The following is a 144179-nucleotide window of genomic DNA, read 5'->3' as shown; positions in this document are numbered from 1 at the left end:
GGGCAATTAATACGATTTTATTTTTATTTTTTTTTTACTATTTACTTATCTTTTTTTTATTTTACATTTATTTTGTTTACTTATTGGACAATTTCATTAAACTTTTCTGCTTAGTCATATTCTGTCGCATTTGAACATTATGCATTGCCAAGACTACAGCATAAGGCGCAAACCAACGTTCTAAATCTCTCATATTTATTAACAGAATGAAATATCCTTTAATGATACACACATCTTTTTCACCCAATTATTTCATACTTATTTACATGAAATCTGAGACTTCTAAACACTGTTTACTCTGCCTTTTGTTGCGTAACGTATGTCACTATCATTAAAATAGCTGCCCATGCTGTTAATTGGCCTTCATGTTCTAAATATACTTATTACAAGGTTACACAAGTATGGCTAAAGTCCAGCTGACCCATATCATAATTAAAACATAGTATTATATATATATATATATATATATATATATATATATATATATATATATATATATATATATATATATATATATATATATATATATATATATATATATATAATCACCGGATGGTACACGCATTCGTGAAGATGTGCAATGTATTGTATAGACTTATTCCTTGACTTTGATATGGTTAATGAGAACCCGTTCAGCTAACGATAGAGTTTAAACAGAAATTTTGCGTTTCTTACAATAATGAATTATACCAACGGAACAGACGCAGATTTTATTTCTTGGCCTCTGGAGGCGTTTTTTTCCATAACAGCATCCGTTATCATCATCGAAAATTTGTTTGCCATTTTTATATTAATTCGTTCTGTGCAGTTGTCATTTAACATTCGAAGTCTCTCGGTTTGCTTGGCATGTTCCGATTTTGCAGCAGGAGTCATACTGTTAACCCCTCAATCTGTTTTCAAAAGCGCAGTAATTTGTAAAATACGCTCTATTCTGACTACAGCCATTCTCCTAGTGTCGTTTCTGAACGTTAGTGCAATTTCGATGGATATCTCAGCATCTTTAATGTTCCCTTTCAAATATGGAGAATTTGCAAATTCTCTTTTTTACAAAATGGTGTGTTTTTCATTGTGGCTTCTTGGAATTCTTTTTGGAACACTAACTTTTTATTGGCGAGAAATGAAAATGAACGTCCTTTGTATCATTCCATTCAAAAAATCTATTGAAATTCAAATTCAAACGTACACGTTACTTGTGTTTATGCTTTTGAATATTATCGCGTATGCATATATCTCTATGATTATTAGAAAGAATAATAGAAATGTCGTAACTGTACCTGTTGCAAGGACAGGTAGAAGTAACCTACGCCAAACTCTGAAGCTCACAGCCATTGTTATGACATTCATCCTCTGCTACTTACCTCACACGGTCTTGAACATACTCTTGTTGACACAGGACGGTGAAATCTATCATAGAATATTGAGTTTTCGAAAAATTGGATTTGCATGCATACTTCTTAATAGCACTTTGAATCCCATTTTGTTTGTTTTTCGTTTCCGTGAATGTAGATATCATATGTTAAGTGTACTATGTAGCCGCATTAACAAAAGGTGGACGGAAAAATTCAAACCAATTCCATCGGTGGAATTGAATTTACAAGAAACATCAAATCAAAGAGACAGTGTTTAACAAAAGTGAACAAAGAAATGCAAAACAATTCCATTGGTGGAAATGAGAAATCAAATGAAAGAGACATTGTTTAACAAAAGTAGACGGAGAAATGCAAACTAATTCCAACGGCAGAATGGAATTTACATGGAATATCCCATTATAGAGGCACTAGCTATTATACCACACTTTATGACTGGTGTTCAGTGTCTTACAAGACGGTGGTAAGATAATGAACAATTCTTGTTGTTGGTCTCGATGAATATAAGTTACAAACAATTAAATTCTCTTTTTACAAAATGGTATGGTGTTCATTGTGGCTTCTTAGAGTTCTATTTGGCACACTAACTTATAGACTATCTTTATCTAAGTTGTTGGATGTAAAAAAAAAAAAGGAAAGATTTCTTAAAGCTGTAAATTTTTTTAATGTCGTGTATGCTCTTGGTCTGCGCTTAGTAACGTGACGCTCTTCAAACCTCTCTGTTATGACTGGTGTTAATATAAAACTGCATGTGATTTTCCACAATAAAAAGAAATCGAGTCATAGGAAAAACTTCTTAGAAATGTTTGCCTCTCCTTTTATTTACTTTCATACATATGTATAAATATGAAAGATCACAGCTAATGAAAAAAGTCTTAAACGAGATACACATGCCTTTTCCGTTTCAGCTGTTTAACTAAATGTGCTAAGATATTTTTGTTATGTTTTGATATTTTGTGTAATCGTAAGTGTGCAATTGTTAATATGTAACTTGATAAATTTATGTAATTAAGCTCAATGTTTGGAAAAAATAAAATGTAAACAAACTGATTACATTTCTGAGTTTATTTCAACCATGTCATCATTTGCATGTATACCATTATACTTTGAACATAGCCTACCTGCAGACGCTATATGTTATATCATAACGGAAATTCTATACAAATTGGTTAAAGTACATGCGTTACATAGATAGCGTATGTTTATATTTGTTCATGGAGAATGTGTTATTAATTCCAGTGATGAGCCTGTCGACGCCGGGTCAGAAATCTAAATAAAATGCTACTACTGACCACGGTGCGTCATATTATTAGTATGCACTTGATCGCATTTACTTATTAGGAGGAGTGTAGCGCAGTGTCCGTGCGTATAAAATGGGGGGGGGGGGGGGGGGGGAACACAGCTCTCCGCTACTCATCTGGAAGCTGTCTTTCTGCCTCCTCTTTTTATACAAGTAATATAAAATATAACTCTTTAGAGATTTAGAGGGTTCAACTAATATCTTATTTTCAGAGATTTTTGTACTGAATATTAATGTTTAATTTCATTGTAATAAATATTGATATTTATTGATAGAATATCATATTAAAATGTTTTATTTAGATAAAAGAGTAGTCATCTGGAAGCTGTCTTTCTGCCTCCTCTTTTTATATAGAATGTTGGAACTAAGATCTCGAGGATCGATATAAATTAAATATCAATACGCTCCATTATGACAAAAAATGGCTTTATTATTTAGTAATGGAGTAATATGATGTAGTGATTGACTTTATGATAGTTATATGCTTACCAAAAGAATAGAACTGATATATTGATGTATCTAGCACATAGGTTGCATAGATTGCAGAACGTCAGAAATGGTTGTAAACGATCAATTATTCATTAATGTGTTATATATTTTTATTTTAACACCCGTTATCACTAAATGTCACAACCAACTTACTTTTTAGTTGTAAAATGTTGCGCACGATTTTTGACTTCCCAATATGTTCTGTGAAAACTTCAATACCAACATTTTGTCTGAGATTTTACTACTGGTTCACCACCAGTTTACTAGCCTCAAATGTTTTCCTAAGTACCCTAATCGACCTCGGAAAGTAAAGCATGTTAATTTCACGTCGAGAACAAGAGCTGCCATTATTACTTTTTAACAAAATTTTAATCATTTATTAATCAAAACTTACATATTCGCAAAAAGATGAGGAAAAACAAAAAATGATCAGTGAATGATTTAAGTATATCAGATGATTTAATTCTAAGTTGTTTCTATTATTATCTTTGTTAATGTTGGCACCATTTTCGTTTAAGGTATATATGCCGTTTTAAAACGGCATTTTTGCGATGTTGAAAACCAGACCAAAATTTTGTCAGCATGACTAGATATATGAAAAAGAAATTTATAGATATTTTTGGATAAATATCAATGAGGTACTAGCCGTAATTTAAAAATGAATAATTTAATTCTGGTTGTAACGCGCTTTCTGATTGGCTAAAAAAATATTTTATATCGTATAAAGAATGTTGCCTACGTCATAGTAAGACTAACGTCAAAAACGTATCAATACGCCTGACGTTACATTTGAATTTTGTACAATATTACGTCATTTTAAGGGTTAAATGATCGTTTTTATCTACAATGAAGTGTAAAAAAATTAAATTATAAGCAATGAATTCAATATTTATTAGTTTTATACGATATAAAATGGTTTGAAACAGTTTACGCTTTTTTATAAACCGCTTCGCGGTTTATAAAGCGTAAACTGCCCCAAACCATTTTATATCGTATAAAACAAATAAATATTGAATTCATTCCTTAAATAACGGCGATTAACCTATGCATATTCATGAACGATTTATGTTTGAGGTGGTTTTGCACATGTGCGCGGGAATAATAATTCAGAAAAACAGCATGCAGAACGAAGTAATACATATAATTATAAAATAGAACGTCAAAATCATCCCGTCTGAGACCCCTCAAAACATACAATACATAAACTTTAAGTATTTGAGTGATAGCTTTACAAGCTTTATCATATTCTGACAATGAATATCGTACCATACACAGAAGCCTCTTTTCCTTTCTGAGTAATTATCTTATTAAACAATAAAAAAATGTTTTATTTTTTGATTATGACAACGGAAATAAGAAAAAATTATACAAAATTTCATCATACGGAAGGTTTCACGCATCATAAGTCATTACCTAGCAGTTTAGAAGTCGTTAACATCCGGAAATTACAGTTGTTTTGGGCATTGGTTCACTGTCACGTGATTACGATTAATGTCTAAAAAAAGTTACAGTGAGGTTGAAACACCGAGAAAAGAATTTGAATTTGAAGCTATTCGATGTCTGTGGTAAAATATGCATTCATAGATAGTGCATCTTAATAAATATCTAGTTCTTGAAGACATCAGGTTTTAATGAGAGGTGCATGCTCAAGATATACTGGAATCCCATGCTACAGTATTTACATTCCCCTGAATTTGGGTGGATATGAAGTAAAAGACCCAGGAAACTCAATATTTTTGTGATGGCCAAAGTCTTAATTCTTTTTTCTCTTTTTAATTCGTTTAATGATTCAATGCTTATATTTACGGGTTTTTTTTTTATAAAACATTTATTCATTTTCCGTAAATATGATTTCTGTCTTATTCAACGAGTGATGCGCAATTGTAGCAGCTGATTATGCTGAAATAAAACTTTTTAAACTCTTATACAAGTAACACATTCTGTAATTTGATTAATTTACTGATAGTGTATTAAGTAATTGATTAATTGAATTGATTTAACTTTTAAAAATATTTACATCAATGAAATATTAATCAGCGTAAGTATAATATCAGGTCGTGATCCGGATTAAAGTCGCAAGGAGAGTCACACATGTTCTTCCAGTAATACCTAAGGAAGTACGGATCAAATTTGGTGATTAGGTTTTCTGTGTTATGCGCAAATATCACTCAAATCAATCAATGCAATTTAATAGGAGGAAAGAAAGTGAATGTAAATATTTACTTTTGAACAACGTGAGTTTTCAAAAGTTCATCTTATCTTTTTATGTAATATTTCTAAAAAATGCGGAAATCTTGTAGAAATTCGATGTTGGCTAAATCATGAGAGTGTGCGTTACCATGTCCCTTTTGCTGAACATCACATGTTTTAGAAGGAAAGATGAGCGGTAGGAGACCTTCCTCCTGTAATCAATTAAATTATGGACTGGTAAATGACCTATGTCATTTATGAACCCTCTATTCCCAACCCCATTCCCAAAGACGGTAAATGAGATTCACTAGTGTTATCAATTCATCATACTACCATCATACAATCAACAAATTAGAAATTCATCGCAAGAATTTGTAATTTACTGATACTTAAAGTGCGTTAAGTACCTTCATAACACACTTAAAAAAATATTTAAAAGTGCGTTGATTTGGTCCCAAATTTAACGCGCTTGAAAATTAAATGTTTCAAAATGCGTTGATTTGGTTCCAAAAACGCACTTTGAAAAATTTTTCAAAGTACGTAATTTGTTTCAAAGTGCGTTGCCACAAAGCTCTCATCCAATTTGACTCTCGTTGAAAACAATTAAGTCGTGATTTACATGTATATGTTTTCATAACAAAATTATAGAACCACATAGAATTGCGTGTATTAGATATAATATAAAGATATGGATGTTGCATAAAACACACTATATTAACAATTCTGATCTCTTACATTAAAAAAAGTGAACACAAACCTATTATATCCAAAAGAATATATCTGACTGCAAATATTAACAAAATTACGAATGTTTCTATCCATTTACAATTTTCTCTTGTAACTTTATCTTAGAGTGTCATCATCTTTACGTTCACTCAAGTTCCTCTATGATAGCACAGTAAGCATTGATTCAATATGCCTGATGCGTTCAAATATATAACCATGCAGAGAGAGAGAGAGAGAGAGAGAGAGAGAGAGAGAGAGAGAGAGAGAATATATAACTACTCATGTGGTTCTTTTCAAATAAAATAAAGTTCCAATATGATAAACGGGGAGTGAATCAGCCGTTTTTACCAAAATAGTACATGTATTTTATACTGTTACGTTTTCGCAAGACTTGGGTCGATGCATATTCAATTCGCTAGTAGCCATAAAAATGTACCTCAGAGTTTTAAATTTGATTTAGAAAAGATTTAAAAGATAAATATGCATATCGTCTTCTTTTTTTAAAGTTAGACGTTGTGAAAATAGGGTTATACTATACTTGTTTAAAAGAGCACATCATGGCCAAATTGAAATTTAAACATGTTATTGAAATTATCATTTATCACTAACTTGACAGGGACCTAAACACAATTTGAGAAAAAAACTGATATTATTTTTTATGTGTGAAATACATGTATAATAAACTAGACTTAGAATTTTTCTCTTGTTTTGGTTTTATTTTAAATAATATTAATTTCAGTTTTTATTCATCACCCCATGCACTCAAAACCTTTGCTTCGAACAACATGTTGAGAACTAATACAATGAAAAATAATTAACATGAATCATGCTCTCTTTCAATCCGCATATAATTATTGTCGAAACCTTTACAGCATTGACGAATAATCAATGAACGTAAATAAAACTGCTGTTGGAAGTTTTATAAATATGTATTATACACCGAATATTGCCGAATATTCAACACAAATAGATATTAACATCAATTTATGGATATACAAATTGCAAATTCGCCAAAGAGTTAATCATGCCCAAAGAAATATACCATACAAGTGAAGGTAGTTTGCGCCGTAAAAACAGCAATAATCTATAGTATGGATGAAATATGAACTATCACATCCTGACAACTTTAGATCAGTTTTTATTCATCACCCCATGCACTCAAAACCTTTGCTTCGAACAACATGTTGAGAACTAATACAATGAAAAATGATTAACATGAATCATGCTCTCTTTCAATCCGCATATAATTATTGTCGAAACCTTTACAGCATTGACGAATAATCAATGAACGTAAATAAAACTGCTGTTGGAAGTTTTATAAATATGTATTATACACCGAATATTGCCGAATATTCAACACAAATAGATATTAACATCAATTTATGGATATACAAATTGCAAATTCGCCAAAGAGTTAATCATGCCCAAAGAAATATACCATATAAGTGAAAGCAGTTTGCGCCGTAAAAACAGCAATAATCTATAGAATGGATGAAATATGAACTATCACATCCCGACAACTTTGGATCTAAATCGATTTCTGTTAATTCATGTAGTCATTGTTGTTTTTATTTATTGAGCTTCCCACGAGTATATCGAAATATGTTTTTCACGCAATCGCTTACAAAACACAATTTTACAATTTTGGATTTAAGGCGAACCAAGCTGTTTGATTATGGTATTGATAAAACAAAACGCAATGTTTACAATAGTGAGTTGCTCTTTCGAATTCTTCTGTATATTTTTCTTTCTGTAAACACCGCTACTTTCCGACACGTATGAAACCACAAATTTATTTACTTTTCAGATATTCAAGCATATATTTGTTTGAGCATCACTAAAATCAATCATAAAATGTTATAAAAAAAATTTATTTTATAGATATTGTATTAATGACCAAAGGGTTTTTGATGGAAGGGCCATCAGACTAACACAAATACATTTGATCTGACCTTTTGAAAACTTTAAGTTAGAGATAATTAGCTTTAAAGTAAAAAAAAATTAGCAAAAGGTACAATACGATATCATCATTTATTCATTGGATTTCATGAATAAGCACTCCTCAAAAAAAAAAATAAACTAAAATAAAATAAAAACAAAAACCCAAATCGAAAACCAAAAGCAATATCACAAAGTACGACAGCTCTAGCTTTATTCATTAACCTTAGTAAATTTTCAATAAGGTAAAAGGATTATGATTAACAGTGACTCAAGAGAATAAATGTCATATTGTTACAATGAAGCAAAATAAAAAAAGAAGTTATGATAAAAACAACCCAAAAGGACTTGTTAAGGGATGGGGAGGGTGTTGTGCTACCAATACATTTTGAAAATTATTTTTGTATTTTAAGGCAAAAGAATAAGTCTTTTATATATGCGTATTTTATTTAGATGTTTGTCAAGAGATAAACAAATCAACTGTAAAAAGCAATATTAAACAAACATAAAACAACAACACACAAAAATTAAAACAACAACACACAAAAATTAAAACACCAACACTCGGGCATTAAAACATCTATAGGCTAAGCCGCTGTTACCTGTTTATATAATACACTTTAAGTTCATTGTTCTTAATTGAAACTGCGATGTCCGATAATACTGAGGGTCTGCATGTGATTTCAATCTTTCTCTGAGCTATTATCCATGACAAAGAGTTCAGGGGATCGAGAGTATCACCGATGGTTCTGCCGCTGGTAACGTAACTGGACGTCTATTGTTCTCCAGAGAATTTATCATGGGTTCAAACTCTTTAGATTTCCTGTACCTCAAACAAACAAGAAACTTGAGACTGATTCGCAAAAGATTTGTGAGACAATATTGACATACATGACATATTTCATTTTCTCTTACAAGTTTAGCATTACTGAAATTTATTTTTCCCATTTAAATTTACGGAAAAGGAAAAATATTTTAAGAAAGATATTTTTGTGTGTGTGTGGTTTTTTTTTAGCATAATAATTATTCAGACATTATACTTACTTTTTTGGGAATTTGATTGAATTTGATTGAATTGGGAAGCTATCAAGGAATATCGTTGCAATGATTTTAGTGCAATGAAAATTGGCGACGACACCGATAAATAATTTATCAATAGTTAATTTGACGTAAATATCTGACTGATGGAACAACGTTGAAACAGTGCAGTTTTATTTGCGTGATTAAATTTAAATACGCAGTAGTTATAGAACGTTATTTATTAACGGCCTTCGCCATGCATATCTTTAAAGGTAAAACAATGTTATGTTAGAAAGATGTTATTAACTCTATATTTAAAGGTCAACTTCTTTGGGGGAATAAACACTAGTTCAGAAACGTCAGAAGATATGCAAGTAATTGTATAGATACGAATAAATTTGTAATAAACATTTAGATTTGGAAAACGTTAAAAAGATGGCTTAATTCTTTTCAAAAATAGAATAGGTGAGGCAATGCTCAATTGCAGTGATTATATATAACTGCTGGCCCGTTGATATAGTGACTACATTTTGAAAAAAAGAAAAAAAATCAGAAGCAGAACTGTCCGTCCAAAGTTAAAAAAAGATTTCATTGTGAGTATGCAGAAAATTTCAATAACGAAAGAAAGTGACTAGCTAGAATAGCAATTAAATTAGTAGACAAACTTTACAGGTAGATCTTATTTATAAAACTTACGTTTTCACTGGCTAGACTTCCAGAAATCCTATAAGGCGGAGACCTAATATTTATTTCAATAAAAGTCATTTAACACTCCACAGTAAATGATTTGCAAGGAAATTCTATTGGCTTAAATAGGCTCATCCTTTATCTCACCATTTTGATTTTCCAATATCTCAGATGTAATTCATATATATATATAGAGAGAGAGAGATGTATAGAACGTTATCACATGTGCAATTGATAACATTCAGTCAATATACCATAGTCTACACCGAATATCTATACGTAACCATGAACTCCTCGAACAAGTCTAACATAACTTTTACCGATGAGGCTTTTTCATTGCCTACTGTAATAAGGATATTAGCTGCCATCGTTGTGATCGAAAACGCCTTTGCAATTTTTATTTTGATTCGCTCGTTGCAGTTGCCAAACAACATTCGGAGTCTCTCAATCTGCCTAGCGTGCACCGATTTTTCGGCAGGTTTGTTGGTTTTGATTCCTTTATCCGTTTTAAATAGCGCAGTGTTTTGTAAAATACACTTAATACTTGCTACTGCCGTCCTCATGGCCTCGTTTCTAAACATCAGTGCGATTTCGATGGACATGTCAGCATCTCTAATGTTTCCATTCAGATATGGACGCCTTGCAACAGCCCTATTTTACAAAATTGTGTGTTTGTCATTATGGTTTCTTGGGCTTCTGTTTGGGACAATTACTTTCTATGGTCGAAATTTGAATGATACGTGTAGTATTCCGTTCAATAAGTCAATCGGAATTCAAATTCAAACATATACTTTATTTGCGTTTGTCATTTGGAATATCATTTTGTATGCATATATTTCTATTGTCATCCGAAAGAAGAACAGAAATGCACCTAACGGTACAACAGGAAGAAGACACATTCGCCAGACGCTGAAGTTAACGGCCGTTGTTCTGACTTTCATTGTTTGTTTTTTACCTCATGCACTTCTAAACGTACTTCTGCTGACCTTGGAAGGTGAAATCTATCAGCAAATGCTTCGTATTCGTAAAATTGGGTTTGCGGGTGTATTCCTTAATAGCTTGCTCAATCCCATTTTATTTGTGTTTCGGTTTCGAGTATGTAGATACCACGCATTTAGTTTACTATGTAGCTGTTTTAACAATAGTCGTGTGCAAATATGTAAACCCATTCCATCGGTGGACATCAATCTACAAGAGTAATTATAAAGGCTATGAACAAAATGGTTGCAACATATTTTATTTGTGAAGCCGTGAAACAATCTTTACTTTGAATCAAGGAGCCGTATGTCAGAATACCTAAGTATTTCAGAAGACTTGGGTACTTATAAAGTTATCATGTATATATGTAATACAACACTGACATTCATCGAAATTACATTTCAAAGAAACGTCTTCAAAAATGTTTATAAAATTGGAAGCAACTACCTTATGTGTTTCATCTTGTTGGTTGTGTAACATTTTGTACAATATCATTAAACCTTAAATTTCCAAAACTCTTCGGCAAGCGTTGGAACTGCACGGATTTATTATATCGATTAAATATGAAAGTAGAATAATTGTGTTCATACTTTGTACATTTCAATTTTTGTTAACACACGATTTAGTGGCTGTGCATCGTGAGGTTTAGTTATGTTGTTGGTTTAACACTTATAATTTTTTTTATTTAAATGCAACACTTGTTCTTTTTAATTTAAAATGTTGTCTTCGTTATCTGTATCTAATCATGATGGCGTTGTCATTTTACCAAATTTAAGTAGCTTTTATATGCTTCATTATTCATTCGACACATGTATCTCCTCCATCTTTTAACTGTCTTTCAACTATTGTAATACAACAATTTGTACAATTAATTAGCTTTGCTGTCCCTTAGTTGTACTAAACATTCTAGTGTCATTTTTTGATATGACACAAACGATGAGTAAAGCGGCAGGACATTCTCTATACAATTAAAATACATTTTCATTTCATGTTTTGTTGAGGTGGTAAAGGACATCTATCGATATCAATGTGGATAAGAGTACATGATCATAAAATGTTTCTTATTGAAAACTAGTAATTCGTTTGAAATCAAATACTTATGACTTACACAGATATCGTGAAATTTAAGACACGTGGAAGTTTAAAGTATATCGAAAACAAAGTTGTAAAGATAACTCATTAAATACTATTTAAACTCAAATGCTCCCAATGTGGTCTAGGTCAAACTGTCAAATCTCCCAATTTTGTGCAGGAAGGTACATGCATATGTTGCAGACAATGGATGAGCAGTCGAGAGTGGTAGCAAAAACGTGTAAGGCACCGCGCTTCGGAGGACTGGGAGAGTGAATACGGTACCCAACACGACTATTACCTTAGGTTAAACCCAATCAGAAGTATTTGTACATAGTGACTATATGATACAAATTATGTTTAGGCTCAGTATTATTTTACCTTACATTTTGATTTCTTTAATGACATGGAATGCACGCGGTTCTATATCATCCACTATGTGTTTGTCAACCTTTTTAGACAAAGAAAAATGTGATATTGTAATTACTACAGAGCATAAACTTAAAGGGAGCACTAAGAATTACCTTGAAACTATTCATAATGACAATGTCTATTTTGTTAAACCTGATTAACAGTGTAAATGCAGTGTGATCTGCCATTCACCGGCTGAGGAGGTGTGGCATTCATGTATAGAAAATCGCTTCTGTCAAAGAAGTCACTTGCTACAATACCAACCGTATTACAGCAATGCAGATTAATGATATATTTGGTAATATATATATATAATATATTTTGGTGTATATTTGCCCTCTGATGATAAAATTGAAATGTACAAAGAAGAGTTAAGCACCCTTGAAAATCGCTAATCATATTCATCAGGTTACGGTATGGTCATTATTGCAGGTGATCTAAATGGCAGCTTACCGTATATCTGGGGGTTTTCGCGTGTCCAAAATTTGCGAAAATGCAGAAATTTACGTCAGTCATTATTTGCAATTTAAAAAGTTTCTAATAGAAAATGATACCGGATATGATTTCTGCGTTTTCAATTATTTGTGATTTAAAAGAAATCGCGAAAAAAGCAAAAATTAGATCATTGCAAAAATAATCGGATATACGATAGTTTACTAATGTCATACTAACCTTACCAAAGCCAAGCTATTATCAAATTTTGTCTCAAAGTACAATTTATGTATTCCAACCAAGGATTTTGCTAATGATGGTGAACGTTTTACCTTTACCCAGAAAAAGAACTACTTTAGATTATATATTGTTTGACAGGCATGTTCTTACAGAGCTAAAACGTTATAAAGTTTTTAAGGAAGAATCAATCTCCATCACCTCAGATCATTTACCTATCATACCTTATTTTGATCTGAGAATTGAAAGACATTCTCTTAAGAATCCACATTCCTAATTACCTGCATGGCATGAAGCCACACCTGAAACTATTGTGAAATACAGAAACGAAGTTGAACGTTGTCTACTGAATTAAGCTACCACAGACTGACCTCTATACAGAAAAGAACATTGATTATCAGTGATCTTTCTAAAATAGTGACTACGCACGTTAAATGTCCATTCCACGCTCTTCCAACAAACACATACTCGTGTCTGGAATGGACCAAATCACTTAAGCACCTACATACTATAAACGGACTATGCATGTTCAAGGGCAGGCCCTGAGGGATAGAGTCCGAAACTTACTTCGAATTCTATTTCGCACTATCTGACCTTCATACACCATTCCTTAATCCCAGAATTCAGTAACGTTTTCAAATTTTTGAAATTTTTGAATAATCCCAGAATTCTATTTCGCACTATCTGACCTTCATACACCATTCCTTAATCCAAGAATACTGACTCATCTGTCCAAAACAATTGTGTGCTACCATCGGAACTCTGGAGCAATATGTCGTTTAGAAACAAAAAACCAGCTGAATACATTCTAAAATTTTATTTGCAAAATCTCATAACTTGTAACCCAAATTAAGCTTATCAGATATGTGTGAATCCTATTTCGATGTATTCCCCACATAAGCAGTAAAAAGACGTTCGAAAGCTGTAAGTTATTCCTTGGCCGATTGTGTCGCCTCAACTCAAAAATGTTAACAACGAACATTTTCCTAACAGGATTATTTCTTATTTCCACGATCTCTCGACAAACCAGTTGAGATTTATCCCGGGTATTATGAACGTTTTACAATCATATAATCTTACTGATCATTTGTAGACATTTCTAGACAATGGATTTTTTCCTGAAAAACCTTCCTGAAGAAAAATTGTACATGACAAAGTGACTGCATTAAATGTTTGTTTCCCAGTGGCAAATACGTATGTCTCAGGATACTGACTTCACACTTTTCACGGACTTTTATATAAACTCAAATCCGTCCTCTATTTGTAGGAAACCCGAAAACTATCGAGAAATCGAACTCTGCAAATTTATTTGCAAACTCTGTACTTCCATCCGTTTAAATGGATATCTTTATACATGTGATACATTCTTCAACATGTTTTATCATTCTTCATGTTCTCATCCATCCACGGCAATGATTCGCGGAAACTAATGGGGCGTGATCGTAAACTGTTTTGATGTGCGGCTCTTTGCAGAATTGTGTGGGCTATCAGTAAACGACCTATTCCTTGAACTGCTGGGCGCCATACCACTCTATTCTCTTTCGAAAAGTGGAGAGACATAGCCTACATCCTCTACATCCCGGGTTTAAATTTTGGTTATCGCATTGTTTATATAGCTCAGTGCAGATTAAATGAAATTTTCGGTTAAAATTTGAAAACGTTACTGAATATTTAATCAACTTAATCTTACAAGGTACATTAGTAAAGCAAATCGTGAGTCATAAAATTACAAATTGGCCGGGTCTAATTTGTTCTGCCCTAGATTTTTGAATGACTTTTTTTACATGAATTTCTACTGATATAATTAGTATTTCAAAATAAAAAAAGAAGACATTTACCACACCGTTTGTATAGGGGGTCATCTCAAAGTTTGTTAATTTTTAACATAGGACCCTATGGGATTTTGCTTGAAATGTATCAATTTTGCACATTTTTTACAATTTTTTTAAACTTCTGCCCTAGGGATTTCTTTTTCTGTTCTACATATTAAAGTTATTGCTAAAAGGCATCAAATGGTCAAATAAAAAAAACCTTTTACCTCCTGGTTTGTTCCAGGGGTCTTATCAAAGTTGTTTTTTTATGCCCAATTTCCCAGTTTGTCAGATAATGGCTATTTTTTATTTGACAAAGACTGAAATGGTGATCTTTATAGTATTATTAAATATTTAGACATATTTAAGTAATAAATAAATATACAATAACATATATATAATATTTCATATTAAGCGTCATTAATATAAAATACATGGTTACTGTCTTGAAATATCCCCGAGTACCCAAACTCCGTCACCATAAGCAGAAAACCTCCCGCGTTTCTCTGTAAATTATTTTTCGTGGTTTTTATCATTTGCAATCACTAAATATAATCTGAAACAATATAATTTATAAAATTGTTAACAAAAATATTTCTATTTTTATTCAAATAAGCCCTCTGAATACGACGTTTATCACGCGTGCTTATTATATCTTGTGAACCTAACTCCGTCACCCACATTCTCTATGACATGGCAGGGAATGAAGACACATTAACAATTTAGTTAAAACTCCATTTGTATCTAGGCCAAGTTATTATAAGTAAAAATGGTGCATACAATTCAAATTGTATTTAATTTCATCGAAATGAAATGATTGCCAGAATAAAAAATGAGTCCATGTAACAACAATCACAATGGCCTTATCAGAATGTATGGATGCCGTTTGATTAATGTCCTTATATATTTCAAATATTTTATATCATTAATTAATATAATCCTTATTATATTATTTATTTATTACATTTTTAGAAATGTAGCATATTCTAAATAGCGATATACCGGATATATAAATACCCTGTATAAGGCAAAAGTATTGGCATGAGCGATTTGACGTTATCATCAAGAGTAGTGCATAAAGGCTATTGCGGACTGAAAAAATTGTATTAATTACCTTAATCAAAAATGTATTACATGTAAAATGTTTCGTCTTGACCTCTCTAAAAATGGCTAACCACCGTAAATGATCGAATGGGCCCGCATGTCAGAAATATCGATATTTTAGTGCACCCGTGAAAAAGTTTTAGCTGATTTCACACAATTAATGGTGCATAAAATGAACAAGGTTTAATTCTGTTATTTTTTGACACATTCTTTAATTAAACCGTTGCAAATTGTTGATATTTGATTAAAGATTTTTGACATGCAAAAAATGACGTCTTAATCGTACTTGATTTCAAACGGCGAGGAGTTACCCGAAAGTGACGGAGTTAGGGTAGTGACGGAGTTAGGGGGCTATAGGCGGGTTAAGAAAACGTGACAGAGGACTATAGTCTGTCCCAAGATATTTTGGATTCACACTTTGCTTAATTGCTTGATATTTATAAATACCTCAGGGTTCAAACGATGTTCATTTAAAAGTATAAAAGATTTCTCAGTCGAAACGCCCCCGTTGTCGTATCAGGTTTCAATACAATGCTAAAAATGTGATGTCTACGGAGATTTTGTATTGCAGCAAGCCCGGATGGTAACGTTGAAAAATTGCGCGATGTATTCCGAGTGTATTCCGAACGGAGTAAAGATGTAAACTTTCCCATTATAAATCTCCGTAAGGAATCTGTTTTCGTTCCTGTGAATTTTTTTGAGTGACAATTGATAATGTGTCAATGAAATTGTCTTGGGAATTATCCCTTTCAACTATTACAAGTGCACTTCTTTCACAGGTATGTGTATTTTTTTTTCAAATCGTCCAAATGTGCTGCATAAATATCTTGGGACAGACTATAGGCTTGCTGAACCCTCTTCACGTTTTCTACCAGAGCCCAAATATAGCTTATACGACAAAATTCATGTTTATTCCACAATATTATATCAATTTTACGCATCAAACGAGCTATTTTCAACACATTTCGCTGAACATCTGCAACTGAAACTATCTCGCCATGGCGTCAACAAAGCAAAAAGATGACGTCACAATACAAATGAGAGGCTTCGCGAAAACGTGCGTACTCGTTCTGTACTCGGCCTCGTTAAGTGACAAATTTTGCACTACATCTGTTTTTAAATATTAAAACGAATATTGATTAATATAACATACAAGAAAGATTGAAATAAAGGGTTTTTTGATTTTGTGACACATCATTAAATCGTACGTATTTTGCTAATTTTCCTAAATTGTAAAACCATTCTTTATAACTTTTAAATTTTAAGAAAAATACCCTTAATCTAAAGTCTACAATATTTACACAGAACAATATTTTTCCAGCTTTTCCGACTATAAATGTTTACTTTTTAAACCCCCTATAGCGAACGATTTCATAATTTAAACCTGTAATGTAGAAGTTAAGAAAATGATTTGACAGCGGGTTAGTGTTGATTATTTGTGATGTATGCATGTAGAAATGATAGATCTGTTACAAAAATTCAGGTAAACTGGATTCGAAATATTGGGCGACGCGTAGACCGTCTTCAGCTCCGACATTTACACGTTTTTAAGAATCAAAATATGAATCTTCGCGGAGAAGTGGATGTAGGCTCTGTCTGTCAACTTCTCAAAAGAGAATACACACCACTCATGAATCCGCCAATAAAGCATTTCGTATTAATAGTTTTACGAAGTGCGAGAGAAGAGTCTTCTGATGTATTTTACTTATGAGAACATCATGTGCACTTGTGTATTTTTAATTTTTCTTTCTTCCCCCCCCCCCCATTATATTTTTTTAAATGTATAAATTTGATGTGACTCTTTAGAAACTTTACGTTATGAATTATGTTCTATATAGAGGAAATGAAGTCTAAATTAATAAAGAAAAGAAAAGAAGAAAAACTGCCCAAACAATGTTTAAAATGGTTTCATCGTGAGTATGATAACGAAGGAAAGGGATTTGGAAGAATTACAATTAAAAAAGCACATAACCATTACGGATATACAAGTATCTTATTTATAAAAAAAACGTACGTTTTACGTACTCTAGACTTCCAGAAATACAAGTGGACAATCCTTTAAGGCGGAGACCCAGTATTAATCCAGTCAAAGTCATTTAACACTCCACAGTGAATGATTTGTGGGGAAATTCTATTGGCTAAAATAGGGCTCATCCTTTATCCGACTTTTTTTACCTTTCCAATATCACTTATATTTCATCCATCTATATATATATATATATACAGAACGTTTTTCCATATGCAATTGATGACATTCAGTCAATAAACTCAGTACCAGTCTACAACAAATATCTATGTGTAACCATGAACTCTACGAACAAGTCGAACATAACTTTTACCGATGAGGCTTTTTCATTGCCTACTGTAATAAGGATATTAGCTGCCATCGTTGTGATCGAAAACGCCTTTGCAATTTTTATTTTGATTCGCTCGTTGCAGTTGCCAAACAACATTCGGAGTCTCTCAATCTGCCTAGCATGCACCGATTTTTCGGCAGGTTTGTTGGTTTTGATTCCTCTATCCATTTTAAATAGCGCAGTGTTTTGTAAAATACACTTAATACTTGCTACTACCGTCCTCATGGCCTCGTTTCTAAACATCAGTGCGATTTCGATGGACATGTCAGCATCTCTAATGTTTCCATTCAGATATGGACGCCTTGCAACAGCCCTATTTTACAAAATGGTGTGTTTGTCATTATGGTTTCTTGGGCTTCTATTTGGGACAATTACTTTCTATACCTGAACTTTATTTATTTTACAACGATTGATAAGCAAGTTCTACAACTTATATTAATATCTCTCGTTGGCACGGATGTTAGCGCGAGGGGGGTCATTGGTGTGGGAAGAAGCCGGAGTACCCGGAGAGAACCCACGTGTCCAAGCGGGCGACCACCATACCCTATCACATACCACCACTGTCGATCAAGGGGATCGAACTCGGGTCGCAGCGGTGACAAGCGAGTGCATTGTCCACTACGCTACTTTCTATGGTCGAAATTTGAATGATACGTGTAGTATTCCGTTCAATAAGTCAATCGGAATTCAAATTCAAACATATACTTTATTTGCGTTTGTCATTTGGAATATCATTTTGTATGCATATATTTCTATTGTCATCCGAAAGAAGAATAGAAATGTACTCAACGGTACAACAGGAAGAAGACACATTCGCCAGACGCTGAAGTTAACGGCCGTTGTTCTGACTTTCATCGTTTGTTTTTTACCTCATGCGCTTCTAAACGTACTTCTGCTGACACTGGAAGGTGAAATCTATCAGCAAATGCTTCGTATTCGTAAAATTGGGTTTGCGGTTGTTTTCCTTAATAGCTTGCTCAATCCCATTTTATTTGTGTTTCGGTTTCGAGTATGTAGAAATCACGCATTTAGTTTACTACGTAGCTGTTTTAACAAAAATCGTGTGCAAATAGGTCAACCCATTCCATCGGTGGACCTCAATCTACAAGAGGTGTCAAATTAAAGAGATACTAATTAGCGAGAACACGTTGCATGGTTCTACTCATAACTTGATTAACTTGATAATTACTTAATATGGCCTTATGAAAGCAACTGTTAATTTATACATCCATGAAGAAAGCAGCTAGTGACATTTCTAACTAACTAACTGGCCGTATCAATGTTCAATGTCAGATTCGGTTGTTATAAAAGGTTAAAGGAAAGGCTATGAACACAATGGCTACATTGTACGGTATTCGCTTTGTTAAGCCACGAAACAACCCTTACTTTGAATCAAGGAGCCGTATTTCAGAAGACTTGGGTACTTATAAAGCTATCATGTATATATGTAATACAATGCTGACATTCATCGAAATTACATTTTAAAGAAACGTCTTTAAAAATGTTTATAAAATTGGAAGCAACTACCTTATGTGTATCATTTTGTTGGTTGTGTAACATTTTGTACAATATCATTAAAAGCTTAAATTTCCAAAATTCTTCTGCAAGTGTTAGAACTGTTTGGATTTATTATATCTATCAAATTTGAATATAAAAAACATGTGTTCATACTTGGTAGATTTCAATTTTTGTTAACACAGAATGAAGTGGTTGTGTATCGTAAGGTTTAATTATGTTGTTGGTTTAACACTAATAAGAAATATTTAACAAAATGCATCACTTGTTCTTTTTAATTTTAAAATGTTGTCTTTGTTATCTGTATCTCATGTTTATAACACTAGAATTACCAGCTTACGTGTATCATCTTGTTGGTTGTGTAACGGAACTCTTTGGATTTATTATAGCTATTAATTTGAATATAAAATACTTGTGTTCATACTTTGTTGATTTTAATTTTTGCAAAATAAAATATTTCAAAACCAGTTCTTCGTTGGATTAAAACCAATATGTAAGTTCCTTTCGCTTACATGAGCTGAAAGCTCAAATGAGCTTTTCTAATCACGTTTCGTTAGTCGTCCGTCCGCCCGTCTGTCCGTCTACTTTTCACAATTTTAACATCTTCTCCAGAATTATTGAGCCAATTTCAACAAACCTTGTCATTAATCACCCTTGGGCAAAATGGATATTCCAATTGTGAAAATTAAGAACAACGCCCTTTTTCAAGGACAGATAATTAGGAATTAGTGAAAATATATGAGAAATTTCCAAAATTCTTCTTCTCAAGAACCATTTGGCCAGGAAAGCTGAAACTTAAGTGGACGATAAGGTATATTCGAAGTTGTTTAAACCATAATCCGCGGGGGTAGGGTGGGGCCACAATTGGTGTCGAATTTTTACATATGAAATATATAGCGTAAATCTTTAAAAAATCTTCTTTTCAGAAACTAATCAGCCAGGAAAGCTGACACTTGTGTGGAAGCATCCTCTGGAAGTATAGAATCAAATCTGTTCAAGTCATGAACCATAGGGTAGTGATTTTTGGTCTATATGACGATTTTGTTACTCTTACAATAGTGTCAATACTTTCATGTATTACCAAGACAGTCCAGACCCACAATCTGTTCAGGAGGGGTGGGGTTAACCAGGTCGTGCTTTGACAGGCGAATTAATTTTTTTAATTGTTTACACGAGTTGCCCTTCGACGTACATGCCGATTGCAATCCAGCTATTCTTTTATCTTCACTGGACTGTCATCAGACATGATAGGAAAAAAACTTCCTGGAAAACCAGTTTGCTCATAGGTTTAGTTTAGAGTTTGTAAAACAAGCATTGCCCATATTGGTACGGTTATAAAGATAAGTATGGCTTAATATGGACCCCATCTCAAACTGAACGATGTCAGCGCCTGTACTGTGACCCTTTGGTGCCCTTTATCGGTTTCGTATTTCTGGCTAGAAGCATTCCTTGACACAAAAATCAGAGTTATATACCGGTGTTTCATCAGTTTGGAGCATGAACTACTGATACCTAACACAAGAGGCCCACAAGCCATAACGGTCACTAGAGTATCATAATCCATACACAGGAAAATCTAAACAACGCATTTTATGAAGCTTAATTCATTCGAGTAATAGCTTTCCAAAAGTTTCCCTGACAAAACGAAACTATTCAATTGGATGCATGATCAATATATAAAGTATTTTATAATAAAGAAATACATATTAATTTTCGCTGCTGTTCATATATTCATAAACGGAACGGATTGAATAAATACCCAATAAGTTTTTTTCTCTCGATCTAGTGCATATACATGTCTATCACTTCAATTTAAATTATTTCATAAAAACAAATAATTTTAAGAGTGTACTTGGTTCAAATAATTTTATTCTTAAAAGCGGAAAAGAAAATAGTCACATTTTAAATTGCATTTGTTATATTAAGATGCAAAATCAAAGGCCTTTCTGCATTTTTATAGCAAAGTAAACAACATGTAATAGAAAAGGTTTTTGTTTATAAACCGAGCGTATATACAGCGTTTGACGCCAATTCCACATGATGACGAATCATATGACCTTATGTATCTGAAGACAGATTAAAATATATATACCTAATCACAATCTTGCACTGAAATTAGAAATTGGAAACCAAAATAAATATGGCAATGTGATTCTTTACGATTCATGTTCAGCTTCTATAAGACATTGACTGTCATTTCATTTATTTTAAATTAACACAATTATACCCGACTAATATATATATTTATCCATTCTACTTGACTATTGTATTCCGAAGTCTATTAACCGATTACAATGAGAACATGTTTATTACTTCAAAAAGGACGAACTGTCTGAAAATAATTAAGCAGGAACCATGACTAATTTGTTTCTTAGATTAATGGTTCCCAAGCAACATATGACAGTCATAAATCGTCATGTAAAGAAGTGGGTGTTTTGTTCGAGAATATTATCAATAATAAATCAGATGAAATTCTTGACATCTTTTAACATTTTTTATAATTACATTTTACAAAACTTGTAATTATTTAACATTTATTTATAATTACATTTTACAAAACTTGTAAACATTCATATAATATTTAATTAATGGAATTACTTTAAAATAAAGAAATAAAATGATGTATTAAAGTCTTATAAAATACTCACTATTCAGCGAATTTTTACACACCGTTATCGTTATCAATGAAGAACTCTTTTTGGTTGCGTTTCTGTTTACTGAATTTAATCGAAAAATTATTTGGTTTACACTTATAACTTTGGTTCAGTTTAAGTATGAATTTCTTATATCATGTAAAAATATCAAAATAATTGAGAATTTAGATTGAGCAATTATCTGCAATATTTAGTCTTATTTAATGAAACATGGGCAACATCGCTGACCAAAACACATTTAAAGATGTAAGTAGTATAACAACCGACTAAAAAACCTGTCTAGTTTTTATTAATTTTAACAAACGTCAATATCAATGTACAGGTAGCTCAAAGTGAAGATCATATGACGTCATTTTATTGTCGACAGAACTTTCAGTTTTATTTTGATGAAACTTCTTTTTTTTTTTAAATCCTCAATTTTCTTGAACTAGCTTGCTTTCATATTCATTCTATTAATTATCATGGTGATATCCTTGAATATTTCTTCAACTATTTTCTTTAAAATTCAATGTAAAGCTCAGAACGTATAATGGGTTTTGGTTCTCATGGTTTGAATTAACTTTAAGAAGGCTGGTTAGTCACAATTACAAATACAATCCAAGTTTCAAAAGCTTTAATTTAATAAAAAGCTACAAACACACATGCATTACTCTTAAGATCGTTATTTTGAATAAACTCATTTAAGGTACTTTCGTACTTAGTTCTTCCTTTCCGGGAGGTTCAAATTGTATGTCAACAACCGACCCTTTTTAAAACTTCTTCCCCTCATATTTGGAAGAAGAAAATTATTAAATTATTATTTGGAAAAAAATAACAAGAACTTTTAAAAATACCATTCTGTCATCAAACGTAAGGCTTCTACGACAAACCTTGTATTGGCAGTCCACGTACTAAAACGCTGTATGTTCAACAACAATTCGGTAAAATGTTTTAGGTTACGTTTTTGTTTGTTGTTTTCTTTTCTTCAAAATATGCAGACATTAATACATCATGTCTTCTCCTGTTAAACTTTCAGACTCCATTTCATTAGAAGTTAAAATTCGGAAGAGTCGATCACTGTACAGTGGAGTGTATTCGGGGTTTTTCTCCCGAACAATGCGACACAAGTGGCGTATGGACGTGTTCCTAAAGTTTAATTTTATGCCAACACTCTGGCATATGTTAGTAAGCTTTCGACTCTGATTGTTTTTACCTATCGGACTGGTAGAATACCATAATCCTGTTTTTTGAAATTCTTCATATCCCATTGGCTGCTGAAAGAAGACCGTTGAATCTGTATTAAGTTTTGATAAATATAGCTCGAACGAATAGACGGGACAATAAGGACTCCCAGGCTGTTCATACATTCTGGCTGTTAACTGCAGTGCAACTTTGGGATCTTGTATTTTGTAGTATTTTCTCCCATTGTTAAGGTCTGTACAACAATGAAACGTTTTCTTCGACATGTTACGCAACAACTGGCGAGTAAACCCTCCGAAATAAAGATTGATATCGAGCCATACTTTGTTCTGTAGGGTATGTCGATCGTTCAGCCCCAGCACCGGCGACGCATACACTTTCCTCAAATCCGCAAAAGATATCGATATGTTTTGGTTAACCACCTCTCCCCTTTCGGCGTCATCCAGATAAACAGGGGTCTTCCTTAACATGCTATTGGAGGACCTGAACTCGGGGTCATTTTCCACGTCAATGTTGCGGTAATAAGGGGCAGAGCTAAGATGGAGCGTTAGTAGCGATGGAAAGATTTCTAAAGGAGTGCAGGTAATGGACACGGTGTCCTCGTAGTATTGACAGAGGATGAGATTTAACTTGGACGCATCAATCATTTCGAAGTCTGCATTGTAGCCATTATGCAAAAGCCATTCTGAAACGACAGAAACAATACTGCATAGAAGAGATGTGTTAAAAAAAGGGTCTTTTCTTATACAACACATAAGAAATGTGTAGTTTCTTTTCAACTGTATTAAACGAGGTAGTAAAAACACACAACAAATGATAACATTCGTTAAGGTCAGACGACACGTTCCTCAATTTTAGATAACTTTTTCCAGGAATTTGTTAATGGTTTACTACTACTTTGACAAGCTTTCTTGCAAAAAAATTAGGGTACCTTACCAGGCATTTCTGCAAAATACTAGAGTATGCAATTTCCTATATAATCTTCTTGAAAATACACTTGAATTGCTGATATAAAAATAAATTCATCTACAGCACAGCGAAACTCACAATATTATAACTATATCTCCGCCGGGGCGGGGCTTCGAACTCACGACCTCTAGAACCTATACGCTTCTGTCAGTGAGCGGCCACGGTTCTAACCCATCGACCATCTAGACATATACCAAATCCAAGTAAATTTTGATCATTTTAATTATAATATTTTCAAGTAATTATAAAATTAACATTTTTTATTGGAACTCTTTATTACGAGGAGATACAAAAAAGACTCTCGAGGAACGTGTCGTCTGACCTTAAGGAGACTGGGTAGTCAATAAATTACTAATCAGACCTATCTAAAAAAATTTTAGATGTGATTTTTATTGATATAAATTTTTACATACAAAAGAAAAAAATCCATACTATTTGCTATAAATTTTGAATATTTTCCTACACTTGTACACAAGGCGGTTCTTCCTTAAAAGGAAATCAATATCGTCTAAAATTGGTCACAACTATCTAGTCTTCCCTGAAAGTCACAATATACGCCGTACTTAAACAGCATGGTACAAATATTCTTATCAAAACTTCATAAAAATGTTTTTTTTTTGCATAATAATTTATTACAAATATTATACGCAATATCTTATAAGTAAACAATGAAATTTGTTTTTCAAAACTGATAACAGAACATAACACAAAGTTCAAAGAATAATTGTTAGTATAGCTGGGCCAATGCAACCTATCGAATCCGTTACATTTAGTAGTGCTTCTGAATCAACATAGTATGTCATCATCGAGCTTACATTGAATAAGAAGAATTTTACAGAGGAATTTTTTGGCAACATCAATGCTAGCCAAGGGTTTTCCGTCCACTTCATCCGGGGAGCGGGGTGGACCGAAAACCCTTGGCTATCGAAGATGTCTGGGCAAAAACATTTTGAAGACTTTTGAATAGATAGTAAAATCTTTTCTACACCCTTTACAGATAGTGGGATTATTTAGTAAAGCATAAAATTAAGCTTCGACAATATTTCTTTTACGGAAGACTAAAGAATAATCCAACAAGGAATGTATGAGGAGATAAGACACACTTAAAAGAAATGTTGGAAGCTGGTGCAATAGTATGACCACAACGTCATACAGTCAAAGTGTGGCGTCTGACAGGTCGCTGAAAACCTGAACTTTATTTATTTCACAACGATTGATAAACAGGTTCTACAACTTCTATTCTTTGGCACGAATGTTAGCGCGAGGGGGTCATTGGTGAGGAAGGAAGCCGGATGGGTCGTTATTGTGGCGAATCAACACAGTATGTTCGTCATCAGTGAGTTTCAGTTTAAAATCGTGGCTGGTCGAGTAGGTTGCAAATATGCTTTTTCAACTAAGAAAAACCAAGCTAACAAAGAAATATAACAACGGAAAATTTAACCTTTAAATCAAATTCATGTATAGTACCAAAAACTATAAGCGACTATAATTTAACTAAAGGAAGTAAGAGCTTTTCAATCTGTTTTCTATCAACGCAATAATAAGCTTTTACAAACACCGCGTATTCCCACGTTTTAGTGTAAATTCAATCTGTATAAGAACAGTCTTTACAATGATTGGTATTATTACCTGCCCTTTGGCTCCGTTTGACGTCCATCCTCGTGCTTCACGCCATTGTGTATACCATACGATTTTTACGCTCAGTATAATTATTATTTTACACATACGAATAGGGCCAAAATTCAGTGGATCTCTTTTGCACGTATTCACAGAAATCAAAAAAAAATTAAACTGAAATATACATTTAATAAATTTTGTGTAACATATGGTTGGTATTTCTTTTGTAATTTGTATTGCATTCGCAGCAATTACAGTAAATTACTGAAGTTTGCACCATAGTCAGTTATTCTTTCTCTTGATGCATGAATGGTTTGTCTAACTGATAAAAATAAAGACACAATGTATTGTCTTATTTTCTGAGACAAATAAACGCATTTCCAAAAATTTGAGCGATCTTAAAATTCCTTTTAATATTAGACAAGTCTTCACATAAAAGGGGTTGAAGAGAAGCGACGATTGATTTCAGTGTTGGTAGATGCATCCTTGCTCATTTTGATAATACACAAAATATTCCAAATCCACAAATTCAAAAAAAATATAATATTGGAAAATTTAGTTCACCTAAATTATGGTTTTCATTATTTTGGTTCCATTTTCATAACTCACGTACAAGATGTTAAAAAATTACAGATTTTTTCAAAGTTGCATCAAATCATACCCAGATTCAGGTACCTCATTTTTCCTCAGAAAATCACAGGGTAGTTTCCTTTTTTCTATCTTTATGCATAGGTGACACACCCAAATTGTGACAAGACTAAATAAGTAATTTTTAAAAAAGGTTAAACGGATCAAAAATTTACTATGGACTGAAAAATATGGTTAGAATTAGGTCTCTTATGTGGCTATGGTGACCTAACATGCTTTTATTCAGTAATAATGTACACATTATATTGAAATAATGTGATATTTGTTTATTAAGTCAGAAATATACGTCTTTTAAAAGGGTATATGTATTACACATTTACAAGATTGTCATAAAATAGTCCATGAATAAGATGACTGTTCTTTCTGTGTTCGTCAGATGTCAATGATGACGGGGGGACAATGATGACACTTTTGGTGGCTTTATTGCGAGGATTCTGTCCCAACACTTCTTCAACAGAGTGTCCACTTTGTTCGACTAAATCGGCAAGAGTATACCTTACACTGCTGTTAGTATAAATGCGCTTCAACCCTGCTTCCTCACTCATGCGAGACATCATACAAGCCAATGAACTGTGGCCGACCGGTGATTCGAACCAAATAGCCCCAGCGTGTGAACCATAATTGGATTTCGGTCTTTGAAAAAACGCTCGCTTGTGTGGATTTCTTTTTTCTAAGTAAAGATCCAAAGTTTTCACAGGGCAATTTACGTCTGTAGGCAGCTCGTACATTCTACTTTCCCAGCACCAGTATTGCATCTCCATACAAGACCTAGACTTGTCTACATTGATGTTACGATTTAACCGATAGTACCGCCTTCCTTTCTCGTCTACCTCCGCAATGAAAGAATCATCAGATAGACCCCGCATGCCAGCTTGACCTCCAATTCCAAGGTGTATGGCGAGATCAAACCAGACTTTCCTAAACAAACCTACTGGATTTCTGTTGGTCAAAAGACCGGAGTTAATTAGAGTTTTGATGTCTTCGTGTAGCATCGGGACTTTGTTATGTGGCAATTTCACTTTTGTTGTCGAATTTTCGCGAGAGGCGAGAGACTCCAAACAATCGTTTGAGGTTTGAAAAATTGTATTGTCTTGTACGATATGGCTCCATGTTGTGGTGTATCCAGAAAGGTACCAGAATATGCCATCCCGAACCTCCTTCAATCCATGCATGTCTAGATGCTTGTTGCAACTTTCAACGTAAAATCGGTAAAGAAGATCATTCAACTCTGCGCCTTGGAAATGTTCGAAACTTTGCGAGACGTTAGACGATGCTAGCCACCCTGGAAAGAATTGTTGATACGAGTATTTCATTTGTTAACATGAATTTTTACAAATCTTTCAATTGCTACCAATTGCAGTTAAGCTAAAAAAAGATGCACAAATTTTAAACATACTCAAAAGTCTTACCTCTAAATAGTTTTACGGCCATGCTCTCGTCCATCGTGCACGCGACATTCTTCGGGCCCCCTTTGACATCATGATTTCCTCTGCTCAGTCCTGTGAATGGTTCATTCATAAATCACGTGATTTAACTTTAAATTAAACATTCAGCATTCGTTATGATATTTGTTAAAAGTTTAGCTGTTATTGGACCGTTTTATTGTTTTCGGAATATTCTTCGAAACATTTTCTCTATTTTTGATCTAAAACATTTAGTTTTTCAATAAATTGTTTTCTGTGTAACATATTTTTCGCTTTTTTGTGATTTTTTAAAGACAACAAAATTCTTTTAATAAACTATGATCTTTTATTAATACAAAATAAATCTACAAGTCAAACAAATGCAAACTTTTCTATTGTAAATTCTAAAGATTATATCAAATAAATATCTAAATAAAGTCATGCAAAAGCATTAAATCACAGAAAATATATAACAATGCTCAAAGACAACTAGATTCTAATACTGGTATGACCATTATTGTAATTTGGGAAAGCGAACGTATATACAAAACCGTACATGTACTAAATTTATTGCGAAAATGCGCAATTCAAATGGTCATCTATAGATATTCATATTTTTTTTTTTAGCATAATACATCCAAACAATGAAACATGCACTATAAAAATAGACTGTAGAGACTATAAAAGTTAAATCTAATATGCATAATATACTAATTTTTTTGGTCATAAATATTTTTGTTCTCAAATGGTTCAACAATTTTCATAATAGGAAGGTTCACCACAGCAGTAAAAACAGCATAATTATGTTTTAAATGCAAGAAACAATGTATAAACTCACAAATATCAAACATAAGAATAAAAATTAAATATAGCAGATCTTTGATCAATTTGTGTAAATAAGAGACAAAATATCTCTATTTGTTCTTAGCTGAAATTCAATTTTACAACCAAAAAAACATAAAATAAAACAATGCACTCTGTACAGACCATTCCATTATACTGGATGGAAGAACTCTAGTCAGACGAATATACAGCAAATCTACAACCTTTATTATACACACTTGGACAAATAATAACCAATACGGTCAATGGACTTGACTTTTATCAAGTCGACAGATCTGGAGGGCTACTTCAGACTGAAATCTGAAGTTTAAGGTCAGTGGAATGTAAGTGAACATATCAGCTTCCAACGTGGAACATTTAAGTCCGACAATATATAATGTAACATTAACTAAAATCGCTAAAAATATATATATATAGGCCTATAGAATGAATGATAAGAATACGAAATGTGACCGGAAAAAAAAGTGGACGGGTAATGAATAAAGCGACGGGTAAGACCGTGAACTAATATCTAATGCACAGAAGTTTGTTTTGTAGAAAAAATGCCCCTCCAACAACAAATGATGATGAAAATATCAACCGAACGCTAATCATGGAAAGGTACAATGTTGTGATATGTTTTGTACAATTTTCTAACCTTATTGACGTACTAGTGTCTGTAAACTATCAACTTTCTATTCGTATCTCCTACAAGCATCAGTCCCCCAATTATTTCAATGAAGTATTTCCAAGAGTCATCTCAGTCGGTTCGTTTTTGATGGGTAGAATGTTCTGATGGTACGTGTAAAAACAGCCCCGACCCTTACAGAGCGGAACGTCGCACACGTCACACTTATAGTACGTGTATACATACCAACCGCTTTTGGTTTTGACTTTATTGATTTGGCACAGTACACAAGGTTTGTATTTGGAGCCATCAGTGTGAACAATTTTGTGGTCTAGTTTTTGCAGGTCGGCATTACTCATAGTGACAGGGGGGTAAGGGATGGAGTTGGACAATGCGGGTGTTACGTTGAAGGAATTGAACGCAGGCGCAAGACTCGGGCTGTAGGGCCAGCTCTGACGGCGGGAGTATTCAGACAACTCATTGAGAGCCTGTATTTCTGCCGGGGACGGCGGGTGGTCCTTGATAATGTGTCGTGGCTCACTTTTCTTGCTCTTTCGTCGGGAAGAGGTCGGTTCTGAAATAATAAAGGGTAAAACATGCATAACTTTATTATTTCAGAACCGAATCATCATTATTAAATTTTCTTTCACTTTTAAAGTTAAGAGCATGAAAATTTAACAAATTAAAATGAATCTTTCAAAGATTTTGGTGAATATTATAACAATTTTTTTAAAATTCAATGTGGTGAAAATTGAAGTCTTTATAATCTGGATTTACCTTTTAACTTTTAAATTCACCAATACCAGCTACTTAATTCTACATGACCAGTGTTTCAAAGCAACTAGAACTAGGAGAAGTTGGATACTACCTGAAGCAAGCGAGAGCCTAGTGAGTGTTACCTTGTCAATAATCAAATAATGCATTCACCTCAAGTCAGAAGCTGGAAAATTCTGGTATGTGGTTGTTTCATTTATTAGCGTGTAACACAAGTTGTGAGTACTGTTACGAAGTTATAATACTCATTAAATAATCTACAACCAAACGTTCTCCAAATACCTTAACAATCGGCGATTGTAATTTTGCCAACATTATTAGGAAATGTTACAGATAATAATGAGATTGCTAAGGTTCCCTCTTGGTTACTCAAACTCAAGTGAAAAAGTGAAAAGAATGCATTTGCTTTGGTGCAAAGAAAACTTTTATTGAGTATATACTCAAAAACAAATTGCTATTAGGAAAGTTATTTCTTTACAAAAATATGAGAAAAAAACACTACAAAACTCATATGTACGTTGTATTTCAAATCAAATAAACGTCTGTCAAACTGTCAACATTACTGTCACATGTTCCATGGAAAATTCATTTATTTACATCAAATTTATGGCAGCATTTACACAGCCTCTTTAGCCGAGTCTGTGTCAATGTTCAAGAACTGTTTGTGATAAAAATAGAAACAGTTTCTCTCTCCTGTACAGAGCGCTACTTCGCATTGTGAGCACCTATACTGAGTTAACACTTTCCATCCAGATCTTGTTTTCACTTTGTTCATTTGACAATACACGCATCGCTTCTGCTTGTATGCTGTTGTGTGAACAGCTTTATGGTCTGATGGATCAAGACTATGCCCCTTGGAAGCAAGAGAACGCCGCACCAAATCACTGTTTTCTTTCCGAAGACGGCCAATTTGCATTGCCAGATGCTGATGGAATTCGATTGGTTTTCTCGTTGCCATTAATGAACCATGGACACTTTCAACTGCGTCATATTGGTGATAATTATAAAGGTGTGATGTGGACAAGGATTGTCTGTCTGAAAAGAGACAATACCAATGTCATTCCTTTCCTCTACAATACACTCCCAAGCAAAAACAGGAAACAGAAGTGGATGCAGTCAACCCAAACTTTCTACACTTACACACTAACTCTGAGACATGCGTTCTACTTCAGAGGCTAAGTTCACATGAAAATCTTTAAAACATTCCTTATCAATGCAAAGAGGAATCCGGCAGGGTCCACAAACATGATTGGTAGACACAGTGTTTCCATTAAATAAACAGGTGACACATAAATTGGGCTCACTATCTTGTGGACTGTGTCTTTTATGCAACAAAATCTTCAGGTGGTATGCCAAAAAACATTCTTTGTTCTCTATACAAAGGGGAACATTGCAACCAAGACATTTGTGCCGAGTCAACTTTCTCCAACCTGACTTGGTCTTTACTTTATTGATTCGACAATTTGCACATGGTCTACGCTTGGAAGAAGTGTCAGTTGCTGTGATTGGGGTTGGTCGGTGATGTCTGGTTTCAAATGTCACATTACTAAAGTCTGAAAGGAAATAAAACTAAACTGAATGGCACTTTTTCAATGAGATGGGAACAAAATTGCCATTTGGGCTTAAATAAACAATGCCAAAAAACCAACAATGTATCTATATTCGAGCACCAGGTTTTCAAATACACGGTATCAAAAGTATTGACAATCTCCAATAATGAAAATAAACGCACAGAAGGAAAACTTAGATAACTTTTATTTGGCATATGACGTTAAAATATGTTACATATCTTGTAATATAACAGAAATCTTTGCAAAATGTATACACATAAATATCTAGAACACCTCTCCCATATACTAGAATTTCAAATATCAAGAATCACTTGTACTAAAGGTTAAATTCTTTCCAGGGCCTATGGCTACTCGTCCTTCATAGTACAACCTATGAAAAGTATCAAAACACCTATTTTCTCCTGTGCACAAAGGAATTTCACAGACAGCACATTTGAACCGAGTTCTTATTTTCAAACCAGATGGGGTTACTTTCCCCTGAAAATTGCAGAAAGAACACATTTTACGGCGAGTCGACGACTCCTCGGCCTCAATACGCACAGGCTGATGACCGTCAGCACTGTAAAAGGGATCAGGCGATGCCAGTGACGATTTAATGACAAATGAATGGCCTGAAACATAAAGAATTTTCTGTCAATTTCTTATGTGAAAAACTGGACGATATTTCCCCTTAATTACAGTGCTCAACAATAATAAAAAAAAAATCAGGCCATTCATTCACACAAAACAATTCATTGGATGTTTTTCCTTCATAAAAGACATTACAACATGTCCAATGCATGCTTTCTGCAATAATTCTTTCAGACAAATTTTACAAGACATGCATTAACAATACTTGTTGAAAGCAACCCACTTATTTACAATAGAAATAGTACCCCCTCAGTTCTTTTTTTAAGTATGATCTCTTCAAAATTGATACAAGTCATAGGCAATCTTAAAGAATAATTATCAATTAATGTCAGTATCTGAATTGCAGTAGTATATTTGCTGGCTTGGAAATACTGGCTGGTCTACACTTCGGTCTTGGACACTGAGAGTGCTAACAGAGTCACTTTCCGCTTTTGAATTTCTTGATTTTTGGCGGGAAGAAGGGCTCCTCAATGGCGGCTTCTTTAAGTTCATAAAGTCTGGATTTAAATCCAGAAGACGGTGGTATTGTTCAAAACAATCTCGTTCACCTGTACAGAGTGGCACATCACATGTGTCACAATGAAATCTGGAATAAACCTTCCAGCCCTTAACAGTCTTTATGCTATGTAATTTGCAGAGTACACATATTCTAGGCTTATTTTCAAAGTTCCTAACAATGCGATGTACTGCATAATTTGCGGACGCCGATTCTGAGTTTTCTTCTAGTTTGAAGGGCATATGATGGGGATGTCTGCGGGCTCCTGAAAGGAGAAAGGAAGATGATAGAATGAAGAAATACTATAGAAAGAGTTTTATAGATTATATCTTATGAGTTTCTGGACCCACTAGAATACTACAATATTAATAGGGAACCCACACCCAGCATTATACAGAACTGTTACATTGTGAAAGACATTAATCCACAAATAAAAACGCACCATATTTTTACTGATCTTTATCCACCTTATAATCAGAATAAGAGTCACTGCCACTTTCCCAATCTTCATTGCAGGGGTGTGCCATATTTTGGTGAGAATAAAGACTCAATGGAACTTGTAAACGAAAATTCGAGTCAAAGTTTGATTGGTTGAATTGCTCCGATATTGACACATGAGAGGTTGAGTGAACAATAGAAGGATAAGTGTCCATCCAATTAGAAGCAATACGACCCTTGCCACCATTTTGTATTTTCGTTATGGCTTCCATCCAGAGTTCAAGAAACTTCTCCTTTGTAACATTCGGATATGTTTGTGAAATTTTCAACACGGTATCCCGGTGGAAGAAAAACAAGCAGGGTTTTCTATTGCATAAAGGAATTTTACAATCTTTGCACATGTAACGTGTATAGACCCACCAGCCCCCTTTGGATTTATTCCTATTCTGCTTGCAGAATTCACACAGCTTTTTGCTATTCTTCTCGGTTTTAACAAGATAATGTTCAGCAGGATTGGGAACCCCCAAGCATTCCAAAGCTGTTTGAGTTTTCACATTATCGTCCCTGGCACTCATAGGGAATGCTGAAAGAGAAAGACGCCCATGTTATTCAAGACCTTCCCTTTCTGTGGTTCTCAATATATTTTTTATAATGTAATATTTCATTCCAGAAGCCCTATTTCTTCGTGACAAGAATACAAAGTAATGCAACTGGCTACGTTTTATTTGAATCGATGATGATTGACTAGAACAAGATACGAAAGATAAAAATGAAGCCTCTCCTTTCCACATAAAACAAAAAGCAAAGAAAAACACTCATTCACTTTAAAGACTGAAACATTCAACACAACAAAAAAGAGCAATGCATACTGTCTATTGAACATGGCTTTGTCGGAAATGTCTAGCCAATTCCCATTTATTGTAATATCCCTTTCTACAAACATGACACACAAATCCTGGGACAGGATTATGAGTCTTTAAGTGTCTTGTTAAGGATGATCTGAGCTGATAAGACTTCCCGCAAACTTCACACTTGAAATCCTCTGCGAAAGAGAAAAGGAAAAGTGTTGATCCTACCATCAGAAACATCTCCCTTTATAGTCCTCTTACTTTATGAAAACACTGAATACTCAATCAATAACACTTCATTTATTTCGGAATTAATAAACACAGTTTTAACAAAAAAAGTGTATAAAAACTTTTTAAATGTACATATACCAAACAAATACTAGTACAACAGTACATCAACAACACAGTTTAACCATGGGTTGAAACCAGAAATAAAACTGTATGAGACATATACACCTCAAAGTAAGATCATGTTCAAATGTCTTGATGGTAATGAGTTCTATTGAGATGACGAGTCATTTCCCATTTATTATAAAATGTTTTGTAACACACAGGGCACACATGTTGGGGCTCACTATCATGTTTCTTCATATGTCTCTTGAGGGAGGAGAAGAGCTTATAAGAGTTTCCACATACGGTGCACTGAAAGCCTAACTCTTGGTTTGGGTTGCCATCTGGAGAAAGAAGAAAAAGCTTTCAGTCACTCATCAGGAAACATTCTCTGTATGGAAAGTTAATGCATGCTTACTCATCTGAAACACGGAGGAAAACACTTCAACAGCTACAATGTTCAACTCAAACAACAGCTCTCAGATCATGCAGGCCCCTTACTGACAATTCTGCAGAGTTTATTGCTATTTGCCATCAAGCTGCTCAAATCCATACCACTGTATCCATTTCTACATTAGAGACATTCAATCACTTGTGCATTGTGTTTTCTAACACAACATATTCAGTTTCTTCTCCAAAGTTTTCATGGAATTCCTTGTAGCAATTCCTAATGGGTCCTTTACATAAAGGTACATCACATTTTTCACATTTGTAGTATGTTCGGATATTGTCGCCACATGGTGTCTTCTTGCAGAATCGCTTGCAAAGAGCGCAGGGTCTCTGCTTTCCACCAAGTCGAACAAGTTTGTGAATACTGTCAGAAGGATTTTGAACGCTGAAACACTGAGCTGGGGTTGAATTTGGAAGAGAAACTTTCTCACTGTAACTACATTGCGAGATCAAGGAATCAGGGATAGAGGGGAATGTCTCATATTTTGATATAGCCACAGAATGGTAAGAGGTTTGTCTTTTAAAATCAGGGTCATTATGGGGAGAATTAATGTGAATTTGTTGCTGGTCAACATTCTTTGGTCTACTATCCTGTCCTGAAAGATACAGAAAAGTAGACATCAGAAAATTGACCAAATTTTGCCCTTGCTTTCTGATTAACTTTTAATTATTGATAGTGTGTCTTCTAAATTGTTCATCATTTATATGAAACTTGACATGCTTAGAGGGTAGGGAAAGGAGGATAATGCAAAAAAAGGAAATATAATGACCAAAACAGCTTCAAAGATTTCAAACCATCAATTTTGTTAACAAAAACCTGCAGATGTTTACTTATGAGGGGCACCAACAACAAAGAAATGGCCCATCATATTCTCACTAAGCTGTGAAAGAATCCATGTCTTTCCACACCTTCACTATTTCACATAATTCCTCATCTTTCATTCTCGTAATTTTCTCATGTGTTAGAGACCACTGCTTTCAAATTGGTTTTCTGGATAATTTGAGATTTCAACCAAATTCATACACAAGCTGCTTAGGTTGAATAGATTTTAGAGACAATTAACAGAGTCTTCCATCACTGAAGACAGACTTGAATTCATTTTCTATGACCTAAAAAGCATTTTAGCCAAACTAAGCATTACTACCCATCACAAAAGTTAATTTCAAAAGAATAGAACACAACACTGACCACAACTACAATGTTTTTGTAAGATATCCTTATCTATCCATCACATGGAGGTGAAATTATCAGATATTCAAAGACAATTATGTAAATTTTGATGAACATTTTTGGGGGGTATAGGATTATAAATAAAGATATCATTTTATAAGTTAAGTTTGTTTACTGCATAGAAAAATCGTATCATTATCAGAGTTGCAACACCAAGTTTTCTTATGCGACTATTATTGAAAAATTGTTTTTTTGGATCTACAAAGGATATCTCACATTTTTTTTTAATATTGGTGCTTATGAACACAAGTGTTGAAGATTAGTGGAAGCTCAACTACACTACAAATAAATCCAAGGCTGTTCTTCATTTTTAACTTCCCTTACCTTTTTCCACAAAAACGATATTTCTCTTTCCTTCCAAATCAAATTTATTTTCCATTTATATTTTTAATATCAAAATCACCACCAGTAAAATAAAATTAAGAAAAAGCTGTTTGATGTGTAAATAAAAAAAATATATTCTATGATTACTTTAAAGGACAACTTTGCTTTCTTTTTAAGTTAATAGGTGATTTGTCAATGCTCTTTCTTGTTGAAATGTATTCATGCATTATGGTTGTTATGAGATGTGCACATTTAAAATTACAGCAGATTTTTCATTTTTTTTAAATTTTCTCATATTTTTCAACTTTCCTTTAACATTCAAACTAAAAAAAAAAATCACACAAATCATTTACAACAGCCACAACACATAACCTTGGATTTATTTAATGGAACTACAGTTCTAGGTAATGCAAATTGTACTGACCCTTAAACTGTCCTATGTACCATGAGTTGTTCTGATCGCCGCTGACATTGCTGGCCTCGTTGGACATGTCGTCACGCTGTAGATCCTGGGACTGGTCATGCTCGGGGTCACTTTCATCTTCATTTTCCATGCTGTCATCCATTCCAGCTTTCATTCGCATCATAGCTTCTTCTGGCATGTCCACAAACATATCGAGTCCACCAGTGTGTCCTTCTGCAGATTCCACTTTAACTATACTGATATCAGGGGGCTTGTCAGCAGAGGAGCTGGGAGACAACTCTTCTGATAACTCAATTCTGTTTCTACAAATCAATGCATCATACTTAACTTCAAATGTACAGTGATGAGAGATAGCGAACACATGCACTTATTTGCCTGTAACAAGCATCATGATTGACTTCATTTATCTTTCACATAATCAACTTTTAATATCTTTAATTCTACCTTTCGTATGTAACCCACCCTTGATCCTGTGATTCCTCGCCATCATTTTCGGCTGGGTTTTTGGCTCCACTCTCTGCTGTGGAAACCTGGGTGGCACTCCCTGCAGCGAATGGTTTATTTGTTGTCCTGGAGATTGGAGTCATAGTTGGAAACACAGGTTGTTGAGGTGGTTGAGGTGTCAAAGCATGTACAAAGTTTTCTTTCCTTGCTGTTTCTGAAACTGGTACTGAATTTGGTACTTGGACATCATTGGAACAGTCTGGAGCCCTGGCAGGACCCTGTGAAGGAGGAGGTTCACTGAACATGGTAAGAGGGTTTACTGTAATGGAGCCCCGAGAACCATTTGCGGTGACCTGTTTTGGTGGTCCCACTGAACCACCAGGGTCTGATATGTTGACAACATGAACATCAGTGTTAGCATTCATCTGGCTGGATACCCCAATGGAGACAGACTTTTGTTTGGGTCGAGAATCTGGTTTGATCATGCCTCTAGCATCTTTCTCTGGTTCTTCTGTTTGAATGATTTCAAGGCAATCCTCAACTATATCAATGACCCCTGGTTGTGCAGCAGGCCTTGTCCCTGCTCCTAATCTAGGCACTCTATCCCAAGGGTCTGGCTGGCTATTACGATAACTGTGGGCCATGGATAATGTGTCATCTGCTCTGTGACTAGAGGAATGTGAATCAATATGTGGACTAGAAGGTCTACCCATTCTTTGCCTCTTGCTGCCTGGACTTGAAGGGCCGGTGAAGCTGGACATTCTCTTCATGTTTATGCTCTTCTGTAAATCTGATGACCTGACATGACGAAATTCAAGCATGTCATAGGATGTGTACTTGTATTGGGTATCCTTTGATACTGGTGCACCAGTTGCAGCATTTAGACATTTTTGGAAGTCAGCACAACATTTGATTACACTGTCCACTTGCAACAGACGAGCTATTTTCTCCACATCTCTGCAGTTTTCTTCTGTTAGCATCATGAAGCCTTCATACAGGTACTGTAGGAACGTATTTATGGAATCTTGTTTTATTTCAGCTGCTAAGCGAACTTCAAGGTGTGAACCCATGGATGCATTGTCCATAGACTGTAACATAGGGCAAGCAGCAACTAAAACAACTCTGTGAGCCTAAAACAAAATTAAGTTATTCATCAATCTGATGTCTACTATGAAACCTGAAACATGTATGACAGCACTTTTATAATATATGCTATTTTTGATTTAACAGAAAGTAAGGCCTAACAAAAAAATAGGTTTGTTTCCGCTTACAGGCTGAAAAAAATTAGGGTCGGTAGGTAGGCTTTTTTTTTCTCCCTCTCCATCATATATGACTTAATGAAAGCCCAGAGGAAAATATTAATGATGAACTTTTTCCACGGCTGGTGGGAACATTTCTCAAGCTCAACTGGCAAGACATGTGCTGCCATTTGTAAATAACAAACATCTACACAACACTGATGACATCTAAATAAGTTCTATAAGCGTTTTTACGACTTAAAATTAGAGTACACAATAAATTTTAAAATCGGATAAAAAAAATTTTTTAACAAAAAACGGAAATTTACGAAAAAAAACTCGAAATTTTTTTTGGGGGGTCGGATGGTTTAAGTTAGGGTCGGTCGGGAAAGCGGAAACAAACCTATTTTTTTGTTAGGCCTAAAACATTTAGACACTTGCAAAACTTTTTATTTGAGGCTTGTCTTAACTTTATTTTTTTTGCAGTAAAATTGGGATTTCTCAGTTTTAAAAATTGGGAACAAGAATGTTATGGTATCGTGTATTTCCAAAGCATATCTCGGGAAATAAGGATAAACGTTCCAAAACAAGCACAATTTTTGTTGTGACGTAAATTTCAAGTTTTTTTGTATGGGAAATACTGACGCTCTAAGGTCTGCAGGGCTCTACATTAACTTTTTTTCCTACTTGTCCATTCGGACAAGTGACCAAGATATTTACTTGTCCGAACTTCAACTTCACTTGTCCAAAAATTTTTCAGTATTAAAGATCAAATATTGTCAACTTGAAAACTACAGTTCTGTATAACTAAAATAAAGTCATTTATCGATTATTCTTGCCATAATTAATAACCTGACTTCTTAAATGGAAACTTAAAGTGTCTTTCCTAAATGTATTGGTTCCATATAACATTAAACATGATTTGTCAGCTGTAGCTTTGTCATGGCAAATTACAAGACATTTTAAATTTTAAAATACATGTAACTCTTAAATTGATTTCTCATCTGTTTTTTAAACTAAACATAAAAAGTCATCATAGTCTATCAATGATGAATGAAACCTAATGTAAATTACATTTCTTTCCATAATCCTTTTAAGTTTATCTTTGCTACCTATTCTTCCTTTCTTTTTGATAACATGTGTGTTTGGTACTGTGTAAGAACTAAGATCCACATCTTTACAGATCAATATTGAAAGTTGTTTGTAATTAGTGAACTTCGATCCCGATCAAGAGTAACTCAATTGATTCAATTTGAAGTCGGGATCAAATTCAAAATAACTAATCGATAAACTTATAACGGGACTACAGATAAACTTATCACAAAACTTTCTTTACTTTTAAAAATGTTGGAGACTTCTTTACATAAAAATGCACTTGTCCAGTCGGACAAGTGGCAAGCAATATTCACTTGTCCGTATATTTTTTTAACTGGTACCGGACAAGCGGACAAGCGTTAATGTCGAGCCCTGGTCTGTCAATTCTTAGTAAAGCGACAGCTGTATCTAATATAGATATTGAACATCAATGACTTATCAAGTCTTTACAATCAGTTTTGCATTCAATTTAATACAGCAATTCAACAAATCATTGGATAGTCTCAATGATGAGACTATCAACCTCTTGTATCAAAACAAGCTGAAAATGATGCTTCTTAGCTCAGGCAAAATATGCACAGATTGTGAAGACACAGTTTTAGAGAAGGTAAAATCTTTTTGATTTCAGTAATCCATGACTAAATGGCTGAAAATGCTATAGATAGGTCACACATCTGACACAACTAACTCAAGCCCAAGGTTCTAATGGCATATTTAACAATGCCGAGTCCTTTGGAGCCACAAAACAAGACATGCAAAGGACTCAACAATGAGGTACCCGGTACATACACAACAATGTGAAAACCAGACACAAGACAATTAGAAAAGCTCATGTGAGCTCAAGTCTATAAGACAGTCTCAATTCCTCATCTTAGCAATTCAATACTCATTTTTCAATTTATTACTATGGCAGAATTGTTCAATCTTATCTCTCTTTTACCACAACTGAGTCTAAGCGAATTCAAAACCGGTTGAAACCGTTTGCCAGTGTAAAAGGGTGAAGAAAAAAAACAGGAAAAAGTAACACTTTTATACAGCATTTTCTATTTTTTCTTAGTACTAAGTATCTACAGACAAACAAAGAGCTTCATCATATGATGAATTCCTAACTCTCTGGCTGAAATTTAACATCCCCCCCACTCCCCCAAAAAGTTACATTCACCTGCATGTGACTTTTGAGGTGAATATAACATTTGATTTTGTGAAATTGTCTACAGTGGACTAAAAATAAACTCGGAATTTCAAAAATGCAGATATAAGTTATAATTATTCCCGTTGTCCAATGGAATTTTGCATAACTCAATACTCGGCTATGACTTCAGACTACATAAAGGGTATTAAGAGGTTTTTTTGAGGATCTGCATCAATTTGTCACTGAATCATATAATAAAACAATTATTGCTGTATTGAGTCAATAGGATGATTTTGCTAGCCTACCCTCTAAGACCAATATTCACCTTGCCCTTCAGGCTTAGAGAATATGCTTCTTGGGCAGCTTAATCATCATATTGACCACAGAAATGGCAATAATTGTATAATAATATAATATCATGCCATTCATCATTCAGTACTTTTGTTTACAAATATTTACCCTTGTAATAACTGGTCCAGTTCTGATGATTGCATCACAGAGTACCTGGCTCTTCCACATAGTTGCCAACTGGCAAAGCAAAGAGCTGGAATGGATCTGGTTGGTGTAGAACTTTTGGTAACAATTCATCTTGATGTCTAGGTTTGTTGCAGCAGTGACTCAAATCTACAAGCAAATCATGACATGGACATTTTTTTTTTTAATAGTTAGTTTGCCTTTTTCTGATTACTTCAGTATTACATAAATGGATCACAGAAAAATCAAAATTTAATAAATCATTAAAATCTGAATAAAAGTAGACAATATGAGTAAACCAGCAGATTGTTTTATATGGTATCAAACTAAAATATTTGAAAGAGTAGTTATCTGCCCTTTATGCAGAAATAAATAGACAGGGAATGGTTTTGACAAAATATGGGAATGGTTTGACAACAACTCGTGGCCTGAATTAATTGACAATGAAGAGGACAAAATTAAACCCTTTATAAGCCTATGAGGGACGGAACAGGTGTATCAAAATTGGGGATGGCGTCAAGATTGATATGAACTTGAAGGGGCGGGGGCCTTGGAATCACCAAACTTTTACGACAGAATGACTGGGATATCATTTTTTATTTGATGATGGAATGAATTGCATTGGATTCAAGATGCAAAGCCTCGCAGCTTTAGTTCAACTTGGAAGTTGATTCTACAAAAATTAGAACTATATTTCAAAAGGTTCATTAGATAGGTATACCCCAGATATGAACATAATATTTTAAATTCCTTGAGAAGAGGAACCTTGGTAGTAAAACTGCACGATTCTCCAATCTTTTTCGCAAAAATATATTCATATACATATATCATATTGGATATGCATTTTACATGTAACGTCATTTTGAACATGCTGGGATTCAAAATAGCCTGATTTAAGTAATGTTCAAAACTAAATGAAAAACAAACCTTAAATATCCCTAAAGCTTAATTGGTCATCCTAAATAAATCAATTACGACGGACATATTCACCAATTTTTGTTTGAAGTTCATGATTGGGCTTTGCTGTGAACAAAGAAAATAAAAATGGCCGCCTGATGTTCACGATTCACATACGCTAAGGTACCTCAGATATATCGGTCAAAACGTGGGTTTTAAATGATATACTGATATATTTACCTTTTCCAAAATGATTCTTTCCTTACAAAACAACTAAATTTGGTGTACAAGAGTCACGTCAATTTCTGATTATTCAAAATATTTGTCTGATTTTCTGAACATCTTTCTCCCTCCATCGATTTACAATCCGGCCTGTTATGATATGTGCGCAACACCAATGCGCAGTCGAAATAATGGGGCACTTGCGGGGAAATATGATAAAATCATAATCACGTGATTAATTTGCCCGAGAACTTGTTTGAACATGTGCCGAACTGTAAAACTAGGAGACTTCGAAGAAAAGGCAAAATTTATTATATGAAGTCACGACCAAAAATACAGGATGTACATGACACAAATGTTTATTTTTATTTTGTAAATCATGAACAACAGGACTCTCAAATTAATGACCAATATATTGGAAAAAAAAGAATAACTTCAATTGATATCTTCAATTATATTAAAAAGACATTGTAAATAATGAACATGTAGATATAGCAATGGTCGTGTATCAAACAATTGGCGCGGATCCAGAATTTTTTTTCCGGGGGGGGGGGTGTAAGTACATTGTGTAGTGTAAACTGTTAATTTCATATGAGATGTACATGCAATTATGTATGCATGCGGGATTTCCAGTGGCAGGGAATTCAGGGCGCCTTATGGCCATAAAGACCAAAATGTTTAGAATGAAGCCATATTTGGGGTCAAGAGAACAAACTTTCGGAAGCTTCTCAAATTTTTGAGATTTTAATTAAGAGAGTAAAACGAAACAGAAATTAGCCTAAATTAACATTGGTGTCCCGTTAATATGAGTTCAATAAATTTGCATTGTTTTGAAGAAATGATAAGAAAAAATACCATTAAGTAAGGAATTTAGTTAAAATTTTGTTTTCTAACACGTTGGAGTGACGTTGTCAACTTCATCTTTACGTTAAAAAAACGATTAAGGATTTTACATCATCTTAAAAACAATGAAAATAAAACACTGAAAATATAATGTTTTTGTCATCGTCATTGCTCGTCGTATTTGAATAATGACAGAGAGAAGGAAAGGAAAATAGAAAGACAGCAATTTAATGGCATTTTCAGATATTGATTCTTCAGTTGTTTAAATAATTAATGTCACATTAAAGGGGGACAGAGAGTACATTTTGTGTTAGGGGATGTTTTAATTTCTGAGACCCGACGATTAGTCTTTGATTTTTCTCCATGTTTTCGTTTCTGATTTTTTGTTAACTTGTTTGCTGTTCATCGAAAAGACATACTTCTGTTATAAAAATGAATTCAGCCGAAAATTGTTTCAACAAAGACTTCAAATGATATTGTTTATCACATCAAGAGTCAAGCACCGGATATCTGCCGCGGAACGTCAAAGATTTAATGTCCGCCGCAATGGTCAATAATTTGAATGCAAACAGGAGATACTCTGAGGAAATCGAATTATGGGGAATATTATTATGATGGAATGCTTCATCATCTGTATAACCATGACTTTTTTACTCTCTTAATTACCAGTGTTTTATGACACATTCGATGCATGTATGTGATAGGAAAAAGGAAAGTTTTCTTTTAAGGAGGCTGGATGGTCAACAAGTTAACCATCAGATCTACCTAAAAAGTTAAGATATGATTTGTTAATTAAGCTATAACCATTATTTAGTAAAGAAAAAATCCATATCTTCAAACTTTTAAATTTGGATATTTTCCTATAATTTTAAATAGAGCTCTTCTTCTAAAGGAAATCAATACAGTCTAAAAATGGCCACGACCACCAACCCCTCTTAAGTCGATGCTCATGCACTAAAATATAAATTTTACAAATTCTAATCTAACTGATACCTGTAGTAATTCTTTTGGTCATGTTAGAAATCATTGAAATGAAATTGTTGTAAAAACGATTTAGACAAGGAAATACCTTAATTATATAAAGTTTTAAAATCAGAACAAAACAGCAAGTCATTTATTTAAATAAAAAAAACAAAACAAAAAACAAAACCTTTAACTACTCTCATCTCGTCAATTTTCGCAAATTAAAAAAATCCACCAATTTTACGGTTCAGAGAAGTAAAACAAACTCGATAATTTGATTGCAAGTAATTTATCTGGAATTGAATTATCGAATTGGGTCAGAGTTCTGGAATGGAGTTTACCTCGTATAAAACAGTTCTTACACAACTGCGCCTGTCAAAGTGCACCTGGGCTGTGCGATCTGTGGAACTGGAATTAATGTCAACCACAGCTAGAGCAATCATCCGAGGATGCCGCTGAAAGTGTACCAGCGAGCAGAAGCTTGGGCTACTTTATTGCAGACCATGCTTGGGATATTATGGATAGCGGCATCATTTAAACTTGCAGGTAAGCATGGGATGAAAATACATGTACTAGTTTATTTAAAACTGTATTATTATTATTATAACCACAATGAAATTATGTCATTGAGTAATTTTTTTTTTTTTTTTTTTTACAGAAGTACAGATATTTAAAAAAAAATATACGTCATGTTAGTGACACACCCACAGTATAATCTGTTCTATGAAATAATATCATTTTGATAAATGATATGAAATATGCATAGAGCTGATCATTGTCGATATAGAAAGAAGAAAAATAAGATTGAGAGTTCCGAACTTAGGTTTCAACTGAAAAGTATACACATGTGTTTGAATATAAAACTCAAAATTCATACGATTTTCTGAATTCAGATATTTTGCGGTGATGGTTGCTATTATATAAATAGTGCCTGTTTGGGAGGGTAACAGTTGAAATTGACACCCCGAGAAAACCATTGTCAACCGACGCGAAGCGGAGGTTGACAATGGTTTTCGAGGGGTGTCAATTTCAACTGTTACCCACCCAAACAGGCACTATTTATTTTGTTATACTGAATGTCTTTTTTAAAATTTTTAAGAAAATTTTACTGCTTTTATATAGGAATAACGTGAATTCTACAGCGAACCGTACGCGCATAATTTTCGCGCAAAATTATGCGCGTACGGTTCGCTGTAGAATTCACGTTATTCCTATATAAAAGCAGTAAAATTTTCTTATAAATTAAGACATTCAGCTTCGCGTCGGTTGACAATGTTTTTCTCTGGGTGTCAATTTCAACTGTTACCCTCCCAAACAGGCACTATTTATATAATACGAACTGTGGCTCTGTAATGTATTCTACAGCAACAGTGAATAAATGTACTTTGATAGAGGAAATTCCGTTATATTGTTAAAACCAGTTTATAAATGCTTTTGTGGTGTTTCTAAATATTTCTGAGGCAACCACTATACTGTTATGAGAGAGAGAGAGAGAGAGAGAGAGAGAGAGAGAGAGAGAGAGAGAGAGAGAGAGAGAGAGAGAGAGCTCCCGAATCATAGTGATTATGAAAACAAACATAATGCAATTTAGAGTTTTTGAAATGTTAGATAATGTTTTAAAAATTTTTTGAAGTGTTGATTCAAATTCAGAATGGAATATGTTGGTTATGATATTCATGATTTATCATGCTTAATTTTTTTTCTAAAACGATTTCCATTTGAACATTATGCGAATAAAATATTCCCAGCGTTTAAAAATCTATAACAACTGCTTATATATTTTATGGATTTCAATCACATGTCCTTCATAGATATCCCGGAATGTAACTCAGGGTTAAACCACATTCTTCGATTTTAGTGATTTGTCATTGAAACAAACGAAAGGTCGAAAAATGAACCCGATGGGTAAATTTTACGAAGAGGTGCTTTGATATTAAATCCAGATTTAAACACAAAACATATACTCTGTAATAATAAATTTTCCCCACCACTCGTCATTGGGATCTATGATATTAATGCCAGACCCGAGGGCAACGTCTGAATTGTTTTGCAGTACATAAAAGGAATTGGAATTTCCGTGTCACGTTAAATGATATTTTTTCCGAAGAACAACTGCACTCTTCTTCTTGTCAGTAACTCTATCTTTTACTCAATTGCTTGTTGAAATTAAGGCACAAAATAAGTGCAAGTAAATTAAATTAAAGTAAAGAAAAGTGTTGTCACTATTATAGGTTGCGACACTGAATCCTAATGACGAATGAAGGCATCTTCAGGGAAGTAGTATATTTTTTATGCTAAATATCAGAAAGTCATATTTCAGAGTTTGCCAAGAAGAAAACAATTAGAAAGACGTTCATTATTTGTTCGTTTAGTTTTATCTTGCAAAATGCAATGATATCGTTAAATCTATTGGGAAAAATGTATCCTTTCTCAGTGCATTTTTGTAAACTTATACCCGAATACGTTAAAGCAATATGAACTTCAATTTCATGCTGATTTTTTTTTCTCACAAAAATGTTATTTTCTACTAAAATGACAAAAATATCATGGTTTCTTTATTTCTGTTAGCCTTATTTTTGTTGGAAAAGCTGTTAAGAAGCCTTTATTAAAGAAAACTTGAATTATTGTCGTCCTGTAAAGAAAAATTGAACTGCTATATATTCTTAGAAGAGAAGTCTTTCTTCTGACAAAAATAAATGATTTTTTATAATCTTATTTATCATCAAAGTTTAAGTTACATGCACACTTAGCATACTAGCAGGGTTTTGCAGCAAAATAAGATTCTAAGAAATACAGCTCATATTGCTTTAAAAAAATATGATCACGACAACATAAACAGGAGAGGTACAATATGGGTATGGAATTTGTCATGCTTTAATATGATACTCTACAAACACATGTATATTTATATTTTTACATCATAATTAAAGAATAAGTAATGACGTAGGATAAACGCAATAATTTTTCGACGATGATAAATATGTATTAGACAAAATCTAAATGTTCTCTAAAATAAATCTAACTAAAAAAAACATTATTCCTGTGCCTTGGAAAGGGGGGGGGTTCTGGTGGTACAAAGCTTTTGAGAATTATGATTAAATGATTTTTGATAGTATTGAATATATGTCTTCTTTTTTTAAAAACAGAAACTCTTTATCAAACACAGACTATTAACATCACAACACCTGGGAATTCTACTCGAATTAGTCTGGCCCCATACGGACTAAATGCAACAGGCCGGACTTCTTTAACCTTCAGAGTAAGGGCATGTGGACCCGCGTCTATCATCCTCACAGACGTAGAAACGAACGCGCCGGTAAGTTCCACGAGTGAATTCATCTTTGGGAATAAAGACAACACAAAATGTGAATTTAAGGCTGACATCTTCACAAAGTTTTCCTATCCGTGTTCGAATCTCTGTAACGATTCCAACGAGTACTGGATATCTTGGGGAGATGATAATGATGACCTAATTCAGGAGTGGAGAATGGGGCGTGGTACTGTGGTGCTGACCAGTATCATTGGAACCAATCCCTTTAACTTCCGCTACCCTGAGTATATCAGCATCTCTTCAGAGAATTATCCCGCTGATTGGCAATTCGGTAAAAATATAATTTGATTTTTTCTTATCTGTTACGATCTGTTTCATTCATAATAGACTACTTGTTTGATCCGTTTCATTTATTTCCAGTGCAATTAATTAACATGTTTTTTAATGAACAGATGTTAATTACACAAACACCTTGGAACAAGCGCCGAAAACACCGGATACAACAACAAGTCAACCTACGGAATCCGTGACAGTTGAAATAACAGAGATCGCAACAGTTGAGGTTACAGAAACAGTAACGGTTGAGGACACTCCGATGACCTCTAACCCTTCAATAACGTCATTTCCTCAGACCACCCAGTCTTCCACAAATGGAGTAAATGGAAGTTTATACTGTTACTGCTCTTTGAACAAATCATGCGAGACAAAGCACTATTCAGAAGAAGAATTAGCGCAGATGCTCCAAATACTCGTCCAGGAGCTGAAAGTCAGCATCAAAGATACGAATGCTTACAGACGACGACTGATTTCCGCGCCCGACGACCGACCGTCTGCTCAGAGAATGGGCGGCGTGGGAGCGACGGTCATTTGTCTGGTTATTCTCGGAATCGTCCTCATGGATTTTCCTCGCGTCGTTCATTTTTTTCGCGGAGAAGACAAAAAGAAACTCGAATACGAAAGAAAATTGTCTAAAAGTAAGAAAAACCGCAGATCTAGAAGTAAAAATTAAATGCAGTCGACAACGTTGTTAGTTTTTGTTATATATATAATTCGCAGAAGTCATGCATTAAGTGCAATTTTTATATATGTTGCCGGATACATCGTTAGTGTATCCGCAATCATTTACCGTTGTTATTGCTCTTGGGTAGATTAATTTTATTGATGAAACAAATGATTACATTTAATCTTAAATTGTCAGATCTATACGAAAGCAAAGAAGATTCGAAACCTGAGATTTTAAATGTGAAATTTAATATCTACCTAAAAATAATTGTTATATTTTCTCTGATGTAATTGTTAGATTGACTTGGATAAATTATTCCACGCTAAATAAGTTAATAATTCAGGGATAATACCTCGAGTTTCACGAATGAGCCTTTTTTGCTTTCATAGTCCTAATTAAAATGTTTGCATATCAAATCGTTAATGTTCGTTATTTATAAATGACACGGGTACATGTACCTAAAGATTCAAACGATGTGCATTCAATATTAATATAAAATTCCCTAGGTTTCACCTTTTAAACGCCTTTCCAATTTGTTAGGTTGAAAAATGTGGCTAAAATTAAGTCTGTTGTGGAAGCTCCATTGTAAATGAACTAAGTTTACCCGGATAATAATCTTATAAAAGTGTCTGAGCTTCCAAACTAATAAAATATCAGATTTTCCCGTTGTAAATATCCGTAAGAAATCTGTTTCTCTTCTTTTCAATTTCTCCGGGTTAAAAAGAAATAACGTGTCAATGAGGAAAACTTGAAATTTTCCTTAGATAAATACATCGATGTCAATTTCACTTCTTTGACAGATATGTAGGGTTGAGCTATAGTTCTTCAAAAACAACGGAAACGGTAAGAGGAACAGAAGAGATGAAATTTCTCATGTGTTTCAGTAATTTATAATTAAAGAAGAAAGATGATGTGCAATATTTTTTGTTTATTGTAGTAGTGTCTTCCTTCTTTAGCGGACATATTTGTTCTGTGCCTATATCACCATGATATCTGAAGGAAAACATATGCTGTGCATTTTGTGTGCATTATGAATGAAACCTGTGAATATTATTAGAGATTGACTTATAAAGTTATATTTCTTAAAAATTGACTTTTAGAGGCTGCAGGTCTCTTATTAAAAAAGTTAACAATTTTGGCCCCTGGAGCTAAGGTGTAGATAATCCGAGATTCTTCCGACTCTTGAACCCCCTTCCCCCTAACATTTCTGTGGACTAATGTTTTTCAAACACAAAATAATTAAAGTGCGGTAATAGTCAAAGGAGTCTCTGATTAGAGTTTAGACTTCAAAATGAAGCTTAAAATGCTAACAGAAGACTCTGACATGTCAATCTAAGGTCTATGGTAATCAGGTGAACGTCAGTGCCTGTACATGTGAGCCTCTTGTTTGTGATAAATTGATTCTTAATTATTAATGGCTGGCACCAATGTAAAAAACATACATGTATACATGGGGTATGTTTTTCAGCCAATTCATCAATTAGAATTTAAGGTGAATGATCTTCAATAAAGGCAGTTCTTGCTGATTTTTGATAATTTGAATGGTGTGATTTATAAGCAGAGACTTGTAATCTTTTGTTTTCTATGCCCAGCCTGTATTCAGAAACCTTGGCAATCATACGTAGCGTAGCGTGTTCTATTCCAGAAGTGATTGATTCCAGCCATTTTCTTGGATTTTTCATTGATCGGGAAACAGCTTTCATCTCTTTCATCATCGGTCGACCTTAAAAGTTTTGTTCGAAAGTCCTTACATGAAGGATGATTGTAAATAATACCTTACAATATTTATTGTTCTTGTAATTTAAATTCCCCTCTCATAAGTCAATGATGCAAACTTTGATGTACTAATACAATGGATTAATTCTGTGCAAGTACTCAATACATGTACATTACTCGAATATCGCCTATTAACATTCTATGGGTTACCAACAAATCTTTTGAATTTTTGTATTTATTTGATCTTTATCTTTAAAAACCAACAACAAGTGCTCTAAAGTAATGGCTAACGATGTTGACTCATTTATGATTGCATTCATGCAGTTTGAACATTGTGGAAAGCCTTTTTACAATCTTAACGTTTTTTAAATAGATTTCTATGTCTTCTATAGAATATAAATTGTTTTACGAGCGGAACTAGCTTTAATTTGCAAAGTGAAAATAAAAGATGAGATTTTTTCTATTTACCTTCTGTATTTATTTTTTGTAATTGTCCTTTTTGTACCAATAAATTTGTTTGTTTAAATAGTCTCTCTCTCTCTCTCTCTCTCTCTCTCTCTCTCTCTCTCTCTCTCTCTCTCTCTCTCTCTCAGTTGTTTCAATTTAATTCAAATAAATTGATTGATTGCATGGGTGGAATATTTACCTGGTCTCCTTTCTTCTTCAGCAAATGATGTATACATCTTCTCGTAGGCGAAAACATGAAAGAAACGTAAGGGGAATATGCTGTCTTGGAAAGTAATTAGGAGAGTGCAATAACAGTTTTAATTGTGCGTATTATCCCGTCACCATTAAGAATTGGAACGTTGCTCTAAAACGTCTCGTGCATTTCCGTGAAGTGGTTTTGTTAGATTTCATTTGCAAACAGCTCGCTCTGTGATCATTTATTTCAGCCATTTGATTACTAACAATTCCCGTCATTTGTTCTGTTTGAAGGTGTTTTGGTAATAAAAGTTACGACGCTCAAACGAGACTTTATCAGTATTGACAGTTTATTGCTGCTTTTAGCAAAGTACAACGGTTTTGTTGAAACATGTAAACTACCTTTTCTATCTTTGATATATAAGAGTTTTCTATTTGCATTCGCGCTGGAATGGGACAGACTCTACGTGCGATTAAATGCTGATTTGCTTATCAGTGACATTCAGCACAGAGGATGCTCGCGTACAATCGCTTTATACTAAGTAATAAAGTGTTAAACATGGAAAGGGAACGCTTGCGAGTGTTTGCTCTGCTGAACAGAGTGTTCGAACCTGTTTGCCACTTCCTCTAGGGATCCACAACTGTTTAAAAATAAATAAGTTAGTTTGACAAAAATAAATAGCTGGCACCAAATTATTAATAAATCTTCTTTACTCGATAAGGACTTCATGTACATAAAACTAAAGCAATGAATAATTTTTATACGTAGGAAGTTTATATATTTATTATGACCTCTGGGGATCTGAAACTGTTTAAAAATGAACCAGGTTTTTTTAACGATAAATATAGGCCCCCAAATACATCTTCTGAAAACTGTTAACTATAAAACTGAAGCAATGAATATTGTTTATGCAAGATTTTTATTCATTTTGATTTCTCAAAAAGCGTACAAGAGTCTTATTTATTATAGAATAAATGGGTATCATACAGAAATTACATTTTATTATTCGCTGGGAAAGAATCGGGTTCATTGATATATCGGTATGTCAGCGGTCTCTCTTTATTTGACGGATTTTTTAAAAATTACCAAGATTTAAATAAAATTCAAAAAAGAATATTTACATCTCCAAATATATTTCTTTGAATTACAAAAACGTTCATTTCTGCGTGATCATATAATTACGTTGTAATGATTACCACATGCGCTTATTGTTTGACGGTTGCATCGCTGTAAGCATAAAACCACAGTTATGTTAACAATTCTGAACGGGCTGCCTTTCTCAAACATAAATATAAGTAATAAACAGCAATATTAAAAAAGTTCACCAGGATATGAACTTGGTTGGCACGTGATCAGATCTTCTGATCTTCATAGGATGAACCATTTTCATATCCGAGTAAATCTTAGTTGGTAAGTGTTCAAATGTTCTTATGGGACTTATTACAATAAACTGTATGCATACAAAAAAGTAAATACATGTAAAGTAAATGTTAACATATATCGTGGCTATGTTTATAATTGAAGGGAAAATTAATGACCAAAAATACAAAGGATTTGCATTACTAGTATTGAAGGATAATGACATACAGTTATGTCGAACACGCTTACTAAATGTATATCACGTGACACGTGATACAGGTGAGTAATATTATAAAAGGTTAAGCAAGTTCACCTCAGGTAAACAACGGTAGGATTTCATTTGTCAAACCGGCATACGCTAATTGATCTTTGGTGACCCGATTTGTTGCTTTATTTTACCGGGGAAAGTTCGCCGGAGCACGCCAATCTCGTCGGTTTGGAAAGACCGGCACGGAATTCGCTTTTGCAATACAGCTTAGGCGGCCAATAAAAATATCGTCAAATTTTTGTGATGAAAACACGTATACTTTAGTTCAACTAAGTATGGCGGATATATCACGGTTAGATGATGTAATGAGTTGAAACATGTAGATGATTGCTAATAAATCGACATAATCATTGATACTGTATGCAATAATTAAACAAAGGTTAATTCATAACGCTATATTTAATTATTCTATACTTGACACCTTTGGTTATGTGTGAAGTTGTCAGACTGCAGTATGCAGTTTATAACGTGAGAAGCCCACTGGACTTTAAGAATTGTAGCTGTATGGAATATTTCGGGTTGAAAGGCGAAAGGGCTACAGTTCCGTACATGCAAACCAAAAAAAAAAAACCAAAAAACAACACATGGCCACACAACTCATGCTAAATTAAGGTAAACTGACCATATTTACAAACACATTTTATAAAATTGTTGATACCAATATTGTCAGATGTTGTACTTTAAATGTCGTCACATTGCTTTGACTTTATATCAAGTTTATTAATTTTTAACTTATTTTTATTAGAAAAAATGCTAATAAACCACAGGGAATTGTAAGATAATTTCTTTTTCCTATCGACAGAGTCGTTATTTTTTAAATTCCCTGGTCAATATTATGAGATATTTAATTATTTATCATATATATATATATATATATATATATATATATATATATATATATATATATATATATATACATATGGATTTTTTTTTTATTAACTTCACCTGAGACAGATAAAATTGTCACCATGGAAACGGCATAACGAATTTTGTATTTTAAAGTTGTGTTATGAGGTATTTTACTTTTCACATTTTAAGCTCAAATAACACCTATTTTAAAACATTTTATCATGTTTGTTTGATCAGCACATAAAGATATTAAATCATTAATGCACGACATTTGGTGAAAAAAAATCAAATTTATGAAAGAAGATCATTAAGTTTGGGGAAACTATATTTATTTATTGATAACAGGATCTTCTGGAGAAAAAAAAACCTTCAAATCGGAGAATAATGAAAATTCAATACACTCTTCATTTGATTTGCATTTTTGACACAAGAAAACTTTTAACATAAGGAATGCTCGAAACATATACATGTATATACACAATGTAGAAAGGAGAGTGTTTGAGTGTTTGAAGGACTTTTATCGAAAAACAAATACAGAAATCTTTTTTTAAAATCCAAAAGATGTTGAGGTATTTTTAAGGGTTTTACCATTGAAGACACCTTTCTCAACTTTGGGATGTTAAATATAACGTTCAGCTGATGTTAATTGCCAAAAGGCACGGTAAATATTTTTTCCTTTTAATTCTATATTCAGTTTAATTATTGTTCAAGATTTCAAACAACAACTTAAATACTATCAAATATAATAAATGTTATTTTGTGATAAATTGCATTTTCAAAGGTTAAATCGTTTACTGCAATGTAGCTCACTGACACCCCCCCCCCCCCCCCCCCCCGGCGCACGCCACCACATTTCTGTGTAACTTTGAAGTAACTTTAATGTATAACTTTCAGTCATGTTCTAGAGGTATCAAAAAGACATTGTTCAACAACGAAGGCATACAACTTATCGTAGGTATTTGAAAAAAGTGTTCACAAACTATCGAACACTGTTTAATAATGCGTTTGAAGATAGTTTTTAATTAAAAAGTTAAAATTAAGCGGTAATTCACACATTGACTATTGTACATTGTAAATCGGTAACGTTAACGTTTGTAGTTGTGAACACAATAGAAAATTATAGGAACAAAATCAAATTCGGAAAAGAAAAAAAAACACACACAAAAAATTACAAAAAATATGTCAATACTTACGAAATAACCAATATTGCATCCGGAAGTCAACAAATTATCAGGGTCTTTAATAATAATGTGTCGGTGGTTTTCGTAAACATGTTTGGATATTTTATATAACAGTCATTCAAGTGTTTATTTATCGGCAGATAATGCATAGAGATCTAAAACTCATCAAGTTAAAATACAACGAGAAAGCTATGCCATTATTTGATTGATAAGTTAACACAAAAACAACACTAGAAGGATCATTATATAGAGTATTGGTATGCTACAAAAACAAAAAGGATCATTATACAAATCATTATGCAAAGTATATTCGTCGCCATTGAAAGTGAGAAAAAGTGTAATCGGTGGATTAGGGAACACATCCTGGAAAGTTTTTCATCCATAAAGAAATAGTAAAATCAATAACAAAGTAAAGGCCCTTGACGTTCTTTGGTCCATTATGCATTGAATTAAAGAAAATAGACAGGAAACGCTTTTTATAATACCGGAAGCGGAAGCCGTGTATTAAGACAAAGAAAACTATTAAGTTATATTGAATCGTTAATAGACAAGAGGCCCGTGGGCTTTAATGTTCACCCGAGTAGAAAATAGCGTTGAAAGGATCCATGCATAGAAACGTGATGCAATTAAGTGGTTATAATACTAGCTGTCTCGTGAATATTAACGTCTTATTTCGGTTATGTATGCTACATGGATGGAAAGGTATATAGTCTGATTCAGCAATATATCTCGGGGTAAATTATATCAAGAATACTTGTGCATACAAATAAAAAAAATATGGATTTTGGATGATCTAGTCCTGCACGTTTCAAATTGCACAAGCCCGTTGGGCTCTTTTGGTAAGTATTGTGATTAAGCAGTCAATGAGAGAAAATATCATGAAAACCTTTTATATGATTAGTATTTCAATGTCTGAACCATCTATTCTAATGATGTACGAAATATATGGAGGAGTGTCAGATATAGTATACCAACTCATCACAACGCCTTTTATGAAGAAAGCAATTTTTAAAATGGCACTATATACATAACAGCAAATTATCGAACAAACTATCTAGTCAGAAGTCAACCACCCTTACAGACCAACGCATCTTCTATTCTTAAATTATTCATTTCTCTTACTGCTGGTGTTAATACACTTGAAATCGTTAACTCTAATCTATTTTGCATATGAAAAATTATTTGCATTGAATGAATGGACAGTTTGGTGAGGGAATGAATGGATACATGAATAATATTCATTTTATATCAGTATCTGGGGAATTGGTTCATTGTTATTTTAATCCCAACTGCAAAACCGCATTTCCTTCCCATAAAAAAAATCCGTGGGTACCCAAAACATGATTAAAAAAGAAATCCCTTTTTGAATCAAGTGAGGAATGGATGGTATATTCCTGGGATATTTTCTTTTTGGATTTTTCAAAGCAGGTGAGTTACAATTCTGGTTTTACATTTTAAATAGTTTCTTTATTTTTTAAGAGGGTCTAATTGTTGTGGCGTTTCCAGATTCCTATCTTTTTTTAGGCAGCAGAGAAAATACACACATGTATCCATTTTGAAAGTAAATTGTCAGATGGATTTGAATACATGTTTTGTTGAAACGAACACTTACAACAAAAATAAACAAAGCTGATTTTGTTTTCGGTCTGCGACAATTAGCATGTACAAGTTCAGTGTGGTTCACAGCCCCCAGAAATCAGGAATTTTGCACAAATAGCGATAGAAGAGAGGCATTAATTTGTATTGGGAAATTGTTAACAAACTAATGCGTTCGATGAGACGATCCTAAACTAAACACTCTTTTTCCTTATCTGACCTACGATTTGAAAACGTTTTAAAAATCATGCCATTATAATTTTTAATTAATTTTATCAGAGTTCTTTGTGAAATGATTTATAAAACAGTTATGAAAAGTTAGAAAAAGTATAAAATAATGTTTTAGGTTTTTTTTTTGTTCAATTCGTTTTTGTTTGATATTTACTTAAGACATATAATGCGTGTCTATGTGCAATTTATCATTTGTTTCCCCAGGTATTTCCTTCCAAAAGCGCCACTCATCTCTAATTCTATTGAAAAGAGTTTGATATATGCATTATCATAATCTACAAAAATGTCTAAACTTAAAAAAAATGCCAACCGTTTTGACATATTAGACTAACACTCTTTATAACACAAATAGCATCAAACAAAGATTTTTTTTTAAATTAGTAATATGTACACTCAGGTGCCAAAAGTTAGTCATTTTTTCCTTTTTACTATATATTTCATTGAAAACTTTGAAAAAAAATGTTAAAAAGTGGTCCTTTGCCTGATCCTAAAAAGGTATGAATTAATAAATCTTTTTGGTATACTATAAAGTATTTTTGCAACCGTCTGTTCCTGAGATTTGATAGGTACGTAAACAGGGAAATATTCGCTTCCGTATTATTTTCGCCCCCTCTGTTCTCGTTGTCAGTGGGCGATTTTAAGAATTCGAGTGTCTCAAATTATCTCTCATATATACATGTATGTGTTTGGGCGAATTCAACATGGGGCGAAATTGTTTGCAAGTATAGAAAGGCAAATAAAAAAAAAGACGGGTCAAAAGTAACCCTGTATAAATATTAACAATCCAAAGTAAGATTTTTCGGCTTGCATATTGCAAGAGATATACAGTACAGCTCTATAAAATATCTTAACGTTATAATCATTTCATCAAGGCAACTCCCTACTACAATGCCAAATAATCTCCCCGAACAACGTAACAAATGCGATACTTGCAAAGAATCTACAACATTTTTAGCTATGTAAATAACAATGTACTCATCAAAAACGTTGGTTTTTTTTTTTCATTTTTCAATAATTGATATAATAAATGCTTTGAAAATGATTAATAAGTAATATTTTAAATCTATCGATCCAGTGGCAGCTTACGTTATAACCACTGAAGCAGGACAGTCTTACACCGACTTGGCGACATACGGGATAACTGCGGTAAACAGGACTTCCCTACTCCTCAATGTTAAGGGGTGCGACAATGCCCATATAGGGATATACCAAAATGGCGGCGTACGTCAGAATATGGTGGAGTTTGTACTAGGGGCCAGAATGAATGATGGATACGACATCCGAGAATATGTCAACGGCGCTTTGCCAGTCTACCAGGTCAGTAAGAAAGGTGTTCTTCTGGACTGTAACGAATTCAGGGCATTCTGGATTTCCTGGGGTCTGACGCCTGCGGGTCACAGGAGCTGGTTGTTGGGCCTTGGTCACGAGGTTTTCTCTGACGTCATCGCAAACTTCACGAACACACAGCCAGACAACGGTGATTGGGTTTCGATCGGGATCGCACCCTATTTTTATAGTTCACTGCAATGGGAGTTTTATATAGGTGAGGCTTCACATTTTATGTTTTGAACTAGATCACTACTACCTTGTTTTGTTGAAATTAAATAAACGAAAAAAAATTTTTTTTTATTCAAAACAGAGCAACAAACCACTACTGAATCTTCTTTGTTATCAACTGACACAAATGAATTAGCAACTGTAAACGATACACTGACTACTGACACAAATGAATTAGCTACTGTAAACGATACACTGACTACTGACACAAATGAATTAGCAACTGTAAACGATACACTGACTACTGACAAAAATGAATTAGCTACTGTAAACGATACACTGACTACTGACACAAATGAATTAGCTACTGTAAACGCTACACTGACAAGACTGGATCACTCGCAGTTCACTACTGAACCGTTGAAAGCAAACTTTTGCGGAACTGAAACCTGTGCCTGCAAAACAATGGCAAACTTCACTGAAGAGGATCTCATCGAGTTCGTAAAAAACATAAGCAGGATACTGAAGGTGGACAAAAAGCAGACCAGTTTGTATCGCCGGTCACTTATATCTGTCAGGGAGGAGCGTACCTCTGCCCAGGTGATCGGCAATGTCGGACTAATATTCATTGTGGCAGTTGTCGGGGGGATATGTGCTCTAGACATCTCACGTTTTCTACGCTCTTCTATATATATTTTGGGCAAGGATGATGTGATTTCTAGGGGAAAATCAGCAGCCTAGAAGATGGCTGACATTCAAAGAAACAAATTTTGTTTACGTTATCATAAATCATCTAGTTGATTTGGGATACCTGTCAATATTATTGTGTATAAGAGTACATTATAATCGAAATGCTTTCAACGGTTTATAATTTTTAAATTTTTACAACTTTTGACCAAAAAAAAGAGTTGTCAACATTTTTGAAAGGACTAAATTGTAAAAACCCCCTGCGGGATTCGAACTCATGACGTACAAATTCGTAGTTTGCGCTCATTACCCATTGCTTGATTTTGTTTAATTCGATAGGAAGTACGTCACAATATGGAAGTGTCCCATACCGCCTTAAATGTATTTTTTCGATATTGAGGTTTTATATCAATTTACGATGAAGAAAGTGAAACATCTATTAAAGGGACTTGGACACGATTTGACTTAAAAATTTCAAATTTTGTTTTTCCAGTTTCAATGTTCATACTGATAAATATAGAAGGTCATAATGCTATGTCAAAATTTAAATCTCAAATATCAAGTTATAAGCAAGATACAGAAATCATAATTCTTTGTTTTGTAAACAAAGCTCGAATATTGTCATTTTAACATATTCGTTGTATTAGTGTAAATTTCAATCAAATGTAACTTTCTTTTGTTGATAATAGTATTTAAGAACATATTGAATTAGTTGAAATTGTTTTTTCATGTCATTTTGTCTAAGAAATGGTAATTCTCTACATTACATGTTTTGTAAACATCTATAAGACTCGAGCTTTGTTTACATAACTATCAATTCTTTCTTCTGTATCTCGCTTGAAACTTGACTTTAACATCTAATATTTTGGTCAATCATTTAAAATGCACCAATAAACCATTTTATACATAAAACATAAAAATAAAATTTTTGATCTCAAATCGTGTCCAAGTCCCTTTAAGTATGAATCGTCAATTGTAAGAATGTTTAAAAATGCCTTACTGTTCCTTCCGATGAGCACCAAACCAAACCCACACTCACATTTAACTACAATATCTTTAATTGTATGGAAGTCCATTAATATACATGTACAACTTCTGTTATTTCACCTCAAGTTGCTTTTTTCTAAAATATAAATCAAAATAAACTGAACATGAAAATGTTGGCCAATCGAACCCCGGTCCCTCTTTAACATACAGCGACATTGACCTTAAAAAAGATCTCAAAAACTTTTTTTCTTTTTTTTATAGCAAAAATTGCGGACAGACATGACACAACCGCTTAACGGTTATGGTATCTTACGGAAATATATATTTTTTTCGCAACATTTTGCTTTCTTCGTATCCGCATGGATGATCAAGGATGGGTTTTTAATGTATTAATGAATTGTAAATGAATTGCTTAAAGAACTTCTGTCGGTTTAATATATTGCAATCTCATGAGCTTTAACAGCTATACTTACTTAAAGGTTAATCAACTTTAGACACAATCAAGGAGGCTTACTTCAAGAAGGAAAGTAGGTGAAAAATTCTGTGAAGTTTATGCGACATTTAAATATTACAATCCAGTTTACTTTCATGTTCATCTTTCATTTGTTTGCTGAATTATAATTGATAGTATGAATTATTGAAAAATATCTGCAATGACTGGATTAGTGCGCCCATCAACGGAATTAATGATATTTACAACGCTTGAAAAATGGATTGTTGAATTCAATCAATAATAATTAAACATCCACGAAAGCCCATTGAGCTCATTTTCGTACTAGGAATAAAAAATATATTTATCGCAGATGAACTCAAAAAATTTCGCGAATGAACGTGAAACAAACTTTCAGGAATAAACGCGCATCTTTCGTGGTATACATGTACTATGAACGCAAAACATTTAGGAAACTTTCGCAATATAACGCGAAACTTTTGCGTTAAATCGTGAAAATTTTGCACTTTTTATATGATACGGGTTATATTAAGCCCATTTCCAATCAATATCAGTTCAATATCCTATAATATATATATATATTTAAATTGGTTATGATAAACACAAACTTTACAGTCGCTGGTTCAATTCTCTTAACAGTGAATTTTCTGTAAAAGTATAAATAGATAGAAAATTGACATTTTTCAGTTTAAACATATAATCTACAGTAATGACATATAGTTATTTACACGTGCATCAAAGTAAAAAAAATCTGATCATGCTAGTATATGAAAAAAAAAATGGTATACGACTTTGTCTTTATACAAATATGTAGCTTTATTGTATACATTTGCGAAATTTTAATACTAATTCACAAGTATACCAAACTACTAAGGACAGCGCTCTAAAAGTAATGTCACATAATGTATTGCGCTTCTCATGAGCGCTGTGTTATAGGAAATGAGGTATCAAAATTAGCAAAATCACAATTTCATTTCGATAAGTTTTATCGAAAATCATTGATAAATTGAAAGAATATAACTGATATCGCCGCAACCTAAATTAACGTCTAGTTTCACGTTTTAAAACACTTTGAGAATTTGACAAAGTTTCAATATACACAATTCTTTCTATCTATAATAATTGTTCATATTTAGAGAACGAAATTTCGTCCTCTCTATGAAGTATATATCGTTTAAGAATCAGTATCAAGCATTTAAAGATTTCCATTGTTTAAAACGAAAATTATTACATCTGATAAATTTTTATCTAAAACGTATTCGTTTTCACTGATTGTTCTTTTAAAAGACTCTTGTTTGAAATAACACTATTTATTTTAAAAGTTTTTCGTTCACTCGCGAACGGAAAGCGTTTACTCGCAAATGTTATGCATTCGCGATTTATCTTTTTTTTTTTTTACCTACGTAGTTAGTTCAATAGGCTTTCGTAAAAATCAAAAGAAAATCATTTCGAAAAAAAAAATCTGTTAACACCCAAATGAATTGCGCTTAGTCGTGCAAGTAAAAAATGGCGAAACGCTATTGAAAACCCCAACAGAGGCCCATAGGTCAACACGACCGATGTTCAATGGATATTATAATACAGTAAATTCTTGTGTACCATTCAAAACAAATAAATTGTGGATTGAATACACACTCGAAAAAGACCCAATGTTTTATACTTTGAAAGTTTATCAGCAATGTCGCATATCGTATAGTACTGTCGATATTGAGAAGTTCGAAATTGGGCTTTTGCTAAATTGTAATAAACATGTATTATTAAAAAAACTGAAAAGGAAAACATTACATCTTAAATTGTATTATCAATTAATCAATGGCATTTGCGCCATCTTATTCTCCCACCTTCTTTAGATCGCATATATATATATATATATATATATATATATATATATATATATATATATATATATATATATATATATATATATATATATATATATATATATATATATATATTATCATGTACTGTAGCATTTTTAAGAATTAAATTTGAAATGTTATAATGTTGAATTTTGCATCCATCATGCCTCGGTCATTGTTTGTATTATTTATCATGTTTGCAACGTGTTTAAAACCATTTCCTTATGATGGTTTAACCAAATGCTGTCTCCTTGGAGGAATATTTCCTTACAAGGGTTGCTGAACAATCGTACTCCCATAAAAAGAGTAAATTTTATGACGTGAACTTCATGATCTTGCATGCTATTTTCTTTTTAATCTATCCAAAAGCGCAGGTGCAATTTTTGGAAAAATTCAATCACACCATATTGAGTGGTTTATGTAATAATAATACAAATTGTAGCAATGTAGATTTTAATTGAAAGAGAGTATGCATGTATGATCTCTTCAAGTAAAGATTATCTTTAAACAGCATCCAAATGTCAATTTAGTGCCCAAGCTATTTTCTTCTTTAGAGCCTAGTTCTCACAAACTAAAAGTCAAAACAAAACGAATGTTATTTCAATCGGCCTAACAAATCCGATGTCAACATTAATGGCTGTCTGGTGCTGAAATCATACTCTTATCTGAAGTGAAAGGAAATTACAAAAAACCTGTTTGAGTTTTTTTTTTTTTTTTGGGGGGGGGGGGGGGATCATTGATATAGTTATTGACTGGGTATTAGAGAAACATAATTTTTGTAAATTTTTTTTACTCTATATCACATTCCATTTTCTGACAGATTCAATTACATTCAAAGGAAATTCACTCAATATTCTAGATAAGTTCTCATTATGGCTGGAGTCCAAATCTTCTTTGATAAGTTAATCTCGATAGCAAAATTAATCAAAACAAAACAAAGTATTAAAAAAAGAGCTAAAAACATGCATGTCAACTTCTTGTGAGTTTATTTTACAAAGTAATGCGAGTAAATCGTTTTACTCTATATCACATTTCTTTTCTCTTCAACACACAGGACAATAATAACAAAGAACAATATTCATAAACAAAACAGTCACAATCAAGCAGTCTTCATCACACACAAAAGTAACACAGATATGAATTTGTTTCTAACATCCTCTGATAGTTTGTGTTCCATTAAATTTTCAAAGAAAAATATCAAATTGCAAAGGAAATCTGTTAGGTACAGATAACTTGATTCATATAAATTCTAAGTTTAATTATTAGGACATAACTTATATAACACCCCCTCTTCTGTCTGTCTTTTTTATTTTTTAAATAAAATGTAACTTACTTGTTAAAACAAAAATTCAGAAAATATGAGAGGTTATTATAAAGCCCTTAATTGCAATAATTTCATTATGCAGACACATGAAAAATCAAATAACAGTTAGCTTAAAGTCCATGCAATTTCTAAATTACAAGGACCTTGTGTCTCTTGTTCTATTTTCTTTCTTTAAATATTATTTATTAATGAGTATGTTTGAGTGAAACTTAAATCAAGTTACAATTCTGAACATTTGATGAGTTATTTTGTTTCATAAATAAAAAGCAGAAAATTAAAATATCACAATATCTTTTCACTCAATCATTTGCTAAATCTAGTTGATTTCATACATACATGGGCACACCACACATCAAATCCATGCAGATACTTGCAAATCAAATACATCTATTTTGTAGAAGTAGTACAGTTATAAAACATTTATACAAATAAAAAAAAAATATCTGACACATCCTCCCATTCAAACTGAGTCTATGCAAAGAGTAACTAGTGTCATTAATTTAAGAAGTTAAGCCAAAATATACAAGATATGTATGATGTACCTGTCTTAGAAATGTATATTAACTATGATAAAACAACACATAATCCAATAGAAAAGAGTGTGGGTACTGGGTAGCAGTCATACATTATCTACACTGTCACATTCTGTGTTACTAGTCACAGCACACATGCTGCAAACACCAATTATTGCACAACAGACAAAAGCATGGAGTCCATTTTAAAAAAGGCTACATTGATACATGTTAATGTATTCACTAACAATATGTAAGCATGCTAAGACCATTTACTAGCTGCAGTTTAGTTTTTTTGACAGGTCAATGAGGCAACAAGCAGTAAGAAACATCAGGGGTTGCTGATTCAAAACAGTTTACAATTCCCAGATCAATTTGATTAATGATCTCCCTTTCATGTATAAGAATGTTTAATTAAATACTATTATAAGCACACAATTTTGCACATAAAATGAACACAAAAACCCATGCATCCTAACACATGTCACAATTTACTCCATCTTACTCTTTTCATTTGGTGTTGAGTTAATGTTCTGACATATTGCACTCCAATTCATATTTGATAAATTGCCTGTCAACATTTCATCCTCAGATTCAATTCCATCCAGGGGAAATTCACTTAGTATTCTAGATAAGTTCTCATTATGACTGGAGTCTAAATCTCCTTTGATAGGAGTCAATCCTGAGAACAAATTATCAAACTGTGAGGTGTTGGGACTTCGCATTAGTGATGGGGACATCTTCTTCATGTTTAACATAAAATTAGGTGACGCAAACGGATTTCTGCCATCATCTAAATCCTTGAAACTGTCCAGAAAACTAGTGTCCAAAAGACTAACCCCTTTCAGTGGAGTAATGCCCCTTATTGGGGACGGGAGGTCGGGGGAGCCAGAGGCTTTCTTCATGGGAGTTGATGTTGTGACTTTTTCTGTGTCGCTGCCGTCAAGAATAGCCCTGAGTGGAGTAGGCAGGTTTTGCTCTAGCTTGTTTATAAACTGTTTCACATCGTCATCCTCATTATCATCAGAACTGTCTTGTAACAAGTCACGCTCCTTCGGAACAAGTTTTTGTTTCCTACGGGACTGTTGCTTTTTTGGTGGACTAGATCTTGGGTATATTCTTGGTTTAGGAAGTCCGTTGTTTTGTTTCTTCCGCTTGACACCAGAATCATCACCACTGGTTTCTTCCTTTATCCCTGTGTCAGATTTACACTCGTTATCACTGCCCACTTGAGCATTTAACCAAGCCTGCTTTACAATATTTTGAGAGTTAAATTTGGGGGCAATGTTGACAACTTTTTTCTTGCTGTGGTCAATTTGTTTATCCATTATTGGTAGATTCTCTGAAATTCAAAACAAAGAACATAGTAATCAATAAACTAATAAACACTTCTCTTGTAATTTTAAAATACATTTTAAATGTACAGACTTAAAGTGAATGTATTTAAATCAAGGATTTGAATTCAGTTAAAACATGAACACAATATTCAGATGATTGCCAAATGCTTTTAAATACAAAACAGTTCTTCAAATCATACGACTTATAATATTACCAACAGATTTCATGTTTTTCTAATCAAAATAAAACAAAATCCTCATGTTACCTGCATCCTTCTTGGGTTCCTGAGACAGGGTGGGAGGGGGTTGAGTGGGCACCTGAATTAGCATAGGTCGGCCTGAGGTGCTGGGCACTCCTTGGGACTGGTTCATGCTCTGTATGGGGATCAGAGCAAAGGTCTGCATGGCAGAGTTGAAAGAGTGGGGTCGTGGTAGTATTGGCTGAAGATCTGTAAAAGATATCATGTAGTTGAGACCTCAACACATAATATGGACAGTCAGACAATGCAACAAAAGAGAATCCATTATTGAAGATCAGGACTTCCAAATTGGCTACAATACAATAGCAAAGAGAGATCTGATATGCTTCCCTAAAAATAACTTCGGAATGAATCTAAGGTTTGATCTCCATGCACAAGTAAGTATAGCTTGACAATTCCAAGGTTTGAAATTTTACTTGCCTGCAAGCATTTGTCAACTAACACACCCAAATTAATACACATGGTAAGTGACACTATGTCCCTAAAATGCTATTCTGCAACTTGAATTGAGCTTACTTCTCTTTAGGCTGTCAGTGTTGCCTCTGTACTGGGCAGGGATGGGTAGTTTGGGGATCCGTGAGGATTGGTGGGGGAGGAACACAGGGAGACAACTGGACAGGGTGGATGATGCTTCTGAAATGTACAATCAGGTAATCAACAATAAAGCACTCTGATTAAAGAAGCTTATTATCTTTATTTTTTAAATACCATTCCTCTTGACATAAAAACAATTTTTTTAAACTATTTATTAGTACAATTAACAGAGAATAAATAAGTATACATTATAATTTTTTCTGGGAAATGCAGTCAAACTTTGATATCTCAAATACAATGGATTTGTTGAAATGATTTGTACGTCCCAACCACTTATTAAGTATTTTACCCTAATATCTTGAATACTCAGATATCTCTAGTTTTTACACAGTTGACCATTTTTAATACACATTGATTTTTTATGTTTAAAAATTTTTTATTCTCATTCTGACCTCTCTTTTCTTTGGATGGAACCACTTTGGATTTCTCAGGACAGTCTTCTCTAATAGTCCAATAGGATCCATGTTTCTTTGATTTTTCCCTTTCAAATATGCTATACAGGGACAGATTGTGTCTGATGGAGTTCTACAAACAGGCAAGTAGGTTTTAATCAAGTGTCTACTACTTTGCAAATTATTTCATATACAGGTAGAACTGTAGACTCGTAAAAACATTTACCAGTATTAACCTTCAATGCTGTTCTCAATTTCTAAACTTTAAAAAAAAAACAAAACCTTGTTTGCCACATCGCATTCATGTATAAACTCTGTACAAATTTGAAAAAAAAAAATATTTATTTAACTTTCACATCTACAGATTTCATGTACATTTACTTGATATTCATCTAGTTTTATTCCGCATTTTCTATTGATATGTGTCTCACCTTCCAGCCAGGTTTTGCTGTGCACTTATAGTAAGGAAATATTTCTTCTATCCACTTGCAGATTTGTCTTAGGGTCATTCTCTTATCTTCTGTGCTATTTAGGGCCATTTGTATCAAGGTCATGTATGAAAACGGTGGTCTTTTGGCTCTGCCATATTCTTTTGCAATCTATGTACAAATACATGTATGTATGTTGAAAAGATCAAAGTTAGTTTATGCTAAATCAAGTATAAAGGTTTATTACCTTTAATTACTAACCGATAATTTATGTTTGGGCCCTCACAAATTTTATTAGAACGTATTCAAAACTTGCCTTACAAAAAATCTGGAACAAAATTTGTTCAGTGTCTTAAACACTACTCTTAATTTCCTAATTAAAATTTAAGAGCACCAAATATGAAATTGCCTTTTACTTTTATGTCATGTATATCTATAACCATTTCACATTTGACAATAGATTGATAGCATGAAAACTACCGTATATCAGTCTCTACTCTCTACTCTCGCATACCTTCAGAACCTCTGAGTGACTCAGACATCGCCACTGTATGGCGTTGTCCTTCTTATTCTGTGTGGGTGGCATCTGAGGTTTGCCATCCTCCTTCAACTGAATTCCCCCCAACCACTGGATATTGGTTAAGGAATCATTCAATGAGTCTTGAAACAAATAGGAAATGAATTAACAAAGGGCATAGGCACTACTTTTGTAAAATCATTTATCATGGTTATCTATCGTTAAATCAGTTTATAATTTTGATTCAATATATTGCTTAGCAGAAGTATTTCATGGATTCAAATACCTTTTTCAGTTGACTCTTGAGAATTTGGAAAAGAATCCATAGACTCTTGGGAATCAGCTGCCTTATCTACGACATCTTCATCTGCCACCTCTACCTTAACAACATTCTCATTGTCTTTTAAACCACATTTTATGATCACATCTCCAATCTTTTCCTGGGTTATCATGGAAAAGGATGAAGTACACTCTGGCTGCTGTGAGGAAGTAACAGGATTCTTGGACATCTCCAAAGTACTTTTTATCTGGTCACTATCACTGAGTTTAGACTGGGATTCACAAAAAGGATTCTTGTTTGGGGCAGTCTGAGCTTCAAGTTTTGAATCAGATCTCTCCAAGGTGAAGCTTTGCTGCTTTATATCTCGAACTTCGGGTTTGCAGTTAAAATTTGAATTTGGCATGAACTGAGTCATATTGAGTGGCTTTATATTGATATGGGATTCTGATTTGGACACAGAGACTGTTTTGGTTTGGTGTGGATCAACTGGTAAGATAAATTTCTGTCCATCTGCTGATTCCACAACATATCCCGATTGTGGTGTAGATGTTCTTTGTAAATTCAAGGAACTTTTAGCATTGTTTTGATTCGGTGAAAATGATGGTGATGCTTGAAAAACAGCAACATTGCGTAACCCTGAAGACAATGATGATATGGGGGATGGTGTGAACATTGATGGGCTTGTATGACTAGTTTTTCCTTTCTGCAAGTCCACAACTGACTTATCAAAAATCTGCCTTGCAGTTTGGTGTTGAGAAGGCACTGAGGCAGGACTTGGTGTCTCAAAAGATTCCCTTGAAAAACAGCTGCTATTGGCAGAGGAATACCCAGATTCAGTCAGTGGTGATGACTTGGCAGTAGAGTTCCATTGTCCCTTTATATTGCTTTGATGGTTAGAGGAAGTTTCAGCCAACAGTCTCTGTGCATTAAGTTTCTGGCTTATTTGCATTGCTTTCTGAAGAGAACTAGGGATTTTGAGTCGAATTATCTTTGTTGTCTCCCCAAACCTGTCAGTTTTTGCTCCCTCTGAATCATCCTGAAACACTTTCTGGGATGTGCAAGAGCTGTCGTAGTCATCAAATCCATTTGTTAAGTTGAGTTTTAAATCATCATTGGGTGAAAGTGAGACTCTAGACTTTGATTTGCTTTTACACACTAACCCAGGTGGTCTTGTCCCTAGAGTGTGCTGGTCAGATTGGGAAAGCAGATTTGTAGATTGGTTTTCTGAATCTTGATTTAGAATTACAACGTAGGTACTAGGTTGGGCATCACTGGGTCTTCCAGACTGTTTGCACAAAGCAGCAGTGTCAGGGCATTTAAATGACATAAACCTCACATTTTCAGCATTTGAATCAGATTCATGTGACATCATGGCTAATCTGCAAAATGAATGGTTTAATTTTCATTCAGTTCAATAACAAAACAAATCAAAATAAGTGCTATTTGAAATCACATGGCATAAAGTTGGTAAGATTCTTTGTGTCAATAATATCAATTACCCTTAGGGTAACCTTGTACAAATCAGTCTATAAAAAAAAGGGGGTTGGAATTTGGACTGATGTCTTTACTAAATCCCTGGACAATCCTCAATTCATGTCTAAAAATTTGCCCCCTAATTTCAGTCCCTTAATTGGCTCTGTTAATTTTGTGATATATCTGCATTTTCCTTGAAATTTTGCAACCTGAACATCCTTCTTATTATTTAAAATCTTTTATTTAATGTGAAATTCTTGTTAACTCATTATTTCAACAATTTTTTCCACTTGTGTGTCCATTTGATTTAAGCCAATATTCTATGTAGCTATTAACAGAGACGTGGATACATGTACCTGACTACTAATTAAATAAATGCAAGAGTTCCCATTGTGTAAACAACCTGCACTTTTATCCATCAACATCACACTTCCAATAATGAAAATTAAAACAAATATGCCATATCATTGAAATTTTTAGGATATAACCACAAACAAATTAGAAATGCACATCTCTTCAAGATAAATGTTTAGAAGAATGTTTAAGCTGCAAAGTTGAAACTGGCAAGATATACATGTGTCTCAATTTTCAGAAACACGAGTGATTCAACAGTGGTGAATTTTCAAACATTAATTATGAGAGACTTTCTTAATTTGTGATGGTGTCAGTTCAAATACCAATCACAAAGCCAGCTTAAAGAGATAGGTTTTAAAATCTGCTTGGAATGTCTTTACTTTAAAGACATATGATATATGTTATTCTTCATCGCCAGGACTTTTCCTTTTATTCCCATTTGATATGCATCGATCGTTGCATTTATTATATTGTAATTTTTAAAATTGATATGCCATATTTCAATTTTCAAACAAGAAAAATATGATTTTACAATGTAAGTAACGGATATAATACATATATGAATTCTTGCATATTCTATTTTCATAATAAATTCATTAGGATTGATTCCTTCATATGTTTAAAAAAAAACCTTACAAAGCACAATATGAAAAAATCAATATACAGAATCTTATTTGTTTACTATAAAATATGTACCTAGAAAACTTGATTATCGGAATACATTTGTCACTTTTGACAAAAATCGAATTGAATAGTTTAACCGAAACCCCATCAGTATCGACTTTGCTGATAATTATGTCGCAAAGATCTAAGAAGATGAGTTTCCGACAAGTCCATACACGCTTCGTAATCCATCTTCTACCATATTTGAATTTCGATCCAATGAATATATCGTCCAATCAAAATTAAGTATTCTTAACTCTCGCGAGATCTAATCAATTCTCGCAATATGTTACATCTATTTTGATTGGCTTGTGCTCAGTTCATAGCCAATGAAAATATTTCTTACGTTCCTGAAAGTGAAAGTAAAAAAAGCTGCGGGTAATCCAAAACGAAGAAACAAGATGACTTGAAAATAGGAATTTTTTTAGGTTAGATTACAAACTCATCTTGATTTTTTACTCTGGTTAAAGCTCATATGTCCTCATTTAACTCATTTTTGTTAATACTTCTATTGATAACTATCGGTATAGACCCCTTCACGATAACTGCGGTACTGCTCTTTTGCAGGGCAAATTGATATACTTTGCCTAAAATTTAGTAAGTGGATAATTAAATGACGTAAATGAAGCAATTGACGTTACGTCATATTTCACCAAATTATGTCATTTTGCCCTGCAAAAGAGCAGTTTCGCAGTTACCGTGAAGGGGTTAATTACAAACTTAACATTCTGATATAGACTTCATCAAATGAGGATATTCCAACAGTTTACTGAACAATGCCAAGAAGGAGGAAAAAATCATCCCACCAGAAACCACCACTGATATTCACAGAAAGTCCTGTAAATAGACAGAGAAATGTGCCAACTCCAGTGTACTGTGCTCAGCACCCAATATCAGTACCTCGTCAAAGTGTTCAGGATATGTCATGGGTTTGTGTCATTTATTTTGAAAGGATTTCAAAGTAGATCTTAGCAAGAAAATAATTATTCTGAGACTCCCTTTATGGGTCCTCCACACCTTTGGGAAAAGTTTTGTATTCAAGCCAGCGTCTATATTAGATGTGAATTTTTACAGCGAATTACAGAATACCGGTAGAGTTTTCAATAGCTTGTTGGATTGCTCAATAGGGTATTCAATTTGGTCAGCAAGGTATCACATCAGGTTTAAATCTAGGTCCTGTGGTTACTCTAGTGTAGATTGTTATTTTGCACTCAACCCATTCATTTTACACAAAGAAAACCTCTAGAACACTCCCTCCTATTGTTAGCTATTCTATTCATAGAAAAGAATGTTCACCTGGACAGCACTGGACTATAGAGCACCAATTCTGCTTGCATGGAGTAATTTGAATTTTGTTTTTCAAAAAATGTAATTCAAAAGGCAGTTCTGAAGAAACAAACAAAAGAGAAAAGCATAACTTAAAAAAGGAGGTATTTTTCACTGCAAAAAATCATTAAACATTTTGGTTCCCTGATTCCTGGTGCATCTTACAGCACTAATAGTTTTTTTTGTGCTGACTGCTTAATTAGTTCAGACTTTTATAGCAGTAATGTAGGATAACAGAGAGAAACAAAAAGGCCCAAAATGTGCAAATGTAAACCAGATTAACTCACTCTATTGCTGTCATACCTGAGTAATCACATGACCTAGATTTAAACCTAACGTGATACCTTGCTGACCAAATTGAATACTCTATTGATCAATCTAGCAAGCTATTGAAAACTCTACTGGTATTCTGTAATTCGCTGTAACATGCCTTCAATTTGAAAATACCAGAAAAAACTTGGGGGGGGGGGGGGGGGGAATCAATTTTGAATATTTTATTGCTCCAGGAAAACTTGGGTTATAGCAGAAGCATAACAGTATATACATCCCTGATTATAACAAAGTCCTATGGATCAGTGAATTTACTTTGCTAAATCTGTAATTCATTTTATCTGTATAATGAGTTCATAATAATCATTACAGTGAATTCGCTTTATACATGGTTTTTTCCATATGACTACCATCTGTGCTTATTGTGGCACGGCATGCAATAAAATACCTTTTCTGAAAACCTAAAGTATAACCATTTTAACAAGAGCTTGAACTTTGGGTAGTTCTGTCAACCAGCAATGTGACGTAGGCCTGTCTATTTCATTGCTGGCCACTCATTCATGGCTCTTTGAAATCAACAAGATTTGTCTTGCCTTTGTGCAAAAACTACACAATCTGTGTATATTTTGCTTTAAACCGTGTCATCTTAACTTGTTTTGACACAAGAAATAGATAGTTACATCCTACTGAAAGTCCAAGGCCTTGTTAAAATGGTTCTAATTAGATTGTAAATGTTAAGTTAATAAAAAATAACACTTCAATGTAAATCAAATAAATTCCACTATTTTTCACCTCTGTGGGACTTAATTAATAATGTATAATTTTGATATATTCTTAAGTTCTTTATAACTGAGTTCTTTATAATTATAAATGTTTGCAAGGATTTGCAAAGAATTTTACCAAAACTTTGCAATATCTGAAACATCTCTGTAGTGTATCAGTGTCGGTACAAAGCAAGTTTTACTATTTATGAAAAAAAAAGTCCCTGACAAGGGTTTACGATTTATTCTGCTCCTCTACAAGAGTTGTAGAGGAGCAGAGTTGTTGATAGTAAACCCATGGCTAGCCAAGATGTTTGAACACAGGACCTGCTGGTCAGTATACCAAAGATATACTCGCTGTGCCACAGAGACAGGTCCCTAGTTTTGGCAATATAAACAGTTCCGCAAAGGGTTGAAATTGCATATTGTGATGCACTGTCATAAAAAGTAAAAGCCACGGGATGTCAAGGACCATTAAACCTTTGGCTGTCTTTTTATATGTGGATCTTTTAGTTATTAGGTCTGTCAAAATTGTTTAAATTTGATCATGAAAATGTACCAATTGTACACAAAATTACCGGTATAGAAGGTTTGAATCTTATCACCTCACTGCCATTATTATTTTCAATTTGGTTTGATAGGGATGTTGTCATTTTGATGAAATATACAGATACCAAAAGATAAGATTTTTACAGGTGATTAAATAAGCCATGCCACAAGGAGGTATCAGAGAATAACTACTTATCAAAATGGCATGCATTCTGATACTAAGTCCTAAAAAGATTCTTGGAGGGAAAGACAAACCTGAGGCAGAGCATGAAAAAAGTCTCAGATTAAATATTAGGAATAAAGATAATATGCAATGAATTTATTGTTTTTATTGTTTTACCACTGAAAAAAAGTCCTATAAAATGACACTGATAGAGTCTTGCATGAATTTTTCAGGTATCTCCTCAATTTAATGGTGTACCTGGAACCACACGGGGACAACGCCGGGCCAGGAGAAGGAGAGTATCACATCCCTCTTTAATCTCTGACAAACCTCCCTGTACATGTCATGGAAGAAGCAACTCGAAGTCTCCCAGATACACAAGACTGAAGAAAAAGTCCAAGTTTCCATCTCTGGAGTTTGTAGGGGAGAGCACTCCACCAGTGACAGTCATACAAAATGTCAGCTTTACTGACAGTGAAGATGATAATGAGTCTATCAAAGAAAATTCACCTGATAAAATACCAGTGAAGTCAAATTCCAGAAGGAAAAGCAGTGAAACACACAGAAACTCAAATTCTGTCTTACAAAATAGTTCAACTAATGAACTGATGGTGAATCCAGGAGTGATAAAAACCCCTGAACTTGTTGAAGCAAATCCTGAACTATTTGAGTCAGGTTCACTTACACCAAAGAAAAGGTTGTTTAATTCATCACAATTATCCCAAAGTTTAAATTTACCAGTTATTAATTTGCGGCGCAAAATGAGGAGGGGTAGACTAAAACAGCAACTAATAGAGAACTTAACAGAGAAGTCTTTCATTTGTACCCCAGAGAAAGAACTACATGCTGTAGAAATCTTAGTGACCGATACTCCCGAGGCAGAATATGGCCTAAATACCAGAGTTCGTAGATTTAAAAGGAGAAACATTAATAAGTCTGTCACTGAAAATATTTGTTGATTGTTGATATCATTTGCAAATTTGTACGGGTATTTAGAATGTCATTTTATCAGATATAACTGTAATTGAAGCATTCAAGAAGTATGAAAATGTAATGATCCTTACAAAAACTGTAAGAGTTATTTATTATTACAAATAGTCAGTTTATCACATGATTTATTCAATTATTTGATTGCATCCTATTTAATATCTTTATTTTTACAAACAAATGAATGGTGCTATCATGATAATACGGGTGCCCCAGAATATCTGATACCATTTGAAATTCCTATAAATTAAATATGTTTGGCCAAAACTTGTAAATTGTGACTCAAATGAAAAGTAAAATAGCCTAATTTTTCCAACAAAAAAATTTATGAGAAAACATTATCTTTCATTGAATTATGATGTCACAGAATTGTGTCATATTTCTTTGGTTGAATTGAATTTTATTCAAGATTAATTGGACAAGAAAGCGGGCATCTTCCATTTTAAAACTCTATTTTCAAAAACTAATTGAGGTTATCTTTGATGGAAAAGGATGTAATTTTGATGCACTTTCTACTTGGTGAATTTTTTAAAACAATGCTCAATTTGTCAAAAAACTATGAAGTATGAATGTTTGTGAAGTTTTTTGAGTGAAAATTTACATCATACACAGTTATGTAAATGCCTTTGATTTTTTTCTCAAATCAATTTTATCATGTTATTTAAAAAATAAATGGTATCAGATATTCTGGGACACCCTGTATCTTTAAATTTGCATGCATGTACATTGTATATTTATTGTAATGTATAAATTAATGGAGCTGTTAAAAACTGCGGTACAATGTAAAGGGGGTTTCAAAATTGGACTTCCAATGTCTGTTATTTGCCTTTGTGGCATTGATTAAATCTATGTAATTTGTTGACATATACTGTTGATAATTACAAGTATTGTGGTGTTGGAAAGATTTTATGTAAACTTTATATACATGTATGCCAAAAAATATTTTTCTAGAAATTTAAATGCTGGTTTGTTATTGTTTGAATAAATAAATTGACTAAAATCTTGGAATTGCTTCATTTTTTCTTCATTCCTTTACTAGAATAACGCATGTTAAAAAAAAGTACATGTATATCCATATTTTATCTCATATTATACCTCACCTATAACTTTCTTTTTGAAGCTAGAAGAAAAAAGTTTAATTTTTTATAAATTTTAGTGAATTTAACTTTAACAATCCTGAATTAATGTCAAAATGGGTGTCATATGACAAGGGTCACATAGCCTTATTGTTAATAAAACCAGTAGTTTGTCATATTTTAGGTATTCATTAGTCAATAAATTGGTTTGATTTGCTGTGTGATGAATGTTTTATCTAATTTTTGCCTCTTAATTTTAGAAAGAAGCACCATGCACACCAGATGCTGATCTGTGTATAAGTATATACATAACTTTTATTGTTGATAAAGTTTAATATCTTTTCTGTTCGGCTGTCCAAATTCACTCAAGCTGGAAATAATCAGGGGACACGAATACTGTAGGAACCGGTTAACCACATACATCCTTTAAAAAAAGTAATAAATGATATACCTCTGCATTATGTTTTATTGAGAACATTTACTTATGTATCATTTTGAAGTTTTTAACAGTTTTATTCAATGATTGAAACATATATATCTTTCTTCCAGAAAATCGATTTAACCAAGTGATATAAGCGATCAAAATGGCGGATGGGGAGGATGGAGGTTTGTTTTTTCGACATTATTTGAACCAAGTTGATTTTTGTGCAACTGTGATGAATCTTACTTCGTAACGAATCTGTATAAACACTTAAACTATATTTGAGTGTAAGCCTTATGCAGATCATTAACTTAAAGTTAAACGTCCATAATGAACACGTAGCACATTTGTTATATTTCTTGATTATAGGTGTAAATGTATTTGTGAACCAGCTTGTGATTCTTCTGTTGTGTATTTGAATATTGCATTATTGCAGAAACCAGAAAGAAGCGTCATGGTATGCTTAAGGTGTACTATGGCATGGAGGAAGAAACTCCCGGATCCCCCACCATTGATCCCTGTGATATCAATGGGGCTCACTTTGACCCTGAAATGTTTTTATCGAAGCTAATCAAGGAAAAGTCACTGACAGAGTTGATGGATGAGGAGGCAAAAACAGTCACTCAGATCCGAGCACTTGACAGTGACATGCAGACTCTGGTTTACGAAAATTATAATAAATTCATCAGTGCAACAGACACCATCAGAAAAGTCAGTTTTATTTTCAATACTTTCAACAATATTACACACCCAGACAATAAATGCTAAAATGTTAGTCAGTTGTAAAGGCAATCTGCGATGGCTATTTTTTGTAAAACTGGAAAATGAAATGCCATTTTAAAATTTGATGTAGTTGTTGTTAACCAAGGGTCTTTGGTACACCTTAATTCAATAGAAGCAGACATGTTTAGCTAGCAACGTTGTTTCAATGCAAGATGTAAGAGTGATTTTTAACTTTGGCAGATGAAAAATGACTTTAAGAAAATGGAGGATGAGATGGATCATTTGGCCACCAACATGTCAACCATTACAGAGTTCAGTGGAAACATCAGCAGCACACTACAAGATAGGAGGCAGGAGATCACCAAGCTGTCGGGAGTTCACTCCCTTCTTAAGAGAGTAAATATATAAATTATTGTAAACATTTAACATGCATGTTTACATTTATAAAGCAATTATGCCATTTTGCAAGATCTTAAAAGAAAATGAATATAGACTATTAGATAGGAAAATATATACTCATAGTTATCATGTGCTGTGTATAATTAGGTTAATAATGTATTGTAATTTAATTTAACGATTACCTGTACAAAATCAAACATTTCAGCTACAATTCCTGTTTGAATTACCTAAGAGGTTGAACAAGTGCATTGAGATGAATGCATACAGCCAAGCTGTCAGGTATTCAGTTTACTTTTATATCTTTACACCTAATTTTGATAGATATGTCAGAAGAAGTAATCATAATTGTAACTTGGCTGCCAATAAACGTAAGCTCCCAGGGAATCAATGCAATCATTTGTTGATAATAAAGAGAAATAATTTGAAGTAAAAGCTCAAATGCACAATGAGTTATTGATTGTTGAAACAAAATGTAAGCTCTTTAGAACAGTCACCCTTCTTTAAAATATAAACAAAAATGCATTTCTACAAATTAATTAGAATACAGCTTTTATACTTTTGATTTATGTTTCATATATACATATAAAGGTACTATAGCAAAGCTAAGAGGATTCTGCAGCGGTACCAGCACATGACCAGCTTCCAAGGCATCAGCCAGGACTGCAACCAGATCATACAAAACCTCTGTCAGATCCTCAGGCAGCAGTTCAAGGAGAAGGAGGTGGGGAACTCTAATAAGGATAATCCTGATTGATGCACATATCAGACTGTAAATGCTAGACTTTGATGAACCTCAAAAAACTATATAAACATGTAAAACTTTAAGAATTTTCAAAGTTGAGCAATAGATTACTAGTATGTTTTACCGATACATGTACATGTACTGGTATATAAAGAAAAAAACAAGACACAAATTATGTAGCATAAATTTGCAACACATGACAAGAATAATGTAAGGATACTTTGATAATGTATAAGTATGTTGCATCTATTGTCTTGAAGTCAACACCCAAGCAGCTGGCAGAGTGTGTGGACCTGCTGCTACAGCTGAATGAGCCGGCAGAGGAGCTGTGTGAGGAGTTCCTCTCACAGTGAGTGCATGTACATGTACATTGTTTTGTCACCACTAGGGTCAAAGAACCTGCTATCAGTAAGGCATATTTTGCATTCTTAGCTCCTGTAGCTTTGTTATTAGTCTAGCTGTGCCAGATTTATGCAAGCCAGTGATTTCTAGAGCATAGTAATTAAGATGTATGGTAGATAGTTTAATGCTTAAAATTTGAACAAGTAGAATGAAACAGAATTTTGCTTGAAGATTTAAAATGGACCCGTTCTGAAGAAATGATTAATTTAGAGACAACAATGACAAATTGCAGTGTTCTAAAATGTTGTTATTTGATATTGATTATTCAATAACAGTGCTCGGCAGAAGATAGAGGAAGATCTGTCCATACTGGACCGGCAGATTCGGCTGCAGATGGGGGAGGACATCAAAGATGAAGCGGAGTCCCTGGCAGAGGCATACCTGGCCACTCCTATGGTCAGTTTGGGGGACACCCTTATTTTAATCCATTTACTCAATTTTTTTTTATTTTAGCATTAAAAAGTTTTGTAGGAAAAATGATTGCATCATAAAATTATTTGGCAATTTTGATCCATACTAATTGAGATATTCTTTGTAGTGTTCACAATTCATTATTATTAAAGTGTGTTTTTCTATGAGAGAGACTCTTTGTTTGACACAGACATGTACGTTATTTTGAGGTCAGTTGTTGATTTTATCAGGATGTGTTAGAGTTTGTGGACTGTGGCTGTAATGGTTTTCTGAGTAACATCTGTCTAGTGATAGCTTCCTACAATGACATGTTCCTGAGCAGACTACAAGATGAGTATGTATATGTGAAGCTAACAGCCATATATGTCACATCATCCTAAACCCTATATAATCTGTTGTATTCTAATTTCTCAAAATGAATTTCTAGTATAATTGTTGTATATACATGTATTTGCTTTTGCAATAAGGTTAAGATATAATAAAAAATATTATAGCCTATTTTTCAACACCCTTGTGATAAGATTTTTACTTTTAGCTAGCTGCAATTTATTATGCAAGAATCTATATTCTAAGAGCGCCTCTGTGGACATTTCATTTATGTATACATGTTATACATCTGTTGAAAATTTGTAAATAACGTTTATTCTGCTTTTGTAGTGAAAATTTAGATGCTATAGCATTAAAGAAGTTAGTGAACTTTGTGAATGATCTCATGGAGAGATATTTTTCATATGTCCAGAAACGCATTCAACTTGAGGTTAGTTGATTTTCCATGAAAATTCATTGAATTTGGTAAAAGAACTGTGAAGTACATGTATATATATTTTAAAGTGTTTTGTTTGATATTTTTTTTTGCTTTTTTGTAGCGTGAAACAGGGGACAACACTATTCTTGTAAGGTCTTTGGACAGATTCCATCGGAGATTACAAGCCATGAATAAACTTCTCCCAGACACAGATTTCTCAAGGTGTTGAATAAAAATTGCTGATAGAATGATATAGAATTATATAAATTTTTTCAGTTCATCTATATAAATTCCTGATCAAAGTTGCCAAAAGATGCAAAGGTTAAGATAATGTTAGGGTGATCAATTTAAAGTAACTACCGTATTATATAGAACATTATAACTAGGTTACCAATATTAATAAAAATGTATTCTGATTAATTTACCAGGGCGGGGACAGACATTGTTTCTAAAGCTGCCAGGGACAGAGTAGGACATTATCTACAAGCTCTAAAGCAACATTTTTCTGGTAAAATCAAGAAAAAGATATTTTATAAAAGTGTTTCTCAAGTTTTAAGAGCAAATACTCATACTTTCACTAGGGACTTGTGGAAACATATTAAAGTCTGATAAATTATATTCTTCCTTTTCATTAGTCAAAAGTCATAATTTTTGTTAAAGTGACAAAATGAATGGAATGGTGTTGTGCAATGACATGCAGAATGTTTTGACATTTGGTGACCATGTGAAGGACATGAATTTGTCTGTGGTTTGTAGATTGCATGACAGATGTGAGACAGAGTCTAGCTGCCCCGAAGACTGCTGGGAAGGAGGGTAGTGCCAGTCTCAATGAACTCCTTAGCAATATGCAGTCCTCCATTCTGGAACAAATCAAATCAGTGCTGGGAAATTTGCAGGTAGTTAAAGGCAAAAATTTAATTTACCAGTAAAATTGAAGATGCTATGTGCTTTTCTTTGGAAAAAAGAGAACCTAACATCAACTTTGTGCTTTTGATATCTTCTGTATACTCAATACCGTACTTGAACAAAAATATACCTACAGTACATTTCATCAGACTTTGTATCCTGTAGATTTTTATGAAAGGTTTTTGATGTTTCAGGATTTTGTTCAGGTGAAATGAGTGTGGTATCATATGAGTGACATGGCATTTTGATAATGAGTGCTTCTTTAAGTAATGGTTGTTTTTCTAGTTTTGCTGTGATCTAACTTACATGTATTATTTTAGCCAAGTAAAATCTTTAGAAAACTTAAGTGTTTGAAATAGGAATTTATTTTATGGCATATGGTTTAAATCAATATTTAGGAATGATTCATTTAAAATTATATCACAAAAATAAAAAATGCACAATGCATCAAAGTTATTAACTAGATTTCTGTTCATATTACTCTATTTACTGATTTCATATACCGATAATTGTAGATTCAATCAAAAACATGGTTATTTTTTCAGGCTTTCACTGCCTCGGACATTACCTTCGCCTCCAAGCCTTACTTCAGCGGACCGTTCTGTACACAGGATGTTAGGGAGGGGCTGGTGGTTGCCTTCCTAAAGCACATCAATACTGTGTGTGATGTATGTGCAATTCATATTTCTCAGGATCTTAAACACGCATTTCTCCACCACTAGTACTTTGTACCAAATGTATATTAAGCTGGAGTTTCAAAATTGAAGAATTTTTTAATTTGAGACATATTAACATGCACTTATAAGAGAAAAAATACCATTATTACCATACAAGGTGCTTTTGTTTTTTTTTTTTAATTATCAAGGAGTTCTGTGAGGGGAGTGGAGACAAGAGTTCAATTCCACCGACCTTGCTGTTGATTTTGTCGCGCTTGTGTCTGGATTTTGAGGGCTCCACCATATCTTACCTGGTAATAAATTCTTTCCTAAACTGCTAAAACTTTAAAGTAATTTTTTGAGTGCACATATTTTTACCACAGTTATTGAGCATGCTCTGAATAAGAATGATCCTTTATTTATAGTATGTAAAGGTTTTTATCTCTCTAAAAAAAATACTACAAATATAGTTGATAATTGAAGTTTAACTGTATGTCGCTATGCTATTTGTTAAAGTTATTTTTGTTGTTTTTTAGGTGACTCTGACAGAGGAACAGTTCATGGTAGAGGAGAGGAGCAGGGTGACCCCGATCAGTGACCTGACCAGCCACTCCAAGGACACCGCCCAAAAACTCCTGAATCACTACGTCAAAGTGCAGGGCCTCTCTATATCACAGGTAGTGAATCTGATCTGCCATTACTGCATTTACTAAAAGTGTACTTCATGTAAATGTCCATGTTGGCATGCACACACACAATATTACTCTTGTCGGGTTTGTAAGAAATTGTTTCTAAGGATATTAGCTTACTAAATGCTGTTAGACAATTCGGTGTTGAAAGATAAAAAATAACAATTGTCAAAAGGAAATAAATCGGTTCCAAATTGGCAAAACTGTTCACTTGTCAAGAACAAACATGCACAAATACATGTAACTATTAGCAAAAACCGATTTGCAGATTTTCCAATCATTCATGTGTTACAGATGTTGCGTAAAAGTGTAGAAACAAGAGACTGGCTGAACACAATCGAGCCGAGGAATGTGAGGGCTGTGATGAAACGAGTGATTGAGGACATAAGCGCTATAGACACACAAGTAGGACAGCTGTATGAGGAGGGGACGAGGAAGGAGCGCAGCAGTGACTCCAGCCGGCGCACCCACCCCCAGAGTTACAGCATGTCCACCGCCCAAAGAAAGGGACAGTGGAACATTGCTCCAAGGTATGTTTCTGTTTATTGATTGAGAGGAAATTTTTAGTACAATGCACAACAAGTTTTGGGTGGAATATGGAATGAAACTTAGATGTAAAATTTTACAGTACATTTTTCCTTCAGTTGTTCAGTTAGCCTCTTTCATTCTGCTGTCTAATGTAAATATCATCACTATATTCTGTTGATTATTAAATCAAGGAAAACTGCAATTGGTTAAAATATTCTGAATGTTTATGTAAATAGAATGCACATCAATATTGTGTTTTTGTTATACCAGTACATGTATTTAATGATAGGCTTCCATATTTTCCAACATCTTATATAAAGACAGTTGTGTACCGGTAAATAAGGCCTTGCATATCTTTAGTGTAATAAAATATGTCTTTCAGTATCACTGACAACAGTTTGATGAGCAATATACAGAAGCTGTTTTCAGAGAAGATAGAGATCTTCAGTGCTGTGGATTTCTCCAAGGTCTCTGTCCTGACTGGAATCATTAAGATCAGTTTGAAGGTACATTTCAGTAGAAAACACTTTTGTCCAAAAGACATTTAGAAACTATTTGAAAACCTATCACATAAGCTTTGTTCTATAAATTTATACACACTTCATAAAGAGTTCACCACCTCTGCTCTCTTTCAAAATGTCATGCGAGTATGATTTCCAAAATTGAATTCGGTAAGCTAAAATGGACATGTATGTACATTAATATTGTACCAATACACTGTACATGTACTGATATGCGACACTTGGAAATATATATGACATGTACTCATTTATTATTACTGTAGATTACTTGAGATGGATATTTCAGATATCACCTTAATATTAACAAAAAAAAACCCACATAAGTCATCTTCATAAAGAAAAATCACATCGCAGATGCATGTACATGCCAGTTTCTCATGATTTTTCATGATTTTTTTTTTTTTTACTAAAAACAACTTGAAGTAACTTATCATTTTTTTTTTTAAGATACACAGTGTATGAGAGCTTCTGTGCATTTTCAGATTGTTTTTGGGCATTTATTTTTGACAGTTAATGCATGCATAATGAACTGCGTAGCTAATTATTCCTCATTTAAACTTATTCCACGTTTCAGACATTCCTTGAGTGTGTGAGGCTGCGTACGTTTGGTCGCTATGGGTTACAACAGATCCAAGTGGACACACACTATCTTCAGCTGTATTTGTGGAGATTTGTCACCGATGAAAAGTAAGTGTATTTGTAAAATATCATAATTGAAGTATTGGTAGATCATTTCATTGTTAATTTACTGAATTTCAATTCCATTTTAACATGCTCCCAAAAAAAGTGGTTTCCTGTATATTTCCTTAGCACATGAGATAGTAATGCTTGAAATTGTAATTTATGTGTAGAAGAATTTCAAATACATGTACTGTATAAACATTTTGTCATGGTAGTTTGGTTCAAGTCCTACTGGAGGAAATAGTGTGTAGCACAGTTCACAGGTGTCTGGACCCTTCCATGATGGAACCAAGTGTATGTACAATAGAAATTGGCTTACTTTCTCAAACTGTCATTTATGCAATTAGTTTCAATGATTACTTAGACTGCAGTTTTAGAAGATCACATAATTTAAATTAAGATAATATGGTACATACATTCATGGGAATGAATTAATACATGTATACATTCATGTATTGTACATTGGAGATGATTTTTGCCCAATACCTTTAAAAACATAAACATGTATTTTTGTGTCATCAATGTACCACCATGAGATTTAATAGTCTTCCTTTACTGATCGAAAAACTTAATCATTTCTATTTCTTAGATACCGGTACTGACTTTCAAATTCATTGAAATGATGAAATAAAGTTGATAACTTGATTGTCATTAAAACAAATTAATATTTCAGATTTTATCTTCAAGATAATTTTATGGACACAGAGAAATGTAAATTTTATTTCTATTTTCATTTTGTAGGTAATTGACTTGATCTGTGAAAGAGGGTGACAAAGTATAACGGACTTGTTGAAAGAGGATGTAGTGCTTGCTATTTATTACAATGTATTACATGTATCAATACATGTACTTCAATATCAAATGTGTGTCAAAAAGAAGTTGTAAATATTGTATCTTTATCTTATTGATGAAATAAATGTGACTAAAATTTATTTTTTAATATGATTTTAAATTAGCATTTCATCTACAAAGGTATGCATGCAGGAGTGATTGTAAATATCAATATTTATATGTTGAAATGTACACATTGTTAACAAAACATACAATTCTGTGTAGAATAGTAGATTGGTATTACAAAATGAGTAATCAAACATCTTAAATATTCCGTATACATGAATAGGTTGAAGTGAATTTGAAGTCTCGTCAAATTATTTGATTTCCTAAAACCTTTGTAATATCTAAAGTTTCCACTTTGACACCACCACCCCATACCCTTACCCCTCACCCATGCCAAAGACCAATTAAGGTATTGGGGGGTTTACTGTAATTAATTGATCAATGTGATAGCAGTGTAATCACAGAGATGGTCATTTTATTTTTCGTAGCTGTAATTATAGAGAGAGTTCCTCTTATCAAGTAAAAGGAAAATATAGTTGTAAATAGGTATATAAACATATTACTTTTTAGTTTGTGTTCACCATAGTTCAGGGAAGTACAGTAAAACTCATTTTGATACAGATTTGTAGCGAATTCAGGATAGAGTAAAAATTGATCGGATTCATAGCTTAAAGTATTTTAGTCTTCACTGTAGGTTTTGTATCCATTACTTCACTCCCAAACACACTCGGAATGCATGGGAAAATATGTTGAATTTTTTTTTAGAAATCCATTATATGGGTATAACAAATAGACAAAATGAAGTAATTACATAATTCTCTTAGACTTTGCAACATTAAATATTTTCTGTGACTGTCTTTATATAGAATGAAATAAAGTAATCGGAACCCAAAGTACCCAATGTTAAACAAACTCTAAAAAAAATATTGATAATTCTTTGACTGTGACCTAAATGACACAGAATTGAATTTTTTTTATAAATCCATAATATAGGTATAACAAATAGATAAAATGAAGTAATTACATAGATCTCTTCGACTTTGCAATATTATATATTTTCTGTGACTGTCTTTATATAGAATGAAATAAAGTAATCAGAACCCAAAGTACCTAATGTTATACAAACTCTAAAAAAAAATATTGATAATTCTTATGACTGTGACCTAAATGACACAGAATCAAAAAATGTCACAATTATTTTTTTAAATTTGATTTTATACCAAATATTTTTACTTCCGAATTGCGAAGAAACGATTTGAGTCTCTACGGTACAAATTTGCGTGGGTGCGAATTAAACGAGAACCGCTAATTTCGCAATAAATTACCGATAGGTGGCTGGTCCATCAATAACTTCCGCAATGGCGATATGTACACCAGGTGGACAGTCCGATGATAAAGAAACGAGCAAGAAGCCAAAGGGTGTGTATTTTGTGTTGTTTGATGTAGAAATTCATTAGACGATAAACCATGGTTTACATTATGGCATCGATATCCCCGTGAATGTATATTATTGGTCGTTGTTTGGTAGCTATGGACATAGCTTGACAGATGTAAACATCACCTTATTATGATGTTTTTATAAAACATAAGATCCCATCGGTTAACTCATGAAAAGTTTTATGTGTGATCATTCACAGAACTTATGTTAAGGCATTGGAGATCGCTTCAATACTTATCGCCAATTAATATTGTACCAACACTCATCTAGCTTGCAGGTGCTTAATTACCGGGTATTGCTATAACTACAACACCCAGTCTCAGTACTCCTACAGTGTCCGCCCATGTAAGCCATCCCAGATTAACGAATAATTTTATAGCTGTCATTTTAATCATGAATTTGCAAATATATCAATTAGGAAGGATGCTGGGACAAACTTGAGCTGAAGAAATTGTTTGATCATCTTGTTTTTTTACAAGAGATGTGACACTTGTGAAATGCTTGTATAGTCTGTCCCAAGATATTTATGCAGCATGTTTGAATGATTTTTAATAAAAATACACATACCTGGGAAAGAAGTGCAGTTGAAATCGATGAAAAGGAAAATATTCAAGATATCTTCATTGACACATTATAGTTTTTTCACTTGGAAAAATTCACAGGAAGGAAAACAGATTTTTTACAGATATTTCTAATGGGAAGTGTTGACATCTTTTTCCCTTTCGGAAGATATTCAGAATACCTTGCAAAATTTTTCAATGTTATCATCTGGGTACTTCCATCTTGTTTGCAATGCAAATTACTCGTAGACTTTTTATTTTTAATCGTGTATTCAAACCTGACAAGCTAGAGGGGTTGTTTCAAAAAGGAAATCTTGGGATTGTTTCATACTATCAAATGAACATCGTTTGAAATCTGAGGTAGTTATAAATATAGAGTGATTTAACAAAAAAGAGTCAAAAGTAAAACCGAAGATGTTAAATAATGATATATAATAGCTCTTTTATGTTTTTCATATCTAAATAATCTAATTTTGCAGATACAAAATTCAAACAACAGAAGTTACCAGCATGGCAGCCGATTCTGACAGCAGGAACAGTGCTGCCTGCTTTCTTTGCCATTGGTATTGCATTTATTCCACTAGGAATAGCCCTGCTAGTGACATCCAATGGGGTAAATATTAGTACATGTATTAAAAATGGTTGAAAATATTTTGTTAACTTAATGTAATGTAAAATTATTTTTAGTATAACTCAAGATGGTTGTCTCTTGTTGTCATAAAGTATAGTTTGAAGGAATGTTAAATTGGACTCTTATCAGACTTATCTTCACATTGACATAAAAACAGAAGTTTATATTTTCATCATTGGTTAAATGGTATAGATTTGAGAGAATTGAAGATCTGTTGATTTAAATCATGAAAACACAACAGATAAATTTGTAATGAAAAGGGTTGCATTTTTCCCCTTTCTAAGCAGTTTCATAATTTCTTGGTAACATTTTGATAACTCTTAATGAATGGGAAACCTTCCACTTTACAAAGCTTTTGTTTTATAATGATTCAAAAGTTTACTGTCGACTTGTTTCAGGTAATGGAGAAGGTGATAGATTACACGTTTTGTTATGATAAGAGTGATACAAGCTCCACATGTGCCTCCAAGCTTGAGTCCCTGGGAACCAATGTTTCAGGCCACGTGTGTTACTGTGAAGTTACATTTACTCTGGATGAAAATTTCCCGGTATGTCTTAAAAGCTGCAAGCTGTTTCACGACACATTCCTCGAGAATCTTTTTTGTATCTCTTCGTAATAAAGAGTTCCAATAAAAAATATTAATTTTATACATACTTTAAAAATGATCAAAATTTACTTGTAATTGGTTATATGTCTAGATGGTTGAGTGGTTAGAACTGTGGCTGCTCTCTGCCAGAAGCATATAGGTTCTAGAGGTCGTGAGTTCAAAGGTCGTGAGTTCAAAGCCCCGCCCCGGTGGAGATATTTTAGTATTGTTATACTTTCATGTTAAATACTGAAATCTGATTGGTTAAGTTCATAATCCTTTCTATTACCCTCAGCGTTAGCAAGGCACTTAGTAAAGGGTAACATTACAAATTGTTACATGCGCAAAAATTATGCGCGTACGGTTCGCTGTAGAATTCACGTTATTCCTGTATAAAACCAGTAAAATTTTCTTAAAAATTAAGACATTCAGTGTAACAAAATAAATAGTGCCTGTTTGGGAGGATAACAGTTGAAATTGACACCCCTCAATGGGTGTCAATTTCAACTGTTACCCTCCCAAACAGGCACTATTTATATAATATAGTGAAGTTCGCAGTGCTGTAGATGTATTTATTTTTATATCAGCAATTCAAGTGTAATTTCAAGAAGATTATATAGGATAATGCATACTCTAGTATTTTGCAGAAATGCCTGGTAAGGTACCCTGATTTTTTGCAAGAAAGCTTGTCAAAGTAGTAGTAAACCATTAACAAATTCCTGGAAAAAGTTATCTAAAATTGAGGAACGTGTCGTCTGACCTTAAAACAAACCAATATTATAGAATGTGAATATACAAAATGCATTATATGTTGACTACCATGTGATACAGCTCTGAGCTGTATTTTTGTAAAAACCATTACAAGGGTTACCCACGAAGGCCACAAATACTGGTCCCCCACAAACTATGATGATTCCAGAGTATATATATCCAGAGAAGACACTTCCAACAATCACTAGAAAGAAGCTCTAAATTAAATGCATATACTGGTACTGTGCATGCAATAAATACCTTTTTTTCCATAATTGGTTTTCTTTTTCAAAAATACAGCTCAGAGCCAAACTTGCTACCAATGAAATGACGTTCACAAAGGGAAAATTTTGGCTACCCACAAACATTGACCCAACGAATAAAAATGATTCAACAGTATCAATGATATCATAGAATGTCTTGATTGATGATTAGGAATTTTTTTTTACTTAGGTGCTAAGGCTTTGTGATTTATGCTTTAAAGTGGACTATATACATTTTATTATTGGGATGTATGTACACAGTTATAATGTTGTCTCTTGCAGAAAGATGTCTACATGTACTATGGGTTGTCAAACTACTACCAAAACCACAGGCGCTACGTCAGGTCTCGCGATGACAACCAGATCCATGGGGATACTGTGTCTGCCAGCACACTGAACTCGGACTGTGAACCATACAGAACAAAATACATCAGCTCCAGTGACTCCAGGCCTATAGCACCATGTGGAGCAATTGCTAACAGCCTCTTTAATGGTAAACTCATGAAAACGCACTGGTAGATAATGTTCATTTTGTTTCTTCCAATGGATTTTGGTTATAGGAAGAAAGTACCTGAATCTGATTTTAACGGTAGTTAATACATGTATTATTTATTCAAAAGAGAGAAAATTTTTACAGCTGATGTCAGCATTTATTTCCTGGAAAGGTTTTACATTTTAATACTTGAAATTTACCAAGCTATTACATGTTCACCTATGGCTCTGTATGCATTGGAGATGCATACCAGTGTGATAAACTTTCAGCTTCACTCTTCACGGTAATCTTTTGACTACCGGTTAGGCGGTATATGCTATAGTGTATGTTGAATGACTTGTGATTTATTTGTTTTTGCAGACTCCATTGCAGTAGAGTTCAGTAGCAGTGAGAACATCAGCCTAATTGCTACAGGGATCGCATGGTTCTCAGATAAACAGGATAAATTTAACAACCCATCAAGTATGTACTGACTATATACATTTATATTACATTTATCATCATGACATGCCTTTACTATAAATCTTGATGCTGGAAAATTGTTTATATAATAAATGTCATTACAAAGGTATTTATTAGTGTTAGATAGAAAGATGATTAATTTAAAATTTAAGGGAAAGGTTTAAAAATTCTTAAGTACATGTAATTGTGTGTGGCAAGATAAAAAATAGTAATGATTTCATATATGTATGTGACTTTCACAATATACAGTGTATGGTTATGTATTTTGATTAAGAAAAGGTTCTGCTTACTCAAGTAGAAAAATAAAGAAACCTCGATTTATATGCCCTAATTTGAAAAATTAATAATATTTCATACAGGTAAATGACAAACAGAAACTGGATGTATTTATGTTTAATGACAAACAAAAACTGGATGTATTTATGTTTAATAACATATTTGGGAAAAGTACAGATAACATGAATGGTTCTTGAGAAAACTAAAGCTAGAACAAATATTTATTTGTTATTTTTGCTATTGCAGGCTGGAATGGTTTCACGAACCCCCCAAACTGGAATGACAAGTACGTGTATAACTTGAGCTCAGAGGCCAACAACAATGGCTACATTAACGAGGACCTGATTGTGTGGATGAGAACGGCCGCACTGCCAAACTTCCGCAAACTCTACAGAAAAATCAACCATGTCGGAACGTTTTCTGAAGGATTACCCAAAGGAAATTACAAACTTATGGTAGATTATGGTAAGGCATTCTAATTAATGTTTTCCTGTTACAAATTCATTTTTTTGTCATCCTTCTAGTTCAAATGTATACCCTTAATTTCCTTATATGATACCAAAACTTGATATTTGATATGCTGGATAAAAAATACAAAAAAAAAAATAAGAAGAACTAGTTTTAGATATAAGAGAACCTTCATCATTTAAAGTAAAACAAATTGTGCAAACACAGATTTGCAAAAAATTGTACTGGTCATTAATTGTTATAGTCATACTATATTGTTGCATACTTGCACTGTCACCTTCCAAAAAGCAGCATTTATGATTATCTACAAAGTCAATCATGAGCTGTGATGATTTTTTCTGTGCTTTCAGCTTACCCAGTAACATCGTTTGATGGGAAAAAGTCAATCATTTTAACTAACACATCTTGGCTTGGTGGCAAGAACCCATTCCTGGGGATTGCCTACATTGTGACCGGCTGCCTGTGTGTTCTGTTGGGAGTCGTTTTCCTTGTCATACACATCAAATACGGGAAAAAGTAAGTTATAGTCTAAACCAAATCATAATTCTGTACAGTGTAGAGATTCTTTCTGGTTGGTTTTGTAAAGTTACCATCCTGTTCTGATATTCTTTTGTGTAAAGATTGTATTCCCTTACTCCCAAATCTTTCTTTACCAAAACATTGTTTTATGACTGTTGTTAACCGTTATCCTTTTGTTTCTATATTTTGCATAGATACACAACAAATACTAACTCACTTCTTTCATTTCTAACAAAAGTATAATTGTTTCAATTTATACTGGTAATACTCTCTCTTTCTCTCTCTCTCTCTCTCTCTCTCTCTCTCTCTTGTCTTTTTCTCTCATTTTTGAGAAGTTTTTAAAGCAGGACAATACCCATGCTGCACCTTGCATGTTCACACATATGTATTAATATCTCTCAACCTTTATTAATCAAATATGTTACTTTGCTCACAGTCCAGCTACCCCTATTGACAATTTTGATCCAGAAACGGAGGCAAGTCAATACATGTAATATCTGCTAGAAATCTGTGTATGGAAGAAACATGTCTAGCTGCTAGTCAGTATATATTTTTGGTGATTTGGTTTCCTCTCTTCCCATATACATGTTTGTTTATAGATTCTACCATTGAATACAGGTTCAGCAAGCGGTGTCATAAGAAATAAGAGGGAAAAAAAACTTCATGCTTTATCCAGCTATTTCGTATTGTTTTGTTTGGTGAACCACACAAATATGCACCAGTACACACTCCTTTTTAAATACCTTTTCATCAAGTGACAATGACAGCAGTCCTTATGTCACTATACCCTTCCTTTATCATGTCTTTCTGTCTTTCATTATTACGTCTTTCTGTCTTCCTTTATTATGTCTTTCTGTCTATGAATTGTTTTGTCTTGAAAGGTGTCTTTTCAGCTGTCTTATACAATTCTATCACTGCTTGTTGTTTTGTGTCATTCACTCATGGAGTTATTTTAGATTGGATATCAGAACTGTATCATTTTATATAGGAACAATAATTTAAAAACCACTTTCTAAAAATTAGAAAAAAATCCTCACATATGATCACAGATAAATGCAACAATGAAGCAATGTCAAGGTCAGTGCTGAACTTGTCAATTATCAAACAACCCTCAAACTTGCTGTGGTGTAGAACTGCACACAAGTGTACTGGATTTGCATTTGTTTTGTGTGGTTCCACTTTTATATACTTCATTTGGCTAAACTCTTTGAGAGTGTACCAGTACATGTATTTGCCGGGATTTTTCAATTATTTTTTTCATACCTTAGTTTTCATTTTCAGTTTGAATGCTTTGTTTTGAATGTTTTGTTTCTTTATTGTATGAAAATAAAAAAGTCGGTATGTGGGGAGGGTTATATAGACAAAAATACTTGTTCATTGTATTTACATTTTTCCAATACATGTATTACCGTATATCCGTTAATTTTTCGCGATGATCTAATTTTCGCTTTTTTTGCGATCTTACAAATCGCAAAATACTGAATACACAGAAAATATATCCTCTATTGTTTTCTATAAGGCACTTTAAAAATCGCAAAAATTGACTGACGCATTTAAAAAATGCTTCATATTTCCCCCATTCTCACATTTTTTGTGACACGCGAAAAAAAAAAAATGGATGTACAGTATTATAAGTGTAATAGTCTGTAAAACAGGGACCATAATATTTTTATTTTGGAAAATTTGTAATGGTAACCAGGATTATATTTTCATCAAAGATCTTATTCATTCAAATAAGTTTGATTCCATACCCTTTATTTGTCAAAGTCTTGCAAGAGATAGATTTTATTGATTGTCAAATTTTTCAGATGTCTGTAAATGCACATAAAGTGGTTCATACAGAATTGATGAAATATATAGCAATGAGAATGACATGTGATTTTGATTTATCAAGAGCCTTTAAAAGCTTTTCCCCAAATTAATATTATATAGATCAACATAGTACCTAGTTAATTATAATTTTGGAATAAAAAATTTTGTGTGAAAATTGCAGCTTATGTTGCTTTGAAAGTGTTTAATTCACAGATATATGCACAGTATTATACTTGATATTTGTTTTCTTTGTCTATGGTAGATTTTTGAAATTATGTTTCTTTGTCACTGTATTGATAAACAATTTATCTCCCTTTGCACCAACTGTTCCATACTCTTGTAGTAAATTTGTTCATGAAACTTTAAAATTTGTAGGTTTGATGAGGCTGAAGAAGTTATTGGTATTAAAAACTTCTGTGAGTTTAAAACCAAGAGTTCTGAGTTGAAGTTTTTACCATATTTATTGCTTTATGTAGACCTGCATACTGTTCAATTTTTAAAAAAAGAATTATTAGATTGAATTTACCTGTTCAGCCATTTGCTTGTATTTTGCTGGATGGATATAAAAATTGAATAACATTTGAATACTAACATATGGTGTAAAGTCACCAAAAAATGTCACATAGTTTAAATACATTTAAACAATAAAATGCTTTCTTTGGTGATTCGTGCAGGATATGAAGGTAGCAACATTGCAGAAAAAAATACATAACCTGTGGCTTCAGTTTATGTTAATTTTTGTTAGAACTGGATCTTGTAGATTTCAAACCTGTCAGTTTCCATAAAGCTTTGAATCACAATTGGTTAATTTAGAAAATAGCGGAGAAAATACTCAGTAGATGAACGTATAAATGTATAAGATTTGCAAAGCCATATTTTAATATATACTAACTTAAAGGCTTTTCACTTTTTACACCACACATGCTTCAATATATTTCAATATATTTACATTCTACTGTATTTTTTCATTAATTTCTGTGATCTTTAAATGCCTCTAAATTCAACAACTAATCACTGGGTACTCGAAGGTTAAAATGACGAGTTTTATTATGACATCACAAACATTGAACGCTGTAAACTGCAACGTCACAAGCGAAAATCAAAGTTCACGCTTATGGCTGTTACCGTGGCTTTTCCATTAATATTAACTTACCAACAGGATAAGATAGGAATTTTAAGGTATAAATCACATTTTCAGACAAGGCAAGAAGTTAAAAAAATGTAAATATAAGCATTAAATCATGATTTTTTTTAAGTATACAGTCTCATAACTGCAGTAATGTGTGCATACAAATTTTCATATGACGCAAACGTGCGTTACTCAATTTGTATGCACACACTGCTGCAGTTATGAGACTGTATACCGGTACTTAAAAAAAACATGATTCAATGCTATAATAATGTCACCTAATCTGGTTTAAATGTATTTACATCATTAGAGTACTAGTTTATTGAATACTTATTTCATTCAATGATTATTGTAAGCCTAAGAAAAGGTGGTTCAAATTATAGATTGTAACATGAAGACACACAATACATGTACAATGTATATATCAGGTTTGCATGTTTTAAATTATTTGTATTTGCACAGCTACACCTAGTTCCTATTCCATAATTTTCATACTTTAAAAAAAAAAAACTAAACTAATAATGTGAAAATTTTGCATGAAGATTTTCTGTTTTGATTTGTTTATTAATTAACATTAGAATAATCAAAGACTTTTGTTAAATGAAGTATGAAGTGAAAATTTTACTCTATTTTGCAGAGCATCTGACATGATCAATGTTAGTTCCAAAACACCATTTTGATACCAACATTCAGAAAGGGAGAGAGAGAAGGAGGGGAGGTGAATAGTAGGGATTACCAATACATGTATTTAATTGCCTTGTTGCTGGACCATAAAGTGTGGACCAAACAACAAAAAACCAACACAGAGAATACTCTTTAGTGCTTTACTGTATGGAAATTGTAGACTTTGGAACTTTGTATTTACTGGTAACATGGTCATTTTTGTGTTGATATTTCAGTATGGTAGAAAAATGATCTGTTTTAAGCTTAATAATCTCAAGTTTTCAAGGCCATGTTGTTCATTTTTTTGGGTGTTGAATTTGGCTCCTTTAGACAAGGATTATTTTAAGACAATCTTTGCTATCTATTTATCATGACTTAGTATAATTCCTGAATTTCATCATTCAGTACAATTATGGTCAAGTAAACTTGAGATTGACATTATTTGATTTCTTTGAAAAAAAAAATTACAATCATGCAAATTGCTCATGAAGAAAAACATTGAAATGACTGTTGAAATTAAGTTCTCGGGGACAAGTTACGTAACAGATTGACTGTTGTTGATGGTGAATCTTGATGTTTGGGGCTATATAGAAACTCTTCATTGTTGTTGCCCCCCCCCCCCCCCCCCTTGCAGACACATTCTTGTTCTTTTCTAGTCATTAGTGTATTTATTAAACTACCTACACTAGTGAATATATTGTACTGTCCTAGGTTGATGTGTGTTTGAAATAAACTGTACATTATCCAAGTGATCAGGACAAGTGAATGGTGTATGTGGATGTAAATTGAAATTTTCCTTTAGTATTCAGTGTTGTAATGCTGAGGGCAGTGATTGGTAATGCCATACATGTTGAATTGCCTCTTTTGAAATGCCTCTTTCTGCCCTCTATACAGTCATGTATTTAGATTTATATTGAAGTTATGGTGTCATGAAATCTCAGATTTTCCTGTGAAATCCAGTGTAAATGCTTCAGGTGATCTCTATGTGTCACCTTGCTTTAAAGAACATATATGTACCTGTATTCGCAATAGCATCCCGGTACACCTAATGTTATAAACACATACATATGCAAATATGAGTTATGCCTCTGAGATTCTGCTACAGGTGTTTTTTTTCCTTTTAACATTCCATTTTTAATTCATTGATTTTGTAGGGGTAAAAGATATATACTTCAGAAATTTTACACAAATATTTATATCAGATTTAACTTTTATAAAAGAAACAAACATAAAAAGTTCAAGAACACAGATTTTTGAATTTGCAACCCAAAACTATCATTTCTTGATAGTGTATGTTGAAGTACAGGTGTACTTATTGTACTGTGTTATATGTATGAAAATGATTTATTGAATAACTTCTTGATTGACCTGTCTTACTGACCAGAGCATCACTGTATCAGTTGGTCAGTTACTTGTGCAATGATCCACTCTCCAAGGTGTATGTGTATGAATGTCTGACGATTGTGGTTGTTTTTACTCTCAATATGAATGTTCATGTGATTTAGAAATATTGTGATCTTTTACTACTTATTAAATTCATTCAAATACAAGAGATGGTGTGAATTTTAATGAAAGCTTCTCTTTACATTGATAGAAGATCAAGTGGGGGATCTTTACATGCAGGAAATATTTCATGTTGTGAAGTGTACGATGGCTTATTAGCTTATCTCTAATAAGAAATCGTATGTTAACTTTCACTCCCTTATAGAGCTATGCAGTTCTGTGTTGCCAGCAATTATAAAAGGGTAACAGTCATCCATCTTGGATGATCAAATAGTGTGTTTTAAAAAAAAACACCTTATGCATTGTAGTCATTATGAGCAATGCCATTAGATGCTAAGGTCATTTGTTGACACTGTATTATTACAACAGAGATTATTATACTTTCATGTTAAATACTGAAATCTGATTGGTTTAGACGCAGTTGATAATCCGTTCTATTACCCTCAGCCTTGGCAACACATGGCAACGGGTAACACAACGAATTGTTACATGCGCGTAAATTATGCGCGTACGGTTCGCCGTAAAATTAACTTCATTTTTATATGAAAGCAGTAAATTTTTTTCTAAAATTAAGACATTCAGTATAATAAAATAAATAGTGCCTGTTTGGGAGGGTAACTGTTGAAATTGACACCCCTCTAAAACCATTGTCAACCGACGCTTAGAGGGGTGTCAAATTCAACAGTTACCCTCCCAAGCTGGCACTATTTATATAATGATAGCTTGTGGAAGAAACATTTGGATTGTTTGGCATGATTTTCTTATCCTTTGAAATGATTCTATAGATTATGTTCATGTATCAAAAGTACTAGTAAACTACGTTGAACACAGTGCAGGTAAATATATTTTGTGGCCTTTGTGAGCCAATTCTTCGTGTAAATTAATGGTCGTTTTCAAGATGGGATAATTCAAACCCTTATACTAGAAATAAACTCCTATTCATATTGCACAATCTTGTCTTTTGACAACATAGATACTCCATTACTTAATCAACATTTTAAACGTGTATTTGATTTGATGCACAAATACGGGTATGAACATGGCAAATATGTACTTGGTGGACTTGGAGTATCTGTCTGACGGTAACGTCCCACTTTGCATTGGAATTTTCCCCGTATTAACCAAAAATAAGGTATCGATAAGAGGTGCGCAAATAGATTTTTCGTGCCATTTTGTATTGATAGTCTGTTTTTCTGAACGTCACAGTAAAAACCCGACCCATCTTCTCTCCGTCATCTTTGCCGGCAAAGGGCTTTCGGTCCACTTTGCTCCCGAAAACCCTTGGCTAGCGAAGATGTCTCTCCGTAACCTTTTCACAACAAAGCTTACACAACTAGTTTACGCAGGCACGTAGCAACGTTTTGAAAAGTGTTGGGGGGGGGGGGTGATAATTCAATTTTTTATATGTAAATTTGAGAAAATTTGTTGCTGCGAGAAAAAGTTGGGGCCCTGCCCCTCCCCCACTTGATGCTACGTGTCTGTTACGTGTAGTTTGGGATGAACCTTTTGAAAATGTATATACCTGCAACTGATATTTATAATAAAATGTGTGTTAGTCGCCGCTCTGATGAAATCGACCATCAGGCAGTTGTTATATCTGCTAGAATACCCTCAACACCTGGGCTTTATTCTAGTTTTGGCGTGATTTCTCTATTTTATGCGGACTATTGTCCATCACTCACAAATACCGCTAATTACAAGATAAATATTGATAAAATTCACCTGTACCAAAAAAATGTCTATACACAAGTGCGTGAAGCCATTTTTCTCTTCGGTTGTGGATTTTTTATTTGCGTAATAATATAATGGTATATATATAAACTTGTGTAAGGTAAGAAGTTTAATCTTAGATCAAGTGAACTGAAGCATATCATCTGAAAATGTTGATCAAATTAATACCGAAGCGCTCGAGTTAAATATCCTATTGGGAGGATCTTGCGTACCTGTTGGTTACAAGTTCATGCACGTGTAAAAAGTACGTGTCAACTTCGAGTTTGAGGTTTCAGTTTGGACACTGAATCTGTGACCAACAGTCTTTTAAAAGCTATGATGGCATCCTGACACGAACTCAAGGTCGACAAAAACCGTGGCGGATTCTTTATTCTGCGAAATCATGATATTGCAACGGAAAGCCAATCTCTTCGGGGGCTCAACTCCATTGTAGTATCTAGGGTATCTTGTGCATCGCTATGTTCAAAGGTTCTGTACGAGTAATTCCTATACAACTCAGACTGCTTTAAACCGGACTTTTTGGACAAGTGCTCCTAGCCTATTATGATATGAATTCTTAATTAATTGGATAAAAAATAATGTAACATTCATATCATCTCGTTTGCGGTTAATGAAAAAAACTTTGCGACGGGACATGAGTTATGTTATAAATATTCAAGACAGTACAGATATGGCCGCACATTGTCACATAAGCAATGGTACCACTTTCTCCACTTCTGTCAAAAACGGGTCACATCATGGTCGCCACACACAGTCCTCGGACTCCGGCCTCGGGATATGGGAAATCATCAACCCGTATTTTCTCCATCAATGGATGCCGTACTTTTTCTTTGGAGAAGTTGTGTTCATGTATTCGGTGGGTTGTTTCTTTGCATTGCCACGGTTGTACCCAGAGACGGTTCATATACACCAAGTCATCGGAACTTTTTTTCTCTATGAAATAGTTGTCAACTGGTGGTTCATACACAGAACAGATTCAAGTTTTAAGGTTTCGGAGTATCCTAAAGAAAAACTGGCGACTGGGCCTTATCCATTCAAGGTATGGCTTTATTATTTTCTTTATGTTTGATATATTTGATATTCGTTAAAATTTATTGAAAAAATAACCAGACGATAAAACAAAAATGTGTGAGGTCTGAAAATACATACAGCATTCCTGTACATGTTGTTTATTCTGGCAGATTATATAATTAATTCCATGCCTGCAGTGTTGTGTCATTAATCATCGTAATAAAGTACAATCTCTCTCTCTCTCTCTCTCTCTCTCTCTCTCTCTCTCTCTCTCTCTCTCTCTCTCTCTCTCTCTCTCTCTCTCTCTCTCTCTCTCTCTCTCTCTCTCTCTCTCTCCAATTGATGGTTGTAATAAAGCCGACTTGATTTTTTGAGAAAGTGATAAAATTCATTTTATCTCAGTGTTTTAAAAGGGGTGTCAGCAATACGTATATTAACTCTCACTACCAATATTTAATCGATTCCAATCAGAAAAAGAGGGGAAGACATGACTTGAAAATATATTTTTACATTAAAAATGAGCCTGCCAGAAAAAAACTCGGACTACCAATCTCCATATTGCCTCTACGTGCCTTTTTGAGGATTGTTCCAAACCTCTTCCTCAATCAACATTTTCCACAACAACAGTTATACCACACACACACCAATTCTCACAGTTATTGGCCATAATAGACAGTAGTGTTAAATATTTACCTACAAGTACTTCTTATACTTCTTACACCATTTGTTGATGATATGACAGAATATATATGTATGGATTGTAGCGGAAATAGTACATGAAACATAACATTAATTTTTTGGGGAATCTAATAAACTTCCTAAATACCTTTATAAAGGTAGGCATATTTACAGAATTACTCACCATTTGATGATTTTTACCATCTTCTTTATTTTTAAATATAAACCTCTTTTCAATAAAAATTCAGTAGATCAAAATCTTTGACCAAATAATTTGTACAGAACCATCTAAACTCTGTATTTAGATGGTAATCACTTAAAAATATATACAATGCTTTTGTTCAAGTTTAAAAATGTCAGACTTTTAGGACTGAGTCAGGGTTACGGTTAGCAATAAGCCGTAAGCTTATTATTCTTCTCTTTATCCTTTATCCTTTCATATAGCTTTAAATACTCTAGCAAAGTTTAAATTTTCTTTTAAAACAAAGAACGAAGAGATAACGATATTTTTTAATTTTCTGTCGCCCGGTATGTAAACCGATTTATAACTGAGAGCTTACATGCCAATTTACCTTTCAGTTAAGTAGTACAGCGTTTCTTTTAAGAAATTCATACTTTACTGAAATATGATTGCATATTATTTTCATTGTTAACTAAAAACGTTCAGTACTATCGACTTTCAATCAAACAATTATATTGGCTTGTCATCTAACGTAGACCATGCTGTCTTACATGGACAGCTAGGGTATTTTTGCCCCATTTTCATACTAAATCTCACTGTGTTCATATGCCAACTATCAAACCAAAATACGTTTCACTAATTTTGTCCGCGTTTAAAACAGCTCTCGCGCTTCATTTTGCATCGTTTATTTCACAAAGTTTATTCAAATACCTTTAAAAAATAATGTGCACTGCACAACTACTGCTGGTATCAAAGTCGGAAAATATACTATCTATAAGACTGATTGAGGTTTTACATATATTCCCCTAATTATATATTTCTATAATTATATAGACTAGCTATATTAATCTCAATATGTCTCGGGACAAGCCCTCTTCACCGGGCAAGTAAGACAAAATTATCATAACGATAGAACATTTTATTTATAAAGAGGCAGATTCGTTGAAATGTTTTCTTGAATTTCTCTTTGCAGGTGCCCGAAATCATTCAACAAAATAAACTAGTCCCCATCATCCAGGCCCACATCAACACGTCTCACTACCCCTACTGGCAGTGGTCCCCGTGTCTGTCCTGTAAATGGTGGCGCCCGCCCAGGTGCCACCACTGTAAACTCTGCGGCGGCTGCATCCTGAAGCGCGACCACCACTGTTTCTTTGCAAGGAACTGCATAGGACTGAAAAATCTGCGGTATTTCCTCGTGTTCCTGTTTTACACGTGCGTGGCGTGTGCGTTCACCGTTTTTCATGGTGTCAACTTCCTGTTACAGTTTTACTGGGCTGACATGTCCTATTTAGACCTTGTTCCGATGCTCTCTTTCCTAAGGTCCATTCTCGGATCGAACACAACCCTGGCTCAAGTAGGAGTAATGGTTATCATGGGATATGGGCTTCTTGCGTTATCGCTTTTAAGTTTCATGCATTTCATAGACGCCTGTTTTTCTCTTGTGGTTGGAAAAACCGGTTTTGAGTTGGAAAACAACATTGACGTGAAAGATCCGAGAAGTGTGACAAGGAAACTCCAGTCTGTGTTCGGACCTCATTGGCAGTATGCCTTTATACTACCCACCCCCTATTTTTTGAGTCCTGCCATAGAGGACCCATATAACTGGAGTTCTCTGATTCCGCCCAAAAAGAAAAACCCCGTGATACAATTGGTGGATCCATGATGGTTTGTTTTTGATGAAGATTTGCTCAATTCATTCTGTTTTTGTGATGAAAACTAATTGGATGCAATTTTGTTATTGTTAAGGTCCTGTATTAGGATATTATGGTATCATAGATGTAAGATGACAACGAAATTTACAGCATTACATAAAGCACACAGACAAATGTAGTGTATCTGTATGGATAGCAATAACGAGTTTCTTCATATTATGTAAACATTTAAACTTTGGTGATTCATGCGGGATATGAATGTAGCGACATTGAAGAAAAAATGCAAAACCGCGTTAGCCGGTTATGTAATTTTTCTGCAATTATCACTCTACCTTCATAACCTGCATGAATCATCAAAGAAAGCATTTTATCGTTTATATTTACATTTTTCCAGAAATTTTGAATTGATTGTAGGGAGTAAGTAAAAGTAAATAAATTATTGTTAATGTACATCAGTACTTTAGATAAAAGAAACAGCCAGGTCGTCTTATATGAGAATTCAAGTCCGACATAATCATGATAATTTCTTACAGTCCGTGATTTTGTTTGGTTGCTGAAGGTTTCTATCGATCGATAAACAGGTTAGAAAAGAATCGTATAGAATTCAGTCCTGTCAGTTCCTAAAAAGCTATGAACCGTAAAAAAGAGAGGTAAACATATTTAATGGATGTAAATATTACATTCTGATTTGGATGCAAAATTTGTCATTGTTAATCTCGTGTACATAAGATATTACGTTGTTCTACTAAAAAAAAATAAACAAAACTGACGAAAAAAGTAAACCATATTGACACATGTTGATAGCCCTTTCAAATTAAATCAACTGTAATTTTGATGCTTTTCAAGTGCACGTGAGAATGGGTTATAAGGAGTTGGAGATACATTGATCTGTGACGGACCACACTGTTTCGAGTTTTTATTGGTGTGATCAAATCTGGTTTGTCAAAATACGCTGTGATTCTTGTTATTTATTAATAATAAAATAATGAAATATTTGATTTTTTATTATAATCTTTTCAGTATAAATGTTTGCTTTTTTCGTTATATTCAGAAATAATGAAAGCACGAAATGAATCTCGTCCGACTGTACGATTACAAGCCATGGCGCTGGATCTTGGATGGCTATCGTTTTCCATAACTCTGAAACATAAACAAAACGATTGATAATTTGTGAAGAAAAAGATCTAGAGTTTGTTGCTTCAGAGTTAATATTTTTGAGAATAGATAATTTGAAAAAAAGGAATTCTTAATATGATTTTTTTTAGAAAGTTGTGAAAATAAAATCTGTTGTTAGAAAGAGGGAAAGGAGAGTCATTGTGTTTCAATCAAAAGTGTGTATTCCTTTGTCACATCATAAAGTATCTACATAATGACTATAATTATGTCAAATAAAGTGTGGACATTAAAGCTAAATAATATACATTGAATTCTGGAACACCCGCTTAACCATAAACGGAAAGAAAAAATAGAACTTGATTCGACAAGATGTCGCAAATGCTCCTTACTTGACATCTAAACACGAGAATATGACTCTGCAATGTCCAATTAACATAATTAATAAACAATAATAAACTCATATTTGAAAAAAAATGGAAAACGTTTTTTTTCTCAAACGAATTTTCATGAAATGATGAAAGCATTAAATTACTCCATGATTATATATATATATATATATATATATATATATATATATATATATATATATATATATATATATATATATATATATATATATATATATATATATATATATATATATATTCCTATCAATTTGATGACAGCTTGATTTGTCGATTTCTTATATTACATGGTCAATCCATAGAGTTCCGTCAACTCCGTAAAGTCAAAAATTAAATTCAGTTTTGCAAAATAATCAAACAGACTGCTAGATTAGATGAAACACACCAGCAATAGATAATTATGCTCGTATAGCATTGCTTCTTTTCTGATATCTTACACTTGTTTTCGTACGCATTGCAATCATTCTTTTACATTTTTCAGCCTGAAAAAGGCAATCAGTCTCTAAAAAACACTTACCCAATTTTGACTGAATAATTTTTTATGAATATCCGATCATACATGCGGTGCTTTACGGTCGAATAAAGATGACAACATTTTTACAAAATTTCCCTTATGCAAGTCACAAAATCATTAGATCAAGTTTGTCTTGGTAATTTTTGCAATTCTAAACTGCAGTGGTGTGTCACTGTTATAACGAATACAGAATTCAGGACCTTTCCACAATTCAAAGACATGGGTTTGTCGTAGTAAAATCCCAAACATAATTCCTCCTGCAAACTATGTTACCAGTCCAGTAAAAAAAAAAATAAGATATAGACTTTACCTGAAGTGTTTGTCAGCTTCCTCGGCAGTACCTGCAGCAAGCGCGCTGGAAATAGTCAATGCTACATATCGCTTCCCTATCTCGACCTATCAGAGCACAGTCAGACAGGGTATTTATACACCATCCTCTTTTGGAAAAATATTCCAAAACTCCTCGTGGGCTATCCTCAAACGAACTTTTCTTTATAACTAGATAAATAATAATATTATGAAATATTTATCAATACATAGCATGTTTTATCAAAACACATATTTTTTAAAAATACATCATACGACTTGAAAAAAAAATTACTTACAATATGCATCTGAAAATGTAAGTAAAACCATACAAAGCCCCAAAAGTATACACAACGATTTGAGCATGATGTCGACAGAACTTTACAATTAACGGACCCGAAACAAGAGACTGGATTGCCATGGTCGTCACCAATTTATATAGCCAAGGCATCAATGACTTACGTAAATATGTAAGCCCCAAGGAGACAGCGAGGAATGGACAGGGCAGTCGAGTGGCCCACTCGATGATTATTGTTCCTATTTGCAATTGATGATCTTTTGTTGTTAATCGATTGGTCAGCACGAGAGGTGAGGGAGATGCCCTGATATCACTTTACCCCTGGGAGATGAAGTAAATTGTTACACGGAAAGTAAGTTTTCTACCAATTTGTGTTAATCACTAGTACACTAGAGGATGGGTCAATTTGCATGGCGTATTAGTCGAAAATTTGTCGTTGCAAGACCCAGACGCGGTAATAAACAAAAATGATGAAGAATTCGTGTGCAAAACTTTTGTACTATTGTTTTCATTGGTGCCTTTAAATAATTTAAAGTGAAGAAACCCGAGGAATGGCCGAGGATTAATCATGTCCATACCTTAGGGTGTTTGATGACAATCGACAATGAACAAGTCAACTCATTAATGTCGTTCATATGACCAGTATTAGTAAAATATTCAATATTTGATACGAAAATTATAGGAGACGATTTCGAGATAAAGACTCCGTTTATCCCCAAGACCACAGTAAAGCCATTTTTCATCTATCAAAATGGGAAGGGGTAGGTGGTATTGTACGTATTTTAAATATAAATCCGAATTTCGCGGATACATATATATAATACGTCGCAAAATATCGCTGATAATATTTTATAGGCAGGTTATTTTACACATATCATTTTTGTTAGTTTAAACAATTTTTATTAAAAAAACCCAATAAGGATGGAGAAACAGGCATGGTTTTTATATACCCTTTCCATGAATAAGCAGCTCAAAGATACAGTTACACTGTTAACAAATAAGACTAAATACACTTTATTTTTGTTCTAAATAAATCCTGAAGCATGTACTAGATAATCTGAAGATTGATAAAAATCACAGACTTCGACAGCTAATTAAAGGTGCGTAAGCTAAATCTATTCTTCAACCCAAATAAAAATTGTTGCATACATGTAATAAGAAAAGAGCCAATATTCATTAATACATGTAGTTCTTTTAAAGATCAAAAACATTCAATGACATTATTTCATCCCAAAGACGTTTTGTCACGTGATATGAAAGCTTTTGGTGCTTAGACAGGAATGGTATTTTCTCGTCTCCATCTGGTAACTCTCGACAGATTATGTAACTGAAACCGGCGACCAACTCATAAGGGATCTAAACTTTGTTTATTCTCTTAATGAAGATGATGATCATCATAATGATCATGAAACCAAAAAACCCAATATGGTAAGCATTAAGCAGTAATGTCTTTTTTAGAACTGATTCAACTAGTATTCATAACAAAGAGTAAAGACATACACACAACAGGGTTTTTTTAATGTGTAAACTTTACAAACAATGATTTAACGCGACCGTTTGAACATCATTCAATAAATGATACAGGCACTCGGCATCCTTCCTGTTTTGTCGGATACTATACAAAAACTCATTTCCGCACAGTAATTCTTCTTGCAAAAGTCTTTTGCCACTTATTGTATAAACATGGCTGACTGTTACATTGAAAAAATCCTACTCGAAAGCTTACAGGTGACCAATGGGACAAGTTTCGCGGAGTTCAAGTCAGAAGTGATTAAGCAGAATGCTGTTCCCATCTCGGTTCTTGGCCTCATATTCTTGTCGGGACTACCTGCTAACGCGGTAATGCTTCACGTTTTTCGAACTGCCTTCAAGAAATCAGCATACAAACTCTTTTCGATCTGGTTGGCTTGTCTTGGATTGGTCATTGTTATCATAGCAGTGCCCATTACATTTTGGCTTTTTCTGTGGGAAATGAACAATCCCTCTGAGATTCAATGTAAGGTTGGGGTTTTCTTTTCCTCGTTTTTGATTGCGTCTTGCCACGTTATACTTTTCATTATAGCCATTGAAAGATACAGAAAAGTATTCTATTCCTTCCATTGGCAAGTTCGAGAGAAGGAAATCAACTTTTACAATGTAATGGCGTTGCTTGTTGCTGCTTTGGTTATTGCGCCTCATGCTATTTTTGTTGGCCAACGCGATGTTCCATTGGGATTAAAAAATATCAACGCAACGGTTTGCTTAATAGCAGAGACCCATAGACACTCTCCTTGGCCCGCAACATATTACATGATACTAAACTTGATTTCGTTTCTAGTCACCGTTTCCATTATCCTCATGTACGGAAGGATCATCTACACAATTCGACATTACAAGAAAAAAGCGCAACGAAACGAGATTTTTCCGGAGTATGATAGAAACGACCCGCCGTGTTTCTCAAGCACCACCCGGATATTGGAAACGAGGCGCTCGACCTTAACGCTTTTTGCGTCAACGCTGAGTTTTATTCTGACGACATTTCCGTTCTCCATTACTGCAATGCTGCTCTTGTCAAACAAGGAACTGCTCTGCTTTATTGATAAGAAAATCAGCATCGTGGTCAGAACCCTGGCTTGTACGCTCCTGCTGAACAGCGTCATCAATCCCTGTATCTATCTGTTTGCAGACGTTCATTACAGAAGCGAGGTCAAGCAGTTGTGGTACAGAATCAAATCTGCGAACCCTCGCAGAAGGTTATAAGACATTTGTTGCAATACATATATGAGAATTTTTGTCTTTTTTAAATAGAGAATGTAATTTGTAACGCTTTGAATTAAAAAAAAATATACCCGAAACGTTGTATCAGTGCTTAAACTAACAGTAAATGTGTAATGGAAGGTGGACATCCCGGTTATTATTTTACTTATTTGTCAAGGGGAAACTCGGAAACATGTACCGGGTATGTGGAAAAAATCTTGTATATAAGTATATGTATATCTGTAAAGCTGTTACTCTTTCATATATCCTGCTACCAACAAAATCAAAACTAAATCTACTAGTAGGCATTTGAGAGCAATTTGTTATATAATGAGTATGAACACATAGAAAGACTCAAACCGCCATCAAAAAAAGTGTCAAAAATTGATCAGTGCATTATAGTAACTAACAATTATACTGGCACTGTACCAGTTATCGGCTAAAATTTAACGTTTTCTTGTCGTATTTCCTTATTTCTTGATATTTTTGGATAAAACTTGCCATACTTAAAATAATGAACTCCTTATTTATCAATCTGTTAGTTTATATCATTTTTCAGAACCCAGAACATCTTGTTTTGTGTTTTTTAGCAAGCCCCAAAATTGCCGAGTTTTTACGATTTACTGTACCAGTTATCGGCTTCGTGATAATAACATAGAATCAAAGTACTGAAAGTACTGTTAGACGGTGGCGCTGTTTGAAAGTGGCATATTACATGTATGTAAATTATTGTTGTCGAAAATCCACAGCCATCGTCTCATACTAGCACAACTTGTCGTGAGTTACTTACATGGATAATTCTGTGGATTCAATCGTAGTTGTGTTCACAATCCACACTTTACAAATGTTGTGTCTCTTTATCGTCATCTTTTGGGGAAAATCCATAGCTTTATCACAGTAGCCTTTGTAGTATAGAAGTTTGTATCTATATGTTTGTATCTATATGTTTGTATCTATATCAGTTGATATTAAAACTCCGTTTTCGGTAATACATGTACTACACAAATGTATTTTGATTGCCCCAGAATGACTCATTAAATATGTGGGTTGCCACCACATACTGAATGAATAAATCAAATCCAAAGCGATTTCATCACAGTACGCCAAACTATTTCATTGTATAAAGAAGAGGAATTTTGTTTTTTTTCCCTTTTGACTTTTGGGTCTTTGACTTTTGAAAAGTGTGGATTGGACTTTTGTGCTTTAAAGATATTGTAGATTTCTCAAAGTAACGAGAACAAATAAAGCTTTAGTATGATAAAATACTTATCAGGTTTTTACTAACTATTGCATCATCACACTTGCTTGTGGACTATCACACTTGCTTTTGTCCTCATAGTCAGTTATACATTTAGGTGTACAGAAAACGGAATGGTTTGCAAGAACCTGTTTGATAAAACTGGTATTGCTTTTGGAATGCACGTCATCATGAAACAGAAGAGTCAATCAATATTTTATCTTCGACTGTAGTGGATTATTTCCATTTGCTCACAACGAAAGTGAATAAAAATTTGAGAAAAAAATATCATACAATATTCAGTCGCGGCAGTTTCATTAATCAACGTTTTAAAGTACATTTGTCTACCGTAATTGTATTTAGCTATAGATTTATTCAAATCATTTGAATGAATTTGGGAAAGTCACATGTATATTTTATCGCTTCTCAGTACAAATTAACACGCATAATTTACTTGCAACATTAAACTTTTCTAGTAAACTTACAAGAAATATAGATTAATTATTCAAAATTAGTTTTTAAAAACACCAAACAAACAAAATCCAAGTTAAACGCATGTTTTTCTGACCGTACAGCTGTGTATATAAATTTCATTTTATTCTTTGCATGTATTATAGTCTATACAATAGATCTACGCTCCGCAAATCCCGGCAATATTTCCGGAAAGCTATAGTTCTGTAGCTCAGCAGAATACTACAGTCATCTATGAAGCACATTTTTTACCTTCATGTTTAATTATTTATCGCAAGTATAGCATGGATGTATACTCTACGGCCGATGCAGATTTCGTTGAGTGATGACACTTATTTTGATTGCGAGTCGCAACAAACTGGCGCATTTATATAGGCCCGCCTATTTGTAAATGGAAACAAATGTCGAAGAAAGCTCATAATAGAGTTGTACTCGCAAGTTAAAAATTATTTGAGAACAAAAGGGGTGATATTTACGTACATGTGTAAATAATGTTATCTGTTTGCGAAAAAATCCCCCAAAACCAAAGAAAAGGTTCTCTAATAGCAGAGACGGGTGCATATGGATTAAAGTCACAGATTGTACTTCGCTCATCAAATTGCGTTATTTCAGTTTAGTGTGAAAAATTCGTCAGAAACTGTTAATTGAACAAAAATATTATATCTTACATTACCGTTCACAAAGTACCATAAATGTATATGGAATATTGCATGAGTTTAACCGATTGTTTTTTCTCACAAAAAAGCTAGCGTTTGCTGCAAATTAGAGATACACAAGCTGATACGCCGTGAAATCCACAAGACGTTTTATAGCATGTCTTTAATCCCTTATTTGCTTACAAAAATCTGAACTGAAAATCTTTAAAACATCGTAAAATGTTGTTTGTTTATACATGTACATGTAAAATGGCGACTTGATTTGCACGTGAATTTTCGATTAGCGTGTTTGAGAGAAAGTCAGCAGCAAGTAAAGCGTCGACATCAGTAGTAAATATTGTCTGATGAATATTGAGGTGCCTGTAATAATATTAATGTTCCTACAGACTGAGTGGGTTACAAAATAAGGTAAATCATAGGATAGTCCAAAATTAAACACATTTGTATCATAAATTTCAAGTTTTTTGTTTGTTAAAAAAACACATGAACACTTGTAGAAGAAAGTGTGCCATTGATCGGTTGAAGTTCAATAAAATGTAACTTATCTAATATTCATTATCAGTATCTGTTGTGAATTCTTTAGAATAAGCTACTAAAAAATAAATTTTCTTCCTCAACTAAAATTAATGCGTTGAAAATGAATGAATTTATCGATGAAGCATACTTGCTGAAATATGAAATGGCAAACCTTTTTAAATTGTGTGTGTTTCTGACAATTGTTTACATCATAAAAAAAAACAAGAAGCGATTATTGTGAGATCTCTTAGCCAATTATCGCAGTGATATAGTTTATGCAGTCCTGATACAGAGTTTAACGTCACAACTGGCAGTTGGTGCATAAATTATCGATACCGCGTAAGCAGACAGGGTAACAGCTCATTTAAAATAAAACACAATTTCATAAATTATTTAAATATATGTACAAAATGATTAGCAGCTATAATGCTTAAAATATCTGACAAGATTAAAATTAGTTATCATACTGAAATCGACACATAGATAAAACATTGCGTGTAACACTGCATACCTAACAGAGTTATCGTTCGTTATCCGTTAGGGTCCCCGTGAGAAATACTCTTCCGGTCAGGACCGTAGCAATAGACCGTGGCTATTTATAGCCACCGTCTAAAAATCACAATGTTGATTTTATACTCTGCTAAATGAAATTTGTATTATGCCCCTTGTGAGGTCAGACTAAAGTAGTCGGGGTTTTGATACATTATAAACAAAACTCGTAAAATTATTCGTGTATTATCATACGGTGTTTCACCAAATCGTAGACTATTCAATACATTATTGTGCAATCAGGCATTCAACTGCGCTACGAATTTCTCAGAAATTAATGAATTCCTTTTGTTTATACATGTTATATGTATTGATATTATATGTCAAATCAAAGAAGGGATATAATTCCGAATCATAAAAGGGTAATATTCTATTTTTAACTTATTACGTCAGTTCCCCCACGGCTGAAAGTGCAAAGTTGTAAAATCAGCAATGATCGTTTAAGCTCATGTATAAAACATATTCAAGAAAGTTTTGAAGCAAAGTTACTTTTCTTTATTCGAAAAAGACGACTGAATTAAAAAATCTTGGATTGTTCCGTGCTATAAACCCGAACTCTCAGTTTAGCCGAAAACTGGTCTTGGCCGATAACTGGTACAGTACCAGTATACATGGATTGCGATCGTTCGCAACTTTTAGCTGCAATGACAAGTTGACAACATTTACAACAAACTAACACAAAGCAGTAACAAACCTTATTTGGTACCAGAAATAACAACAGATTCAAATCAGAAAACTGTTTTCTTAATCATAAATAGACTTTTATTTACCCAAACAATATACTTATAATAGATAAATTATCATAAGTATACGTACCCATGTAGATTTTGTTTTATATTAAACAAATTCTGTTTATGTATTGTTGATATCAAGTTCCATGCAAGTAATATAAATGTCTCCTCCTCCTCCTCCTCCTCCTCTGCTTGATGGAGAGAGTGAATTCACCTAACTTGTACGCGCAAACTTGCGCTGGTTTGGTTTTGTATCGGTTTACATAGTATTTTTTCCTTTAAAGAGCTTATAATGAGTCCAACAACGATATAAAAAGAAAGATAATCTACTAAATAAAGATATGTGGTATGCATTGATTAACCTTGACCTTTTGTGTGTTTTTATTTCTTATCATACTCGGTATCACTGACAGATTTTTTATTCAATTTTTGCAAAAATAATCATCGTGCAAAGTTTTGTGTATTATCGTCCTATATATAGATTTGTTAAATTATCCTTTAAAATTTTCGCCCCAAGAGGTGCTTAAGGATAGGAACCCCCATCCACCACATAACCCAACCCAATTTAGAACCCTCGTTATTGACTCTCGTTGATAACAATGTTGATACAATCAAATGCACAATATACGTGTGTTTCTTTTTATAGAAGAGAAAATGGAGCACGAACCATTTTTAACCCCGACCCACACCCCTCCAAAACATCCTGTAAATCATGAACATGTTGGGGATTTATATACCTTTTTTTCATTTTTCCGTTGTTTCCAAATTGAGATGTTGTGTAGAAATTTTTATCAAGAGGGGAGTCAAAGTCTCAAAGATACGAAGGGAGGTCACTTGATTTTGAACAAAAGTTATGGTGGTATAAACTGTAGGAGAGTTACATCGCTTGACTTGTTGTTAATCAAGTCCACCCCCCCCCCCCCCCCCTCCCCGTCCCTAACCCCACCTCCTGTAAAATAAATTATATTACACATGTAGGGAAATAAGTTTCAGCTCCATATGGCGTAATACAGAAATGCATAAACCTGTTTGTTCGAGTTGTTTATGAAAATTGAAAGTGGTGTTTTGACCTCAAAGTGCATTTACAGTATGTCTGCTCTAGTTCATTTCTGACAAATAACCTCACGAGGTAAAGAGAACGTGGCGATCAATGAGCCTAAACAAGCAGATCTGCATACCACCTGAATTACGCTTTTTAACAAAAAAAAAATAACGAATAGTTTTTAGGTTTTTGGATTTTTTGGTTTTGTCTATTTGTTTCTTTTTTTTTTATACAGAAATAGTTGTAATGGTTTGGGTGACAGGCGGTCTGAAGGGGTGCTAATTTGACGTAACCTTCGAGGTCTCTTTGACACTAACCGTCAGGATCGGCCCGGTCACCCTCGGTCAAAGTTCACATCAAGGATGCTGTCAAAACTTTAGCAAAATGTCATCTGTTTCTAAATCTACAAAACATGCTATCAACAGCCTTTTCACGCTGTGCTGAATGCATTTAAAACGCAGCCTGAGAACGTTTGCAATAGTGCACATATTGTCGATTATTTTTGGGTATTTCATGATGACTCAAAGTCATCGATCGAAAGGTTTTTTAAAAGTTTTATCAACTCATCTTGTATGAATATGTGTTCCAAGTATTAAAGAATGTAAGGAAAACCAGTTCCAATGACAAACCATCAAAGCAACTTTTCTGCAAAATAACAAACCTTTTAACAGCAATGTAAACATTGATCAAACTATCTATGATTTTTTAAGGTCTTCCGTTTCCAACGGAAGACCTTATAGTTTTCGTACGATTTCTTCTTCTTATTATTTTTTTCCACAAATTTTGTGCACGCGATTTCTCGAAAACTATTCGACCGATTTCAATCATTTTTTCACAAAAGATGGGACTTGATGTAAACTTTATACATTTTTGAGATTTTTTCTGTCGTCACTTCCGGTACCGATTTATCGGCCATTTTGCACATTTTCACGACCTATTTTGTGCAGAGCTGATCTCAGAAACTATCAGAGATATGACTATGAAATTTTCAGGATAGGTAGTCTATAGTTTGAAGTTGTGCACTATTATGTTGTTTTACGCCAGTGGCGCCATTTCTTGGAGCTCGCCTGGGCTCGAAAATTGAGTACGAATTTTCATTCAAAATTTTCATACGTTTTCATCTGTATCTTTTTATCAGTTGGTAGTTTCTTAAGACATATATAACAAAAGTAGTAGATAATTAAACGTTCTTTCCAATAAAATCAAGAAAAAGGGGCTGGTCCCTTAAATTAGGGGCCAAGACACTCGTAAACTCTATTACAAATAACTTAAAAACGATCAAAATTTTGTAATGCAAGATAGAAGCAAAGTTGTTGATTGTAGCAATATTTATCAGGTAAAATCATTTTTACACCCATTTATGATGTAATTAGGGATTTTAAGGGACCAAAGTACTTAAACTTTGATGCAATATATCTTGAGAAGGAGACATATTTTGTTAGGCAATGTAGAAAAGAAAATGTTTGCATTGATGATTCTAATCGATTCCACTAATCAAAACTCTGTCTGTCTGTCCCCATAAAGGATCTAGAGGGCTGGCCCCTAAAATATTCAATCATTTGTATCTCAAAAATGAACAACAATTTTAGATGGGTGTAAGAACAAAAAATGTTAGTATTCGTGAGACCTTTCGATTGAACTCAAGAAAAAGGGACTGGCCCCTTAAATGAGGGGCCAAGACACTCGTAAACTGTATTACAGATAACTTGAAAACAATCAAGATTTCAAATATCTTTGGTACCTAGCTTTTTTACAAAATTGATACCAGCGAGATTTTAGTCACTGTAAGTGATTGAGACACAAACTTTTATAAATGATAGACAATCGATTGAAGATATATTTAACGGGTTTTCTTTTGTCAACCGTCACTTCCGGTACTCACCAGAGTTCAAACAATTTATTTTTTTCACAAGTTTAACTGATTATCTTTGGTGTTTCATCTTCCATGATTAACAGTGGTGTACACTAAACAAATGTATAAAAAAAACCTAGCTTTTATTTTCATAAACCTCTTTTGTTCGTCCGTTTTCGGTCTCGAGACAAAAAACCTAGATTCACCAAGATCGCAGATTTGGCAGAGAATATAGATATTTCATCGTATCATATGAAAACAAAATCGGGCGGAAGACCTAATCGTTACTCGTAACGAGATCTAGTTTCTCTCTCCATTTTTGGTGTTAAATTGTATTATACATGTATATTTCTTGCCAATATTGGTTATAGTCCTCTTATAAAGGTATGTTCTTTAGAAAAATGACAAAATTTACAACCCCAATCGCAAATACTATAATATCGTCTGGTCCTTTTTTTTTTGATAGGTGCCCCAGTTAAATAACAAGGCCTGCGGCAGTGATTAAAGGTAACAGCACTGTCCGGACTTGCACAGCAACATATTAAGAACCAAAACATGCAATAAGCACCGACTCACCCTTGAATAAAAAAAAAACCCAAACAATTGCCATTTTGGGTCTAGACACTTTGATCTTCAGACCATGTTAAAAGCGTATTAAAAATTAAATCCTGCATTTGTATTTAAATTGCAAGCACAATATCAAAATGCATACCTTTAAAGTTGGCTTCGATGTTCATCACTTTTAATATTTGTAAATACATGTTTAATTATTTGTACGTTTCAAAACTTAATATAAACGTGTGTCTGCTTCTGGCACGTGAATGAATCTTTCAAGTGTCAACAGAACAAATACTCTTGACTGAATTGTAAATATTAAAGTCTAAGGATGGGGTGAGCTAAATACAAATGGACTGACATTGATGTGCAGGCTTATGGAGATCATATCTACCGTTACAGTTTTCTGCTTTACTACTTGTGAACGGTCCATGGACATATTGATTTTCATTTCACTCTTGTTTATGTAATTAGCATTCATGTCATTAAAACTTTGGATTTATAATTTATTCACAGGTCACTAGAATCCAAATATTAATATTTAATTTCACATAAAGTACAGCCAGAACCCCCCCCCCCCCCCCCCGCAAAAAAAAAAATTAATTAAAAGATTTCAACTTGATCTGTTTTGCCCTATATCTTGCTTTTTTAGGACAAACAGGTCTTGTTAAAGCAATTTTGATTCTGAACATTGTTTTTGTGTCCACAACAACTTTATCGTAATATAACATATGTATGAATCACAAGTTGTACAAGTACACGTATGTACAGTATATGTACAGTAAACCTCGATTATAATGAAGTCACTAAGTTTTACTTAAATCGTAATCCGCATTAACCCTAAGACAAATTTGTTTAAATATATACAATAGTATTAGAATTGGTAATATACAGTTTATAAATGAATCTATAATGACTTTGATACAAGCTTGTTGAAAAAGCTTTCTCAAAAAACAGTATTAGAACGGAACCTTAATGAATATTCTTTAACACTTCGACACAATTAAATTAGTATGGAAGTAGATATTTTCGAGTTTTCGTTATATCAGAGTTCTTTAAGAATAACATTACAATGGGTTTCTAAAAATGTTGCCAGGGACCCCCCCCCCCGAAAAACCCCAAAACAAACAAACAAAAAACACACACATTTGTAACATTTACAAAGTTATGAACCCCGTTCGTACGAAACGAGTTTTGTTATACGTATGAAAACGTGTTGGCCAAATGCATTTACTATACATAGACTTATACGTATTATTATTTTAACATAACGTTTAAATCTGGTATGCTTTGATTAAACGAGTAGGATTCTGTTCAAACAATATACCTAGTGAAATTCATTAAAAAAAAAGGTCGTTCAATATAAATCAGTATGAGGTTTAACCTTTCCCTTAGGCGGTGCATCGTTGAATGGTAATTAAGGCACGTACCACTGCACATGTCGATGTCACTGGTGGCTGATCATATGAAGCCTGAACAAAACAAATACTCTGTTGTCGTATTCCAGGTTGAAAAACATTGTCGGTAGGTTGTAAATAGGGAAACCATATTATACATGTACTAAATTATTTACACATGCATTTTATTCGTGCTTTCGATGTTTACTTGTCGAGAATAAGCATTCAGTCGTCTAGATAGTTAATCAGTAGATGTATAACCCTGTCATGTCATTAATTAAAGTCAGAAGTACTGGATGACGGAATAATAAGATATTTGACTGTTATAAGACCAAATGGATGACTACCTGACTATATGATCGGTTAACGTGTAAGATCTAGTCGGTGACAACCTGACTATATAATCGATTGATGTATAAGACCTACAAGATGACTACCTGACTATATGATCGATTGACGTGTAAGACCTACTGGTCGACTACCTGATCATATCATCGATTGATGTATAAAACCTACAAGATGACTACCTGAATCTATGATCGGCTGATAAATAGGACCTACTTAATGTATACCTTACTTTATGATTGGTTGATATATATAAGCTCTACTGGATGACAACTTTATTTTCGATTGATGTATAAGACCAACTAGATGACTACCTGACTATATCATAAATTGATGTATAGAACCTGCTGAATGACTACCTGACTCTGGGATCGACTGAAGTATACAACGAACTGGATGACTACCTGACTATATGATCGATTGATGTATAGGACCTACTTAATATATCCTTACTATATGATCGATTGATGTATAAAACGTACTGGATGACTTCCTGACTATATAATCGATTGATGTTAGTCCTACCGGATGACTGCCTGATCCATTGGCATAAGACCTACTGGATGACTACCTGACTACATGATCGATCGATGTATAAGACTACTGAATATATCCTGACTATATAATCGATTGATGTATAAGACCTACTGGATGAATACCTGACTATATGATCGATTGATGTATAAAACGTACTGGATGACTTCCTGACTATATAATCGATTGATGTTAGTCCTACCGGATGACTGCCTGATCCATTGGCATAAGACCTACTGAATGACTACCTGACTACATGATCGATCGATGTATAAGACTACTGAATATATCCTGACTATATAATTGATTGATGTATAAGACCTACTGGATGAATACCTGACTATATGATCAATTGATGTATAGGACCAAATAGATGACTACCTGACTTTATGGTCGATTGATGTATAAGACCTACTGGATGACTGCCTGACTAAATGATCGAAGTGATTGATCTATACTGGATGATCTATATATTGAGTAGATAGACCGACAGTCAAACTTACTGTATTACTGACCACTAGAGTACTGTTTGTTGACTGACAGATTAACTGGGAAGCTGGTGACTTATGAATGGTGAACTCTTGACTGTATATTGAAATTAAAAATCTGGCATCAGCACTTTTTCAAGACAAGACAGAGAAATGTATACAATACACGGTGATATTTTTTTTTCGTAAACTCGAACACAGTCTTAAATTTTTTTCAGGTAAAAAACGTAGTATCGAGTTCACTCACACTCTGTGAGGTACAATGAATGTGCCATCTGGAAATCTGGAAAACGTAGGGGATGAAAAAGACAACGTCCGATCTTGCATAAGAGAGATGTCACATGAGAATTCTGGCATCGCATTCATTTTTATAAAAGAAAAATTTACGAATTTCAATGAGGTCCATATCTATTTTCGCCCCGCTGGCAGCTCATTAATTATGCGTTGATGATACATGGAACATACAAAATGAAAACAACGTAAGAAAAGGAAATGGCATCTACTTTTACATGTGTCTACTTTCCTTAAATTAAAAGGTTGCTGTCCTCAAAATGTAAATGTTGACTTAGGGTTGTGATTATATGAATTATATGAAATATATGCGTACGTGTGATTCCTTGTTATAGCTTACAAAATGCAAAAGAAATATAATTATTAATGTCATATACAAAAACTTGTATGCCTAATAACTAGATATGCTCTCATAAATACTAGGTTACTGCAATATATATTTGAAATTCGTTATAATGGCATTTATTTTATTACAAAAGGGTCTCGTTTACAAACACCTATTACTGATCGAACTGCCATTGAAAAATTGATAAATTTTACTGATATCATTTAGTTAATATCAAACGTTTTCAAAATTACATACAGAACTCCTTTGTGTGGAATAAAAACCTGTCAATATATATCTTGCTAGCTTTGCGATGCGGTTTAAAGTTGTTTTTGAGCCGCTGTCTAAATCGTTGGACTATACTTCTGAGTATTGAGTTGCCAACAAATACTTTAAATGATGTGTTTTCTGAGGTATTTCTGAAAGTTCCTGAAAGATCCAGCTTTTGTAATTACTCTCTGATGTGTGATGTCAATTGGATGAATGATACACGTATTAAATAGATATCTTTCTTAAAATATTTTTATTATTTTTTGAATTGGTCTTAATACATTTATTTTCATTAAAATTTTCATAGAGTACACTGTTTTCTGCATGCATACACATATAGCTTTTGTCGTTTTTGTATTGGGGGGGGGGGGGGGGGGGGCGAGGGAGGAGATACCCTTGGCCTAAATGTACTATACTGACACGTGTTTTCGTTACGTACAGTATGCTACGATTTGTTTTACTGAGAAAACTACAAACCTGAAGCTAATACTGTTAACCTTATGTCGATGGTTTTATCCCCATGGTGGGCCCAGATTGACGACGACGTTATATACTAGCATATATAACATCGGATGTATAATAACATACATGTATACTCACAGCGTGCAATATGAGTGGGTGAGCGTGTCTGTGTGAGGAAGTATAGCAAATAAAACAAGTGAGACTGTGAGGTCTTACACATCGGTTTCAAGTACTACAGCATATTATCATCAAACTGACGACTAGACTCGAGCTGGTTTTATCCGGTTTCCAAATGGGGGATCTTGTTGTATATTAACACGGCCAGAACCTGACAATTAACAATAAGCAGATTGAGTACATGTATAAACGTCCAAGGACGACAGACAGTGGAATGTTGTACAGAAATGTCATAACAGACTAAAATGGAAATCCATTTCAGTTACAACTGTATGAATGCAGAGCACTTGTCGCCGAGATAACTTGTTTGTTCATCACGACCTTCCATGCATATATTTTCACATTGAGACGATCCGCACTGTTAATTAAAAACCGTATCAGAATTTAAATTAAGAGAATGTCTCTACCAGTTGTTATTTCTTAAGATGTGCATAAGATCTAAGAAATTGAGGAATTTCAAAGCAATTTCAAAGCAGAAACAACATTGAAATTAATGATAAAATAGGTCTAAATTCGTTCGCCTTTTGTTTCAAGCATGAAAAGAACAAGGTAATGGATGGCATACAATCATTTGCAAATGTCAACAGCATTAGAAAATTTGACTTTACAAATCTAAGAGACTCTGGTTGTTTTTTTTTCAGTTCTAAAATAATCCAGCTGTTCGTGTAAGTTTTTTAAAACAAGAATTATTAATTTATCTGAATCAGAACCGATGCCTTATGCTATATACACGGTATACGATAAATGATAACCATTTAAAATTTAAATTCAAATTTCAAATTTCAATTTCTATTTAACCAGAAATTACCAGAAGACATATCAATGCATTTATTCTAGGAATTACACAGGATATTACGCTGTAAAACATGGATACATGTTTATCGATCAAAATAGTCTAGATTTTGAACCTATAACAGGATTGGGATCGTGGTCGACTTCTGCTTGGTCTTTTGTTTGTTTAGCTTTTGCATTTATTTTTTTTTATATTTTTTAAAGGTACGGGAATGTGTTCGGACGCAGCATTAAGAGAGCTGGATGATCTTGGCCATTTTTATACTATATTAATCTCCTTGACAAGAAGAGCTCTATATAAAGATATAAAAAAAAATATTCGATTTTTTTTTTTAAATTAGAATATTTGTAATATACTGTAGTTATTATTATTTTTTTTTTATCAAATAATAGTTGTAGCCATTGACCCCTCCCCCCCCCCCAAAAAAAATATCTGAAAATTAATACTATATAGTGTGAAGGTAAATCTGATTGGTCATTTGTTGACCTTCCAGCTCCGTAAATAAAATCACGAAGTACTGAAAAGCTGCATTCTTGTAAATTATTTAAGGATAAATTTTCTCGTTCCATACGAACTTTTAAACAAGTACACACGTTAAGTGGCCCTATAATTTGATGGAGACAATCAGGAAATAATACATAAAAGTGCACAAGCTTGATATGAATAATCAGATTTATGACATAGCATTCTCAGTCTCGTCTGCTATAGGTACTGGGGCTCCAGGGTCATGCTGACTGAGGCGGAATGATGCAACTTGCACATGCTGATGTTCTTGCGACGTCTGTCTGCCCTTAGACTTGCAGCGCGGAATAAGAGGAATGCCGAGTTGTCTGTATTTCTCTATAGATATAGAAAAATGGGGGATATTATTGGAAGCAGATTCAAGTCATCCCCTCGCATTTGATGTTGAAAAAAAACCCATACAAAAACAAAACAAAATCTGACACACGTCAAATGTTGTTCTTGGGACATGAAATCGTTTTCGCCATATATTGTGTAGGTTGTTGTTCAGAGGATATTGCAACTTCTCAAAGAGTTCCTGGAAAAAAAAAAACATTATTGGATGTTTCCTTAATTTTCAGTGTCATGATACTTCTTTTTTATGAATACTAACAAATGGATATTGGTTATGCTCAATAAATTATATAATAAAAGATGGGAGTTTTGATTAGATCTACTTTTCATATATGTCCATGTGTCTATATTTCTACTGTCGAGTATCCCGTTGTGTTTACTTTGTCCATTTTTAAAAATTTCTTCTGCTATCTATATTCTTGTTTCCATGTGTACATGTATACATGTACACATGTATAACTGTCTATATGTCTTTTGATGAATGTTTAAATGTTTTTGTCGATACTTTGTTGTCTATACTCCTACTTCATATATGTTTCTGCTGTCGAATGTCCATTGTCTTCATTTCTGCTTTCATATGTTGTCTACTGTATAAACCGGTATTACATCTGTCATTATGTTCCAGTCTAATTTCACGTGTCCCGGTGTCTATATTTCTAGTGTAAAATATGTCTCGTTATCTATATTTCTAGTGTAAAATATGTCTCGTTATCTATATTTCTAGTGTAAAATATGTCTCGTTATCTATATTTCTAGTGTAAAATATGTCTCGTTGTCTATATTTCTAGTGTAAAATATGTCTCGTTGTCTATATTTCTAGTGTAAAATATGTCTCGTTGTCTATATTTCTAGTGTAAAATATGTCTCGTTCGATGTCTATATTTCTACTCTCATCTGTCAAGTTGTCTATAATGATTTCCACTTCCATATGCATGCATATATGTATCATTTTCTTTAAATTGGAATTATGTTCTAAATTTTGAATTTAACGGGTGGCTGAAAATACAAAATCTACAACAGTTGTCATGTTGTAAATTTGTATTTACTGCCATCCGGTAAATTAAAAATTTACAACATAACATTTCGTTAAATTAGAATTTCTTAATCAACATAACAATGCCAAGAAGTTGAGACGATTTTTTTTTAAAGTAGCATGTGAATGGTGTTTCAAAAATAAAACGAAACATACTAACACGTGTTGTAGTTTTCAAGGCACGTGTTATAATGAACCAGTTATCTCTTTTTTTTTCTTTTTTTGTTTGCTTGTTTGGTGGTTTTTTTAATTTGGCATTGTACATGGATTTGCATGTCCCGTTGTCTCTTTGGCTCATCGTATACCGGCATGTTCTGTTGGCTATATTTCTACGTTCATGACCAGTTGTCAATATTTCTATTATTTTGAGTCTGCTTTCTTAGCCTCTCTATATAGAACCATTTTAATTAGACCTTGGACTTTCAGTAGTATTTCTTGCGTCAAAACAAGTTAAAAATGTTTCAAGCGAAATATACATCGACTGCGTGGTCTTACCTCAAAAGCCAGACAAATCTTATTGATTTCAAAGAGCCATGGCTGAGTGGCCAACAATGAAATAGACAGGCCTACGTCACATTACTGTTTGATACAACTACACAAAGTCCAAGCTCTTGTTAAAATGGTTCTATTTTACCATGTGTCATATTCTCTATATTCTACGACACCCACTATATATAGGCTTGTATTGTAGCTAGAAAAGATATTCGTATGAAAGAATTTCAATTAATGACAAACTTTTTTATTCTCATTTGCGCGCCCTCCTTTTCTTAAAAAGTGCTGTATACAATCGATGTTTTATATTGTACACAAAATAGATTGATTTCTCAAAATGTCGGTGTTAGAATAATGCAAATAAAAATCTAAAGGCCCTAGGTATGTCAAGACCACTTAAAACTGAGCTTGACGTTCAAAAGATTAAATGTTATCACGATATGCTTTGAATTCGCAATTGCTTTTAAAAAAATCTAATCTAGAAACATGTTTCCGATTCTATATGTTCTAATGACTGAATCAGGTCCGCGACTTACTTAATTTTTATTTAAGGAGGCCGACTTTAGTTTGCATTGCGCATGTTTTTGCGCATTCTAATATAATACAGTTGATTTATACTTCTTATGATTTTTTTTCGATATCATTTATAAAATTGAACACAATAAACAAAATACAGATAAAAATATTTAGATTTTTAAAGGAAATTTTTATTTTTAACACGATTTTTACGTTGTGCGGTAGGGGAGCATTGCCATTGCGCTTTTATGACGTTATGATAAAATGAAGCTTTGTAGGAGTACGTTATAAAAAATAACATAAAAGAAAAAGTAAAAATTGTGCGCTGTTGAAATTTTATATACAGAATGATGCTATCCTCGAGGACATTTTCCTCATTTTTGGAATGAATCCATTATATCAATCATCATTCGTGATGATCCAAATATATAGCAAAATTTGGTGCATTTTAATATTTTGAGATGGCCCCCACTAAAAACCAGACGGTAGAATTTTGTGTTTTTTACATATAAGGTAGGAAATGATATTACTAATCATATATTACAATTTGAGAAAAAAAGCTATTGTAGTATTTTTTAAACTGCTTTGATGTGCGGAAAATGACAGTTTCCTATATATTCCTATAGTATATGTACCTCTATTTTGAGATGGTCCCTAAAAAGAACCAGACGGTCGATTTTTATGAACCTTCGCAAATAAACTAGAGTTGGTTTAAATTACATATGGTTAAAAAATAAAGAGTTATGCTATTGTAGTTTTTCCGCAAAAAAAAACCCAAATCGGCCTCCTTAAATTAATCCGACAGAATGTATACATAATGATTAATCTTTGGGATGCTTAATTAGGATTCATCAACTTAAAAAGAAAACTGTTTCTTTTAATTCTGTTTAACAGTTATGGTATGTTGAAACATGTGTTTGAATAAAAGGGACTGGAGAGAAACTCCATGAAATGTCAACATTAACTTATCACAGTGTGAATTGCAAACAATTCCCATGGGTGCATATAGAATTCGAGGGGGTATGGATAAGATTGGAGGGCCTAACAGCCCCCCCCCCCCCCCTCGGCAAAAAATATCCCTTGGACCCCCTTGTGAAATATTTCAGGATCCGCGCGTGATTTCCTTATATATAAAAGGCTCGGTCATATATGCATATGTTGTGTTAAATTAATCAATATCATCACTGGCACAGCGACAATGTAAAGAAAACGTACTGACGTCATTAAACTGTTAAAAGTTCAAATGTCCAAGGCCTTTAAAGCTTTTGTTATAATCATGATATATTTTGTATGTGTGCACACACACAGGTTTTGTGCCTATATTCAGATATGCATGACTGATAAACTTTAATTTCAATCAACCGTGCTATACACACTAAAATTATACCGGGCAGCTATAAATTCAAGCTGTGAAGATAAAAAAAATTATATTCATAATTAATGTACTGTGCTATTTGCATATATTAATTAATTTTTTTGTGTCCAAAATGCAGAACACATCCAGTAGTGCTTTTTTAAAGCCTAAAGATTGCATCATCCAAGGTTTGTGAATGAATTGAGTGTGGAGTGTATAGAGGCACCCCATAGGTGTTCAACGGGAAGCGAATTGAAAGTGGAGGGGGCCAGATTTAACAGTAATTAAATAAATATAAACAGATGTGTGAATAAAGATACGGGTTTGACTCATTTATATGGAAGAGGTATAATAAATTTTGTACTATTGAAAATTATTTTATAAAGAATTATCATATAACATCACATTGCTGTAATAATAATTTTCCATTGGTGTGTGTGGTTTTGCTTTTTGTTTTTTGGTTAAAATTCGATATCCATAAATGTGTATATATTGTATTTTCTTAAAAAAAAATAGAGAGAGAGAGAGAGAAAGAGAGAGAAGAAGGAGGGGAGGGGATAGGCCTATACGTAGTGATACTATAGGAAAGTATAAAGAGTTGTACTGCTAAAATATCTAAGTTTACATCATTTTCAACTTATATACTTCTGTGTGACCTAAGATCTCTATTATAATTGTTGTGATGGAATACAATCGAAAACATTTTCTTTATTTAATTTCAGTGTTATGTTCATATTTGGGGACTTCCAGCATATTTTTCTCAGAATGGTGTGCTGATTTTGTGCTTTATACAATAAACTTGGGTTATGTAACTGATAATGAAACATAAACTGTTTCTTTGACAGTTAAATATAAGGTTTTACTATTTACAGAATTGAGCCTAAGCCTTTTTTCGCCTCCTGATGATGGCGGGAATCGTCACGCGCACGCGTAAGAGGCCTAAACAAATCCCCTACCATGGCGAGCAGCGGACAGAAAGAGCTGTACAAAAAAGGCAAAAATACCAAGCATGACAGCATGAACGAGACAAATGACGATATCGACGATGAAGTACAAGTCGATCTTTTGGTAAGTTAGTCAAATTTTGACAGTAATATCATTCCGTTTGCTTTGTTTTTCACGAAACATGATTCCACGTGACACGTGTTTATACAAAATTTGTATACAAAAGATTATTCTATGTGTTTTGGCCTGTCATGTGCTTTGGCGATTTTCCATGTCTGGTTTTAAAGATAAGCGTCAAGTCGTACTACATTGTCAATGTTTGTAAAACTGAATGATTAATCTGTACGAGTTTCTTCCGTATCATTATGAGGCAGTAAAATGTGCCTCTTAGCTTAGTGCAGCATGCGTACATCTGTTGTGTATTAGAATACAAGTTTTCCATGAATTTTAGTGTATTTGTCACATTTTATATATTTTTCAATTCCAAAATTCTAAATTTCCATAGATATAACGAAGATTTTGTGCCATTTTTTCTATTGTTTACAACATGTCGTCATCAAATGTGCGATGTGCAGCATGTTACGTCTGCGCCGCAGTCGGAAGTCAAAGGTCATGAGAGTTCAATCTGAATAAAATGATGCCTAGAGCAATGTAACCATTGTAATTCTTAACAATAGAGGGAAGAACAGAGTATTAGCAACCAATAGAAGAATATCTCAAGAATGAATGAATTAACGATTTCCTTACTTATAAATTATTCATAATTAATCTTCTATTAGAAAATTCGAGAGACAGTAAAAAAAGAATATACCATGCATGTACCTTTTTTCCCATTATCATGCCAATAATTGCAGTTTCTATATGAACTGATAAATATGTTAGCCGAATGAAAAATCAAATGCACTTTAAATCAAAATTGAAAAAATAAATCATATTTGATATAATTTATGATTATTCCATCTCTTCATGGAGCATAACCATGTTTACTTAAAAATTTGATAAATAAATTCAATTCAATGTATAATGACACATTTTTATTTGACCCCAATGCTTAATAATATTCTGCAAATTAAATTTATGTTACATGTAAACCAACTCGGGGTTAATGTTTAGGTTTAAGACATTATAATTTGCATATCACTCAAAACTTGAGAAAATATCAAATCCGATGTCATCATCATTTTTCTGATTATGATGCTCTAGCTGAATACCAAAAAGCCATATGATTTATTAAAAGTTTAGGGGAAAAAAACCAAACTCTGGGTCTATTGTGGGTGCTGGAAAGCTAATTATATGAATAGATAACTTTTAATAATTTCATTACTTAAGGCATAAAAAAGCTAGGACACATTGTTTAATTTTAATGCATCTGAGTTTTTGGTTTGATATATTAAAACTTTTTTATCACCTTGAAGTGACAAGACTTAATTTTGGCCTTGCTAAGCAGGTGCCCTTTAGTAATCTGTATGTCTCAGTTTGGGTAAAAAGTGTGCAGTGATCTTGAACCAAGTTTCTTAGGTCAAATGTCAAGATCATATCAGACCTATGTAAAATCCTTGACCAGACCCAATTTTTTGTTTCTTTTGGACTTATCTGCTATATATTTCAACTATATGGTGCTTGTTAGAAAAGCAATGTCCTTTAATACAGAAGGGCCCTTGGAGATGGTTGCCGTCTAATAGATGTCTAGTTTATTTTTCACTTTCTGACAGGAAGTGTCCGTATAAATATCATTTTTTGTATAATGAGAGTGTATGTATACCGGTAAATATGAAGATCAACATATTATTTTTGAAAAAATGAAGACAAAGGAAAAAAAGGACCATCCCTTGCATAAGTACATACAGCTGCTGTTTATCTCTTGGAGAGAGGATATGAATCTTAGAAGATGGTACAGAGCAGAATTTGATACATTTCCTGTGGAGGACTTCATTTATTTTGGCTGACAAGATCTGTCCCATCCTCAGGTGCCTGACCAGGTCTGCTGTCATCTCCCTAGCTGGAGTTCCCCCGATACAAATTAGTCCACAAACTTGAGAAGGACATGTACGTGTCATTTACCTGTACAGACTTCCAGTTAATGTTACCTCCCAGCACCTGCTTGTGGAAGAGGTCTGATGCTGTGGTACGAATAGATGAATTTGAAAAGTTTCATCAAAGAATTGTAGTGAAATTTTTGGTACAACAGAATTACTGGACATCTAGTAGTAAATAAGACACAATATAAATTCATTTTCACAGTTTTTGTTGCTCATTCTTTTGTCCGCTACTATTTAAATTTAGATTACCACATTCACAATGTTATTCGGTGACCTGTTCTGGCAATACAAAGACTTTTCAGGACAAAAACTGATTTGTGTATTCTATGAAAGTGGACAACATAAAGGGAAGTTCTCAGTTTCTGGGGCTTTGACATGGTCACTTAAATTCAAATAAAGGCCCAAATATGCGGGCAACACATTATGTCATAAGCCTCTCCCAGTTTGACTACTGTTGACCAACACAGTCTTTCCCTGTATTTCCAAATTAAGACTTGAAAAACTGCCCCATAGAGATCATTTTTAAATGGCAGATATTTGACCCATCGAGGGTCTTGCATTGAATGCATTAATATCTCCAAGCATTCCCAGTCACTAATCATGCTATTTACTATGAGATTAATGTTTTGTTCACACTTTCTTTATTTGAAATAAAAAAAAAAATTGTAGTTCACACAGCTAGAACACATTGATTGTTCATTTGCCTGACTGGACACACTGATATTTGGATTTACAAGGCAAAAAGAATTTTGGTGTTGATTCCATTCAGTAAATGTCCAGTGCTTGTTATAGGAAAAAGTTTTCTGGATGAGAGGGTATGGTCCGCCCATGTGATGTCAGTTTTTTGAGGTGACATATATATGTTGCTTTTGAGACAGGTGCTCGAGTTCAACCAGGGATTGCTAGCCTAGGAAAGTCTACATTCATTATTTCACCCTGATTTATTTCTTCCATGGGAGTTTTAAGTTGATTAAGCTAAACACTAAAGAAATCTAATTAAGAAGCTTTGTAACAAATCTTATAGCTATTTTTTCACAGTGACTGTGTATTACAGGGGACTACTAAAGATTGCCAAGATTCTTGAACTGAATTTTTTATATGCATTTTAATTGCCAAGTTGGACTGTTAGGTATGAAACTGTGATTGAGATCAGACCAGAAGGAATTCTTGGCACAGCGCATAAAAACAAATTGTGTTGAAGAAAATGATGCAATAGACTTCTATATAAAAGCTGTGTTTGTTTTGGTACATTTGTATAGCTTAGTGTTGACAGAAGTTCATAAACAATCGGATCGAATATATATTCCCAGTTGTAACAGATGTTGGACTGATTTGCACTGTGAATAGAAATTGTGTTGTATTGTTGAACATATTTATCAAAAGTTGTCACCACAATTTTGGTTTAAAAAAATACATTACAAAAAATAAAGAATGAGTGACAGGAAAGAGAAAAGGTCTAAAAGTGAAGGTGGAATCCCACCAGGAAATCTGGGTCAGTTTCCCAATGAAAATAACCGTAGCATTCCAGATATAGCTGCCAATGTACCTCTTATGGAGTCCGCGCGGGATGGCCAGGTGAGAAAGGAAAGACAAATCTTGATTTATACCGTACACATCCAAGTTAATGCACATGTTTATAAGATTTAAACTAGAGAGCTTTATATAGTGAAAATTACTACCAGATAAAACATTAGGTGTAATTTTATGGTTTTACAGGTGTTTAGATGAATTTTGATAATTTGTGATTTTACATTTGAATGAAATTTAATAGTTTGTAATTTAAAATGGTTATCAATATACATGAACAGTTTCAATCGTCCAAATCGGAGGGTAAATGTCATATAATGTAACATATTATTGACCTAGTAAGTTAGCCAGGCAGTTCACTTTTGACAAGTTTCGTTGCTTGTTTTTCTAATGATATACTTTTTTACCACTGCCATATACCGGTATGTTCAGTTGGAGTCGGATCTAATCCTGTAGTGTATTAGTATTTTACAAAGATTGTTTGGAATTGGAATTGTGCCCAATGCTAGTGTCAACATTCTTAACCTTGAGAATGTATCCTGAGAGTATTGATTTACTATTACGTTACCAGTGCTAGTATACAGCAGGGACTAGAGGGAGACTGGCCTACACAATATGCAAATTATGTTTAAAAATATGATAAATTTCATCTAATTTGCCCCAGATTTTTGGTGAAATGGTCACATACATTGATTATATTCCTTATTTTCTGATGAGACATTAATAGACAGGAAACCTGGGCAGATATCAATCACTGTTATTGATCAGTTGTTCAAAGCAAATTAAAAGGGTGATTAGCATCACAAGGTCAAAAGGTGTTGCACCTTTATTTACATCCACTAATTATATTTTTTTATTTTGTTTGGAGAAGAGTATTCACTATTCAAAAACAAAAACAAATTAGATATGACAAGTTTATATGAATTTTAAGGACTTTGATCATAGTAGAAAAAAAAAGTTCTGTACACATGCAGACTGTTGATGTGGTTGAGGCATCCGATAAAAGTTAATCAAATTTCCCTTTTTGTCTTTTCAGAGAGGAACGGAGAAGTACCATGAGAAGAGTGAGATGGCTGCTGGAAAGGGCAAGTGGGGGGTCGCATATTACAAGCAGGATTACCCAGAGAGGGACCTCGACGATGATGTGGTAAGAGCCCCCCCCCCCCCCCCCAATCTTCTTTTTTCCACACACACGAATGCACCCACACACATTATTGACAGTATATGCAGGAACATGTGCAGTTATGGTGTGAGCATTTTAAGCATTTAACAATTTTCTAGGTAGTCATTACCAATGTTTATTTAATAAGGATTTAAACATCTGCGCAGATTAGAAATACTTCTACTTAATCATCTTTAAGAATATTTCAAGATTATCCTGATAAATCCGTATGTGTGTTGACTGGCCCTGTCTAAAAAAACACATGAATTTGCAAGGTAAAAGTGAATTCCTAGCAATGATCATTTTAAAAGTCCTGTAGTCAAAGCATTTTTAGCATGTGTTGGCAAGGATATAAAATAAATTACCATGATGCCCAAAGCAAAAGTCACTTTTAAGAATTTGCAGTTTAAGGACATTGTTTACACAGTCACTGATATCAGGATACTTTTGGTCGTTGGCATATTAGCTACAGTGATCCATCATTCGATGTGGATTAGTAAATAAATGGTAATAAATACGTGGTTTAAACATTAGACCAAAATAAAGTAATTTACAATCATACAAGTTACCGGTTAATGCTATTTTTCTTTATCACTGCTTTGTCTTTGAAGATTTTACTCAGTTTGATATGTCATATACTTTTACTATTTGGAAAATAAAGTACAAGTAGATATAAACTTACTTAGTACACCTTTATGAAATATAATTTACTCAAAGTCTAAAAATAAATTTCCATAATTTATTTTGCTAAAGATAATCAATAAATGTCTTTCAGAACCCAAATGACACGCTAGTTCAGGATGTGTCAAGTACAGCTGTTTTGACCCCATTGGATGATGACCTGGTGGGGGAGGTCAAGGAGTTGGAGGATCGTGGAAACTGGACGGGAAGATTTGATTTCCTTATGTCCCTTCTGGGATACTCCGTCGGATTGGGAAATGTTTGGAGGTTTCCATATCTTGCATACAGCAATGGAGGAGGTGCATATTTTAAATGTTATATTCCATAGGTGCCAGTTATGGCCCATGAACCTCTCCTTAGATCGGTAGTTTTAGTTGAATGATGCAAATAGAGGTATATATTTTTAAGGAGAAAAATTGATTGAACTTTTTGCCCAAGTACCATTTATCCACAAACAATACATAAACATGCTTTATGGTGTGTGATTAACTTAAATGTTCTGTTAAGTAGGATATTTAAACTAATACATGTACTAATATGAGAAAGTCAAAATTTAAAAGGAAAGTTTAGGGTCCTTTTTAGATGCCCACTTTTGTTTTTTTCCTCAAATGTAGGGTTATTCATGAACTAATACTTGTAGCAACTAGTATTAAGAAGTTACAAAATGATACCTTTATCGATGAAATTTTAAGGAAAGATTGGCTATTAAGTATTCATGAATGTTAACACAAACATCACGAGGCAGTTATGATTAGAGTGCGATGGATTTTGATTGGCTAAGGCAAAACAAGGTTTTATCATTCTTTAAAGTGGATTAGTTGAAGTAAAAATTAAGTTCATCTTTAGCAACAGCTATATCCAAAAACATATTACATGTACATGCATTTACATTACCTGTAATTATACACATAAATGTAGTTTCCAATGCACTTGTTTACAGTTAAAGAGTTGTATTCAAACATCTTGTGGTTAATTATGCATCATTTTAATTTATTTGACTATACTGGTACTGTACCAGTTATCGGCTAAGACCAGTTATCGGCTAAACTGAGAGTTCGGGTTTATAGCAGGGGACAATCCAAGATTTTTTAATTCAGTCGTCTTTTTCGAATAAAGAAAAGTAGGTTTGCTTGAAAGCTTTCTTGAATATGTTTTAAACATGAGCTTAAACAATCATTGTTTACCGCTGATTTTACATCTTTGCACTTTCAGCAGTGGGGAAAATGACGTAATAAGTTAAAAATAGAATATTACCTCTTTGTGATACGTTATTATATCCCTTCTTTGATTTGACATATAATATCAATACATATAACATGTATAAACAAAAGGAATTCATTACTTTCTGTGAGATTCGTAGCACAGTTGAACGCCTGATTGCACAATTAAGTATTGAATAGTGTACGATTTGGTGAATTACCGTATAATAATAAACGAATAATTTTATGAGTTTTGTTTATAATGTATCATGACCCCGACTACTTTAGTCTGACCCCACAAGGGACATAATTCAAATTTCATTTAGCAGAGTATAAAATCAACATGTACAGGGATTTTACTATGTTATTATCACGAAGGCGATAACTGGTACAGTAGATCGTAAAAACTCGGCAAATTCGGGCCCTGATAAAAATCACAAAACAAGATGTTCTGGGTTCTAAAAAATGATATAAACTAACAGATTGATAAATAAGGAGTTCATTATTTAAAGTATGGCAATTTTTTACCAAAAATATCAAGAAATAAGAAAATACGAAAAAAAACATTAAATTTTAGCCGATAACTGGTACAGTGCCAGTAGTACAAAATAGATATATGTAGTGTTATCACTGGCAAAGACACTGAAAAATGTAAATATTTAAATTTAATTGACACATTTCAGGTGCTTTTGTGTTTCCCTTTGTGCTGATGCTGCTGCTGCTGGGACTTCCCCTTATGTTTCTGGAGCTGGCCCTGGGACAGTATGCAGCACTGGGACCATCGGTCGTGTTTGACAGGCTTTGTCCATTGTTTCATGGTGAATACTTACTTGACCTCAGTAATAGATATAGTGTCACTGCTGAAATTATCACGAGGGTTCATATTTAAGAATAGAGGATTGATTGATGTGGATTATGTTGTTGAAATTCATGTGTATTGAACATAATCTTCCATCAAAAAAATATTGTTATAACCTTACACTGGTTACGGTAAATTAACTTGTATTTGCGTACGAGAATTTTTTGCATGGTTCCTGAGACTCTAAATGTTGCAAAAAATTGCAAAATTAGTCATCATGTCATTTGAAAAGTATTGCCCAGATATTCTACATCTTGGTCACGAAAACTAGTCACCATGAACCTGTTTATCTGGTATATCTAAATAAGGTCGTTGCAAATAAAAGTTGGTTAACAGTATTCTTTTACGTTTGCTTTGTTGTAGTAGCATACTGGTAAATGGCACATCATTAAGAATTGAAACATGTATTAAAAAGATTTTTCTACTAATGTTTCTAACATGTTGAATTTTTTGCTCCAACAAGCAAGAAGGTCCAATACTGTGAATTCCTAATTAAATGCAAGGATTTTATATCCGCGTAAAATCACGAGAAGCACCCCTCGTGTATAATTTTCTGAGAGTGGGAAACTCTAGGAAATATTAATAAATGTTCAGCGTTAGCGATTTTACATTCTTGCTGTTTGATACGAAACAGCTGAATCGGAGCGGAATTAAGTACTCACATAATATAAGGAATTTAGAGTAGTTATCTTATTTAAGTAAGACATGCCTTGTATCTCTCCACAGGTATGGGCTATGGAATGATCAGTGTATCAGGAATAGTATCCCTATATTACACTGTCATCATCGCCTGGTGTATCCTTTACCTCTTCACCTCCTTCACCAGTGAGCTGCCATGGGAAAAGTGCCACCCGGAATGGGCTAGTGAACGTAAGTACAAGATAATTAGAACCTCATATTTCTCAGAGTGGTGTTATGTGAAATATTTTTCTGATAAAATAAAAGGGAGATAACTCCCCGCAAGTTCTGAAATGAAGAATTATTAACGATTAGTTGTCATAAAAAATGATATTGATAGAGTTTGATGAAAGAACCTTAGATTTTACAACATATGTCATATTTGGTTTTAGATTGCTATTCCTTCAAGGAGGCAGACCTGTGTCATCAGGTCCCGGGGCAAGTGTACTACAAACAAGTCTGTTATAATGCTACTGTGTCCTTGGAGCGAAACCTCAGCCTACTGGCCCAGAATGTCACCAGACATCCCCCTGCTCAGGATTTCTTTGAGTAAGGAGACATTAGCGATGAAGCATTTATAACTGACCTCAGAAATTCAAACTGTATTATGCCATTTACTTCAGTATAATTTGTCTAATACATGTTTTAATGTTAAAATGTGTCTGAAATTGATCGTATTAAGGATGTTTTTTTGTTTATTTTAAGGCGTGGTGTACTGGATCAGTCTAATGGTATTGAAAACATCGGAGTTCCCCAGTGGAAAATCACTTTATGTTTGTTGTGTGCTTGGTTAATGACATTTGGAGCTCTCAGCAGAGGTGTCAAATCTACTGGAAAGGTAGTGCGCTTAAAAAGTCTTTTTCTATGAAATGTGTCAACATTCTTGAAATATTACCAGTAGTTAAGCTTTGCAACTCTTGTATTTCATGCAAACATCATATTATTACAGTAAACTGCATTTTATGCAGAGCTTTCGTTTAAATTATATGCATTCCTAACAAACTCAATGAAAGAAATTCAGAATTGAAAATAAACATTGAAAAAGATTTTGACTCTGAGTAAGGAAACGAATACCGTGTGTCCACTAATGTGTCATCTATGTGTACTTTGTAGGTGGTCTACTTCACAGCCCTGTTCCCCTACGTAGTGCTGGTTATTCTTTTTTTCCGTGGAGTTACCCTTCCTGGAGCAGCAGATGGCATCATCTATTACCTTACCCCTCGTTTTGACAAGCTTGGAGAAGCAAAGGTAAATACAAATCTTAATTGATTAGCATGTACTGAAAAGTTCATAGCTAAAGGATATTTTACGATTAACTTTTAAGTTATATTTAAGAGTGTTATTATTATATTGATATTATTCTGATAGAAGGACTGAGAATAGTGGAGTAACAGTATACTTTGATTTAGGTGTGGTCAGATGCTGCTGCTCAGATCTTCTTTGCCCTCAGTCCAGCATGGGGTGGTCTTATTACACTGTCTAGTTACAATCAGTTTCACAACAACTGCTTCAAGTAAGTACTTACCCAAGATATATCAGCTCCTAGGTAGATCTGTCAAATAACCTTTGTCGACTCAAGCAATTGTCTCACCTTTTAAGAATGACAGATCCAAGCCTCCTTTTGGATCAGCTGATCATGGAGCACTTGGTTTTGATGAGTTGTATAGTATTCAGTGTAACTTTAAGGTACATGATTCTCTTTGACAGAGACTCCTTGATTGTGGGTATTGGAAACATCTGCACCAGTATATTTGCTGGCTTTGTCATCTTCTCCATCATTGGTTACCTTGCTCATGACCTTCAGATGCCTATTGACAAAGTTGTGGATCAAGGTTTGTTTTTCAGTTATATGACACCCCCAGAAAGCTAAAACTGAGAGACAAACAGGAATCACTTAGTCTGTTCTTCAGTCCTGTACTCCATGCGATTTTGTTTAGACCCTATACTTGTAATGGAGAGTCATTGAGAGTTCCTACTTCACTCAAAAATAACTTATGACCTAAAGCCTAAAGGTCTGTCTTGTCCTTTGCCTTATGTTATTGAAGAAGGTCACCAGTAGAAAAAGTGATGTTGGGTCCATAATTTTCCTATAGAGATATGTTCGATATTCATACGTCACATTGTGTTCATGTATGCTTATGACCCTAATGTGGACAAGTTCAATGCCTCTTTTAAAAAGTGTGATTCTTGCCTGTCTTGCATATATTTTATAATTATTGATAATGATTGTAAAGCTAATGCATGACATGACAGTGCAAATCCAGTGGATATGAGTACATGTACATATAGATTCTCTTTGCAGAGTGTATCATATTGTTAATTGAAGATGTTATTTTTTTGTCTAAATCTCTATATTTTTGTTTTAAAAAGATAAAGTAAAATCAATGATTATTAACTTAAGGTGCTGGTTTGGCCTTCATTGTGTACCCTGATGTTGTGACCAGGCTCCCTATCTCACCATTGTGGTCTATTTTGTTTTTTGTGATGATGATCACATTAGGAATGGGAAGTGAGGTGAGAATCATGTTTTATCAATTAAGATTTTTTTGGCATGGGAGTTTAAAAATGAAAATCTTTGTTATGATGAATATTTAACACTCACATTGCTTGAAGCATGTATAAGCATTCATATTTTTGGGGTACAAATAGCAAAAGGAAATCTTTACTTTTGCCTACAGTTTGCTTTGCTGGAGACAATGATGACTGCAGTACAAGATACCTTCCCCCAGCTGAGAGCTAAGAAAACCTATGTTGTGGCAGTGGTATGCCTTATCGGTTTCCTTGGAGGTCTCTCTGTAACTTGCAATGTGAGTACTCTGTGGACTGCATCATACTGTTACAATTTTAAGTTGAGCAGCTGCATTAATTTGTATATTTGGTTGTTGTAGGGAGGCATGTATATTCTCCAGCTTATGGATAATTATGTGTCCAGTTGGTCAGTTTTCTTGATGGCAGGTTTGGAAAGTGTAACCATTGGATGGATATATGGTGAGCTGAATTTTAAAAAGAAAAGTATACTTAAACTGAAAAAGAAAAGGAATTTTTTTGTACATATTATGAGGAAGATACTTTTACTTATTAGGTTAGTTACTGCCTCACTTCGGAAATATATTGGGTTGATCAATCTCATAGATGGCGAGGCGAAGCCGAGCCGTCTATGAGATTGATCAACCCAATATATTTCCGGAGTGAGTCAGTAACTAACCTAATAAGTGTTTTGTTTTCCCGCGGACTATCAAGCGACATATTTATTCACAAATAGCGATGATCTACGCAAAGCAATGTACAAGATGCCTAACATTTCGTCCAATTTAACTCATTTAATCTCTTTAAAATTTTCAATCTCACCTTTCAAATACTCTTTAAAAATCTTTGCTTCACCCATGTTTACTTACAATGTTTTGTTGCTATTCAATTTCAAATGTTTTCTCCCTTTCCTCAGCATAGATTTGAGCAAATTTTGACGCTGCCATTTTGTTCTGCTCCAGACAAAACAATGTGGCGTCAATTTTCTAAGGGCAACTACTCTAATTTTGAAGAATTTCAAAGGGCAACTACTCCAAATACTTTAAGAAGTTTATGTATTATTAAATACTATGAAATGTTGAAATGAGGAAGCGAAGCGTCGGCCAATGACAGCCATATTGCCTAATATTATTTCTCACCGAACAAATATAGAGATATATGAGGCAATCATGTGCTATGTTTAAACCAATGAAAGTGTGACCTTTCAGTCCAAGGGAAAACAACTCTATTTTGTATACATGGAGTTGATGATTATCAGATGATATTTTTCAATTTTGATCAGGTGGGGATAGATTCATCAGCGACATTGAAATGATGATTGGAGTCAAAGGAAATGCTTTCCACAATTTTTTCAAATTATTTTGGAAATTCCTTTCACCCATGACTCTTGCAGTATGTATAATTTACTTTGTTCAATGTTTTTAATATGTTCATTTTATACAATGTTGTTATTGTATTATATGATAAATGTTACAGTGGATTTCACTTTTATAAAAACTGATAGTCAGTTTGTCGGAGAAAAATTATCAGATTAATCAATTATTAGATTAACTGGTTTAGTGTCATTTTTGTTCATTAAACATATTTTCTTTTAATATTATGTAATGTTGGTGAAAAAAATGATGCCATGTCTTGGGAAGCTCACTAATCTTTCATTACATTTGTTTTTCCTTAAAATTGAAACATCAAGAGGACTTTGTCCTTTTTTTATATTGACTAACCCTCCAGCATTCCTCACTTTTTTCAGTTCGTATTTGTTTTCAACTTGATTCAATACAAGCCGCTGGAGTTTGGAGATTACATTTATCCGATGTGGTCTAATGGGATAGGATGGATTCTGTCTTTAGTTCCCATTATCTTTATCTCAACTATTGCCATTACTAAGATTTTGAAAGGACCCAAAGAGATGTCTATCATGGAGGTAATTTTTAGTAAACATCTACTACATGTAAGCATTGTGTGTATTAGAGCACAAATTCAACTTACAATCATTCAAAAGTGGGGAAATGTTAGATTATACTGAAATTTATCAACTTTTTTACATATGGGTAGTTGATTCAAGATACAGATAGCATTTTGAGTATGAAAATTTATTATTAAAATGATTTCTTAATGAATTAAATTTAATTAGTTCCTTCTATACATGATGCTTTATTGTACATTTCCGACAATGATGCAACTTAATGTTTAACTATGACATTTATGATATGAACTGCATATGTACCCATTTTTTGATAAATAAAAATTTATTTAATAAATGAATGATCATGACTTTACTGTTTTTTACAGAGAGTAAGGTTCCTGTTGAAGCCATCCCAGTCCTGGGGCCCCGCCCACAAAGTGCCGACCTTTGACATCAGTGAACCAGACGATGGAATCATTTCCAATCCCAACTTCAGCAGCACCGTTATACCAAACTTTGATTGTAGGGACCCAAAAGTGTGAGTTATCAACAGTTTGGACAGGGGAACTTCATGTTATGTTGAAAAGATCTGGGGTAAAGATCTGGTTAATTACATGTTTTATTTAAAAGTGTAATGCAGTCCACCATTTGCTCAGCCTCAAAGATGTTAATGTTTTCAATGCAATGTCTGTTGTTGTGTGGTTTGACTGTTATTTTTTAAAGCCCTTTTTGTGGGAGTGTTGAAATTTTACGAAATGCTTAAGTTTTTAATCCAAATTACAGTACCCTGAAAGGGAATTTTTAGTTGTAAATAAAATGTTTACAAATTTGTTCATTAATGGTGATATAAGGGATGTTTTATTTCTTCTTTTTTAAGATTTTAGGTTTTGTTTTCTGCTTATATTATGTCACAGTTTTTGAAACTTCTGAGTATAGAAATGCTTTATGATAGAATAGCTTTTGATGTCTGTTACACTTACTATGTAACTGGAAATGTTTTAATTCATCCATGTGTTGCGAGTTTTATTATTGTCCATTGTTTTGTTTACTGATCTGATCATGACACTTGAAGGAAAAAAAACAATATAACTACATTGTATATAATTTCCATGTTGTCTGCAACATGTGTTGTACATGTAGATGAAGTTTTAGACCTTGTCAGCATTTAAGTTTGTAATTATTCATTTTTCAATATGACAAACATGCATTGCATTGGGCAGCATTTTAATAGTTTTGTTGAAAAAAATCTCAGCTGTTTTTTATGTGACAAAGTTTTACAATATAAGTTTTTTATTGATGCATTTTTAAAAAAAATACATGTATGTCCAATTTACATTACTCTGTTGGTAATTAGTGTTCATGAAAAATATCAGTTTGGAAACTGTTGACATTCAGTTTATGCAACAAATGTCTATTTTGTTTCTTTTAACCATGAATTGTTATGATTATGTACTTCAAATATACATTTTTTGTTGATGTCAGTTTAGTGCTTTTAATTTACACTGATATAAATTTTAGAAAAGTGCTGTCCAGTTTACATGTAATTTGGTTTAGAAAGGGCTGCTATTTTATTCTCTTTTTTTGGGAAATTTTTCCCCGTCTTTTTTTTTTTTTTTGTGAAACAAATTTAATTTGCGGTAGCTCTGTTAAAGTCTTAGCTTTTTGGTGCCAAAGGAAAAACAAAGTGCTGTCTGCTTTATTTTTTTAATTTCATATACATTTTGGTTAAAGTTTCATAATTTCCAGCAAAAGATAACATGCAGTTGCATATTAGAAAATGGAAGCATATTTATTACTGTGAGATATCAGTAGTGTCACTGCATAATTACATCAGTTATATCCGTTTGTTGTTCATGTATTAATTTCTATATTCAGTGGAAAGTAGCTTGAACAAGTTTTTGTTGTTGTGTGGTGAGAGCTTACTCTTTATTTTGCACAATTTACATGTTTGATGGTAGAATCTCATGGATATTTAGTTTTAGTTTTATGGATAGTTGCACTGTATTCTTGATGCCAGAAGTTAAAATACATTCATACATGTTTAGTGATTTCTGCTGAAAACAATGATATGAAAGTTTAATAGAAAGTATTAATAGATTTTCAAAAAGACTTTAATTTTATTCTGGATTATATGGATCTCATACTTGCATACATTTACAAATCCATTTTATTTACTTCCTGATAGATTTCTGTATGCATGATGTTACACAAATTGCGTGCTCATGTAGGTTGTATCAGTTTATTTGATTGATAATGGATTTTAAAAAAGCCCTAATTGTTAGAAAGTAAAAGGTAATTAGATTTTTAATCAAATCAGTACATTCCGATAAACATATTAAGTTGCCAAATGTCAGCTGTTAATAGTTGACGTGTGTGTTGTGGATATCCAAATCCTTGAATTCATTCCAGTAGTTTATATACATGTAACAGTGATTCACTGTTCTTCCTTCAGATCATATAAAGCTTTTGTAAGATAATCCAAAATGTGTCATCCAAAATTAGATTGGACATTTCTTTTGTTTGAGGGTAAAAGAATCAATATTGAAAGTTTCAATTTTATATTCATTATAAATGTTTATATTCATGACCCATCATATTGATATCATACAATCCTTCTCAACCCCCATCTTGTTGTGGAATGCCTTGTGTGACAAACATCCTGAGCAAGGATTTGGATGACTGTTCTCTAGTGCTAGCTGAAAAAGTGCTTCCTTTCTTCAGGTATATTAGTCATAATGATCTAGTGTGAATAAATCGACACTAATTAAAGCCGTTTGTTACACTGACATTCTATCATAGGACTAGTCATATTTATATACATTGTATAAACAGTATACATGTAGTACATTCAAACCTCATAAATTCACATTTTCAACTTTGTTGCATTTGTTGAGTTTCAATTTGATCTGTGTCAGAACTTTTTGATATACTCACCCAGTCTCAATATTGAGGATGTGATAAATTGAACAAATGGTGAATTAATACGTGTGTAGTGTTGTGTTCACACTTGACTTGGACATTTGTGGTATATCCATACCAGAAGTGAATAATGATCGGAGTAATTATTCCTCAGTTTTATAAAACTTTGAAGTGGCATTTTTTTGTACGTCCTGTATAAACATGTATAATGGAAATATTATACACATGTTGGAGGATGAACCTCATTCATTTCCTGTAAATAATGGTGATGGTTTAGTGATCTGATATTTTTGTCATTGTAGCCTCTATATAATGTAGGAACTAGTTGACTGCCCTTTGTTTGAAGATTTCTACATATGCATACATTTGGGTTGATTTTTTTCTGTGTGTGTGTGTGACTTTTTTGAATTTAAAGATCTATTTGTACTTTTTCTTATTCTAAAAGTAATAATGCATTTAACTGTAATGTTAATGATTTCTGTGTGTTTTTCAAGAGCACAAAATTGTAAAGAAAGATACTTCACCAATAAATTACAAATTCTGATGGGTATTTACTTTTCACAAAGTCATCAGATCAAGGAAGTCGGACTCCTCTACTCACAATTGTGTTGAGGTTGGCATAATTTGTGTTATCTTCAATATTCATAACGATACAAGCTACAGTGCAGTCATTCTAAAAGTGACTTTGAGTTTTATACCAAGTAAGAACCGTGCCAAATTTTCAGCTGAAAGAATCCTAAATTGACAACAGACCGTTTTCTTGACTACATGCACCTGTGAATGACATTGAAGAAAGACCGTAATGAAGTCCTGCTTCATATTATCGATTTCTGACCGCCGTGGAAATTACAGCTTTTTTTTTCCTTTTTAGCTCACCGAGACGAAGTCGGGGGAGCTTATGCTATACCCTCGGCGTCGGCGTCCGGACCTGGTTAAAGTTTTTGTTGCTGGTCCTGTATCTAAGTTATTACTTGTCCTATCGTGACCAAACTTGCATGGATGATGCATCTGGACCTACATATGGACTTGAAAGACTTGGATGCTGAATCTGAGTCCTAAATTTCAGATGCTGGAGGAGGTTAAGGTTGTTGGACCAGGTTAAAGTTTTTGTTGCAGGTGCCCTTTGATAGCAATATCTAAGTTACTGCAGGTCCGTACTTCACCAAACTTGCATGGATGGTGTGTCTTATGATACTGATGCACCAGACAGGCTTGAGTGCTGAATCTGAGCTATAGGTTTTGGATGCTGGAGGAGGTTAAGGTTTTTTGGAGCAGGTTAAAGTTTTTGTTGCAGGTGCCCTTGATAGCAATATCTAAGTTACTGCAGGTCCTTACTTCACCAAACTTGCATGGATGGTGTGTCTTGTGATACTGATGCACCAGACAGGCTTGAGTGCTGAATCTGAGCTATAGGTTTCGGATGCTTGAGGAGGTGAAGGTTTTTGGAGCTGGTTAAAGTTTTTGTTGCAGGTGCCCTCTGAAGATTATATCTTAGTTACTACTTGTCCTAACTTCACCAGACTTCCATGGATGGTGCATCTTATGATACTGTTGCACAAGACAGGCTTGAATGCTGAATCTGAGCCATAGGTTTCCGATGCTGGAGGAGGTTTAGGTTTTTGGAGCTGGTTAAAGTTTTTGAAACAGGTGCCCTCTGATGATTATATCTTAGTTATTACTTGTCCTTACTTCACCAGACTTCCATGGATGGTGCGTCTTATGATACTGATGCACCTGACAGGCTTGAATGCTGAGTCTGAGCCATAGGTTTCAGATGCTGGATATGGTTAAGTTTTTTGGAACAGCTACAGGTCACATGTTTAATAGATAATAGTACTATTTCAAATTTACATAGTTGATTAAACTGTAATATGAATGAATCACAGAGGAAGCTTCAGATGCAGAGCTTGATCTCCATTATCAAGGATGCTAAAAAATATATCTTAGTTAATACAGGTCCTAACTTCATCAAACTTGAATAGATGGTGTGTCTTATGATACAGATGCACCTGACAGGCATGGATGTTGAATCTGAGCCAAAGGTTGCGGATGCTGGAGCAGGTTAAGGTTTTAATTGCTAGTGCCCTCTGATGATGATATCTTAGTTATTACTGGTCTCAACTTCACCAAACTTGCATGGAGATGCGTTTTATGTATACTGATGCACCTGACAGGCTTGAATGCTGAATCTGAGCCATAGGTTTCGGATGCTGAATGAGGTTTAGTTTTTTTGGAACAGGTCACATGTTTTATAGATGATTGCTTGCATAGCTGATTTAACTATATTATAAATGAAACGCAGAGGTTGCTTCAGATGCAGAGTCTGATCTCCATTATCAAGGATGCTAAAGAAATCTCCAACCTCACTCAAACCTGCTCGATAGATAGATGTGTTTGTTGATAAATGATATAACATGATTCCTATGATATAGTATTGTATGGTATGAAACAATATTGTTTAATATGATACAATATAATATCATATGTAATATTATAAAAAGTTATATGATACGATATGATATTGTATCATTTTTTTTATTTTTTATGTTATGATATTGTATCATGATATCGTTATGTATAGTATTGTATTTTATGATACAATATTGTATAATATTATATTGTATTATTAATTTATTATTTTATCAAATGATCCTATTACATAAGATATTGCAAAATATAATATTGAATCCTATGATACAATATTGTATATTCTGTAATAATGTATCATACGATATTGTATAATATAATATAATATACGTTTCTGTTATATAGATTTATATCACATGAAATTGTATAATATGATACTGTAATATTATATAATATCGTATCATACGATATTGTATAATATGATATTGGTTTATAATATCATATATTATCACATCACATGAAATTGTATTGTATGATATTGTCAAATATATAATTGTATCATATGATACAATATGTATAATATAATATTGTATTATATTATATTTTACTTTATCACCTAATATTGTATCATTTGATATGATACAATGTTGTATCAAATTATATTGTATCATATGATACAATTTCATATTATGTATCAAATATGATACAGTATCATACAATATCATAATATATTATAAAATATATTGTTATACTTTCATGTTAAATACTGGAATCTGATTGCTTAAGACGCAGTTAATAATATTTACTATTACCCTCAGCGTTAGCAACGCACTTGGCAACGGGTAACATTAAAAAATGTTACATGCGCGAAAATTATGCGCGTACGGTTCGCTGTAGAATTCACGTTATTCCTATATAAAAGCAGTAAAATTTTCTTAAAAATTTTAAAAAAGACATTCAGTATAACAAAATAAATAGTGCCTGTTTGGGAGGATAACAGTTGAAATTGACACCCCTCGAAAACCATTGTCAACCTCCGCTTCGCGTCGGTTGACAATGGTTTTCTCAGGGTGTCAATTTCAACTGTTACCCTCCCAAACAGGCACTATTTATATAGTATTATATGATACATGCGCGGATCCAAAAAATTTTTCCAGGGGGGGTCCGAAGGATAATTGTGTTTGCCGGGGGGGGGGGGGGGTCCGAGGCATATTTTCGCGATAATTTTACTATGTAGATTTAATAAATTTTCAATTTCCAGGGGGGGTCGGGACCCCCCCGACCCCCCCTCTAGATCCGCGCATGTGATATATGTTGTAAATATGATAGGATGAAATACTTAATTTTATATTATTGTATTGATTAACATATGGACATATGATTATCATACAATTTTTTAACAGATGATATACGATATTGTGTCAAAACAGAATCCATGAATATCCAAGATCATAAAGTGTGATTTTCATTTAATATGATAAAGGTGGTCTCATAAAGGTGAAGTCTCATAAGGGTGATGTCTCGTCTCGGTGAGCTTTGTAATCTGTGATTACCTATGTTTTTATAGCGAAGTAGTCTCAGTATTATTCAAGTTTATTTCAATAAAAGAAGACGGATTGCAATGCTCCAAAATTGTCCTCCGCATGTTAACAAGTACAAACATATTGAAAATATTTCCTAATCCATGCTTATGCACGTAATACGAAATGTTTAGTGATATCGACATATACGCTAGCTGCTTGGAGGGATACACGCTTTATCTCTTAACAATCGCCTGATAAATCCAAGAAGATCTGTAATTAACCCATTAACGTCTTACAGAGCTCTTCTTTATAATAAGGTAAACTTCTTCCAGAATTAACAAATTCTGGTAGAGATTTGCTGACATAATGCTTTTCTTTTGTGCCCGCGTTACTTTCCAATATCGTTGTACATTTTCAAAAGGTTTTAGTATTGATACTATTAACCAAGACTCGGCAAGGAAATATGGCTTAGGGTTAAAATACCTCACAATTGCAGAGCTTATGCATTACCGGTATCACTAATTCCATATAATAGACATACATGTAGTCCCCACAGATACATCATACTCAATGCACCAAAAAACACCAGTACTTTGGTGTAAGTGAACCAAAAAATGTCATCAAAGACTGTAGGTTGATTCTGAACTTTTTTCAAAACTTTTTCTTTTTGTATACCGGAATTTTTAAATCACTTCCGCTCCAGAATCATTCCATCGGAAGTCATCCTAAATAGGACCTCACCACATTAGGCGGTTTTTTTTCTTTGACTTTGAAGACCTTTTACCAGTTAATCAAAATATCGTTGGAACAAAGGAACTTTGTTT

General features: G+C 33.6%; 9 protein-coding genes and 1 long non-coding RNA gene across 19 annotated transcripts; 7 read left to right on the top strand and 3 right to left on the bottom strand.

Annotated features, from left to right (window-relative positions):
• Positions 1-22883: 22883 nt before the first annotated feature.
• LOC128166440 (uncharacterized) lies at positions 22884-42732 on the bottom strand. Of its 5 annotated transcripts, none has more exons than XM_052831647.1 (6): positions 42590-42732; positions 41438-41602; positions 37532-38643; positions 37070-37371; positions 28110-28199; positions 26893-27982 (listed from the first exon to the last, which is right to left on the bottom strand). In XM_052831647.1, the coding sequence occupies exons 2-6, from the start codon at positions 41564-41566 to the stop codon at positions 27009-27011; spliced, it is 2607 nt and encodes an 868-aa protein (XP_052687607.1). In that variant the 5' UTR covers positions 41567-41602; positions 42590-42732; the 3' UTR covers positions 26893-27008. The 5 variants fall into 5 exon arrangements, 4 of the variants coding, with proteins under 4 accessions (XP_052687697.1, XP_052687607.1, XP_052687780.1 ...); XM_052831820.1 differs by lacking the exons at positions 26893-27982; positions 28110-28199 and adding exons at positions 33155-33289; positions 33467-34045; XR_008241167.1 differs by lacking the exons at positions 26893-27982; positions 28110-28199 and adding exons at positions 34846-34984; positions 35059-35686.
• Positions 42733-44752: 2020 nt separating this feature from the next.
• Positions 44753-48821, top strand: LOC128157416 (uncharacterized). Its single transcript, XM_052819956.1, has 3 exons — positions 44753-44923; positions 47524-47979; positions 48101-48821. The coding sequence occupies exons 1-3, from the start codon at positions 44827-44829 to the stop codon at positions 48655-48657; spliced, it is 1110 nt and encodes a 369-aa protein (XP_052675916.1). The 5' UTR covers positions 44753-44826; the 3' UTR covers positions 48658-48821.
• A 7073-nt stretch (positions 48822-55894) lies between these two features.
• LOC128169149 (uncharacterized) lies at positions 55895-59068 on the top strand. The gene is made up of 3 exons (XM_052835315.1): positions 55895-56095; positions 57570-58037; positions 58134-59068. Exons 1-3 carry the CDS (start codon positions 56047-56049, stop codon positions 58730-58732), a joined length of 1116 nt encoding a protein of 371 aa, XP_052691275.1. The 5' UTR covers positions 55895-56046; the 3' UTR covers positions 58733-59068.
• A 3876-nt stretch (positions 59069-62944) lies between these two features.
• Positions 62945-70294, bottom strand: LOC128186492 (forkhead box protein M1-like). Its single transcript, XM_052856285.1, has 8 exons — positions 70143-70294; positions 67626-68998; positions 67337-67482; positions 66826-66993; positions 66395-66527; positions 65925-66041; positions 65415-65597; positions 62945-65153 (listed from the first exon to the last, which is right to left on the bottom strand). Exons 2-8 carry the CDS (start codon positions 68989-68991, stop codon positions 64303-64305), a joined length of 2964 nt encoding a protein of 987 aa, XP_052712245.1. The 5' UTR covers positions 68992-68998; positions 70143-70294; the 3' UTR covers positions 62945-64302.
• Positions 70295-70407: 113 nt separating this feature from the next.
• On the top strand, positions 70408-75173 carry LOC128186502 (uncharacterized). Of its 2 annotated transcripts, none has more exons than XM_052856295.1 (3): positions 70408-70537; positions 70847-71038; positions 73412-75173. In XM_052856295.1, exons 2-3 carry the CDS (start codon positions 70886-70888, stop codon positions 74135-74137), a joined length of 879 nt encoding a protein of 292 aa, XP_052712255.1. In that variant the 5' UTR covers positions 70408-70537; positions 70847-70885; the 3' UTR covers positions 74138-75173. The 2 variants fall into 2 exon arrangements, with proteins under 2 accessions (XP_052712255.1, XP_052712261.1); XM_052856301.1 differs by having other exon boundaries at positions 70474-70537; positions 70875-71038.
• A 600-nt stretch (positions 75174-75773) lies between these two features.
• Positions 75774-83997, top strand: LOC128172800 (vacuolar protein sorting-associated protein 51 homolog). Of its 2 annotated transcripts, XM_052838555.1 has the most exons (20): positions 75791-75847; positions 76099-76373; positions 76626-76781; positions 76990-77063; positions 77373-77505; positions 77787-77875; positions 78204-78324; positions 78570-78673; positions 78997-79096; positions 79206-79306; positions 79513-79592; positions 79841-79980; positions 80536-80658; positions 80856-80960; positions 81183-81323; positions 81630-81865; positions 82246-82369; positions 82959-83071; positions 83281-83359; positions 83807-83997. In XM_052838555.1, the coding sequence occupies exons 1-20, from the start codon at positions 75826-75828 to the stop codon at positions 83834-83836; spliced, it is 2346 nt and encodes a 781-aa protein (XP_052694515.1). In that variant the 5' UTR covers positions 75791-75825; the 3' UTR covers positions 83837-83997. The 2 variants fall into 2 exon arrangements, with proteins under 2 accessions (XP_052694508.1, XP_052694515.1); XM_052838548.1 differs by lacking the exon at positions 83807-83997 and having other exon boundaries at positions 75774-75847; positions 83281-83753.
• Positions 83998-85189: 1192 nt separating this feature from the next.
• LOC128172830 (cell cycle control protein 50A-like) lies at positions 85190-95503 on the top strand. Of its 3 annotated transcripts, none has more exons than XM_052838566.1 (9): positions 85190-85321; positions 86380-86513; positions 86930-87079; positions 88414-88624; positions 88985-89086; positions 89609-89827; positions 90181-90346; positions 92537-92577; positions 93928-95503. In XM_052838566.1, coding segments are annotated over exons 1-9 (1086 nt in total). In that variant the 5' UTR covers positions 85190-85260; the 3' UTR covers positions 93930-95503. The 3 variants fall into 3 exon arrangements, with proteins under 3 accessions (XP_052694526.1, XP_052694524.1, XP_052694525.1); XM_052838564.1 differs by lacking the exon at positions 92537-92577 and adding an exon at positions 90786-90825; XM_052838565.1 differs by lacking the exon at positions 92537-92577.
• Positions 95504-97299: 1796 nt separating this feature from the next.
• LOC128172817 (palmitoyltransferase ZDHHC20-A-like) lies at positions 97300-101707 on the top strand. Its single transcript, XM_052838562.1, has 2 exons — positions 97300-98226; positions 100031-101707. The coding sequence occupies exons 1-2, from the start codon at positions 97798-97800 to the stop codon at positions 100721-100723; spliced, it is 1122 nt and encodes a 373-aa protein (XP_052694522.1). The 5' UTR covers positions 97300-97797; the 3' UTR covers positions 100724-101707.
• On the bottom strand, positions 101699-103496 carry LOC128172864 (uncharacterized). The gene is made up of 3 exons (XR_008242375.1): positions 103352-103496; positions 103057-103244; positions 101699-101852 (listed from the first exon to the last, which is right to left on the bottom strand). It is a non-coding gene; the product is annotated as an uncharacterized LOC128172864 (long non-coding RNA).
• Positions 103497-123261: 19765 nt separating this feature from the next.
• On the top strand, positions 123262-140009 carry LOC128180568 (sodium- and chloride-dependent glycine transporter 1-like). 2 transcript variants are annotated; one of them, XM_052848697.1, is made up of 17 exons: positions 123262-123373; positions 123900-124095; positions 128575-128685; positions 129476-129680; positions 131264-131398; positions 132166-132309; positions 132510-132666; positions 132823-132955; positions 133231-133365; positions 133527-133630; positions 133825-133949; positions 134519-134631; positions 134796-134924; positions 135006-135105; positions 135926-136035; positions 136391-136564; positions 136933-140009. In XM_052848697.1, exons 2-17 carry the CDS (start codon positions 123985-123987, stop codon positions 137086-137088), a joined length of 2142 nt encoding a protein of 713 aa, XP_052704657.1. In that variant the 5' UTR covers positions 123262-123373; positions 123900-123984; the 3' UTR covers positions 137089-140009. The 2 variants fall into 2 exon arrangements, with proteins under 2 accessions (XP_052704657.1, XP_052704650.1); XM_052848690.1 differs by lacking the exons at positions 123262-123373; positions 123900-124095 and adding an exon at positions 126706-127586.
• The last annotated feature ends 4170 nt before the right edge of the window (positions 140010-144179 follow it).

The sequence above is a fragment of the Crassostrea angulata genome, chromosome 1 (genome assembly GCF_025612915.1).
Source record: "Crassostrea angulata isolate pt1a10 chromosome 1, ASM2561291v2, whole genome shotgun sequence".
In the NCBI taxonomy this organism is placed as follows: domain Eukaryota; kingdom Metazoa; phylum Mollusca; class Bivalvia; order Ostreida; family Ostreidae; genus Magallana; species Magallana angulata.
This window is presented reverse-complemented; position numbering and strand designations above follow the sequence as displayed.

What these genes read in the sequence shown, in the direction of transcription:
- LOC128166440 (XM_052831647.1), bottom strand. Translation starts at nt 41,566, where the DNA reads ATGAATTGTTACCAAAAGTTCTACACCAACCAGATCCATTCCAGCTCT. An exon ending in GTACATAGGACAGTTTAAGG is followed by an intron (nt 28,200 to 37,069) that starts GTCAGTACAATT and finishes AACCATTCACAG; the next exon opens with GACTGAGCAGAGGAAATCAT. An exon ending in GGCCGTAAAACTATTTAGAG is followed by an intron (nt 27,983 to 28,109) that starts GTAAGACTTTTG and finishes AATTCTTTCCAG; the next exon opens with GGTGGCTAGCATCGTCTAAC.
- LOC128157416 (XM_052819956.1), top strand. Translation starts at nt 44,827, where the DNA reads ATGCCGCTGAAAGTGTACCAGCGAGCAGAAGCTTGGGCTACTTTATTG. An exon ending in GGCATCATTTAAACTTGCAG is followed by an intron (nt 44,924 to 47,523) that starts GTAAGCATGGGA and finishes TTTTAAAAACAG; the next exon opens with AAACTCTTTATCAAACACAG. An exon ending in TCCCGCTGATTGGCAATTCG is followed by an intron (nt 47,980 to 48,100) that starts GTAAAAATATAA and finishes TTTAATGAACAG; the next exon opens with ATGTTAATTACACAAACACC.
- LOC128169149 (XM_052835315.1), top strand. Translation starts at nt 56,047, where the DNA reads ATGGATGGTATATTCCTGGGATATTTTCTTTTTGGATTTTTCAAAGCA. An exon ending in TTTTGGATTTTTCAAAGCAG is followed by an intron (nt 56,096 to 57,569) that starts GTGAGTTACAAT and finishes CTATCGATCCAG; the next exon opens with TGGCAGCTTACGTTATAACC. An exon ending in GCAATGGGAGTTTTATATAG is followed by an intron (nt 58,038 to 58,133) that starts GTGAGGCTTCAC and finishes TATTCAAAACAG; the next exon opens with AGCAACAAACCACTACTGAA.
- LOC128186492 (XM_052856285.1), bottom strand. Translation starts at nt 68,991, where the DNA reads ATGATGTCACATGAATCTGATTCAAATGCTGAAAATGTGAGGTTTATG. An exon ending in CAGCAAAACCTGGCTGGAAG is followed by an intron (nt 66,528 to 66,825) that starts GTGAGACACATA and finishes GCCTGTTTGTAG; the next exon opens with AACTCCATCAGACACAATCT. An exon ending in CACTGACAGCCTAAAGAGAA is followed by an intron (nt 65,598 to 65,924) that starts GTAAGCTCAATT and finishes TATCTTTTACAG; the next exon opens with ATCTTCAGCCAATACTACCA.
- LOC128186502 (XM_052856295.1), top strand. Translation starts at nt 70,886, where the DNA reads ATGCCAAGAAGGAGGAAAAAATCATCCCACCAGAAACCACCACTGATA. An exon ending in GTGTTCAGGATATGTCATGG is followed by an intron (nt 71,039 to 73,411) that starts GTTTGTGTCATT and finishes TGAATTTTTCAG; the next exon opens with GTATCTCCTCAATTTAATGG.
- LOC128172800 (XM_052838548.1), top strand. Translation starts at nt 75,826, where the DNA reads ATGGCGGATGGGGAGGATGGAG. An exon ending in CAACAGACACCATCAGAAAA is followed by an intron (nt 76,374 to 76,625) that starts GTCAGTTTTATT and finishes TAACTTTGGCAG; the next exon opens with ATGAAAAATGACTTTAAGAA. An exon ending in GCTCCACCATATCTTACCTG is followed by an intron (nt 80,961 to 81,182) that starts GTAATAAATTCT and finishes GTTGTTTTTTAG; the next exon opens with GTGACTCTGACAGAGGAACA.
- LOC128172830 (XM_052838564.1), top strand. Translation starts at nt 85,261, where the DNA reads ATGGCGATATGTACACCAGGTGGACAGTCCGATGATAAAGAAACGAGC. An exon ending in CTCTGGATGAAAATTTCCCG is followed by an intron (nt 87,080 to 88,413) that starts GTATGTCTTAAA and finishes TGTCTCTTGCAG; the next exon opens with AAAGATGTCTACATGTACTA. An exon ending in CACATCAAATACGGGAAAAA is followed by an intron (nt 90,347 to 90,785) that starts GTAAGTTATAGT and finishes CTTTGCTCACAG; the next exon opens with TCCAGCTACCCCTATTGACA.
- LOC128172817 (XM_052838562.1), top strand. Translation starts at nt 97,798, where the DNA reads ATGAAAAAAACTTTGCGACGGGACATGAGTTATGTTATAAATATTCAA. An exon ending in CTGGGCCTTATCCATTCAAG is followed by an intron (nt 98,227 to 100,030) that starts GTATGGCTTTAT and finishes TTCTCTTTGCAG; the next exon opens with GTGCCCGAAATCATTCAACA.
- LOC128180568 (XM_052848690.1), top strand. Translation starts at nt 127,443, where the DNA reads ATGAGTGACAGGAAAGAGAAAAGGTCTAAAAGTGAAGGTGGAATCCCA. An exon ending in GGGACCTCGACGATGATGTG is followed by an intron (nt 128,686 to 129,475) that starts GTAAGAGCCCCC and finishes AATGTCTTTCAG; the next exon opens with AACCCAAATGACACGCTAGT. An exon ending in AACCATTGGATGGATATATG is followed by an intron (nt 135,106 to 135,925) that starts GTGAGCTGAATT and finishes AATTTTGATCAG; the next exon opens with GTGGGGATAGATTCATCAGC.